Source organism: Miniopterus natalensis, chromosome 13, assembly GCF_054644295.1.
Source record: "Miniopterus natalensis isolate mMinNat1 chromosome 13, mMinNat1.hap1, whole genome shotgun sequence".
Taxonomy (NCBI): domain Eukaryota; kingdom Metazoa; phylum Chordata; class Mammalia; order Chiroptera; family Miniopteridae; genus Miniopterus; species Miniopterus natalensis.
In genome coordinates, this window is record NC_142093.1 from 55307378 (window position 1) to 55450827 (window position 143450).

At 45.4% G+C, this 143450-nt stretch overlaps 2 protein-coding genes across 4 annotated transcripts; one reads left to right on the top strand and one right to left on the bottom strand.

Moving 5' to 3' along the window:
- The first annotated feature begins 5136 nt into the window (after window positions 1-5136).
- On the top strand, window positions 5137-96592 carry UXS1 (UDP-glucuronate decarboxylase 1). Of its 3 annotated transcripts, none has more exons than XM_016222106.2 (15): window positions 5137-5288; window positions 22779-22806; window positions 23859-23922; window positions 25438-25481; window positions 44205-44265; window positions 52751-52931; window positions 70175-70279; window positions 73265-73324; window positions 75735-75856; window positions 83532-83651; window positions 87601-87644; window positions 89725-89785; window positions 92351-92408; window positions 94294-94397; window positions 95757-96592. In XM_016222106.2, exons 1-15 carry the CDS (start codon window positions 5195-5197, stop codon window positions 95886-95888), a joined length of 1278 nt encoding a protein of 425 aa, XP_016077592.2. In that variant the 5' UTR covers window positions 5137-5194; the 3' UTR covers window positions 95889-96592. The 3 variants fall into 3 exon arrangements, with proteins under 3 accessions (XP_016077592.2, XP_016077594.2, XP_016077593.2); XM_016222108.2 differs by having other exon boundaries at window positions 23874-23922; XM_016222107.2 differs by lacking the exons at window positions 5137-5288; window positions 22779-22806; window positions 23859-23922; window positions 25438-25481 and having other exon boundaries at window positions 44011-44265; window positions 70205-70279.
- A 22744-nt stretch (window positions 96593-119336) lies between these two features.
- ECRG4 (ECRG4 augurin precursor) lies at window positions 119337-128789 on the bottom strand. The gene is made up of 4 exons (XM_087823884.1): window positions 128673-128789; window positions 124828-124875; window positions 122909-123066; window positions 119337-119708 (listed from the first exon to the last, which is right to left on the bottom strand). The coding sequence occupies exons 1-4, from the start codon at window positions 128749-128751 to the stop codon at window positions 119553-119555; spliced, it is 441 nt and encodes a 146-aa protein (XP_087680010.1). The 5' UTR covers window positions 128752-128789; the 3' UTR covers window positions 119337-119552.
- Window positions 128790-143450: the final 14661 nt, after the last annotated feature.

The window sequence follows — 143450 nt, forward strand, 5'->3', positions numbered from 1 at the left end:
AAAAATTAATTAATAAATAAATAAACATTATAAATATAAAAAAAGCACACAAAAAAGTCCCTAAAAGTAGAACTACCATACAACCGAGCAATTCCACTTATGGGTATTTAGCCAAAGAAACCCAAAACACTAATTTTAAAAGATATATGCACCCCTATGTTTAATGTAACATTATTTACAATAGCTAAGATATGGAACCAACTTAAGCGTTCATTGATAGATGAATGGATAAAGAAGCAGTACATATTACTCAGAAATAAGAAAGAATAAAAACTTGCCATTTGCAACAACAGTGATGGACCTAGAAGGTATTATGCTGAATGAAATAAGTCAGAGAAAGACAAATATATGATTTTGCTCATCTGTGGAATCTAAAACAAATGAACATACAAACAAAACAAAAATAGACTCATAGAAATAGAAATAGAGAACAAACTGATAGTTTGCCAGAGGGGTGGGAGTGGGGGGAATGGATGAAAAAGGTGAAGGTACAAACTTCCAGTCATAAACTAAAAATGCCACAGAAATGTAGTGTGTAACACAGGCAATATAGTCAATAATGTTGACTGTAACTTGGCTTGGTGACATATGGTTACTAGACTTAAGGAGGTGGTCACAAAGAATGGTATATAAATGCTGAATTACTATGCTGCACACCTGACACTAATATATCATTGTATATCAACTATGCCTTAATAAAAAAAATTTTCAAATATAAAATGTTCCAAAATTGACTGTTGTTATGATTGCAATGTCTGTGAATATACTAAACACCATTGAATTATACACTTCAAATAGTAAATTTCATGGCATGTGAATTATCTATCAGTAAATTTGTTTTAAGAAAGTAATTGGAACACACATATGCACACACACACTTAATACTGACCTGGAATGTTAGTAGTGCCATAGTATCACAGTTTTGGGATTTCCCCAATCTCCCCATAAAATCAAAGCATCTATATATCTAAATGAGAAACTCCTAGAAAACATTTACAGCAAAACTTGGGGAGATGCTTTCCTTATGAACCTCAAAATACAAACGGGTAGGGACAAACCATCAACAGCCATAAAACACACTGGGATTGTCAGTATCTGTGCAGGAGAAAGCAGAGGGCAGTCCAATGAGTGTGCAGACTAAGTTCTTCCTGGGAGGTGATGACTTCCCGACGAAAATTGTTATAATGGCTTTGATTAAAAGGTATAATATTATTTGCCTTTGTCTTTACCCTTTAGTATAAAAGTTTTATTTATTTTTATATTTTTATAGAAATATTTACTTGTTCCATCTAACATACAGTTTTCTTTTTACTTTTAAAAAAATCCTCACCTGAGAGTATGGTTATTGTTTTAAAGATAGGTAAAGGTGGACCCTGAGAAAGAACATACCCCCAGTGACTAATAGGGCTCAAATTTAAAACAACAACAAAAATCCCTGCCTTTTCTACACAGTGCCCTCTCCTGCACACTGCCCTTCAGGGGAAGGCCTGCCCTAACCCGCCTGCCGCTCTGCCCCTGCCACGGGAGCCAGCCCACCTAGGAGAGTTCTTGGAAGCCTGTTTCAACCAACAGGACTGAGGCTTTCCCCAGGCACCCAGAGCTATGCAGCTTCGACCAACCAGAGCAGCTCTATTCTCAGCAATCAGGACAGTGCCTTTTGGACTAATCAAACTCTGAACTTGGACAGACCAATCAGGGACCAGGGCCAGGGCCTCCTGTCCATATAAGCCTGCTTCCCACTGATTCTGAAAGGACGCTTTCCTTTTCCAACAGAGACTGAAGAGCGCCTTCCCCTGGCAGAGCTGAAACAACACTGAAGATGTCTCACTGGAGGAAGGGGAGCAGAGGGGTGCAGGCCAGAGCAGGATGACGCAGGCCAGAGCAGAGCTAAGCACAGGGGAGCAGATCAGCGCTGTGCAAAGTAGACCTGCAAGGAGAAGAGCACAGCTGTGCGGACCAGAGCACTGAGATGCAGAACAGAGTCCTATGGCCGGACAGGCCTGCACTGTTTTCATAGCTGTGCTGTGTTGCAATTGAATTCTTTTGCACTGAAAAAAAGTTTTCTTGTTCACTGCATCCCACATTAGGGATACCTGTTAGCGTTGAATTGGCACCAATGACCGTTGACCATCGGTTGACACTAGCAACTTCCAGCAACCATTAGCGATGGCCTTGTGGGTAGAGCCAGAAGGAAAACCAACTGCAGAACCTACCAGGAATCTGGAAGATGCCCTATACACACTCCAGCCCCAGGGGACTAGCACAAGCCCAGAAGTGCAGACGGAGGCTGAAACAGCTGGGGAATAACCGGTCGTGGAAGTCACGGTTGACCAGGGCACCAGTGACTCTTGGTTTGTACTAATCCTCAGGGCCTTGCAGGATCTTCCTTTCCAATATTATTTATACCTTCTCTTCTTGCTCCCCTGTCCTCCCGCCAAAGAAAGATCCCCACTGTGTCCTATGGGATCCTTTCCCTTTCCAGAGTCCCTGCTTTTGCTAGCCCAATGTGTATAAGGAAGAGTCGTACTTGGGCTTTGAAATTCAAGTCAGGTGGTTCCGGCTATGCAAGGCCTTCCTCTCACTGTTCTGACCTGGAAGCAGAGATGTGCTGGTAAAAAACCAAACAAAATCTGATTTGTAGCAATTGCTCAGTTCCATGGGATAACTGTTAGAACAAGGGTCTCCTAGGTGTGGGCAGTTCTTACTAAATGCTGTTCTTGCTAAATGTTAAAATGTAGCAGCATTTTGCAGACTGAGCTGTAAACAGGATAAGCTTGAGGGAACCCAAGGGTAAATGTAGCCAAATGCAAAAAGAAATCAACATGCAATTAACCAAATATAAACTATGGCTAAGCCTCCCTTAGAGACAGAGCTTTGGATATGAATCCCTCTCCTTTACTTGCTGGAAGTAAATAAAATTACCTGGTGACAACCATGTCTCCTTGAATGGAACACCCCAAGCTACAAACTCCTTGAGTTGGGTGACATAAATACTCCCACTGAATTACTAACATTCAGCTTGGATGAGCCTGTACCAGCTGACCCCGAGGGCACACTCCCTGGTAGCAATGTTTCTCTTGTGACATTCTTTAGTCATCCACCTGAGCCTGTCCCACAGCGCTCACCACTTTTTACCATGAATTATAATTGTTTCTGCACATGCCTTCAGGAACAGCATTCTCATATAGGAATGAGGCACGGGTTCAAAAGGCAGCCCAGCACTCACAGCAATGTGGACACTGAATCCTCAGAGCCTCAATGTCCTCACCTGTTGAAGACAGCAGCAACCCCACATCACAGGGCTGGTACAGAATTAAATAGGATCACATGGGAAAGCAACTCACATAAACGGAAGTTTAATAAATGCTAGTTTTCTACCCTTCTTAGGCTTTTTACAAGCTGGGAGAGAAGCCATATTATGATTCATTTTTAATTACCCCTAGTATCAAGAACAGCGCCGTGTAACCAGAAATTGCTGGAAAATATTCTTGTTCACATGTCCATGGAGGGAATAAAGTAGATAGCAAGGTCAGGGTGGGGCGGATGAGAGCCCAGAACCTGATGAGGGGGTGGGGTGGGCTGGGCTGGCTGGAAGAAGAGAGAAGAGAGGAGCACTGAGTGTGGACTTGCCTCAGCCCCAGGTTTCCCTGATGAGCCTGCAGGTCGTCCTCGGCACCTCCTTCCCTCGGGGGTTCACACGGCCACGGGGTACATGCTTACTATTGCTTACTCCGTAATTCTGGCTTTGGTTGAACTGGAAATCAGGGTCTTGGGTCACCGACAGTTTTCTGGGTGGTAGTGACGACAGCAGCAGCATTTCCACCTGCAGCTGCTGATGGTATTTCGTATCCTTAACCCAGTGGGGCAGGAGAAGTTGGCCGCAGAGTGCGGTGGCAGGAAGAGGGCTCCACTAGGAACCTGGGCTTTAGGGAGTTTTTTACCAAAATAGCATGTATTTCACAATTTCTGGCCTTGAATTGATAGGTACCTTTCAACTAACTCCCACCGACAACTTAATAGGCTTGGAATCTGCTTACAGCTTCACTGTGACATTTTTAATGAAGGTGACAAAGGGCAGCAGGTTGAGTTTAGCAAACGGCCTGGTGCTCAGAGGTCTGCACACAGCTGCCTGCTGCGCTTTCTCCCTGTGGGGAAGGTCAACCTGGCTCATCAGCAGCTCCCCAATGCCCCCTGGGGTCTCTCCAGACAACCTAGAGATCTGTGGGGACCCTCTCTGCCCTCCTGGGGACCAGTGTCTGTGGATGGGGTGATGGTGTCTGTGGGCCCCTGACACAGCTCCGAGTGAAGCAGGCGTTCAATAAATGCTAATTGAAGAAATAGATCCAGGTGCCCTCCCTGCAGTCACTGCGCCTCCATGACTCGCCCCCTCACTGTTAAAACACAGCCACTCGGCAAATTGGGCTGAACCCACACGCAGCCCCGTCAGTGATCTCCGTGAGCCAGGGGCAGCCTGAGTCACCCTTTCCCTTACCCGGTTCGTCCTAATTCCACCACTAGCATTACTTTTCTGTAATAATAGTAAACCCTTTGTTTTTAAAAGACATCTCAGTCGACCATGGCACAGAGCAGTGCACGGGGTTGCCGTGAGCAGTGTTTCGGGGATTAGTGATTTTCTCCGCTGCTCCTGTAACTAAAGCCAACAAAGCAGCCCACGGAGCTGGTCCCTCCGAGGGGAGCCTTCAAAGCCCTCACAGGCGCGGCCTAACTTGGCGCAAACGCTTCTTTTCACGGCCTCATTTGAGTGCCCACCGCCGGCCACCAGGTGGGTTGGGTTCGGAAACCTGGCGACCGCGGCGCCGCCCTCAGGCTGGAGACGCACCTTCCTGCGCCTGCGCCAGCGGCTGCTCTGGGGAAACACGCCGCACGCGCAGGCGCAGGCGCAGAGCCCGCCCCCACCCCTGCAGCTACATTCTTAGAAAACAGAGGTGAGGCGGCCTCAGTGCGCCTGCGGGGACAGAGGCGGCGGGGCGGACATTGGAAGAGAGAGAGAGGAGGCGGGTCTGGGGCGGAGTCGCGCCTGCGCAGTGGTTGCGCCTGCCGGAAACCCGGGCGAGGAGGCGGGGCCTCGCGGACGGCTAGGGGCGGGGCTCTCTCCTGCCGCCGCCGGCGTTGCGCTTTGTGCAACGCAGGCGGCCGCCGCGCGGCAGGGCTCTGGACCCGCGCGCTCCTGGGGATGGTGAGCAAGGCGCTGCTGCGCCTCGCGTCTGCCATCAACCGCAGGAGGATGAAGCTGCTGCTGGGCATCGCGCTGCTCGCCTACGTCGCCTGTGAGTGAGCCCCGGCGGCCAGCGGGGGAGCCTCATTCATTCCTGGGCACCGGGAGGCGGTGCGGGGGTGGGAGGGCAGTGTACGGCCTCAAGGGTGGCCCTGCCGCTCGGTTGCCGTCCGTGCTGGGATGTGTGCTTCCCGCTCCCACCCTTTTCTGGGGTCTTCGGGTTCTCGCCGTTTCCACATTCGGGGCAAAGCCGCCGTCCAACTTGGGCAAAGACCGTCAACCGGTTAGGCCCGGAGCGGACGCCCGGCTGCCCCGCGGCGGGCCCTGCCCTGAGCTCAGTGACCGCGGGCCCGGGCGGCTGAGTCGCCACGGTCCTTAGGCAATCCTTCCTAACGCAACGCAGCCCCAGCCCACTGCCCCAAATAGCTGCCTCCCGACGTGTGGGACTGCTGTCCCCATCGCCTGGGAGCCGGCTGCGCGGGGACTCCCTGGGGAATGCGCCGCCCTGCCCTGCTGGTTAAGTAGGATAAAAATACTGTTGCCCTTGGCATAGACCCCGCTAGGACTGTTTGCTCCGCAGGAAAGTTACTCAGCATTTAACTGCTGGGGAGTCTAGTGTTGCCGGCCCTCGCCCGCCGGCGGCAGCTCCCAGGTGTGCGGGCGCCGGTTCCGGGGCTCGGCTGTGGGCTCTCCTGGCCCCCCGCGCAGGCGCTTCCCCGGGTGCGGTTCTTGTCTCTGTCATCACTCAGGGTCGCATCCGAGATAGGGCAGCTGTTGGACCCTGTGTCTTAAAGACAGAAACTGTTGTGTGTGTTTTTAAATTTTAAGAGCTGTTTGATGGGAATTTATTTTAAACATCTATTCGATTGGAGTATATTTTAGTTGTTGTTATTAATACCTTACCAAGTACAAAAATGGCACCGGAAATAGCTCCCAGTGTGAGCTCTTTGAGTCCTGGCCACCGGGCACACACTGAAATGAAACCACTTGCTAACCGGTTGAGTTACCAAGCTCTGATTCCAGATGTGAGAGGGAACCTGGGAAAGCACTAGGAAGACTTGTGTGATTAGACCCTTTCTGTCTCCTGGAGCCCAGCTGCTCGGGAGATGGAGCTGAGGACTCTAGCAGGGCTTCTGGTTGCTAGGCAAAGTTTCAGGCTGGGGTGGATGTTAGATGTGGGGAGTTTGCCAGGGAGGAAGTGTTTGGTCAATTTTAAGAGAGCTAGGACCTGAGGGGAAAGGCCACTTAAAGTTGCCTAATTATTGTTATGACAATACTAATAATACCAAAATTTGTTTAGTGCTTACTGTGTATGTGCAGGCATGAGTCTCTTTTATTGTCTCATTTAATTATCTCAACAGTACTAGGAAGTAGGTACTGTATTATTCCCATGTTAGACGTGAGGAAATTAAGGCCAAGAGAAATTGGGAAAATTTATGGATGGTCACACAGATGATAAGCTATGGAGAGCCAAGTTTTGAACCTAGAAGGCCTGGGAGCTGGGTCCTAGAGCCTAAGTCTGCAGCAGGTTCCTGTGGATTATGGGGGTTCCTGAAGTTAGACAGGGGTTTAGAATTAATAAGGTAGGGGATCCAGGAGAGACATAGAAAGGTATCCACAATTCATTCAACCAGGAAATCTTCCAACTCCTTCCTGCTGTGCTTGGCACCAGGGGACACCAAAGAGGGCAAAACACCTAGGCTTTGTAGTCATGGAGCCTAGGGTAGTGGGTCGCATCTGGAGGGTTTGCAAAACACAAGTTGCTGCTGCCTTCCTCAAGTTCTGATTTAATAGGTCTGGGGTGTGGCCTGATAATTTGCATTTCTAATAGCTTCACCTGGGAAGCTGCTGCTGTGGTTTGGGGACCTCGCTGAGAAGGATTGGCCTAGAAGGTGAGATGGCATACATGAGATATCACCCAAATGAGGGTTACATTATAAACTGGTAGAAGGAAAAGAATGCATAAGAGTTTATGACAGATTTCTGAGATAGAGCAACCAGGGATGTTTGTTTTCATGAGGAATTGGGGCTTGAGCTGAGAATTGAAGGATGTGTAGGAATTAATAGGGAGGTGGAGAAGGGAATGTGTTCCAGAAGGAACAGCATGTGCAGAGGTTCTGTGGCAGCCAGGAGCAGGGAAGTGTTCTGGGAATGCAAAGAAGGGTAGTGTCTTGGAGTGAGAATGAAGTATAGTGATGAGGGTGCCCCACCAGACGGGCCAGAGAGACCTGTGCCAGCTTGTGAAGTGGGTGATTGTACTTATTTATTAAATATATCTTTATTGATTTCATAGAGAGGAATGGAGAGGTAGAGAGAAAGAGAAACATCAGTGACGAGAGAGTCAAGAGTTGTCATTGATCCGCTGCCCCCTGCCCACCCCCCACTGGGGATTGAGCCTGCAACCTGGGCATGTGCCCTGACTGGGAATCGAACCTCCATCTCCTGGATCCTAGGTCCACACTCAACTGCTGACCCATGCCTGGCCGGGCTGAAGTGGGTGATTTTAACTGGGGTTTAAGATGAGGAAAGAGGCAATGTTACTAGTGAGCAGGGATGGTAAATCTGAGATACTTTGCAGGGAAAATGTTACAGGGCTCCTGATAGTGTCTGAGGACACTGATCATGTCTTAAGTTAACAGTGACTTCTGTGATTCTTAGTGTCTGCTTTTCCTTATTAATAATCTTGCCCCCTCCCCATTATGAGTAAAATCTCGCATGTGTTGACAAACTGTCCATACTCCCAAATCACACACATTGTCACTGTTAGCCAGTCCCCCTTCCGGAAATGCTCTCGCTGTTCCTCTCTCAGGTCCTGCTAGTCTTTCTCACTGTACCTCTTCTGTCTTTTGTCTCTTCGCCCTGAGTCCTTTTTGCCTCCTGGGACCCAGGCTCCCTTCTTGCTGCCACATAACTCTGTGCCATTCCTAGGGCGGTGAGCATACGTCCATTTAATTGCACTTGAGTTTTTTTTCATGCATATGCTCTCTTAATAAAACTACCAATCCTTGAGGACAGGGGTTGTGTCTTACATGTTTCAGCCCTTGTGGCATTTAGATCAGTGCTATTAGGTCAGTGGAAGAGATCGAAGGTCTGATTGAAAGTCTGCCATTTACTAGGTAGTTTGCTCTGAAGAGACTCAGCTCCAGTTACCTTTTTCTTTTTTCTTTTTTTAGCATGCACATAGTTATGGTTTAAAAAGTCAAATAGCCTCTGCAGGAGTTATTAGGCCAAGCAGTGTCCCCTGCCACTACTTCCCCTCCCTGGAGGCAAGCACTTGACTTCTCCTAGCTGATTATTTCGCTATTTGTCTCTGTGCCATGGAGCGACCTGCCTCTTCATTTCTCATTTGTAAATATTTGTCACCTAGTGACTTTCTTTGTTGGAAGGAGATTGTTCTCTTTTCCTCTGCTCCTATGCCCCCCCCCCCCGTGTGGGTGGGCGTTGCAGAATTTGGGGGAAATCAACATGTAGTGCTCATGAGTAGGACTGAATGCCGTCCATAGTGAGCCGTATTGTACATTACTTTTTGCTTTCCTCGCAGCTAATTGGCTTTTTAAAAAAAATTACTTTCCTTTTGAGGTACTATTACTGGTTTGACTTGAAATGCTCTGTTGGTTGCTTGGGCCTTCCTGCAGGATGCTCAGAAGGGGCAGGGCCTCTTCCTAAAGAAGGGCCCCAGCCTTCAGAACTGCTCTGCCTGTCACACATTTCCCGTCTCCTGACTTCCCCTTCCTTACGTCACGCTTATTTCACACAGATGTGCCCAGGAGGAGCTTCTGGAGACTCTGTCCATAACTATCTTTTCTGCCTTCACATTTAATTGATAGATTGCTTATGTGGAATTCTAGAAGAGGGTTCCGTCAGGATTTTTCAGGCCCTGTTCCATCCCTTTCTGGCTTCCAGTGTTGGTGAGGAGTTTGAGGCCAGGCCCTTTCTGTGGGATTTGCATTTTTTTCTGGAGGATTGCAGGGTCTGTCTCTCTGGGTTGGGGGGGGTGCCCACTTCACTGCTGGGCCCAGCGGTTAGTTGTGAAGGCAAGTTTCTCCAGCATCCTGGGGACAGCTCTCAGTGTGCAGAGCCCCTCCCCCCCACTCCCTTAGAGTGAAATCAGCCCTAGGAGTCCATCTCTGTTGTTCTAAGCCTCTGAGGGTCCTGGGTTGGTGTCCCTGCAGCTAGGCAAAGCCTGCCCTGACCTACCACCCTGTACTCTGCCTGGGTGCCTTGCATGCAGGGTGCTGGGTACTTTGGAGCCCTTGCAATCTAGGGACTTGAATTCTTCAGTTTTGGAAGTTTTCTTGAATTGTTTTGGTTATTTCCGTCCCTCCATTTTATCTTCCTGGAATATTATTATGCTGACATAAAATTCACTGGTCTAGTCTTTTAATTTGCAATTTTCTCCTTTTTTAAATAAAGTTTTGCTCTGCTTTTAGGAAACTCCCTTATCTTTGCAGCCTAACTCTTCTAGTGATTTAAAAAATTTTTATTTAGCTATCATTTTTCACTTATAAGAGTTCTTTTATGTTGTCTGAATTTTTAAAAAAGCTAAAAAAAAAGCATGGTCTTTGTTTCACGATTGTCTCTCTCCAGGATAGTTTTGTTTTTTCAGTCTTCTTATCACCGGAGAGTTTCTTTCCCCCAGGTCACTTCTCCCTTTCTTGTTGCAGGCTTTCTTCCGCTTTCTGGTCACCCGAAGTCCTGTGCTAGTGTTTGAGCCGAGGACTTGGGCGATGGCGAACCCTGAGCTGCCCCTTGACTGTGAGCTGTGCCACTAGCACTGGCAGAGCCTCACAACCTGAGTACCATGGGGCTGTCCTCAGAGCTGGGGTGACAAGGCTCTCCCTTGCCCCTGCAGACCAGGGAGGCCTGGCTGCCTGCAGTGTGGGAGCACAGTGGGCAGTGGGTTGAAGCACCTGGATCATCATCCCACTTGGACTCGGGGCTCCCAGTCTGTGACCCCCTATTCTACCCTTTCCTGAGATGGAGCTGCCTATCTTCTGCCAAAGCAGGGAGTGGCACCGCGCCGGCAGTCATATTGCTGTTTATACAGATTTGAAAGTCAAACCTTCTGTCTTAGCAGTGTTGTCGCCCCATGTCCAAGTGCACCAGGCATGATCATTCTCAACCCTTCTAGGCAGCAGTTTTCAACCTTTTTCATCTCATGGCATGTAAACTAATTACTAAAATTCTGTGGCACACCAAAAAGTACATTTTTTGTAGCTCTGACCAAAAAAAGTAGGTATAATTTTAATTCATTCTCACCAGATGGCTATTGTTGTGTTGGCTGTTGTCATATTTTTATTTGACATTCTCAGGGAAAAGAGGTCAGTGCCCCCAACTAAATAAATAGTCAGGGATTGCATGTTTTGAAAATTCCTGTGGCACCCCACTTGGAAATCGCTGTTCTAAGATCTAACTCTGCCTTTCCCAGTGCTGGTCTCTCTTTCTCTTAATTCCTCTGCCTTCAGAGACCCTTTTCTCCTCCCAGCAACACTGTATTCCCCTTTTTCCTGTCCCCATAGCTTTACACCTTAAACAACAAGTAAAGAAATGAAGTTTATTTTCTGGCATTTCAGTGGAGGTTAGGTGTCTTTATCTTTCCATCCTAAAAACTAGAACTGTAATACTCACTAATTTTTAGTGCATCATGGACTTGGTTGTAATGACATCGTTTTTATGGTAACACATGTTGCTGTTATCCCCCTGAAAATTTCAGAGAAGACAAAATTAAACCCTGAAAACCATATAGAAGTATGTTTTATGTGTGTTAGCTTTGCATTTATAACAGACTTCTAACTTCTCTGAGTTGGGAGTTTTATTGGGTAGTTCTGCAATCTAATCAGTCCCTCCTAAGTTCACTCAGTAAACATTTACTGGCCTGTTGCCAGGGAGGAGACACAGTGAGTTAGACACTGTCTTGATGCCAGCGGACTCCGGTGGAGAAGAGATCGGGAAGCACAGCAGACTGAGGTGTAGCTGGTGTTTCCAGATGGGCCTGTACCAGGCTCCGCCAGCCTGGTGAAAGGCAGGCTCCTCCTCAGGCCTGCGCGTCAGGCCGGGGTCCTTCTTCGCATCCCTCCTTGGGGGCGGGAAGGGGCAACCTGGAAATTGTTTTGAATCATCAGCATCTTTTTTTATTATAAATATATCTTTATTGATTTCAGAGTGAGGAAGGGAGAGGGAGAAAGAGAGAGATAGAAACATCAATGATGAGTCATTGATCCGATGCTTCCTGCATGCCCCCTACTGGGGATCGAACCCGAAACCCAGGCATGTGCCCTGACCAGGAATCGAACCATGATCATCTATATCATGGCTTGATGTTCAACTGCTGAGCCACGTTGCCGGGCTAACCTTCTACATTTTAAGAATTTCCATACCTATTTTCTACTTTTTCTGTTGAACGAGTAAATCAGCAGACTCCCAAGGAATCTTCTGCCTAGATTTACCGGTTCTTTTTTCCACATTTGTTCTTTTCTCTGTTTTTATACTTTTTTTGTTGAACTGTTTGTAGATATAATACTTCACCTTTAAATACTTCAATGTAATCTTCTAAGACTAAAGGCATTTTTCTACATAACGTCATCACCGATACCATTCTCTAAAAACTAACATAAATCTCTCACATATAGTCTATATTTGAATTGTCTTCAGTTGTATCATAAATGTCTTTTGTAGCCTTTTCTGTTTTTGTTTTTTGTTTCTAAATCATGATCCAGTCAAGGTTTGCACATTGCATTTGGCTGTTACGTTTCTAACTTTTCTCTTGTTTCTCATGACATTTACCTTTTAAAAAAAGCCCAGACCAGTTGTCCTGTAAAATGTCCCACATTCCGGGTTTATTTATTTTTTTCCTTTTGATTAAATTCAGTTAAACCTTTTTAAACATATTTTTTAAATTGATTTTAGAGAGAGAGGGAGGGAAGGGGGAGAGAGAGAAACATCAATGTGAGAGAAACTTCGATCAGTTGCCTCCTGCACATACCCTGACTGGGACTCACACCCACAACCTGGGTATGAGCCCTGACCAGAAATTGAATCCTCGACCTTTTGGTGTTTGGGGCGACACTCCAACCAACTGAGCCACACAGGCCAGGGCTTCAGTTAAACATTTTTTATAGTAATGCTTGTTGATTTGCATTACATCACAGTTTTCCCCCTATTGATGATAAGTTGGGTGCCTGGCAGGGCCACCACATCACTTCATTTTAAAGGCATGTTTCCCCAGTACACAGTCTGGGGGTGATTCTCAGACGTTAGGAACTTCTCTGGTTCTCTAGCCAGTGTGGGTAGCATCCATCAACAGCCCTTGCCTGCATCAGCTTTCATACTGGGAATTACAAAGTGGTGATTTTCTAATTCTCTAAATCCTCTGTGTTTGTTAACTGGTGTTCTGAAAAGAAAAGAATAACTTGTCCTTCCTCTCACTTGATTTCCTGTGGCTGCTGTAACAAAGTGCCACAGACTAGGTGGTGGTAAAACAAGAAATTTATTCTCTCACAGCTCTGGACCAGAAGTCTGAAAGCAGGTGTCACAGGGCCCTTTTCAGTCTCCAGCCTCCTTCGACGCTTTGATGTTTTGCCTGTGGGTGCATCCTTCCAGTCTCTGGGTCCCACTGCTTCCTGCTCTTTTGACTGTCACATCTCCCCTTCATCCCTTGCAGGGACACTTGTCACTGGACTCGGGACCAACTGGATAATCTAGGACAGCAATTTTCAACTGGTGTGCGGCAAAAACATTTTAAAATACGCAATACCTGACTATAGTCAGGGGCACTGACGTTTTTTTCCTAGGTTGTCAAATAAAAAATGACAACAGCCTGGCTGGTTTGGCTCAGTGATTGAGAGTCAACCCATGAACCAGGAGATGGCGGTTCAGTTCCTGGTCAGGGCACATGCCCAGGCTGTGGGCTCGATCCCCAGTTGGGGGCATGCAGGAGGCAGCCGATCAATGACTCTCATCATTGATGCTTCTATCTCTCTCTCTCCTCCCTCCCTTTCTCTGAAGTCAATTTAAACAAAAAGACAACAGCCAACAGAACAGTTAGCCATCTTGTGCGACTGAATCAAAATCATACGTTGTTGTTTTTTGGTCAGGTCTGCAAAAAATATATATTTTTCACATGCCACAGAATTTCAGTAATTAGTTTATGTGTCATGAGATGGAAAAGGTTGAAAATCACTGATCTAGGATGATCTTTTGGTCTCAAGATCTTTAATTACATCTGCAGAGACCCTTTTTCCAAGTAAGGTCATAAGCCACCAATCGATTTACACCCCCTATTTTTTTTTTAAATCACGGGGCTTTTAGTCTTTCAGCACTTCCTTGGTCTCCAGATGCTTCAGCTCATCTTGTTCTTTCCACGCCCCAAACCTGAATCCGCTATCTGTCCAAGGAGCCCTGCTTCCTCTCAGTGCAGAACTATGTTAGAAAATCAGGGTCTGAGCACTGCTGTGCCCTTTGCTACCCAGGGGTCATGGCTTCCAACTCTTTCAGCAGACAGAGCCAGGAAATGAAAATATTTTTTTCAATCATGAGTTTATGCTGATATCTTTGTTTTAAAAACACAACAGGTTTCTTCCTTACCTTTTGTCATTATGCATTGCTATTTCCTTTTCCCCACAATGAAAATCTTGTTTATAACAGCAATAAAAACTCATTCGCGTTTGCTCTACCTCACAGACAAAACCAGTTCAGAATTACTATGTCAATATCACTGCCAACAACCGACTTCAGAAAAATCAGAATTTCTTTGTAGTTCTTTTTTCCTTTGGACGTATCCCACTAAGGATATGCAGTTTAAAGTACTGTGTTCAAAAGCTATTTGAAATAATTTTTTATGCCTTATACAAGTTAGGTTCATTTTTTCTGTTTGTGTTCAATTTCAGGATTTGCTTTTTTTTTTCCTGATTATTACAGTGTGTCAACTGTTGATAGGCATACGTCATTTTTTGTTTTATTGTGCTTCACAGATGTTGGGTTTTTTACAAATTGGAGGCAAGACCCACCCCCAGGAGAAAGATTATGACTCTCTTAATTGTGATACTCACTTTGTTGCGGTGGTCTGGAACCAAACCTGCAATATCTCGGAGGTATGCCTATACGTGATTGAAAAATCAGACTATATTAAAGTTACAGTCAGACACCTCTTGCTGTAATCTCTGGTTTCTCCACTCTATTCCCATTTTTATTGGTCCATTTTATCCATCCTAGGTTTCTTTTTGCAGATACAGGCATTAGTCTGTGTATATAATGCACATACTACTTGTTTTCATCCCAGAGGTAGCATACTGTGTAGACTGTTCTGCCTCTTTTTCTTTCCTGCGTCAGTATCTCCTGGAAAGCTCTCTACGTTGGTGTGTAGCTGTACGTCACCTTTGCTCTGTTCTCCAGCTGTGTGACACTCCTGTGTGGCTGGTATGCCCTGCAGTCATTGACCAGCCTCCTGTGGAAGACATTTAAGTTCTCGGAAATAGTTGGCTATTACAAATGGTGCTGCAGGGGATACACTTGTGCAGGTGCTCCCAGTGGCATGCAGAACAGCGCTCTCCTCTCAGCTACCCAACAGGCTATATTGACAAATGTTAGAATTTTCACCAATCTGAAAAAGGGGTATCTCCTTGCTTTAACATGCATTTCTCTTGACTGTCCTTGAGCTTTTTCTTCAGATGTTTAACACTGTTAATTTGTTTTTTTCTGAGAACTGTTCATGTTTTTTGCCCACTTTTTTATTGTTTTTCATCTTCTTTCCCCCTTATTTTTAAAAGTACTTTATATATTGGGGATGTTAACTGCCCTTCGTGAAGTAAATTACAGCTGTTTGCTCATGCCTGCTGTGGTATACAGGAAAAATATGTTTGATCTTCCTGTTTCTGGCACAGAGTTTTTAAAACCTTGGGATTTCCTGAGTGATAGGAATGGCTTTGTTACTCATACGAACCCCTTTTTGGTCCTACCTGAGTTCATGCCAATGAGGTGACTTAGGGTGGGGCCCCAGGATGGGACTGGTCACCAGACAGACCCACCTTGTGCTTGAGAGGGTGGGCACTGAGCCCCGCCCATGGGTCTCCTGAAGAGGGTTGGGGTGGAGATTGAGCACTGTGAAAAACTCAGGAACAGTGAGATTTCTCGAGTTTCACAGTTGGTGAGCATGCAGCAGTGCTGTGAGGGTGGTGCACCTGGAGAGGGTGTTACTGGCCTTGGGATTGTTGGGTTCCCCAAGATAGAAATGGAGAGGAAACCTCAGAGAAATTTCCCGGCAGATTTTATTAAGCTTATGCTTGAGCATGGGAGGTAGCACCGGGGAAAGGAAGGTCTCTGAACAGGCTCGAGAGCTGGCTGTGCTTGGTGCTTTTATAATCTGGGGGCAAAGTGGGCTTGCGCAGAAAGGCAGGCTTTCAGAAAGGCAGGCTTATGGAATTTTCCATTTTGGGTTTGGTGACTTCCTGTTCCAGCTGCCTGGCAAGGGTTCCGTGGGGGCAAGATGACCCACTGCTCATTACTGCCACGTTAGGAAGGTGGAATAGCGGCCAGACCGTGATTAGCTGCGCGTGCAGGTCAGTCGTTTACGAAGGCAGTCAGAAGGGGGTAAAGTTAGCTACCTCTGTGTTTTTGAGTAGGGTGTGGAGGGGTGGTGACAGTTCTGCTGTCAGCTTCTCCCAAGTTCCTTTTGACTACCTGGTTTTAACTTGGCTTCCCAGCCACCTGGTATTTTCCATTCCTGGGCACAAGTTCCTATGCTGTCTTAAGGGCATGGAAGCCCCAGTCCCTTCCCCATACGTTGCCCTTGTGTATCTCTTCCATTTGGCTGTTCCTGAGTTGTATCCTTTGTAATAAACCAATGTTTTAATTAAACTTTTCCTGAGTTATGCGAGCTGTTCTGGCAAGTTATCGAACCCAACCAAGGAGGGAGTCTGGAAAGCCCTGATGTATAGCTGATTTGCCAGAAATATAGGTAGCCCCTGGGACTTGTGATTGGGAGTCTGAAGTGGGGGCAGTCTTGTAGGACTGAGCCCTTAACCTGTGAGGTCTGATGCTAACTCCAGGCTGTAGGTGTCAGAACTGGGCTGAATTGTTGGACATCCAGTTGATGTCTAGGGAGTTGGAGAAAGTGGTTGTTGGTGTGGAAAAGCCCACACATTTGGTGTCAGAAGTGTTCTGAGAATAGAAACAGATTTTAGAACCTGGGAATTATTATCTTCAACAGCTTTCCTGTTCCCATGTAGTTTATTAGAAACTGGTCAAGGCATTCTTTTCTATTTTTTAACTTTTTATTTTTATTGATTTCAGAGGGAGGAAGGGAGAGGGGGGAGAGAGAAACATCAATGATGAGAGAGAATCATTGATCGACTGCCTCCTGCACACCCCCTGCTGAGGATTGAGCCCGCAACCAACCCGGGCGTGTGCCTTGACCGGGAATCAGACCACGATCTCCCGCATCCTGGATTGATGCTCAACTGCAGAGCCACGCCAGCTGGGCCCAGTCAAGATATTCAGTGAAAGAAATGAGACCAAGGATGGGGAGAAATGGGGAGGCCCTCAGCCTGGGCGTTGGCATTCAGAGGATGGATAGGATTTAGACAGTGGAGGTGAAGGCAAGGGTGCGAGCATGACCATAGGCATGGAGATGACAGGGTGCAAGGAGCCAGGATCCTTTGTGTCCTTAAAGGCAGAACTTGAAGACTGACCTGACATAAACTTCATTCAATGTGGAGTAAACGTTTGATGAGAGTAACTTTGGATAAGCCGTGTAACTTTGCTCTTTCATGGTTTTACTTATAAAATGAAAATTCTGTGTTCTCGTATCTGGTAGGTAGTAATGCTTTTTAAAAAGTACTGTCAGAAATGAAAATAATTTCCTTAAATAGGTGATAGCTTCAGTTGATGAGCCACCCAGGAAGAAAGGTGTTTCCAGGTGTGGGTGTCATAAAGTAACCTGCAATGGAGGGATTGTCCTCAGGCTGGAAGGGCAGTAGAAGTGGGTGCTTCTCAGAGGATGGGCCGAGGTTTTCTTATCTCCCCTTCATATAGAAGGGCAAGAACTGAACTTCAAGTTAATCCATCAGTTTCCTTGACTTTTTGGTTCAGCTTTCTTGTTGCTCTAACCAAAGTTGGAGTAGCGATTGCCAGTCATCCGGGAGAGCTTTTCATTCATCCCTAGTATCAGTAGGTGTTTAATGAGCACCTATCATGCACGTGTGTCAGTGCCACAGACAGCTGCAGTGAGCAGAACATCTCTGTCACCGGAGCCTACATGTTGGGGGGATAGGACAGTACATGGATCTGTTAGCTGGGGATAAGCGCTGTGAAGAGAAAGGAAGGTGAAGTGTGGGCAGGGAGGGAGAGTGCACAGTGCAGGGGTGTTTACTACAGGTGGGTTGGCCAGAAGATCTCTTTGATGAGGTAACTTTTGAGCAGAGGCCTGAATGAACTGAGAGGGAGAGTGTAAAGGCCCCAAGGCAGGAACAGGCTTGGCAAATTGGAGAAGTTACCTGGGACCAGAGTGGCTTGAGCCTGGACTGTAAGAACAGAGAGGTGGGCAGCAGGTCAAGGTGTGGCTGTGACTGGTCACCAGATCCCTCAGGGTGGAAGGGTCTCCATCTTCCCCAGGTGTCAGAGTCACCTTAATCCCTGGCCCCTGTCCTGGGATTCTGAATGAGGAGGGCCGCCTGGGTTTTATCAGTTGGGACTGGAGAATGCAGACCCCCCCACTGCTCCACCCCCACCCCGTTCTTGGCATTGATAGGTCCTGAGAGCCTTTTCGAGCTAAAGGGCACCGTGGGTTAGGAGCCTTTGCTGTAACACCACAGGCTATGTGGCCCCGGGCAGTGACTCAGTAATAAGTGTTCCCATTTTATAAAAGAGACCTGTGTTTGTGGGGGTGACTGTCTCTGTCACCACTGTGCAGCCTGCTGTTGCTCCCTGTCCTGAAGGACTGCATCTCAGAGCTGGCCAAGTTCCCTAGTGTCTCACTGGTGGCCAGTGCCCCACCTTTTCCTGCTCTAGGGGGGGGTCAAGCTGTTTCTTCCCTGTAGTCCCAGGTGGACCCCTACTGTATCTTGTCACCCACGCCTTGCCTCCTTTGGGATCAGTCTTTTCTGGCAACTGCTCTTGGGGTCTTCCCTGTACCTCACATGCACGTTGCTTACCAGAAGCATGATGTTTTTTTGCTCAGGGTCTTACCCTCCGTGCATCCGTAGGCACCAAATTTATTGGATGGCTGACTAGTAGATGAGAGAGGACGGATTTTAGGAAACACTGAAAAAAGAAGGCGTGTCCCCCATGGGTTCCCCCATTCAGTCAACACTAACAACACTGTGGCAAGTTGGTGAGCCCCCGGCACGCTTGCCTGCGGGCTGCCTGGGCTGCCTTACACTTACCGGGTTGGGTAGGTGTGTGCCCACATAGAGGCAGGAGAGTGGTTTTCTTAATTCCCACTTCTTCCTGTGACTTGGGGTGAAAGTGGTGATCTGAATGCCCAATAAAATCTTGCTAAAGTGTATTGCAGCTGAGTCAGCTGTATGGATGGGAAGTGGAAGTGGTGGCTTATCTCATCCTGTGTCATAAGGGTGCTTAAAAATAGGCTGGTGGGAGCCCTGGGGAAGAGGCGGCACTTTCTTTGTTGCCTAGTGTACAAGTCCAAGCTTTTATGGACTCTGGTTTGGTGGGTCTTTGTTTGTTTGGGGTCTTGGAACTCTGGGGTTTTGAAAGCTGTGGAGCAGGGCTTCCTCCCCACCCTCCACTTCCTGACCCTCATCCATGGATCCACCGAGACCCTCAGACTTCAGACTGAGAGGACTTGTGTTCTAACAGGAGTCACCTCAAGGAGATATTTAAGAAACTTAAGTTAGACTACCACAGACAAAAGTGTTGGCTTAGCATTTTAATTTTTTCTTCATTGGAAAAGGACACTCATTTTTAATCATACCTTAAAATAAGTCAAGTTTTTGCTCTACATGAAAATTGCTGTGTAATAGATTTTCTTGATCTAGATTTCCCAGCAAAGCATTGAGCCTAGATACAGACTTAATGAGAATTATAGAACCAGTGTGTCTCAGTTTGTGTACAAAGTATTTTTAAAATTTATTTTAAATTTGGAATAATTTAAAATATCTTGAAAGTTGTGTAAGGGAATTTTGTTTTAAGCCCATTGTCAATAGTGGTGAATTATTATCTTTTTTCTTTTGTACTTTTCTTAATATTGAGTGCTTGTATTCTACATAATAGATTTCATTTAGTTCAGTTTCAGTATTTGTGGATCACATTTGTTAGTAATTCCTTTGAGACACTGTAAGTGTAGGGTGGGTCACATTAACTAAGCAGGTTGCAAGATTTTAAAGCAACATTAATTTTAGATAATGTTTAATCTGCAACATTCCAGGCTAGTTTACACAAAACACAGGGTCAACGCTCCATAGTTGTGGGAAATCTCTTGTGTTTCTGCCTTTTTGGTGCATGGGACAAAGCTCCAACCAACTAAGACACCTGGCCAGGGTTCCTACAATATTTTGACAAGCCAAAATGAGATAGTCTATTTAAGATACACAGAGAAAATACCCGTGTGGTTTGGTCAGCTCCTGACTGGTCACTGATCTTTGGGGCTCTGTTTTTGTGGTGGTGTTATGGTAAGGAGCTCTCCTTGTACCCACATTGCAAGTGGGCTTCTTGCAATGTCACGAGAAAAGGAATTTTGTGGGACTCGCATGGGAGGATGAGATACTGTAGAAAGCTTTATTTCTCTGGAATCAGACACCTGAGTTTCCAAGGTCCCATTTCCCTCTGTCCTGCCAAAGAAGAGTCCCACTTTGCTTTCAACAGAGCTGGGATTAAAGCTGTTGCCCTGAGTTTCTTTCTTTTCTTTTTTTAGAGAGAGAGGAAAGGAGAGAGAGAGAGAATAAAGCACTGATGTGAGGATGGAAATACCGATCTGCTGCCTCCTGCACGCCCCCTTCCGGGAATTGAGCCCACATCCTAGGCATGTGCATGGGACGCTGCCTAACCAACTGAGCCACACTGTCCAGGGCCATGTGCAGAGTTTCATTTCCATGTTTACACAGCCCAGTCCAGCATCAGGCTAGCTCAGTTTGTGTTCCCAGCCGCAGTCCATCAGTCAGTCCATTGTGTGTGGGGTTCGCGGGCCCATGGGCCGTGCGGCTTCTAGGAACACATGGCTATGGAGGAAAGCCCAAGGAACAAGAGAGCCAAGAGGGTCAACTCCTTTGTCTGGGGATTATGTACTGTATTCCCAAACTTCTTTGCGCTTGCAGTGGCCCCTCCCCCTCTGCCTAATAATCTCTGTTCCCAGGCTTGACTGACAGGCACCTTCCCTACATCACCCTGACTTTACTGCTCATGTGTCCATCTTCCTGTTGTTGAGTCCCTTCCCCCTGTCATCTGCAGGGAATAGGCAGGTGGTTTCCTGGGGAGTGTGAAGTTGCAGCTCCCTGGTGAAGCTGCCCAGGTGGCCATGCTTATAATGTCTGGCCTCCCTTTTGCTCTTTTCCTATGGTTAATAACTAATGACAGTATCAGTGACATCACTTGCTATGTGAGCTGAGGATTGACCAACATGTTCACAAGTTGTCTAGGAAGAGCCTGAGAATAGGAGTTTAGCAAGGGTTTAAAAATCCTTTCCCTCCTTTTTAAAAAGCAAGGTAGCCCGGCTGGGCGTGGCTCAGTGGTTGAGCGTCGACCTAGGATCCAGGCGATCGGGGTTCAATTCCCAGTCAGGGCACATGCCTGGGTTGCGGGCTACAGCCAATCAATGACTCTCTCATCATTGATGTTTCTCTCTCTCTCTCCCTCTCCTTTCCTCTCTCTGAAATCAATAAAGATATATTAAAAAAAAAGCAAGGTAAGCACATAAATCCAGGGACAAATAAGCAAGTACTCATACCACTTAATCTCAGTGTTTCGGCATTTTTGCATGTCTTTTTCTATGTATTTTTTTTTTTTTGTCCCCACCCAAGGATATTTACCCATTGCTTTTCAGAGAGTGGAAGGGAGAGAGAGAGGGAGAAACATCAATGCGAAACATCGATTGAACCTGTAACTGAGGTACTGGCCCTTGGCCAGAATCGAACCCAGGGCCCTTCAGTCCGAGGGCTGACATTCTAGCTACTGAGCCAAACCAGCCAGGGCTTTTTCTATGTATTTTTTAGTAGCAGAAGTCATACGACATATATTTTTCCCCCTGGAACTGTCATAACTTCATCCTCATGTTACAGCGTAGTTTCTGGTCCTATTTAATGGCTTTCTGTTTTCACTGAATTAGATAGCAGCTTCCCTATTGTCGGATATTTGGGTTTATCCCTCTGTCTTTTTGTCTTCAATTATGAATAAGGCCATGATTTGTGAAGGCAGCCTTTCCTGTATATACTCAGGGCGTGAGGATAGTGCTCAAACCACATGGTCCAAAGGTATAAATGGTATAAGCCGTCTCTGCTTTTTGAGGACTAGTGAATATAGTACTGATTCCTTTCAATTTCTCCCATTTCTTGCTCACTTGCCACTTTTACTTAGTAATTTTATTAATCTCTTTTCTGGCATAGTTTCCTCTTCTCTTTGAGGAAGCATATGATTTTATGGCATCAGCATGTCCCTTTCTTAACAGTGGGAATTTCTTGCTGGGGGGGTGATTTTGGACACTGAGTTCTATTCAGTAAACATTAATTAAAGCCCTACTATGTACCAGAGGATAGCAATGAGAAGATCCCTAGGAGTAGCTCTAACCTCAAGGCTTTCCCAAGTTCACAAAATCACCAGGCCTGTGGTGGGGGAGGTTTGTATTTGCTCTCCTTCTTTCCCTTGCACCTTGAAGCGCCTGAGAGTGCCTGGCCCTTGGGAGGAGTTCAGCATTTAGAGAGTGACCACAGAACTGCTGAGTGTGTACAAAACCTCAGGACGGTGCATTCATGGTGAAGGTTTCTGTGTGATGTCATCCTCTGTTCAGTAACTTGAAGTGGTCGCTCTTTGGTGCAGTATTGTTTTCAAAGTCATCCAAGGTGAAACTTCTCTGTTGTGACCAGGCTGTTTCATGCACATATGCCGAATGCCAGCTGTAGACATGGCAACCCACCCTGTAATCAAGGAGGCAGCCCAGCAGACCAGACCCTGCAATCTAAGGGAGGTGGGACAGGTGCTGAGAACTGATAGGTAAACTGTAGTTGAGGTCAAGCCACGTGTCATTCCTTTCCTTAACTTGTCTGGATTTTGTTCTTGTTAACACTTAAAGGAAGTGGGTGGACCGAACCCTTGGTCTCTTTCAGGTATGGCGGTCTTTGATCTTGTGACTGGCTCTGCACCGTTGAACGCCAAACCCTGAAAGAGATATTCTAAAATTAGAGGGATATATAGGATCATGTTTTCACTTACTTTTTAGTTGGACTTAATATTTTAAAATTATATGTTATATTGTTTTTATGAGCTGTAATTTAGTTTACTTAGTGAACTTTAAAACATTGGTTAAAAATTAAAATTGTATTTATTGAAATCCTTGAATGTCATGAACTTAAACATTAACTTTTTCTTCTTTTTTCCCTTACAGCTGTTTGGGGCAACTTCGTTAATATGAGGTAATTGTTTATAATAATTTGGGTCTTGTTGGGTTTTGTAGACACACTTCAGTTGTTACATATACACCATTGATGTCATGGGTTAATTGAATTTAATTTTAAAATGAAACTGAGTATTTTGCTATTCACACACCTGGGCCGTGTCTTCTGTGGATTTCGAGGAATGCAGCTGGTCCCTGTCTCCAGGGAGCAGACCACGGGGATGCTGAGTCCACCTGTCCACCTGAGGAACCTTATGGCCTCACTCTGCATTATCTGTGTTGTCTAGTAGGTCAGGAGTGACACTTACAAAAGTAAAATCCTTGTGTTAATGTTAAAAAGAGTTAGCAAAAATGTAAGAAGCATCCATTGTGAAAACAAATTTGGTGCTGTTAGTACAGCTTTAATTAAAAAAAATTCGCTCCACCTTGTTTTCCTTGGTAGTACAACTAAAAGAAAGCGGTTATGATTGTGGTGATTGAGTTGGGTTTGGAAGTTTAATGCTGCTGTGCGAGGCTAAAGGCTAAAGGCTAAAGGCTAAAGGCTAAAGGCTAAAGGGCTGCTGTGCCCCCACCAGGCCTTTCATACTGGGTTGGTTTTGCAGGCAGGGCCTTGAGCTGATCCATACACCAGGGCTTGTGTTTGTCTCCTGACAAAGGCTTCTGTGTGTGGCTAGGTGGGTTGTTCCCATCCCATTTAAAGGCTCTCTGTTTATTTAATTGGAAAAACTCCATTTTGCATTAAGTCCCCAGGAAAGCCCAGCAGTCAGGATTGTACTCCTGTAGACACACCCCTGCTTTGAAATCCCTTGTTGGGTATAATGCGAAAGCAAGATTATTTTATTTAATAGAAACAACACTAAGGCAGCAGTGAGCATGCAATATGGATTTAGGGTATTTCCTTTCCCTGGTTGACCTATTTTCCTTTAGTGCACCCCCTTCCTGAGAGAATTGGCACAAATGATTGCTATTTGGGAAGGAGAGGGAGGTGGTCTGCAGCCTTTGTGTTGTGGAAATTTGTTCAGAAATAACTCTTAAAGTCATAAAGCCTTTCAATTAATCTCAGCTTTGTAGCTTTCTACTCAACAGGTCTATCCAGGAAAATGGTGAAATAAAAATTGAAAGGAAGATTGAAGAGGTTGGTCTCTTTCATATTTTGCTTCTTTTTTTTCTATATATTTATCTACTTCTGTTGCTTTGCTTGTACTGGTATGTTTATTGTAGCAGTTTGACGCTGATCCATGATTTTGAGAACATCTGTCAAAAAATGATCCCTGCCCGGCCAGAGTGGCTCAGTTGGTTGTCATCCTGTGCACCGAAAGGTTGCCAGGTGGATTCCTGGTTAGGGCACATACCTGTGTTGTGGGTTCGATCCCCAGTTGGGGCACACACGGAAGGCAACTGATCGATGTTTCTCTCTCACATCGATGTTTCTCTCTCCCACCTTCCTCTCTCTAAGCATGTCCTTGGTGAGGATTAAAAGAAGATCTCTTATTTATGGATTTTTTTTTTCCTCTCAGAGGAAGGGAGAGGGAGAGAGAGCTATAAACATCACTGATGAGAGAGAGTCAATGATCGGCTGCCTCCTTCATGCCTCCTACTGGGGATCGAGCCCACAACCCGGGAATGTGTCCTGACCAGGAATCAAACTTTGACCTCCTGGTTCATAGGCCTATGCTCAACCACTGAGCCATGCCAGCCGGGCTGATCCCTTATTTAATAGAAGGCTTAAGAATACTTGATATACTGTAGATATATCTTTGTGTCAGTCTTTGTCCATTTTATAAAGGCATTCTCTATTAAAAGAAATTCTGTCTTAAAGGCAAAAGGAGTTTAAATTTTTATGTGACTTTTTGGGTGAGCCTTTTCAGAATTTCTTAGAGAAAGGGAAGTGATTACCTGTACAAGGGATGGAGGCCAGTGCCAGCATCCACTCACCTGAGCAGATGCTATAAGGAAAAAGGCCCATCTCAGATGCTAGGACTCAGGGTGTCTGTAGGCACAGATGGGGAAATCATACACCTCCCTCACTGATAGCTCCTCTGGTTGACAATACACCTTCTATTTTAAAGTAATTTCTTATGTTTTAGTCAAGTAAATGTAGGTATGGGTAGACCATTGTAACATGCTCCTGGGAGGAAATGAGGAATTCCTCATTTTCATTTGAAGCCAGTGCTGGATTCCTGGGGACGCCCTTGGATTGCCCTTGTTCTGTCCACGCTCATGCTGTTAACACACATAGATGGGGATTGCCTTGTAGCCTGTGATTTCTGTGCTGGAACTGATCCCCTGGAGATAACATGCGGAAACAAGATGTTAAGCTTTTGTGGACACCAATTAGGGGATTTTTAGTTCCTGAAAAGACACCAGTGGTGATGAGCTGCCTATTTTTTGAGCCTGAACCACCTTTAATATTGTTCATTGTAAGGTTGGAGAGAAAAAAGGTTGATTTTCTCAGAGACTTATGCATCTGTGGAGTAACAATTCCAACGTGCAGTTAATTCTCTTGATTTTAGAGTTGTGATTGAAGTGGTATAACTTAATTTCAGACTAGAAGAGAATTGTCATGCCTGTCTGGAACATCAGAGTGAGGGGAAAGTGGTGGAGCACTGTGTTTTTGCTTTAAAACTGATACTCATTATTTTTGTTTTAGATTGTTGAACCACTTAGAGAGAAAATAAGATATTTGGAAAAAAGGTATGTGTACTTTTTATTTTGCTTTAGGAAAAGGCTTATGTCTTATATAAGTTTATTTTAACTAAGTAATTTCTTAGTATGAAAAATATAAGGCACTGTCAAGACAAGAACGTTTTCACAACAAGGTAAATTTTTACTCTAAAATTTGTATGCAGTGTTTTTTAAACTTTTTTTCTTTTGTAATTAACTATTTTCTTTTAAATCATTTTTTAATTTTTTAATTACAGCTCACATACGTTATTATTATTAGTTTCAGGTGTACACCCCAGTGATAAGACATTACATAGCTTACTAAGTGATCATCCTGATAAATATCGCACCCATTTAACACCATACATAGTTATTAGAATATTATTGACTAGCCAGTTGGTTGCAGGCTTGATCTCCAGGGCACAGGAGGCAACCAATCGATGTGTCTTTCTCACATTAATGTTTCTCTCTCTCTCTTGTGTTTTTCTCTCCCCCCTTCTACTCTCTCTGAAAAGCAATGGAAAAAGCCTTGGGTGAGGATTAAAAAAAAAAGAATATTATTGACTATGTTCCTTATGCTGTATTTTACATCCCCATGACTATTCTGTAACAACCAATTTGTACTTCTTAATCTCTTCACCTTTTGCACCCAACCCCCGAACTGCCTTCCATTTAGCAATTGTCAAAATATTCTATGTAACTCTGAGTCTGTTTCCATTCTCTCATTTGCTTATTTGGTTTTTAGATTCAATTGTTGATAGATATGTATTTATTGCTATTTTATTTTTCATATTTTTAAATCTTTTTTCTTCTTAAAGAATACCCTTTAACATTTCATATAATCTGGTTTGGTGGTGATGAACTCTTTTAGATTTTTCTTGTCTAGGAAGCTCATTATATGTCCTTTGATTCTAAATAATAGCTTTGGTGGGTAGAATAATTTTGGTTATAGGTCCTTGCTTTTCATCACTTTGAATATTTCTTGCCACTCCCTTCTGGGCTGCAAAGTTTCTGTTGAGAAATCAGGTTACAATCTTATGGGAGCTCCCTTGTAGGTAACTAACTGCTTTTCTCTTACTGCTTTTAAGATTTTTTTGTTTTTAAGCTTTAGCATTTTCCTTACGTGTTTTGGTGTGGGCCTCCTTGGGTTCCTCTTGTTTGGGAGTCTCTGTGCTTCTTGGACTTGTAAGTCTATTTCTTTTACTACTTAGGGAAAGTTTGCTGTCATTAGTTTTACGAATTGGTTTTGACTTTTTTTTGCTCTCTCTGTTCTCCTTTCGGTATCCCCATGATGCGAATGTTGGTATGTTTGAAGTTTTCCCAGGGCTATTACAGTATCCTCATTTTTTTGGATTCTTTTTTCCTTTTGCTGTCCTGATTGGGTGCTTTTCCCTTATATTCCAAGTCACTGATTTGCTTCATGGCTTCATTTACTGTACTGTTGATTCCCTGTAAATTATCCTTCATTTCAGTTAGTTTATCATTTCTGACTGGTCCTTTTTTGTGCTGTTGAAGTTCTCACTAAGTTCATTGAGCATCCTTATAACCAGTGTTTTGAACTCTGCATCTAGAAAATTGCTTGTCGCTGTTGTTTTAGTTATTTTTTTGGAGTTTTGTTCTGTTGTTTCTTTTGGAACATGTTTGTCTCCTCATTTTGGCAGTCACCCTGTGTTTGTTTCTATGTATTAGATAGAGCTTCTATATCTCTGTCGTGGTAGAGAGGCTTATTATAGATGTTCTGTAGGGCCCAGTGACACAGCCTAGCTGATCACCCAAGCTGAGCTCATAAGGTGTGCCTTCTGTGTGGGCTGTGTACACTCTCCTCTTGTAGTTGAGCCTGGATTGCTGTTGGCGTGTCAGTGGGAGGCCTTTACCTCTGAGCTGATCAGCTGCAAGGACCGGCTGCAACCATCCACCTCTGACCTCAGACCATGGTGGAGAATCAGCTGTGCAGGGGCCCACCTACAGAGCATGACTTAATTCAGCAAGGCTCTGGTGCCCGCTTAGTCTGCCCCTTGAGCATGTCACTGGTGGAAGTGGTTGGGTGGTACTTTAACATGGTGTAAAGCTGTGCACTGGGTGCATTGGCTCTGAGGCCTCTCTGGAGGTGTAGGCCAAGGTCAGCCGTCACCTGTGTTCTGCCTGGGGTCATCCAGCATGAGCTACAAAGTAATCTGCAGGTGGCTGCTACTTATGCTGGGCTTGGAGGTGCTCAGGTGAGTCAAACCTGTGAGCCAAGAATGGCTGCTGCTACTGCTGGGCCTGTCTCTTACCAAGAGATAGGAGGCTGGTTGAGAGAGTTTAGGAATATCTGAAGCATGAGCCAAGACAGGCCATTCATAAAGAAAAGCCACTGAAAACAGCTTGGGTGGGCCTGAAAGTGGGGCAGGGTGGGGTCTTAGGGAATCTCCAAAGAGGAGCAAACAGTGCTAGCCAGGTTGATGGCTATAGAACCTGATATAGAACCTGCCTGCCAGTTCTATGGGGGTGTTCTCAAAAAAGGAATAGTGGCCTTGCCAGCACTTTAGTCTGGGAGAAAGCTGCCCCTCCAACTCTCACCCTGATGCCAGACAACTCAGTTCCTCCCCATATGTCCCTGGTTCCTTTCAAGCTATTGCCTCTCAGTGCTGGAGCTCAGGGGCTGTGAGTCTGAATTAGTCCGTCCCTGGTCCCTTTAGAAGTAACTGCCTGGGACTCCTGAATCCTCTGTCTCACTCAGCCACACTTCCCACTGGTTTTTACAGCCAGAAGTTATGGGGACTTCTGGCACTGGAACCCTGGGCTGGGGGGTCTGGTGTGATGCTGGGACCCTTTACTCTTTAGGTGGGGACCTGTGGAACTGCGATATCCCTCCCAATTTTTATTCGCTGCATTTGGGTCTCTGACCAGCCTGTTCCATATCTTCACCCCTCTTACCAGTCTTGGTGTGGCTTCTTCTTTAATTCCTTAATTGTAGGATTTCCATTCAGTCAGATTTTAGGCAGTTGTGAATGATGATTTTTCTGTAGTTTAGTTGTCAAGAATTGTTTTTCTTTTAAAAATTTTTTAAATTGATTATTTTAGAGAGAGAGAGAGGAAAGAAGAAAGAGGGAGAGAGAAACATTGATTTGTTGTTCTACTTCTGTATACATTCACTGGTTGATTCTTGTATGTGCCCTGACGGGGCATCCAACCCACAACCCTCATGTATCAGGATGATGCTTCAACCAACTGAACCACCTGGCCAGGGCTGTCAAGAACTATTTCAGATGAAAGCTGTGGATTCTCTCCAGGGGGAAAGATCATGTGTGTGTGTATGTATGTATGTGTGTGTGGATGTATGGGTGGATTTATTGAAATTTATTTTCTCAGGGGTCTTTGTGAAGCCCAACCAAAGATCCTATGTTAAAAGTTCTTCCTCTAAAGTCTCTATGAGTTTGATTCTTACAAACTATGGTGATCTAAGCCAGTGTCTTTATAAATGTTTTTGTTTTTCCCCATTTGAGTAATACCCAAGTAGTCAGAACATTGGTAGAAGAGAGGGTCTAGGTCTGTTGAAATCCTTCTTTTCTAAACCCTGTGCATTTCTAAATTCCTGCAATTGTAATTACATGCAAGTGAGGTTCAGCCTGTATCTTAACTTTTGCAAGGTGGTCAGATAGTTTCTAGCCAGCCTATATCAGTTATTCTAAGAGAATTATTTCCAAAACAAGGAAAGATTTTAGAGGGCATAAAACCGAGTACCATATGTTAAGTACGATAAGTTGTGGTCTGTGATGCCATGTTGAGCCATTTATTTGCTTTTATCACCAAAATACATCAGGAAGATTTCAGAATTCAGTCTAGGTAATGTGCCAGGAAGTGAAGAATTGTGTCCTATGGTGGAAACTTTATTTAAATCAGATTGCAAAGAAGATTTCCTCCTCACCCTTTGTTTTGGTAGTTCTTTCGCAGTTTTCCTCTCTCTCTTAAACAGTTGAGCTTTAGGTACTAGGACTTTTTCTTTGACTGTATTTGGAAAAGTTTGTTTCTGGAGTAACAGTTGGGTCTTAGAAGTTTACAAAAGAAAAATGATAACATTCATTAAAGTTTATGTAATTTTTTTTTTCTTCAATCAAAATGTGTTTATTTATTTCCTTGTCTTTAACTGGTAGTTTATATGTAGTCAGGAAAACTATTAACTTCAGCTTTTACTGGAATAGAAATTGTATTTTTAACAGATTCAGTTAATTATAAAATATTTTTATTTGTGCCTTAAATCACTTTTGCCATGATTTGGTGGTGAAATTATGCTGCTTGTAAAATTCCATGGGATGAGAGTCAGAATTTCTGCCTTTAATATGACTGGCATAATTTGAGATTTTAATTGAAGCTTAAAAAAATGGAAATAACCCACTGCAGGCTTTATGTTTGTCAAAAAAAAAAAAATAGTCATCTGCCCACCAGCATTTATTTTCTTTAGAGAATAATATTTACTTATCTGTGAAAAGTGAATCAATTAGATTACTTCCCTATAAGGCAGTGGCTTACACACACGATACCTTTAAGTGTGAGAATTAGAGAATTCCCTTTGATACTTTAAATGTTCTTTGTAATTTTTAAAAATTTAGATAAACTTGGCATATAATATTTTATCAGTTTTAGGTGCACAACTTAATTCAGTATTTATGTACACTACAGAGTGATCACCACAGTGAGTCTAGTTAACATCCGTACCATGTGCAGTTGACCCCCTGCACCCATTATGCCCAGCCCTCAACCCCCTTCCCGTCTGATAGACATCAGTCTGTTCTCTGCATGTATGATTTTTATTTTGTGTTTTAGAATCCACATATAAGTGAAATCACACAGTATTTACTTTTCTCTGCCTGACTTATTTCACTTAGCATAATACCCTCAGAGTCCATTCATGTTGTCACAGATGGCGAGATTTCATCCTTTCTTATGGCTGAGTAGTATTGCATTATATATATGTACTACAACTTCTGTTTATATTCATCCATTGTTTTCATATCTTGGCTATTGGAAATAATGCTGCAGTGAACATAGGGGTGCGTATATCTTTTAATTAGTGTTTTTTATTGTTTTAGGATAAATACCCAGATGTGAAATTGCTTAATCACATAGTGGTTCTACTTTTAATTTTGGGAGCAACTCCATACTATTTTCCACAGTGGCTGCTCCGATGTACTTTTCCATCAACAGTGCACAACCATCCTCCACACCCTCCCCAACACTTACCGGTCTTTTTGAGAATAGCCATTCTGACATGTATGAGGTACACCTCATTGTGCCTTTGATTTTCACTCCCCTGATGATTAGTGACATTGAGCATATTTTCAGTTCCCTGCTGGCCATCTGTATGTCTTCTTTTGAAAAATACTTATTCTTATACTCAGCACATTTTTTAGTCAGTTGTACTGAGTTGTATGAATTCTTTATATATTTTGTATTTAATCCCCTATCAGAGATATGATTTCCAAGTAACTCCCATTTAGTTGGGAACCTTTTCATTTTATTGATGGATTCATTTGCTATAGAAGCTTTTTAGTTTGAAGTCTTATTTTATTTATTTTTGCTTTAGTTGCCATCGATTTTGGAGTCAGATCCAAGAAATCATTGCCAAGACCAATGTCAGAGAGATTACTGCCTATGTTTTCTTATGTTTTCTTCTATGAGTTTTAAGGATTCAGGTTTTTGTTGAAGTCTTCAGTCCATTTTGAGTTGATTTTTGTCTGTGGTGTTAGATAGTGGTCCAGTTTCTTTTTCTTGCTTTCATTTTTTTTTTTTTTTTTTTTTTTTTGCATGTTGCTCTTTAGTTTTCCCAACACCATTTATTGAAGAGATTGTCTGTTTTTCCTTGTATATTCTTGCCTCCTTTGTCCTAAATTGATCGACCATATATTCTTGAGTTTATTTCTTGCCTCTATTCTGTTCCATTTATTTGTGTGTCTGTTTCTATGCCAGTGCCGTACTGTTTTGATTACTATAGCCTTGTAGTATAGTTTGATATCAGGGAGCATGATGCCTCCAGCTTTGTTCTTTTAAAGATTGCTTTGGCTACTTGTGATCTTTTGTGGTTCCATAAAATTTAGGATTGTTTTATTTCTGCGATAAATGTCATTGAAATTTTGATAGAGATTACATTGAATGTAGTGTGTTATGGATAATATGGCTACTTTAACACTATGAATTCTTCCAGTTCATGAACATGGAAAGTCGTTCCATTTACTTGTGTCTTCAGTTTCATCATTGTCTTACAGTTTTCAGAGTATGTCTTTCACCTCCTTGATTAAATTTGTTCCTAGGTATTTTATTCTTTTATTGCAATTGTAAATGGCTTGTTTTCTTAGTTTCCCATTCTGCTATTGTTTGTTGTTAATGCATAAAAAACGAAGAGATTTTTGCATATTGAATTTGTTCCCTGCAGCTTTACAAAATTTATTTATTCTAACAGTTTTTAGTGGTCTTTAGGGTTTTGTATTTGTACCAGCTTTGTGTCCCTGGAATAAATCCCACTTCATCCAGTTGCATGTTCCTAATGTATTGCTGGACCCAATTTGCTAATATTTTGTTGAGGATCTTATTATCTATGTTCATCAGGGATATTGGCCTGTAATTTTCTTTCTTTGTAGTATCTTTATCTGGTTTTGGAATCAGGGTAATGCAGGTCTTGTAAAAAGAATCTGTGAACCTTTTCTCTTGTTGAATTTCTTCAAATAGTTTGAGAAGGGTAGGTGTTAGTTCTTTGGAGGTTCAGTAAGATTTGCCTGTGAAGCTATCTGGTCTAGGACTCTTGTTGGTTGGGAGGTTTTTGATTACTGATACTATTTGTTAGCAGTAATCACTATATCCAGATTTTCTGTTTCTCCTTGATTTAGTCTTGTAACATTGTATGTTTCTAGGAATTTATCCATTTCCAGTTTGTCCAATTTGTTGGCATATAGTTTTTCATATTGTTTTCTTACAATCCTTTGTATTTCTTTGGAGTTAGTTTTTACTTCTCCTCTTTTATATCTAATTTTATTTATTTGGATCCTCTTTTTTCTTGAGTCTGGTTATAGGTTTGTTATTCTTATTTATCTCTTTTGAGAAAATTTTTTTTTTGTTTTTTAGAGAGAGGGAGAAAGGGAGAGAGGGAGAGGAAGAGAAACATTGATGTGAGAGCTGAATAGTATTGAAAGTTGATAAGCTGCCTTCTGCACGCCCCCCCAACGTGGTGATTGAGTCAGCAGCCCAGGCATGTACCCTGACTGGTAATCGAACCTGCAACCCTTTGGTGCACAGGACGAAATCTACACTAGCTAGGGCAATCTTGTTTCCATCTTTTCAAAGAATCAGCTCTTGGTTTCATTGATCTTTTGTATTGTTATTTTAAACTCTATTTTGTTTATTTCTGCTCTGATCTTTATTATTTCCTGTCTTCTACTCACTTTGCCTGTTGTTTTTCTTGTTCTTTGACAGGTAAAGTTAGATTGTTTGTATGGAATTTTTCTTGTTTCTTGAGGTAAGCTTGTAATGCTATGAATTGCCCTCTTATGACTGCTTTCACTGAGTCCCATAGTTTTTAGGTTGTTTTATTCTAATTTTCATTATTTCAACTTATCGTTAGATTCCTTTTTTGACCTCTTTTTGTTAACCCATTCATGGTTTAGTAACATGTTATTTAGCCTCCATGTCTTTGTGTTTTTCAGTATTTTTCTTTTGATTGATTTCTACGTTTTTAAAAAAATATATCTTTATTGACTTCAGAGAGAGGGAGGGAGATAGAAACATCAGTGATGAGAGAGTCATTGATTGGTTGCCTCCTGCACTCCCCCCCTACTGGGGATCAAGCCTGCAACCCGGTCATGTGCCCTGACCGAGAATCAAACCACGTTCTGGATCCTAGGTTGCTGCTCAACTCTTGAGCCACTCCAGCCAGGCTGATTTCTACTTTATACTGTTACAGTCAGAGAAGATGCTTGGTATGATTTCAATGTTCTTAAACTTATTGACACTTGTTTTGTGTACTAACATGTAATCTATGCTAGAAAACATCCCGTGATCACTTGGAAAGAATGTATACTCTGCTGCTTTGGGGCGAAATACTCAGGAGATACCAGTTAAATCCATCTGATCTACAGTGCCATTTAAAGCCTTCATTTCCTTGTGGATTTCCTGTTTGGGCAGAGCTAGCCATTGAAATCAGTGGGGTGTTAAAATTCCCTAGAATAACTGTATGTCCTTTTACGTCCATCAAGATTTGCTTTAAATATTTAAGTTCTGTGTTGCATTCATAAGTGTTTACAAGGACTATATCCTCCTGTTGGATTGCTCCCTTTATCATTATGTAATGTCCTTCTTCATGTCTTACTATAGCCTTTGTTTTAAAGTTTGTATTCTTAGCCATGCTGGTTTGGCTCAGTTGGTTGAGTGTTGTCCCATGCATCTGGCGGTTGCCAGTCTATTCTCGTTCAGGGCACATCCTGGTTGTGGGCTCGATCCTTAGTATGGGGCATGCTTGAGGCAGCCAGTTGGTGTTTCTCTCTCATCAATGTTTCTGTCTCTCTCTCTTCCTCTCCCTCCCTCACTCTGAAATCAATTAAAACAAAAATAAAAATGAAGTCGAGTTTGTCAGATATGAGTATCGCTACCCCAGCTTTTTTTTTTCTTTCCAATTGTATGAAATACCTTTTTCTGTCCCTTTGTGTTTAGTCTGTGTGTATTTTTCATTCTCAGATGCATCTCTTGTAGACAGCATATAGATGAGTCTTGTTTTCTTATCCATTCAGCTACCCTATGTCATTTGATTGAAGAGTTTACACTACTTACATTTCAAATGATTATTGATAGGTACGTATTTATTGCCAATTTCTTCTTTAAACTGTGATCCTTAGCTATTTTTCTTTTTTGTCATTCTCTTTCTTTGCCATTTAACCTTTCTTTTAATATTGTTTTGGTCATAACAAACTCATTTAGGTTTCATTTGTTTGGGATGCTCTGTATTTCTTCTATTTTAAATGATAGTTTTGCTGGGTAAAGTAGTCTTTGTTGTAGGTCCTTCTCTTTCATCACTTTGAATATTTCATTCCACTCCCTTCTGGCCTGAATTGTTTCTGTTCAGAAATGAGCTAACAGTATTATGGGAGCTCCTTAGTAGGTAACTAACTTTTTTTCTCTTGCTACTTTTAAGATTCTCTCTCTGTCTTTAACCTTACCATTTTAATTATGATGTGGTCTTGGTGTCAGTCTTGTTAGGTTCATCTTGTTTGGGATTTTCTGTGTTCCCTAGACTTGTGTATCGTTTTCTTTCACCAGGTTAGAGAATTTTCAGTTATTATTTCTAATAATAGTTTCTCGATTCTTTGCGTTCTCTCTTTTCCTTCTGCTAACACCATGGTATGTATGTTGATACACTTCGTATTGTCCCTGAGGTTCACTAAACTTTTAAAATATATCTTTATTGATTTCAAAGAGAGGAAGGGAGAGAGGGGGAGAGAGAGAGATAGAAACATCAGTGATGAGAGAGTCATTGATCGGCTGCCTCCTGCATGCCCTTGACTGGGGATCAAGCCCTGGCATGTGTCCTAAGTGGGAATCGAAACTTGATCTCCTGGATCCTAGGTTGATGCTCAACTGCTGAGCCACGCCCGGCCGGGCTAAACTAGTTTTATTTAAAAAATTTTGTTGTTGTTGTTGCTCTTATTGGTAGTTTTTCTGCTTTGTCTTTCAAATTACTGATTTGATTCTCTGTTTCATCCAGTTTACTGTTTATTCCTTCCAGTGTTACGAATTAATATGAACTCCTTCTAGTGTTAGAATGAATATGTAATTCTTCATTTCATATATTGTGTTCCTAATTTATGACTTGTTTTTTTTTTTTGGTTTATGTCCTTTTTCATGTTGTTGTAGTTCCACAAAGTTTCTTAAATATCCTTGTAACTATTTGTTATTATTCTATACCTGATAAATTGCTTACCTACATTTTATTTAGTTCTTTTTCTGGTGATTTCTCCTGTACTTTCATTTGTGGCATGCTTCTTTGTTTCCTCAATGTAGCTGCATCTTTGTGTTTGTTTCTATATGTTAGTCTTCGGAGGGTGACCTTAGTAGGTATCCTGTGGGTCTAGTGGTGCAGTTTTCTTGATCACCTTAGCTGGATGCTCCAGGAATTTCCCTTGTGTGGGTTATGTGCGCTCTCCTGTTGTAATTGAGTCTTGATTGCTATTGGCTTATTCATGTGTGGTGTCAGCCCTGAGTCTGGATGACTGCGAGGATCAGCCTTGACCACAGTTATGACGTGCTGTGCAGGTACTGATTACATGAAGCAGAATTCACCTCAGCAGGGTCTGTTTCCTACAGAGACCTCCCTTTGGATTTGTCACTTGTGAAGCTAATTGGATCCTGTTCTGTTGACATCTGAAGCTGGCCACTGGGTGTGTTGGTTCTGGGGCGTCTTGGGAGGGACTGTAGTGCAGGCCAATGTTATATGCCACCTGTGACTAGCCATGGGCAATGTTTTTGGAGCTACAAATGATTTAGTTTTTTGTGGCCTCTGCTTGGCCTGAATGTGTGCAGGAAGGACCAAGTTTTGCACCAAGGCTGGCTTTTATCAGCTCAGGGCCTGAGGGCAGGTCATCAGAAGACTTAAGGCACCCTGAGATTCACCTCCACCTGCCTCTGCCTATAGCTACCTGTTAAGCTTAGACACTGAAGGAGCCTCTGGTACTACTTGAGTTGCATGAGTTAGGTTCTCAGTGAGTTACCAGGTAGAGGTGAATGGTGTTCCCCAGATTGATTCAGGATCAAACTTGGTTCCAGTGCTGGGTCTGAGGCCACTCAGCAAATGTCCTAGAGTATGCAATATCCAGCTGCCACCTGCTGGGTGCTGCACACCTTTGTGTTGGGGCAAGGTCTTAGAGTCATCGGGGTGAGGTCAACAGAGTTTTTCAGGTGCAAAGAGACCAAGATTTGGCCATGCGAATGGAATGCTCTGCTCCAGTTGCGTGTGCAAGGGAAAAATGGCCCATATCCTAGAGCCATACACTCAGCATGTCACAATTTGTGCTGGGTGGATACTGAGCTAGAAGCAGCTGTTGTGGGGTGGGAGGATGGTGCCACTGGATTTCTTGTGTCTGAGAGATGCTGATCAGGCTGGGGAAGGTGAGGGGAATGGCCTGCTTGCCAGAGCCACAGAAGTTACTCTGTCTAGATCCTGCCCAGATCTAGGCAGGGCAGAGCCACCAGGAATCTGGGGGGGTGAGGCCACTAGGAGCCCAGAGAGTGGGGCTAGTCGATCTCCCATGAGGGTAAGTACCAGTCATGTTCATGGGAAAGTGGAGTGAATGGCCCCTGCCTCAAACCCACAGAAGTCAGTCACTGACACTCCCTGAGTCTGCCCAGACCTCTATACCCAGCCCATGCAGTTGACTACTCAGCAGGTTGCAAGCTCCTCGGGGTGGGGCAATGTGGAGTCCAGAGAGTGGGGCTGTTGCATTCCATGTGGCTGATGCCATGTGGAGGAGAGTGTTCCACCCAAGAAAATGGAGTCTGCAGTGTGGGAGAGGAACTCTTTCCAGGGAACTCTTCTGGTGGCTGTTCGTTCAGCTCTCTCCCCAGAGCTACAAAGTCCAGTCTCGCCTCATGGGACTCAAGTCTGCTTTGCCTCTCCCTCCACCAGAGCTTAGGATGAATGCCTGTGAATGAGATTTTGTGCATTGCCCTTTTAGAGGGTGTTTGTGTCTCTGGTGACCTCCTGTCTCTTCCTGAAGGACAGAAACCCCATGCTTTTCACAGCTAGAGGTTATGCTGGTGCCTCTTCCTGGCTCTGGTTCTATAGTCTGGGGAACCCCCGGCATGGAGTTGAGACTGCATGCTTCTCAGGGGAACTCCTGCTCCCGAGATATCCCTCCAGAACCTCAGCTACCGCCCATGGGAATGGGGCCAGCCCATTTTTGTCTTCACCCTTCTACCAGTCTCAATGTGGCTTCTTCTGTAAGTCCTTGGTTATAAGAGTTCTCTTCATCTAGTCTTCAGTTCATTATTTAAGATGAGTGTAGCTTCCACCTACTCTAACACCATCTTGGATCTCTTCCTGGATATTTTTTTTTGGTTAGGATTCAATCTCCTTACTAGTAATTAGTCTGTTCAGATTTTCTGTGTTTTTCATGATTCAGTCTTGAAAATGTATGTTTTTAGGTATTTAGCATTTTTCTTTATAGTTGTCCACTTTGTTGGTGTATAATTGGTCATAGTGGCATTTTATGATTCTTTGTATTTCTTTGATATCAGTTGTAACTCTTGTGATTTAATTTCTCTCTCTCTTTAGTTAGTCTAGAAAAAGGTTTGTAAATTTTTTTTTTTAAAGAAGCAGCTCTTAGTTTCATTGAATTTTTTTGTCTTTATTTCCACTCTGATCTTTATTTCCTTTCTTCTACTTTGTTTTTCTTTTTCCAGTTTCTTTAGGTGTAAAGTTACACTGTTTATTTGAGATTTTTTTTGCTTCCTCAGGTAGGCCTGTATGGATTATAAAATTCCTCTTTAGTGCTGCTTTTGCTGTATTTCATAGATTTTGGTGTGTTACATTTGAATTTCCTTTTGTCTCAAGGTATTTCTAATTTCACCTTTGTTTCTTGTTGACGCATTGGTTCAGCAGCATGTTGTTTAATCTTCACATATTTTTTATTATTTCAGTTTTCTTGAAATTGCTTTCTAGTTTTATACCATTGTGGTTGGAAAAGATGCTTGATATGATTTCAGTCTTCTTAAGTTTATTAAGGCTTGTTGTGTGGCATAATATATGATCTATCCTGGAAAATGTCCCATTCTTCTAAGAAGAATACGTATTCTGGTTAGAATGTTCTGTAAATATCTATACTAAGTTCATCTGCTTTAATGTGTCATTTAAGGTAGGTATTTTCAAAACTGATTTTCTATCTTGATGATCTATCCAGTCACTTAAGTGTGGTTTTAAATTCCCCTACTATTATTGTATTGTTCTTTTTTCTTTAGGTGTCTACTTAGGTGCTTCTACATTGGGTGAATAAATATTTGCAAATGTTATATTTCCTTGGTGGATTGACCCCTTTATCACTATGTAGTGTACATCTTTGTCTCTTACTACATTCTTGGTTTTAAAGTTTTTTTTGTCTGATACAAATGTAGCTCTTCCAGCTTGCTTTTAGTTTTCATTTGCATGAAGCATCTTTTTCCATACCTTCACTTTCAGTCTGTGTATATCCTTATAGCTGAAGTGAATCTCTTATAGGCAGCATATATTGGGTCTTAATACTTTACTTTCAGCTACTCTGTGTCTTTTGATTGGAAATTTATTCCAATTATATTTAAAGTAATTGGTGATAATGATATGTATTTATTGCCAGTTTGCTCATTGCTTTCTGGCTGTTTTGTAGTTCCTCTCTTTCCTTTGTTTTTCTTTCTCCTTCATTTGTGGCTTGATGAGCTTTTATAGTGTTGCGCTTAGTTTCCTTCTTCAGTATCTTTTTTTGTTTCACCTATAGGCTTTTGCTTTGTGGTTACCATGGGGCTTACATTTAACAGCCTATATATATAACAGTCTATTTTAAGTTGTTAGGAAAGTAAGTTTGAACTCATTCTAAATATCTCCATTTTTATCTCTCTCACATTTTGTTTTTGATGTCACATTTTACGTCTTTATTTTGTGTATTTATTAACTAATTATTACAGTTTTAGTTATTTTTACTGCTCTTGCCATTTAACCTTCATATTAGCTTTATAAGTTATTTATCTATCTTCACAGTATACTTTTATCTGTGAGATTTTTTACTGTGAGTTTTCTTGTTACTAATTAGTGCCCTTTCTTTTCTGCTTAAAATTTACATTTCTTGTAAGGCTGAGTTAGTTTTGATGACCTCCTTTAGTTTTTTTGTGTTTTTTTAAAAAATATATCTTTATTGATTTCAGAGAGAGGAAAGGAGAGAGACAGACAGACAGAAACATCAATGATAAGAGAGTCATTGGGGATTGAGCCCGCAACCCGGGCATGTACCCTGACCAGGAATCGAACCCCGATCGCCTGGATCCTAGATTGACGCTCAACCGCTGAGCCACGCCCGGCCCGGCTCCGTTTGCTTTTTTTTCTCTGGAACCCTCTCTCTCCAATTCTGATTGGCAACCTTGCCAGGCAGAGTATTCCTGGTTGGAAGGGTATTTTCCCTCTCAGTGCTTTGAATCAATCACGTCACTTCCTTCTGACCTGCAAAGTTTTTGCTGAGAAATCTGCTGATAGTCCTATAGGGGCTCCCTTATACTTAATAAGTTGTTTTTCTCTGTCAGCTTTTAAGATTCTCCCATTGTTGTCAACTTTAGACATTTAATTATGTATCTTGTTGGTCTCTTTGGTTTCATTTTGTTTCATATTCTCTGACTTCTTTGATCTGCATGTCATGTTTGCTTTCCCAGTTTGGGGAAGTTTTCAGCCATTATTCAAATAAGTTTTCTGACCCTTTCTCTCTCTCTTCTCCAACTGGGACTCCTATAATATGAATATTATTTCACTTGATGTTTTCTACTTTTTTGTTACTATTTGATAATTCTCACCCAAGGATATTTTTTCCATTGCTTTTCAGAGAGCGTGGTGAAGGGGGGGAGAGAAAACCATTGATGTGAAAGACACATGGACTGGTTGCCTCCCACACATGCCCCAACTAGGGGCGTGGAACAAATCCACAACCTAGGTACATGCCATTGACCAGGAATCGATCCCACGACCCTTCAGTACGCAGGCCGATGCCTCCAACCACTGACCCACATGGGCCAGGGCATGATGTTTTCTGATAGGCCCCCTGTGTCAGCTTCCATTTTTAAAATTCCTTTTTTTTTTGCCGCTCTGTTGTGGTGAGTTCTTCTGCCCTGTTTTCTAGGTCACTGGTTCTCTTCTGCTTCGTCTAGTCTACTGTTGCACCCCTCACTGTATTTTTTAGCTTAATTTTTTATCCTTCAGAGCTGACCTGTTTGCTACATGTATTTTCTTTTTGTTGAAGTTTGTGCTGTGTTTGCACATTTTTCTCCCAAGTTTGGTAAGCATCTTTGTGATCATTACATTAAAATCTTAATCAGATAAGTTACTTATTTTCGTTTTATTGTGTTTTTTACTGGGGTTTTATTGTTCCCTTTTATCTGGAACATATTCCTTTGTGTCCTCTTTTGCTTACCTGTCTTATTTGTTATCATTATATTAGTTGAAACAGCTCTCTCCCCCAGTCTTGAAGGTATGGCCGTGTGTAGGAGATGAACCTTATTGTTTCGCCGTTCCCTGACTCTGGGTTGTCCCCTGAGCCTGGGATTGCCTAACCATTCTGGCTTATTCTTGATAGGTCCTAGTTGTTGAGGGGCTGCCAAGACCTGTAAGTGTTGCAGAGAGTGGGATCTGTCATTGCGTAGTTTCAGGCTGATTGGAATCTAGACCCTCAGGTAGCAGCTTTCATAGTATGCAAATATATACAGTCCTGTGGGACTGCAGTGGTAAGCCCTGCTGGCTTCCAGACCAGATGAGTTAGAGGTGTCTTCCTCGGTAATAGTTGGAAAAAATTCAGGGCTCCAGACAAGTGCTTGAACTCCTTTCTGGGTGGTCCTGGCAAGCTGTAGCTCGTCCAGGGGAGAGCACAAAGGTGGCTTCCCCTGACCTGTGCTCTGTGTGAGCACTTCCTTAGCCTCTAAGTGCATCGTCCATCTGAACCTTCCTCTCGGGCTGAAGTTGCAGGACAAGTAAATGGGCCTTTTTCACAGGGAGACTGGGGGTATATTTCAGTCTGCTGCCTGTGCCGTGCCCTGTGGGTGGCAGCCTGCCAAGAACTCTCTGTAATTGTTTCAGATCCAAGGGGTCCAGAAACACAGTTCCTCCTGGCTACAAAAGCCAGGTGCCTCAGGGCCAGATGTCCCTCGTGTGGGCTGTGCGGGCTAGCTGGGAGTGGTACAGGTGCCAGGTTTGCGCACTGGTGTTAGCAGGTTAGAGGCAGAAGGCAAAAATGGTGCCTGCCAACACTATCAAAGTAGAGGGAGGAGACAAAATGCCTCCCGCCAGCGCCTTTGTTCCCAGAGAGGGTCCCAGTGGCCTCCTGCCCTCCAGCAGGTGCTTTAAAATCAGAAAGCGGTTCTCTTTCACATATGGCATAGATTCTTTTGAAACCGCTGCTCTTGTACTGGGTCCCAGGGCAGGTGAGTGTGTTAGTTACAGCAGTTATGGCTCTCCTGGATGCAAAAGCCTGTTGTTTCAAAGCCAAATAGTTTAAGGGCTCATCTCTCCCGTGCAGGTTCCAAGGGTTGGGGTGCTTGATATGGGGCACAAACCCTTGCTCCACAGGCAGAAGCTCCATATTTGTGGGCTGTCTCCTGACTGTGAGTCACCACGCCAGGAGTGGGGTCTTAGCGAGACTGGGTCTTCTGCCTCTGGTACAGGACTTGATGTGGCCCTTTTATCCTTTCCTTGAAGGAGGTTCAGCTGGTTTTCAGAGCAAATTGTTTCATATGTAGCTGTAATGTGTCGTGTCTGGGAGGAGGTAAGTTCAGATCTTCCTACACAGTCTTGAACCAACTCTCTGTGCTTTTTAAACTGGAATGAGAACCACAAGTACGAATGTAATCTTAAGGAATTTACCAGTAACAGGGTTCTTGGGCAGTCAGAGTTACCTCTAAAATAGGTGCAGAGGTTGAATTTTCCTCTTGGCTCTGCCTTACTAGTTATTCTAAATGGTTCTGCTTCTCAGGTTGGTGAGGAGGTCAGGGGACAGGTGAGCCTGAGTTAATGTTTTGGTTAGAAAGTCAAGCACAAACATTGAAATCATTGTTGCCCTGGTTTTATTTTTCTGACTGATTGTGTGGTGAGAATGATTCAACCACCATCTCAACACTGGCCAGGTAAGAATGTACCTGGAGATAATGTCTTGGCGGGCTTGTCACTTTGAGCAAAGTGGCCCCCAGGAAATAATTTTGAAAGGTCGTGATTATATTTTTCAGGGAAGGAAATGGGGACCGTGCTCTTCTAGACGTCAGAGTAAGCGGCCTAACTGTCCTTACTTTGACTACGTGCCCCTTTTAAATTTCACCTTTATATCTTTAAGCGTTCTTTCTGTAGATAGCAAATAACGATAACTTAATTCTAAGAAAAGCTTCTTTACTGACTCCCTTTAAAGACTAAGATTGGAGTCTGAAGTGACATAAAGTAGTGACTAAAGAATTAACCTGGGGATGTAAGAGAATATTTATTATTTAATTCATACTTCATCCCACTGGCCGGGCTTGTGACTCAGTATTGGGTCTGGAGTGCTGGGTATGAGAGGACAAGGGGACTTGGGCAAGTGTGAGGGCTGCACACAGCATTGCTGAGGTCTACTCTGCTGCCCTCCATAGAAGGGTTTGGAGTGACAGGAAGTCACCTCCCAGAGACAGTGTCTGCCTGTCCCGCCTCCAGCAGGATTGCTGTGCTGCGGGCAGAGCACACCTTGTGCCGCAGCCACCGAGGCACTCACTGTGGTGGGGTGTGCTGAAGACCAGCCCTGTCCTATGGGGTGGTCACTTCGCAGGGCATGTAAATGCCTAGTCACTATGTTGTACACCTGAAACTCATATAATATTTTGTCCACTGTAATTGAAAAATAAGTTAAAAAAGAAAAAAGGTGGGCCCTGCCTGGTAGACAGGAAGCTCCCGGGTGCACAGAGCTGATGGGAGGCTGGGTTTCCAGCCCATTGCCACTCAGGCTTTCCCACCTGCCTGCCTCAGTGTTTGTCGTCTGCCAGGGGAACTTGAACTTTCCAGAGTCCAGAAGCTCCAGTAGGGGAATGTGTCTGCATCATAAACGGAAGCACTGCTCCACCTCCAACCTCGTGGGCCTTTCAGTGAGGAGCACCTGCCCAGGGCCCCTGTCCAACGGCCTGGCATTCTGTTCCCTTCTGCAGCTCCTGGGGAAATGCATTCTGTGGCCCAGCCGGGGATATGCAGGAGATGGAGACAGTGCCCCTGGCCCAGCACCTCTCCAATTAAGATAGTAACAGTCAAGTCTATTTCTTGGACTTTACTTAAAGCACTTGAACTTGCTGACCAGCTATTTCAAGCCAGAATTTGCCCGTGTGGCTGGCTGCTTTGGTCAGCAAGGTGTTTAAAATTAAATTAATGTAAGTGCAGACACGAGTTATCCCATGACTGTCAGCAAGGTGTTTAAGAAAGGCTGTTTCCAATCTGCACTTAGCAACTCTCATTTTACATCTTATGTACGTTTTATGCTGTCCTTCTCCTGAAATATCAGTGTCAGTTAGTACCCGTGACCCCTTTACCTGGGGCCAAAGACATTGAAAGATAAGATGAGGTTCCAGAGAAACTCTGAGAGACAGAAAGTGCTGGTGCGTAATGGTTATGCCCAGGGGCAAGCGTTGGGAAGAAGAATGGGCTTTGTTGAGGTCCTTTCTTACCTCCCCCGAGGTGTGTTCCACGTTGGGTCTGCAGCTGCTTTCTAGCGCTGTCACCCCCCTCCTTTTGTGTTCAGCTTTGGCTGCTGGTGTCCTACACATTCTTCAGTTCCCCTTTTTGGGGTGGAATCCCAAGGCATAGCCTTAGCTTGATTCCAAACGAGGAGTAGGTGAGCTTTTTCTTGAATTCAAATTAGCCACTGATTGCTTGGTTCCTGCCACACTACTTGGAGTAGAGAGAAAGTGTGAACAGTACCAGTGCTCAGTTTGGCCCTTGTTTTGATGACAGGCAGAGAAAATACTCATGTCAGATATTTGACATTTTATTCTTTAATCTCTTGTATCATACAGCTTCACCCAGAAATACCCACCAGTGAAGTTTTTATCCGAAAAGGATCGTAAAAGAATTTTGGTAAGTTTGCATATGTGATTCATATTTGTAGCATTAAGAAGCTTGCTTTCTAAATCAGTTTAATTTACACACCATAAAATTCAACCTTACAGAATATACAATTTGAGTGGTTTATAGTATATTCACAAAGCTGTAAACAGCACCACATTCTAATTCTAGCATATTTCATCACCCCAAAGGAAATCCCCCCTGCCCATTTAGCAGTCATTTTCTATCTCCCTCTACCCCCCCCCCCCGCTCCTGGCAACCACTCAGACCGCTTCCTGTCTCTATGGATTTTCCTGTTCGGGACATTTCATATGAACTAAACCATACAATATGTGGTCATTAGTATCTGATTTCTTAAACTTAGAATAATTTTTCCAAGGTGCATTCATGCTGTAGCATGAATCAGTACTTCATTCCTTCTTATGGCTGAACAACATTCCACTGTATGGATGAGCCACATTTTGTTTATCCATTTATCAATGGATGGCATTTGGGGTTTCTGCTTTGAATAATGCCTCTATGAACATGACATGTACAGGTTTTTGTGGACATAGGTTTTCATTCTTTTCGGAATATACCTAAGAGTGGAATTGCTGGGTGTATCACCTTTTGAGGAAATGTGAAACTTTCCCAGAGCAGTGGTTTTTTAAAACCTTTTCCAGTTCACAGACCACTTGAATAACTCCATGGGGGTCTCCTTGGCTAGTAGTCTTATTATTAAACATCAATACATATTCACCAATGAAATAATTCCATTAAACCACTGTGTAGCTAAGTGTGTCCACAGATTGGCACCATTGTTTTTTAAAAAAAAGAACAGCTTTATTGAGATATAATTTACATACCATATAATTCACCCTTTAAAGTGTACAATTCAATAGTTATTAGTATATTCACAGTCATGCATTCATATCAATATTAGAACATTTCATAACTAAAAAGAAACCTTGTACCTGTTAGCCGTCACCCTCCATTTAACCCCCACCCCAAGCCCTAGGCAGCCAGTAGTCAGCTTTCTGTCTGCATAGATTTGCCAGTTCTGGATATTTGTCATGTAGGTGGAATAATGCAATATTTGTCCCTTTGGGACGGGCTTCTTTCACTTGGCATGTTTTTAAGATTCATTCATGTTGTAGCATGTGTCAGTACCTCATGTTTTTATTACCAGATACTGTTGCATTGTATGGATATACCACATTTTATTTATCCATTTGTCACGAGTCATACAGTAGCTCCACGCTTAATCTTTTGAGGAATTGCCAGGCTGTTTGCCAGAGCGACTGCAGCTTTTTACATTCCATCAGCAGGTTCCTCTGATCCTGGCCGACACTTGTTTTTGTCTGTTCTTTGTGGCCCTCCTAGTAGGTATGATGCAGTATCTGACGGTTTTCATTTGCATTACCCTGATGGCTGGTGATCTTGAGCATCTTTTTATTTGCTTATTGGCCATTTCTGTGTCTTCTGTGGAGAAATGTCTGTTCAGATACTTAATTGGGTTTTTCTTTTCATTATTGAGTTGCAAGAGTTCTTCATTCTAGATACAAGTTCCTGTTCATATATATACACACACACACACACACACACACACACACACACACATATAATTGGCAAGTATTTTCTCCCATTTAGTTCTTACATTTAGGTGTATGGCCCATTGGGAGTTAATCTTTTTATGTGGTGTTAGATAAGGGTTTTCATGCTTTTTCATGTGGTTACCCAGTTGTCTAACCCTATTGGCTGACAAGGCTTATCATGCCCCATTGAATTGTCTTGGGATCCTTGTTGTTGAAAATCAACTGACTGTAAATATAGATATTTCTAGATTCCCAGTTCTACGCCATTGATCTCTGTGTTTACTTTATGCCTGTACCTCACAGTCTTGATTACTGTAGCTTTGTAGTAAGTTTTGAAATTGGAAAGTGTGAGTCCTTCAACTTTGTTTTTCTTCTTTAAGATAGTTTTGACTATTTGGAATTCCTTATAATTTATTGTGAATTTTAGGATCAGCTTGCCAGTTTCTCCAAACAAGAGTGTTGGGATTTTGATTGCATTGGCTCTATAGGTCAATTTGGGCAGTATTGCCATCTTAGCAATATTAAGCCTTCCAATCCTAACATGGGCTCTCTTTCCATTTATTTAGGTCTTCAAGAGTTTCTTTTAACCTTGTTTTGTAGTTTTCAGAATGTTTTGCACGTGTTTTGTTAGATTTATTCTAAAGTATTTATTCTTTTCACTGCTACTGTAAATGGAATTGTTTAGCTTCATTCCATATTGTGTGTTGCAAGTGTGGAAGCACAATTGACTTTGTGGTTTCCTATGTCCTGTGACCTTGCCGACCTCATTGGTTGGTTATAATACTTCTAAGTGAGCCCATGTCTGGTTTCTTTATTGTTGCTGAGGGTTTGTGTTAGCTTTGCTGTCATTTCCTTACTGCAACACAATTTTGTTTCCCACTTACCTTCTTTGTACTATTGTCGTCAAGTGTATTATATTTTTTGTTACATAGGGTCAATAATATAGTTATATACATTTTATACAATTGGGTGCTTTGTTACTGTAAAATATTAATAACACAAAATGTATTATTTCAACCATTTTTAAGTGGACAGTTCTGTAGGTTTTAAGTATGTTTACATTGTTGTACTTAGAGCTTGGTCTTTAAATCAAGTAAGAGTATACAGGAGAAAATGCAGTTATGTTGTCTATTAGAATTATTTTATTGATTCCCCTCCCTCTGCACTTTTTTCTGTGGGTTAAGTTACTGCCTGGGATCATTTGCTTTCAGCTGGAAGACTGTCCTTTAGTATTTTTTATGTGGCAGGTCTATTTTTTTGTTGACTGACTTTTGTTTGCTTTTGAAAGTTATTTTGGTTGTATATAAGCTTCTTGGCTGATAGTTTTTTTCTGTACTTTGAATATGTTATCCCACTGCTCTCGCCTTATTTGTCACAAGAAGTCAGCTGTCAATCATTTGGGCTTCCCTGTGTTGAGGAGTCATTTTTCTTTTTTTCCTGTATTAGTTTCCTAGGGCTGCTGGAACACTTAGCAGCACTTTACTAGCTTAAAACAATAGAAGTTTAATCTCTCCCAGTTCTGAAAGCTAGACTCTGAAATTGAGGTGTAAGTAGGCAGGGCCGTGCTCCCTCTAAAAGCTCTAGGGCAGCAGTTTTCAACCATGTGCAGCGATAATTTTTAAACCATGCAATACCTGACTATGAGGGCACTGACCTCTTTTCCCTTAGATTGTCCAATAAAAAATGACAACAGCTATCCGGTGTGAATGAATCAAAATGATACCTATTTTTTTGTCAGATTGACAAAAAATATTTTTTTTTGGTGTGCTGCAGAATTTTAGTAATTAGTTTATGTGCCATGAGATGAGAAAGGCGGGAAATCTGCTCTAGGGAAAATGTTCTCTTAGCTTCTGGTGCTGCCAATGTTCTTGAGTTCCTTGGCGTGTAGACGGGTCACGCATCTGCTCTCTCATGTGATGATCTCCCTGTGTGTCTCCTGGTGGCATCAGGGCTCACCCTCCTCCTGTGTGCCTCATCCTAGCTAGTTACCTCTGCAGTGGCCCCATTTCCAAATAAGAGCACCTTCTGAGGTTCCAGGAAGGACAGGAGTTTTGCAGGGCAGTAGTAAATGCAGTAAAACAGCTTTTCAAAGTTTATCATTGTGCCCTGTATGGTTTGCTCAGTGGTTAGAGCGTTGGCCCGTGGACTGAAGGGCCCCGGGTTCGATGCCAGCCAGGGGCACATACCTTGGTTGCAGGCTTGATCCCTGGCCCCAGTCCGGGTGCCATGTGGGAGGCAGTCAATCGATGTGTCTCTCACATCGCTGTTTGTTTTCCTCTCTCTCTCCCCCTTCCACTCTCTGAAAAGCAATGGAAAGATAAAAAAAACAAAAAACAAAACAAAAACTATCGTTGTGTCTGACGTTTAGCATTTTTATTTTGAGTATGATGCGTGCATTTCTTTGTTTTTATATTTATCCAGTTTGGAGTATGTGGAGCTTCCTGAATGTGTAGATTAATGTGTTTCACCAGTTTTGGGGTTTTCAGCCATTATTTCTTGGACTATTTTTTGTGTTCCTCTCTCTCCTTTTCTGCTCCCTCCATTAGATGCATGTTGGTGTGCTTATCGGTGTCCTGCATTTGTCTGAGCCTCTTTCAGTTTCCTGCATTCTCTCTGCTGTTCTTTGGGTTGCATAAGCCCTCTTGATCTACAGTTTGCTGAATCTTTTTTTCTGCAATTGGATGTTGACTCCGTCTGGTGAATATTTTTGGTCCTTGTACTTGTCAACTCCAGAATTTCCATGTGCTTCTATTTTATAATTTCTCTCCTTTTTAGTTTCAGTTTACTTCTTTAAACATGGTTTCCTCCAATTCTTTAAGTGTATTTGTGATGGTTGTTTGGAAGAACTTTGTTAAATTCAATATCCGTGTCCTTACACAGGCTGTTTTTGTTGCATGGATGTTTTTCTGTGTACAAACCACGTATTCCTGTTTATTTGCAGATCTCATACTTTTGTAGCAAACTGGAAATTTTAGGTAGTATATTGTAGCAAGTCTGAATACTGTTCTCTCCCCAGGAGACTAGTTTTATTTTTGTTTGGTCCTGTATTTGTTTAGTGACTTGGCTGATCTCTCTTAGGGATGTCTGTGTCCCCTGGAGAGTGAAGCTCTGGTGGTTGCTCCTTAAAGGCCACAGATTGGGCATGGACTCTCTTAAAGGGGGATGACCCTGGTTCTAGGAGGGCCCTTGCTGACCATTTCTTTCCCTGATGTCTCTGTTAAGCCGTCTTCCTTGTGTGATATCACACCAATTGTTAGGCCCCAGTAATTGCCAATTGAATGAACTATTCTTTGAATGATGATTTAGGTTATAATTTGCTCCTCAGTCTGGTCCATTAAATTCTGGCCCTTTGCAGAGGTAGACTTTGAGGCCAGTCTTTGAGGTTTGTTCTGACCCCAGGAGTGCTCTTAGGTGTCTCTTTCCTAAGCTGGGTCTCCCGCTGAGCTTGCTGGTTTATGGTTTAGCTTGTTGTCCTCACAGAGCTCCCCAACTCCTTTGAACTTCCCTACACTCTTTCACATAAGGTTGATTTGGGGGCCAGAGCTTTGGAGTGCTCTGCGTGTATTGACTGCCTCTGCCCTCGGGGAAGTCTCAGCTGCTGCTCTGGAGCTGGGGAGGGAGTGGCCCTGCTGCTCTACAGGCAAGAGCTGGGCAGGGGCAGCAGCCCCGGGTCTTCTCGCCTGGCCTCTCTCAGCCTGGGACCTCCACCTATGAGCAAACTGGGACAGTCTCAGCCTGGCCAGTGTGGTTCAGTGGTTGAGCATTGACCTATGAACCAGGAGGTCACAGTTCAGGGGTCGTACAGGAGGCAGCTGACCAATGGCTCTCTCATCATTGATGTTTCTCTCTCCCTTACAGTCTCTGAAATATATGTAGGTGTGTGTGTGTACGTATACACACGCGCACACGCACACGCACACATATATAAAGAATGGCCAGTCTCATTAGTCACAGCCTGCTGTGCCTGGGGTGTGCGGTTGGACCTGGGAGGAGGAAGGGAGCTATTAACCACCTGGCTCACTAGCCAGGAATTTGGCCTCCGCAGCTCACAGCTGGAGGTGGTGAGAGGTGCTGGTGGCCGCCCCCCTGATGAGATTTCCTCTCTTGACTGGAGCCCCGTGTCTTGGCCATGCCTACCACTCTCCCCTGTGAACTGTGAGGGAAGAGGGTAGAGGGGTGGGGGGTGAGCAATGGTGTAATTGTCAGAGAGCCTTACTGAGTTTTAATGGAGTTTCGTGTATCAATGTGGGCAATTTCTAGAGACTTTAAATGGTTAGGTGGGTTTTTTTTAATCCTCCTCCGAGGATGTTTATTGATTTTTTTAGAGAGAGGGCGGGAAGGAGAGAGAAGAATTCATCTGAGAGGGAAACATTGATTGGTGGGTTGCCTCCCCTACGTGCCGTAACTGGAGATCGAACCCACAGCCTAGGGTATGTGCTCTGACTGGGACTCGAACGTGCAGCCTTTTGGTGCTTGGACAATGCCCAACCAGTTGAGCCGCCCAGCCAGGGCTAATTGATGGTGCTTGTTTTCGTTTTTTTTATCAATAAGGAAATAGTGACTCTAAATGACACACTAGATCAGATGGATTTAATTGACTTTCCACTCTAAAGCTGCAGAATATGCACATGGGACATTCTCAAAGACAGGCCACATCTTAGGACACAAAACAAGTCTCAACACATTCAAGAAGATTGAAATCAAATCAAGCATCTCCTTGGACATTTACACCATGGAATACTATGCAGCTGTAAAAACGAAGGATCCCTTACCTTCTGAGACAGCGTGGTGGGACCTGGAGAGTGTTATGCTAAGTGAAATAAGCCATTCAGAGAAAGACAGGTGCCACAAGATCTTACTCATATGTGGAATCTAATGAACAAGATAGACTGAGGAACAAAATAGATTCAGAGACACAGAAGCATGGGACAGATTGACGAATCTCAATGGGAAGGCAGGGGTGGGTGGGGAGAGATTAACCTAAGAATTTTTGTGCATATATGCATAACCCACAGACACAGACAATAGGGTGGTAAAGGCTTGGGGGGAGGGGCAGGTGGGAGGGGATCAATGGGGGAAAAAGAGAGACATTTGTAATACTTTCAACAATAAAGATAAATTAAAAAAATAAAACAGCTATAAAATAAATAAAAATACACAACTGTAATAAAAAAACAAATGGTGGTGGTTTTTTAAATTAATTTTCACCAGTTATGGTTGTTTGCTGGGGAACACATCTGCGGAGCACCTCACACACCATTCTGTAAATTTTTTATCTGAGACCTTGGTATACGAATGGTTAGGACACAAGCTTGTGTTTTGTTTTTCTACTCCATCTCGGTCATGGGTGGGGAACGTCTGGCACACCTGGGATTAGGCGTCAGGTTTTATTTCAACAGGACTTCATGGCAAATTAAGTGTTTTAAAAGTATAGACATAGGTGTTTATGTACTTTTTGTTTTAGGTAAAAAGAATACTTTTTTCCTACTGGGAATTTTTGGAAGAGGAGCATGAGGTGAATGCAAGTTTTGCTGGAGAGAAGGCAGAGTGGAGAACAGGACAAAGTAGGACATAGGAGAGTCACGTCACACGTCTGTTCTCTGAGTTTATTCTTTACACTCCCACCTCGATTTATCTAGCCTCCCCCAGTTATACCACTTCATTTGAATAGAGTCTTTTTATTAGTTAAATCAATTTTTTGAATGTAACTTTCACATTGTTGTGGTTTAAGTTTTAGAGCACGAGGTGGCTGCTCTACGGCCATCACAGGCCTCACGGCTGCGCCATTTCACCGTTCGCCTTCCTGCTCCGATGCCACCCGGACAGCGTTTAGGGCTTTGGTCGGCAAACAGCATCTATTACTTATTCATTTGTTCTTACGAATAATTTGAAAGATGGTAGTTTTTCATGAGGTTCTGGAGTCCATTTTAAATACCACTTTTTTTTTTTGCTAGTTCACCAGATCTCTGAATTTTGTTAATCTCTTAAAAAAAGAGAAGTAATTAAAAAACTTGACAGGAATCGTATTAGAACCATATAAGTGATGGTCAGCATCTCACACATTATAAAACAAGAACTTTTGTTGTGTATTTTAAAATCGAGATATATTTGACATACAACATTGTGTAAATTAAGATGTACAATCTGTTGACTTGATATATTTATATTGTATTATGGTTCCCATTGTAGCATTAGCTTACACCTCTACCTTGTCTCATAATTACCATTTCGTCTAGCCTTGGGAACAATTAAGATCAGGTCTCTTAGCCAGGTTAGTATTTATATTACAGTTCTGTTGTCTGTAATCACAGGACTTATGTACCTAGTGGTTGCAAGTTTGTATCCTAAACAACATCTCCCATCCCAGCTCCCCAGCCCCTGGTAGCCACCCCTGTACTCTGCTTTTACCTCTAGATTCCATACAGAAGTGAGAGCAGCATTTGTCTTTCTCTGCCAGGCTTACTCAGGTGTGTCCGCGTGTCACCTGTCAGGACTTCTCTCGGGCTGAGTGTATTCCACTGTGTATATACAGCCCACGTCTTCTTAGTGCGTCCAGCCATCCCGACGCTTAGCTCTGTATCTGGGCTGTTGTGAATAATGCTTCAGCAGGAACCTTTTATGAGTGTAAAATTTTCTGTCCAAGAAGGAGACATTTTGAAACGTGTAACTACTAATTTTCGGTCTTCCTTACTGGGTGGCAGTTTCAGTTTTGGGCTGTTTAGAAGCTGGCTGATGGTGTAGCCTCTCGCTCTGGAGTAAGCAGTAAGGATGCCGCTCTGAAGCCCCTGCCACCTTCCTCCCTCCCCGTGGGCTAAGTACGTTCTCGGTTGTGGCTGCCCCAGAAACATGTCTTCTGGAGGTTGACTGTCAGCGTGTTCTCTTGTGCTTTCTCCGGGCGTGTTCCACACACTGCCCTGATGCAGATAACTGGAGGAGCGGGGTTCGTGGGCTCCCATCTCACCGACAAACTCATGATGGACGGCCACGAGGTGACTGTGGTGGACAACTTCTTCACGGGCAGGAAGAGAAACGTGGAGCACTGGATCGGCCACGAGAACTTTGAGCTGATCAACCATGATGTGGTGGAGCCCCTCTACATCGAAGGTGAGTGACCCCGCAATGCTGTCGCTGGAGCCTGCGGGTGTGAGTTCACCGGAGTGCCAACCCCCAGGGCCCGCCTTCCGACTCAGCCAAGTCCAGTTTGGGCTACGTTTTGCTCTGGATCGGTCTTCCTGTGTACAGGGCACTAGTCTAGCTCCTGTGATAGAGTGGTCATGCCAGTGTGAGTGTCTGACTTCACTGGCCCATGGCCCCCGGTTTTGAACTTCATGGTCTATTGCAGTGGGTGCTGCTGTGGAAGGACAACTGGCTTTAAAATAGGGCGATTTCCTTGGATTACCTGGGTGGGCCACCCAGTAAGGTAGTCCCAGGAGCTCCTAGGAGCGGCAGAGGAAGCCGGAGAGCCTGTTTCTCATCCGCTCAGCCTTAGCGTTGGGTTCTCCCATGCTCTTGGTAATCCCCCATCCTGTTCTCGTCCCCTGTAAGAGCGAAGACTCTTTCTGCCCCCACAGTGCCATGGACTCCAAACTCCTTATGTGAGGAATGCATCATCTGACACCCCCGGGTGGGTATGGTGGTGCTTTGCAAAGGTAATAATCCCTTCCCTCCCTCCATGAGGTGCAGGATGACTGAACCAGTGAGTTTGGTTTCCCGTGCCCGCTCCCTTTTCCTCAGTGCTGCACCGTCACACAAAGGGCCCCCTTGACTCACACGTGTTGCCTTGTGTGTATAGTGCCCGTCCTATTTGACGCACACTTCTGTTTAGTTCCTTTTACTGAGTTTTTAGCCTGTGCTCCCCTCAGTAGACCCCATGTGGTGTAGTCTGAAGTCCATTCTTTTAGCAGCAATGAGCAGGTTAATATGTACTGTTGATGTGATCAGTCATTTCCCTCCTCTGCCTGGTAACAGTGCATAAGAGATGGTAGCCCACAGTTGAATACGTAACTCTATTTTTAGTTTCTTTTTTCCTACTAAAAGAAACTTTACTTGATCTAATATTTACACCATAGCAGGAATGTGCTTCGGCTTTGAAAAATGTCTTGTGGAACTTACTTTGGTGTGTTTGCTCTGCGGGGGCCAGCAAGTTGTTTGGATCTTACTGAGGTAGCAGTGGTGTCACCCATTGTGGCAGCATTCTAGCAGAACCCCCCCCCCCCCCCCCCCCCCCCCGCACAGATCCTCCCCATTGTTTGCAGACTCTCGCCGTCATGTGTCAGAAGCAAAGACAGGAGCGCTGTGATTCTAACCTCACCGTTCCAGTGGGCCATCAGCTATTGTCTGACTTAGATGTGGTCGAATTCGAAAAGTAGGATGTGGCTGCAGGGCACTTAGCTCCAGGTTGAGAAGGGGGCTGTAGAACTCAGGGATGCGAGGTGGTGATGAACTGCAGAATCACGAGAATGAAAAATAAAAGAGGTGCTGTTGTCATAGGTGTTAGGATGGAGGCCTCTGTACTGTGTGGGTTAGATTGTAGAGAAAAAAATATGATTCCTTTAGAAGGAATTGTCAGTACTCATTGAAATAACTTAACCTGATTACATATTGCTTTGAAATGGATTTTAAAACTGGTTTCACCAACCCAGGCATGCCAGTTTCAGATGTTGAATCCACCCTGTAAAACTCTTAGCTCTGGGAAGAGTAAAGTTAATTATCCATCCAAGCCCTCTCTTCAGGACACGAGGAGTTTTCTGAGAAGTGAGGGTCAGGGTAGCAGGTTGTGTTTTGGTTTTATGTGGGAGAGGCCAGGCCATTAAGAAGATGACAGTGGGGCTGCAGTATTGAATCAGCTCCTTGTCCACCTTGGGGGCATGGAGGGTGAGATAGATGCTGAGTGCTCTGTAGAGAAGCAAAGAGCCCTGTACTCTTGGAGGCGAGGATGGGGAAGCACAGGACACTGGTCAGTGACTGCGGAGGGCTTTTCAGAACAGATCAGACACTACTGAAGGGAGACAGAAGTACCCATTCAGTAAGAAGTCCACACAGTAGATACAGTATAAGAGGGAGGAAGGACATAAGGTCATGGGCCTGGCCTGCAAGGAACTTGGAAAGCATCACTCCAATCCTCACAACAGGAAAAAGGCTGAACAGACTGAAATTCAACAACTTTTGTCCGCTTCATTAGAGAACTGAGGTTACAGAGCAAGTTGCCACCTGAAAACCGGAGTCACAGGTCAGGCACAGGGTCTGATAGCACTTTATAGAGAATTGACTAATTCTACTGAATGTAGACAAGCTTGACAGTTAAAATCTCCAGAACCCCAGTTTTGAGGGGTGGGTGGCACACTTTTGTGAGTTTCGCCTCTAGGAGCCCCTCTAGGCTATACTGAAGATCAGAGAAAAATCTCTTGTTTTCAGCAGGGAGAGGGGAAAGTAAACATTTGAAGTACACCCAGGGCACCTCTTCTCCCTAACAAAGGCCTGTCCTTAAGGGAAACTGTTTTTTCAGAACCTAACTGATGTGAGGGAAGGGAACTACTCAGCTCAGTCACACTAAAAGACGGAGACCTTATCATAGGACTGCAGAGTGCTGCTTCTCCTTCCCACAGTGTTTTACCACCATGTCAGTGATACTCAGGCCCTGTTTAAGAAGGAGTCTCTAGGGAAACCCAAAGACAACAGGAATGACAAAAACAAGAACTAGAAGAAATTTTAGCCTCTGACACCTGGAGCTGAAGCAGGCAGTGAACACAGTCTGACTCCTGGCCAGATGAACATAAGATATCACATTAAAGACCTGCTTATCTGTTTCTTTCACTCAATACATCATTTCTGCCTCTCAAAAAATTACAAGGCATGCTAAAAGGCAAGGAACACATTCTAAAGAGACAAAACAAATATCCGAACCAGAACAGATATGACAGAAATTTTGGAATTACCAGACCAGAAGTTTAGAATAACTGATTAACATGCCAAGGACTGTAATGGGAAAAAAGTGGGCTGTACTCAAGAACAAATGTGTAATGAAAGCAGAAAGGTGGAAACTAAGAAAGAATTAAAAGGAAAATGCCTGAAATAAAAGCACTGTAGCAGAATGAAGAATGCCTTTGAGGGGCTCATTAGTACATTGGACAAAGCTGGGGAAGGGTCAGTAAAAACTTCTTAACTGAAGGAGAGTAAATAAAAATACAGACCAGAACAGAATATTAGCAAATGGGGACAGCTGCAGAAGGTGTGGCATATGCATTGTGAGAATTCCAGAGAAAAAAGAAAGGAACAAAATAGATATATGAAGTGATAAGTGGCTGAGAATTTTCTGAAATTAAAGATAAGCACCGAGCCACAGATCAAGGACTCTCAGAGAAGACCAAGCAGGATAAATACCCCCAATCTGCACCTAGACATATCCCATTCAAACTGTAGAAGATTAAAGGGAGACAACATCTTGAGAGAAGCTGAGGGAAAAACACACTTTACCTATAGAAGAACCAGCATAAAGATGATACCAGACCTCTCTTCAGAAACCATGCAAACCTGAAGAATAAAGAGTGAAATGTTTAAAGAGTTGAAAGAAAACCCCATCAACCTAGAATTCTAGGTTGTCCAGTGAAATTATTCTTCAGATGGATGGAGAAATAAAGACTTCCTCAGGCAGAAGTTGATGGAATTTGTCCCTGTGTCATAAGTGTTAAACGAAGATCTTTACAGGGTAGGAAAATGATGTAGGTCAGGAACTTGGATCTGTGTAATGAAAGGAAGAATTTTAAGACGGAATAAGTGATAGTAAATGTTAAACAAAAACCTTGGGAGCTAAAAGTTGCCCTGAAAGAAAGGTTTTTTTGAGCCATATGCTAGCCAGAAAAGGACCACATCCAGGGGCATGCAGCCTAAACCACCAGCAGGAGGCGAGATGAGAAGACAGTCTGCCATCCTGGGGCTGACAGGGCTCTTTTATATACAGTGAGTTTGGAGAAGAAAAATGGTAAGTTGTTTTGAAAGAGCTTATATTGACTATACATAAAGCAGGCAGGAGAAGGTGAAATCCTGGGATAGGTGAATTGCCTGTAAAGAAGAAGCATTTCCTGCTTCTGGATTGATTGTAGGCAGCAGTCCAACATGTTCAGATGTGGGGGCATCTGGTGGTTGGCTGTTCTATGGATAATTTCTGAAATAGCCACCTGGGGTTGATTCACAGTTTCGACATACAGTATGTAAACAATCATCCCCAGCTATTAAATGATTAACTGGCCTTGTCTCTTCCGCTCATCCTCCTGGAATTTAATTTAGGACATCGCAGAATGTGTCTCTTGTCATAAAATAAAAACATTTATTTTTCTTATCTTTAATTGATCTAACAGATAACAGTATCTTCAGAGTAGTAATAGCAACCAATATATTGGGTGATTACTGCTTTAGGATAAATGAAATGGATGACAGCAGTATTATAAGGGACAAAAGGAAGAATTGGGAATACAGTTATATGAGGTACCCACTCCCTGTGAAGCAGTATAGTGTTATTTGAAAGTAAGGTAGTTGCATTATAAATTCTAGGGCAGCAACTAAAAAAAGTTTTAAGAATAATTAATATGCTAAAAGAGGAGAGAGAATGGGATTATATACACTGCTCAATTAAAATGAGAGAAGGCATAAAAACAGTGGAAGACAAAGAAATAAAGAACAGGGGACATAAATAGAAAATAGTTCGAAATTTGGTAGATAGTAATCCGAGTATATTTATAATCACTTTAAATATGAATGGTCTAAATACACCAATTTTTTTTAAAAAAAGACTTTAATAGTGTCAAAAAAAACCAAGATCCATTTACGGTTGACCCTTGAACAACACAAGTTTGAACTACAGCTGTCTGTTTATACATGGATTTTTTTCAATAAGTAGTGTAAATGTATTTTTCTTACAATTTTCTTAACATTTTCTTCTTTTAAGCTTACTATATTATAAGAATACAGTATATGCCCTGGCCGGATGACTCAGTTGGTTGGAGCATCATCCCATACACCAAAAGGTTGTGAGTTCGATTCCCAGTCAGGGCACATACCTAGGTTGCAGGTTCAATCCACAGTCTGGGAGTGTATAGGTGGCAACCAATTGATTTTTCTTTTTCACATCGAGGTTTCTCTCTCTCTCTCTCCCTTACTCCCTCTTGAAAAATCGGTAAAAAAACATATTCCTAGGTAGGGATTAAGAAAAAAATATATACTGTGTTTTTTAAAAATAATTTTTGAACTACACTTGACATACAATATCATATTAGTTTCAGATGTACACTCCAGTGACTAGACATTACATAACTAAGTGATCATCCTGATAAATCTTGTACCCATCTGACACCATACATAGTTATTAGAATATTATTGACAATATTTCCTCTGCTGTACTATACATCTCTGTGACTATTTTGTAACTACCAATTTGTACTTCTTAATTCCTTCACCTTTTTCACCCAACCCCCACCCTCTCCCATCTGACAACCATCAAAATGTTCTCTGTATCTATGAGTCTGTTTCTGTTTTGCTTTTTTATTTTTTTAGATTCAGTTGTTGGTAGATATGTATTTATTGCCATTTTATTGTTCATAGTTCTTTTTTTCAATTTCTTCTTAAAGGAGACCCTTTAACACTGTATATAAAACTGGTTTGGTGATGATGAACTCCTTTAGATTTTTCTTGTCTGGGAAGCTTTTATTTGTCCTTTGATTCTAAAGGATAGCTTTGCTGGGTAGAGTCATCTTGGTTGTAGGTCCTTGCTTTCCATCACTTTGAATGTTTCTTGTGACTCCCTTCTGGCTTGCAAAGTTTCTGTTTAGAAACAGCTGACAGTCTTATGGGAGCTCCCTTGTAGGTAACTAACTGCTTTTCTCTTGCTGCTTTTGCTTCTTTCTTTGTCTTTAACCTTTTGCATTTTACTTATGATGTGACTTCTTGTGGGCCTCTTTGGGTTCATCTTGTTGGGGGACCCTCTGCACTTTCTGGACTTGTATGACTATTTTCTTCACCAGGGTAAGGACTTTTTCTGACATTTTTTCAAATAGGTTTTCAATTCTTGCTCTCTCTATTCTCCTGGCATCCCCATGTTGCAAATGTTGGAATGCTTGAAGATATCCCAGAGGCTCCTTACACTGTCCTCATTTTTTTGGATTCTTCTTTTTTTTTTCTTCCTGTTTTGATTGGGTGTGTTTTGCTTCCTTATATTCCAAATTTCTGGTTTTTTTCTTGACTTCATCTACTCTACTGTTGATTCCCTGTAAATAATTCTTCATTTCAGTTAGCGTAGTCTTCATTTCTGATTGGTTCTTTTTTATGATTTTCATGTCTGTTTTTTTCTATGCTGTTGAAGTTCTTTTAAGTTCATCTGCTCTTCCCCTAATTTCATTGAGTCCTTATAACCAGTGTTTTGAACTCTGCTTCTGGTAGGTTGCTTTTCTCCATTTTGTTTAGTTCTTTTTCTGGAGTTTTGTTCTATTTCATTTGGAATATGTTTCTTTATCTTTTCATTTTGGCATCCTCCCTGTGTTTGTTTCTGTGTATTAGGTAGAGCTGCTGTATCTCCTGTGCTTGGTAGAGTGGCCTTATGTAGTAGGTGTCCTGCAGGGTCCAGTGGCACAGCCTCCCTTTTCATTCAGCCGAGCTGGGCACTCCAGGTGTGCCTCTGTGCGATACATATACACCCTCCTGTTGTAGTTGTGCCTTGATTGTTGTTGGTACTTCACTGAGAGGGATTTACCCCCAGGCCAATTGGCTGCAAGGACTAGCTGCTACCACCAACCACCATGATCAGCTGTACAGGTGCCCACCCCATGGATCAAAACTTTCTTCACTTCAGCAGGGCTCTGGTGCCTGCTGAATCCATCCCTGAGTGTATTTCTTATGGAAGTCTTTGGGTGGTGGTGCTTTGATGACGCCTGAAGCTATCCACTGGGTGCTCTGGCTGAGGGGCCTCCCTGGAGGTACAGGCCAAGATCAGCCACCATCTGTGTTCTGCCCAGGGCCACCTGGCATGAACTACAGAGCCATCTTCAGATGTTTGCTACTTATGTTGGGCTTGAAGGTGCCCAGGAGAGACAAAGCTGTGAACCAAGGCAGGCTGCTGCTAGTGCTGGCCCGGGGGCCACTTACTGAGAGGTATGGGGCACACTGAGGCCAGATGCTGCTTGTTTGAGAGATTTTAGGAAAGTCTGAAAGATGAACCAAGACAGGCCATTTATATGGAAATGCCACTGGAAACAGCTTGGGTGGGCCCACAAGTTGGCTGGGGCTGGGTCTTGGACACACCAGTGTGGGGTGAACAGTGTTAGCCAGGTTGATGGAGAGCCTCCCTGTGGGCTCTGTGGGGGAGGTCTCAGCAAAGGATCCATGGCTTCTGCCAGCTCTTCTGTCTGGGAGAATGCTGCCCATCCAGCTCTCGCTCTGATGCCTGACAATTCAGTTCCTTCCTATATGTCCCTGGTTCCTTTCAAGCTGCTGCTGCAATGCTGGAGCTCAGGGGGAGTGAGTCTTAGTAAGTCCATGAGTGGGCCTGGGACTCCAGCAGCCTCCATTCACTCAGCCACAATCCCCATTGGTTTTTACAGTCAGAAGTTATGGGGATTTCTCTTCCTGGCACTGGAACCCTGGGATTGGGGGCCTGGGATAGGGCTGGATCCCCTTGATCTTCTGTTTGGACTTCAGCCTACATAATGCTCCCAATTTTTATCTGCCACATGTTGGTGTGGGATCAGCCCATTCTGTGTCTCTACCCCTCCTACCAGTCTCGATGAAGCTTTTTTATGTCTTTAGTTATAGGACTACCGTTCAGCTAGATTTCAGGCGGTTCTGAATGGTGGTTTTTCTGTAGTTCTGTCATGTTTTTGATGTGGTTGTGGGAGGATGTGAGTACTGCATTTACCTATGCTACTATCTTGATCGGAAGGCCCCTCAAAGCCTTTGTAAATGATCTATAATGTGTTAATTGACTATTTATAATGTTATCAGTAAGACTTCTGGTTAATAGTAGGCTATTAGTACTTACGATTTTGGGAAGTCAGTATTTACATGTGGATTTTCATCTGCATTGGGGGTTTATACCCTTAACTAACCCCACATTGTTTAGGAGTCAACTGTGTATGTTTTTTTTACAAGTAACCCACATGTTATATATAAAGATAGGTAGTTTAAAAGTAAAGAGGTGAAGAGAGATATACCTTGCTAATACAGAGGAAAGCTGGGGTAGCTGTGTCAGTTTCGGACAATCTAGACTTCTGAGTAAGGAGCGTGGGCAGGGTTAAATAGGGACATTGCACACTGATGCAGGACTCGCTTGTCACCTAACAGGGCATCACAGTACTGAGAGCTGAAAGGGGGACTAGGTGAGTCCACTACTGTTGTCGGGGACTTTAGCTCCCCTCTGTCAGATGTGGACAGATCCATCAGGCACAAGTCAGGGCATAATAGAATCAGCACTACCATTCGCTGGGTAGAGTTGACATCTGTGGGCTACCTCATTCAATAGGGGCAGAAAACGCGTCTCTTCTCAAGCTCCCATGGAAAGTCACTCAGGTTTACCACATTCTGGGCCCTTAATACATGCTAATAAACTTCTAAGTTTGCTAATAAATAGAAAGAAATTTGAATAGAAATTATATAAATTATGCTTTCAGACCATAGTGGAATTAAACTAGAAATCAATAACAAAGATTGTTGGAAAACCAAAAAATTTGGAGATTAAACAATATAACACATGGGTCAAAGAAGAAATCTCAAGAGAAATTAAGAAGTATTTTGAACTAAATGAAAGAATTAGGTTTCTTATTTATGTATTTGATAAAGAATGAGATGGAAGAGAATCTTAATTTTTTTCACTTTTCAAAGACTGTTCTTTCCTAATGATAAAAGTAATATATACATGATAAAGAGAATTTGGAAAAGTATAAAAAAATAGAAAGTTATACTTAACCCTCCTATCCAAAAGTACTCTGTTCATGTTAATATCCAATCATTTCCCTAAATGTGATTTTTAAAAATTAAAAACATGCTTAGTGGGAACTATAGTTATATGGTCCAAAATTTTTTAAAAATTTAAAACATATACTGTAAAAAGTCTTCATCTTGCCTCTGTATCCCATCTTGCTAGTTTTCAGCTCTCCTCAAGACATTGCTGTTAACAATTTTTTGTGTTCATCTGCAGTTTCTTTATGTGGCCCAGTTAATATAAATAGTTACTCATAATTTCCCCTTATTATAGCTAAAGTATTCTTTATTGCTCTGCATCTCATTTTTTTCTGCTACTTGTATCCTGGTGACCTTTCTGCATCATGCATTCAGCTACCATTCAGCTGCTTGGTAGTCTGTGATGTGGCTATTCCAGATCTATTTACAAAGAGACATTTCCCCCCAACATTATTTTATTAACATTTCCCCATCTTACAAGTATAGTTTCATTTTTCCTGTGCTGTTGGATATTTAGGTTGTTGCTGTTTGGAGCCATTGTAAACCTTGCTTGTGAAAGCCACCTGAATACACATCTAAGTCACTGTCACCACCTTAGGACACATGTCCAGGCTCCTGGTGCCTGGAGCCTGGCCTCCCTACAAAGCAATTCCAGTTTACTTGTCCAGCATCTGCATAAGCCGGAATCTTGAGAACAGCATTTCTGTAGGGAAAGAAAAAGGCAGAAGTGCCCATTGTGTGGTGGGGAGCCAACTCCTGGCGCGTGGGGTGCCTGTGTGAAAGAGGTGCAGGAAAATGGAGGCAGAAATGGCAGGAGTGACAGCAGGGACTGTGTTCCAGGCACTGTTCTAATCACTACGTATGATTACAAATTCGGTTCTTCCAACACTCCTGTGAGGTAGGCAATTATGGTCATTTTATAGGTGGGGAAACCAGCTTGGTGCCCTCTTACCTACCTTTACCCAAGCATGGAATTCCCATGAAAGGCCGGGAGAGTGGATGCAAGGACCAGACCCGGAGAGGCTGACTCTTCATACCCAGCCACCCTGGAGTCAAAAAGGTGGGACACAGGTGTGTGCCAAGGACACTAGTCCATGTTTTTGCAGACATTTGAGGAGTGCTGCTCGGATTAGAACATTGTGATTAAATTACAGTTTAGACATTTCCTTTCTTACTTTCAATTTACGTTGCAAATATGAACATAAAATGCAGAGGCTGCAGTTCTCAGAGATCCTCTGTTCAACTTGGAGCCATGGGGCGTTCCTCCCGTGCCACTCAGGCCCTGGGATGCTTTCTGGCCGGTGTTATCATGGTGAGCCCCTTAGTACTTGGAGGAGTCTTAGGGAGGAACACTGGTGGCTGCCAGTGTCCGGGAAATTGGCAACTGGTAACTTTCCATCCTGGGCCAAGCCAGACCTCTGGCTCGGTGTGTGCAGTCTTTTTTTTGCATTGAATCGGTATTATTTGATAGGAAATTAAGGGAAAACCCCACTCTTGCTTTTTTGTGCCAAGAGCAATGTGATCTTTACACTTTGGAAAGGTCTGTGTCTCTTGGAATCTTGTTTTCCGTAAATACTGGTGTTGGGGACCAGGGCTGCGCCATGTGCTCTGTGCTGCAGTGATGTCCTGAGCAGTGGTTGTGCCATGCCTCAGCCTCGGGCTGTAGAAAGAGAAATGTGTAGCATGTCTCTATTGTGGGATTTCACCATACACTAAATAATCATGCATGTTCACAGAAAGAACCAACTCTGCGTTGCATTTTTTAATTCTTTGCAGAATCTTCACTTCCAGGGTGCCAATACTTAATTGGCATCTTACCAGTCCAGCAGGTGTGGCGCTGGCCCAGGGCGGTTTATACAGCCTGCTCTAGGAACTTAAAACAATCAAAGGGAGATGTAAACATTTAGTGGCTTTTTATGTGTATTTCCCGTTTGGTAGGAGATAACACGATTTCTCAATGAACTCTGAACAATAATTTTGAGTAAAGAGTTCAATTTTGACGTTATTTTCCCCTTCACTCTTTTGTCTCATTTATGTGGGACTCACGGCCAGTGCAGTTCATTATGGACGCCTAGAAAATTCACTGGTCGGGCAAGTTGGGTTTTCAGAATGCACTGGAGGGCCGGGCGTGCCTCCACTTTTCTACCCTCTTCCCAACACAAAACTACGAGGCCTGCATTATGCCAGGAATGCCGTTTTAAAACTATATAAGGAAATTAGGTAAAAAAGAAAAACACTGGTTTGCTTTACTGTTTAATGTTTCATGGTTTCCCTTCCTTGGTAATTAATTTGAGTCCTACAGGCTCACTTCTTATGGCTCCTGGTTTTCTAGCTGTGATTACAGCGCATGGCCCTTGTAAATATAACCGGGGTCGGGGTGAGTTCATCTGGCCATCAGTCTCTAGGGGGCACATGTCCAGCGACAGTGGGCCTGCCTTTCTCCGTTTTTCTTTCTCTCTGCACCCCCCACAGAGTGGCTCAGTGCCATGCTCATTTCTGGTATACTTTAACTGTGCAGTTGACATGTTTTGAGGAGTTTTGCTGCTCTGTTATTAATATTCCTTAGTGTTTTCATAGCTCCTCTCATTATGGATTATTTATGCTTGTTCTAAACTTTCTCCCCCACTCTCCTCCTAATTCCTTACTGGATTAATTAGTCAATAGATTCTTATATCCTGTCCTTTTTAGGACAGTAACTGGAGTTTATGTGGATGTTATGGGGAGAACAGATTCTCATAGCAAAGAAGGGCTGTTGAAAACATTGTTTTTCATAGAGTTTTCAGGTTTAGATAGGATGCCTCAGTGTTGCTATTTAACATCACAAAATAATTTTATCGAGCACATCTGAGCCTTTTCAGGTGGGTGAATGGGGAGCAGCTGCTGGGCTAAGTTGCCCAGTGGTGAGAGATACAGGGAACCAGATGCACAGCTTTTGAATGCAAAACCCAGTTTATACCTCATCTCTTTACTCAGCTAACTTATTTCGCATTGTTCACAAACTGCCCGGGTGGGGCTGAAGCTCCAAGTAGCGGTTATCTGTTTTTGGTTGCAGGTTCCTGGGCTGCCTAGACATTCTGATGCATTGTCACTGCCTAGGAATCTGCATTTATATGTGCTCCTGGGTAATGGTGAGGCCACCCTCCCTGCAGAGAGCAAAGTTGGTTGCTAATCACAGGGGAGAAAAGAGTTTGCTTCTCCTGCTCAAAGAGCTGGTTGTCATCTAGTAGAGTTTTGTGTGAAGCACTTGACAAAACAATGGGGAGGGAGGGTGAGAGAAAAAAATAACATCGATGTGAGAGAGAGAGACACTGATTAGTTGCTTCCTGCACATGCCCCAGCCGGGGCTGAGCCTGTGACCGAGGTATGTGTTCTTGGCCAGAATCGAACCTGGGACCCTTCAGTCCGCGGGCCAATGCTCTAACCACTGAGCAAACTGGCTAGGGCTCTTAGTCTTTGATGTAGTTCCTTTCACTGCAAACATCACCTCGGATTAAAACAGTGCTGAATAATTGGTGCTGGCTTTAGGGACGTTTGGAGGCCCCATCTATGAGAGCAGAAATGGTGGTGGTTGGTGACTGTGTGTGCCCCCTGCTGCCAAGCTCGGCCTGAAGGTCTGTCTGTTATACCCAGGTTACGTGAGACTGATTCACACAGAGACCGAATTGTTTATTTGGAGTTTTTTATTATTCGCCAGCGGCTGCGAATGGGCTCTTGCCCTAAACAAACTCGCAGTCCCGAACAGTTTTTGCAGGGAGAATATAAAGGCAGAAAAAACAAACAAACTACATTCTATTTGGTGAAGGGGGAGCAGTTCGGTCAAGGGGACGCAGGCGGTGGAACTAGCGAAGCAGTAGACTGAAGCTAGGATAAGCTTTACTCAGCTTCCTACAGTTACCTATCCTCTGGAATTCTGTGGGCTGCCATCCTTTGCACTGCACCAGGAAAGGAGAAGAGGTCATTGCTTCTACATAGTAAATTTTGTTGCTCTTGTTTATCTTAAAGTAGCGGTTGTAAGGGTAGGAGATGGGGTGCTGTGCTTCATATCGACGCTCACTCTGTTTGAATCTGGCAGTCCCGCTGGAGAGCAGCAGCCGGTGTGGTGAGGTGTTTTAAAAAGAGGAAATGCAATGGTCTGCTCCTTACACCTGCACACCTTGAGCTTTTAAAAAAGCAGATATGCGGGAGCTGACCCATGCTGTTATGGGCACATCTGCAAACTAGAAAAGAGAAAGCAGCCTAAGAATGACGGGATTTTGTGAGAACTATTCTGTCAACTTGCAATTGTCATATAGAATTTTTATTTGTTTGTTTTTAGTTGATGTTGGGGAAAGAGGAAGGGAGAGAGAAACATCAATTTGTTGTTGCACTTATTTATGCATTCATTGGTGGTTTCTTGTATGTGCCCTGACCGGGGATCGAACCCACAACCTTGACATATCGGGATGATGCTCTAACCAGTTGAGCTACCTGACTAGGGCCTCATTTGCTTTTTGTTTTTAGCAAAAGAGGTGGGGATTGCACAGCGGTCACAGGAGTTTCCTCATACTTAGATAGATCCCTTCAGTGAATTTGCATATTGACAGACTATAAACAACTTTAAAAGGTTTTGTGTAGTTTTAGTTTTTTTAAATATGTTTTTATTGATTTTTAGAGAGAGAGGAAGGGATAAGAGAAGGATAGATGGATAGAACAACATTGTTTGACGGCCTCCTGCTCACCCCCACTGGGCATCACGTCTGCGACCCGGGCATGTGCCCTGACCAGGAATCAAACTGACTTCTTGGTTCCTGTGTTGATGTTCAACCACTGATCCACACTTGGCCAGGCCGGTTTTAGTTATTTTTTTTCCTCGAAGAAAAATTATTTTAACATCAGGGGTTCTATTTTTAAGTTAACTCACTGGTTTTCAAACGTGGCTTTTAAACATCCATATTATAAACTTCCAGAGTCTCCCTGCCTGGAGTGTCCATGTCAGGGTGTCAGGAGCCCGGGCATTCCAAAGCTTCCCTGGGTGGTGATGTAGAGCAGGGGCTGGTGGGGAATCTCGAATGATCTGCAGTCGCTCAGGAGCCTGATTTTGACCGTTGTACGCCCAGGATTGGGAAAGGGAGGTGAGCAAATACATAAACCAAAACCATTCATTTTTCACTTCAGCTTTGGTAATAAAGGTTTTACCCATTTTTCACTAACACTCATTTTTTCATTTGCTTTCATCACTCATCTTTGTGGGTTTTTTTTTAACCATCCTAACTACTTTTTAGTTGGTTTTAGGAGGAAGGAGGGCGGGATAGGGAGAGAGAGAGAAACATGAACTTGTTGTTCCACTTACTTATGCACCATTGGCTGATCCTTGTATGTGCCCTGACTGGGGATTGAACCACAACCTTGGTGAATGGGGACAATGCGCTAACCAACTGAGCTACCCAGCCAGGGCCCCATCTTAGCCATTTTTTAAGTGTGCAGTTCAGTAGTGTTAAGGATATTCACATTGTTGTAAAACAGATCTCCAGAACTTTTCACCTTGCTAGACTGAAACTCTACCCATTGAGCAGTAACTCCCTCTCCCCCTCCCACTAGCCCCTGGGAACCACCATGTGATCATGTGTTAATTCTGGTTTTAATATTTCAAGGAACTGCCATATCGTTTTCCACAGTGGCTGCATCATTTTACACTCCCACCAGCAGTGCTCAGTGGTTCCAATTCACATCTTTGCCTTCACTTGTTATTATTTTCTGTTACTTTTTAATAGGATCCTAAGGGGTGGGGTGTAATTGATGCCTCCTTGTGATTTGGATTTGCATTTCTCTGATGATTGTTGACACTGAGCATCTTTTCATAAGCTTATTGGCCGTTTGTCATCTTTGGAGAAATCCTATTCAAGCACTTTGCCGTTTTTTAATTGGGCTGATATTTTTGTTGTTGATTTGTAGGAGTTCTTTATATATTCTGCATATTAATTTATCACAGCTATGATTTGCAAATATTGTCTCCCATTCCATAGATTCCCTTTTTACTCTGCTGATTGTATCCTTTGATATTGGCATAAAGTTTTTAAGTTTGATATAGTTCCAATTGTATATTTTTGCTTTCATTGCCTTCGTTTTTGGTGTCATATCCAAGAAATCCGTGCCAAATCCAGTGTTAAATTCAGCTTTTTCCCATGTTTTCCTTTAGGAGTTTTATTGTTTTAGGTCTTACGTTTAGATCTTTAATCCATTTTGAGTTAATTTTTGTATGTAGTGTGTAGTCAGGTAAGGGCTCAGCCTCATTCTTTGCTTACAGATACTCAGTTTTCCCAGGACCATTTGTTAACCTTTGCTTCTTTCTCCATTGAGTGACTTGGTACCCTTGTTGAGGATCATTTGATCATATACAAAAAAGACTTATTTGGGGGCTCTTTATTCCATTGACATATATGTCTGTCTTTATGCAAATGCCACACTGTTTTGACTACTGTTGCCTTGTAATATGTTTTGAAATCAGGAAGTATGAGTCTTTCAATTGTGTTCTTTTAAAAGTAAGATTGTTTTGGCTGTTCAGGGTCCCTTGAGATCCCATATGAATTTCAGCATAAATTTTTTTCTGTTTCTGTGAAAATGTTGTTGGGATTTGGATAGGAAGGGGTGGTGTTTCCTAGTACTCTTTTTTAAATAGGAAGACCTTTTTTAAAAAAATACCCCAGGAATTTGCTGGAATAATCTTGGCAAACAAAGAAACCTCACAAATATCCAGAAGATGGGACCTACAGCCTTCCTCGTGTTCTTGTCTCCCTCGACACAGCGTCATAGTACAGGAAAAACAGTCCTTGGTTATTCCAGGAACCTGTACAATACCTGGAACTCCTTCCCACAGGTGCTGTGTGTGGAACTATCCAGCTCCCCCTTTCCCTTGGCCTTGGCTGCTCTTGTGTATGCAGCTCAGACACCCTCAGGCTTGAAAGACTGATCATTAGAGAGAATTAAGTGGTGACCCAGCTCACAGTCTGGAGCACCACTCCTCCTTGTCTGAGGATGAGAAATTCTCCTTCTACTCTCACTCTGGGGTTGGGCAGCGTGTCAGGAAACAGCCCCAGATCGTTGAAGGTGCTGCAGTGATTCCTGCAGGAGATTTTCAGGGTGATGGGTGGTGGGTGGGTGTGGGTGGGGAGCTTGGGCATTTTTGGGTGGTCGTGTGTTCTGAGAAAAGTTATATCAGAGTTTGCTCGTTTTGCCTGTCATCTCTGAAACCTAGCCCCTGATGTGCTGTTACCTCAAAGGAGAGCCCTGGTCCCTGGTTGGGAAGCGGGTGGGAGGCCTGGGGGATGGGGAGCCAGTAGTGGAGGAATCGCTGCAGGTGCGCTTGGGTGGGGGCTGAGGCTGTGAGCACGGGAGGATTCTTGTGGCAGTGGTGTCTCAGGTCCCCATGCCCTGGCTCTCCTGTGATGGTGACCTAGAGCTGAAGGGGCAAGGCCATCTGCTGGCGGGGTGGCTTCCTCCTCCGCGCCTGCTCATCTTGTTCCTTTCTCAGGAGCCGTTGTTCCCGGGGCCGCTCTGCTGTGTGGCAGGTGTCCCTGACCTGGGGGCGAGGGTTGTGGGTGGCGATGTTACAGGGATGCCTGTGCATCGAGGTTGTGTGTAGAGTCCCAATTGTGCTGTTCGTGGCTGTAGAAGCCACCCCCCGAGGTCATCTCAGCGTGTGGTTTTATGTGTCCTGGATACATAAGAGCAAAGTGAAAGGCTGTTTTCTCCCATACATTTGTGCCTTTGCTTTTACGTCTGGCTTGTTTTACCATTTAAAAATGTTGTTTACTTTAGAGCAGCAATTTTCAACTGGTGTGCTGCAAGAATGTTTAAAACATGCAATACCTGACTGTTTCATTTGGGGCACGGACCTCTTTTCCCTTAGATTGTCCAGTAAATGACAGGAGCCAACACAGCAATAGACGTTTGGTGTGAATCAAAAGTACACCTATTTCTTCTGTCAAATCAGCAAAAAAAGTATATTTTGGTGTGCAGCAGAATTTTAGTAATTTATGTGTACCCATGGGATGAAAAAGGTTGAAAATTGATGCTTTAGGTTTTGGTACTTAATTCTTTGTCTGAAAAATCAGTCTTCTGATTTGACTGCCGCATCTGGGGCAGGTCTTCTCAGAAAACAATCAGCTTGGTTCTCAGACTGACCCTGATGAGAGGAGAATCGGCCCAAATAATTGGCCCAGCACATAACTTTTTGTTCCACATAATTAGACTTTTTGGTTTTGCTTAAAGTTCTCCTTATGGCATATATAAATTAGTTCCTATGAAGAATAATAAAATAAAATTTTGGTGAAAGATACACAAACACCTTTATTAAACAGTCTGAAGTCAGGGGTTCAGAATTATTTTAGTGTTTTCTTGGAAATAACATGCTTCTGTTTTGTCTCCTATAGTTGACCAGATATACCATCTCGCCTCTCCAGCCTCCCCTCCTAACTACATGTACAACCCCATCAAGACGCTGAAGACCAATACGATCGGGACGCTGAACATGCTGGGTGAGCTGCCCCTTCCTTCCTTTGCAGCTGCTGTTGGCAGCATGTAGACAGCTCCGAGCGTAGGTCTTGACTGTGCTATGGAGCTTGATCCTGGCCTTTACACCCCCCCTCAACCCCGCCTGGGCTATTCAGTGTGACTTTATTTGCTATCAGAATTGGTCATGGGGAGACGGTCATGGTAGTAACTACTCAGTCTATTGCCCCAGTTCCATCCCCTGGGTTGACCATCTGTGCTTCCAGGTGAGGACCCAGCCTCCCTCCACTTTCCCCTCTGACACATGGCATGGCGCCTTCCTGCTGCAGAGGGGCACTGGCAGTTCAGCTCAAGATTGGGTTGCAGAGGACTACACACACACAGACACACACAGCACACACACACCGCAAACACACGTACCACACAAACACATACACCACACACACACATGCCATAGACACAGCACACACACACACACACACACACACACACACACAGAGGTTTCAGGAGCGCTCCTGGAAGGAGTGGGAGGAAAACTGTCCTCATGGGACTGTGGAAACCTAGTACCTGGCTCCAGACAATGGCAGGACTTGCCTTAGAGTGCGAGATGAGAGAGAGCCCGTTAGAGGTGGCCACGTGTGTATTTCCAAATGACATGCTGTGGGCAGTGTGCACACACTCATGCTTGGAGTGGGAGGCATGCTTACACTTTGCATAGGCTCCCAGCACACCCAGGGCTCTGATGAGTTCCAAAGTTCCTTTAAAAAGGAACCGCTTTTTAAAATGCCCAGGAAAAAAACGGGTTTAATTATAGGACAGGTTAAACAAGTTCTACCACTGGATTTAGGAAAGGTGGCAGTAAATTTAAATCTGACTGAAGTCTCAGACTAGGGTCTGAGAGGCAACTGGAGCTTGGTTTTCAGGGCTTGTAGACCTGACACTGTGAGGAGTCCAGCTTTGTTGGAGTGAAGTGAACGGGCATTTGTTGTCCTCTGTGTTTGTCTCCTGTCCTGATCACCTGACAGAAGAGAGTGCTCACTGCTCTTATAGGTATGGTGTGTGACAGGCTGCCCTGCCTTCATATCAGAGCTAGACACAACAGAGGAAAAACATGGGCACGGGGTGTTTATAAAGATACCACTCAGGCCGTGCAGTGATGTGCCGGGGGCACTGCCCTGTCCATGGTGGGGGTCAGTAAGGACTGTACTCAGGGTCCTCTGCTGGGGACCTGGCATCTCAGGGGGAGACTATACGGCACAGGTGTCAGTGGCTCCCAGGAGGAGGGGAAGGACCCAGAAAGGAGGCATCCGTAGAGTGCTGTTCGAGTTCAAGGTGCAGTGGCGTGGGCTAAGGCCCAGTCCTGCGTGAGGGTGGACCTGGAGGTCTAGAAGGGATGGCAGAGGGCCTTCCGGGAGTGACTTGGACAGAGGTGAGGAGGGATGATCGCTAGGCTGGAAGAGACCCAAATGGGAATGTATTCTGAGCTGAGGAGCTGTCTCCATTCTGCACACGCCGCCTGGCTCTTCCTGGTGGGGCCCCTCTCTGCAGGCTCACCGCCCGTGTCCTGTGCTGGGCATCTCCCTGGTGCAGCGCTTTGTCCAGTCTCTGTACAGACACCTGGACGCCGTAGCAGCATGGCTGTGCTGCCCTGGCTCCTCCCTGTGGGGAGGGAGACGTTCTTCTTCTCAGGTATGCCGTGCCAGCATCCTGGTCATGATACTGAACTGAGCTGTGCAAATTTTTACCATTGGGGGAAACTAGATAAAGTGTAAATGAGATCTCCCTGTATTCTTTCAACTGCATTTGAATGGACAATTCAGATTAAAAGTTTACTTAAAGATGTCAGGTCCTTGTGCAGCTACCATGTCTCTGCTGTCATGTGGTGTCGTCCACTCCGGACTCTCTGGTGAGCTGGAATGAAGGAGATGGGCCTGTGGTGTTGGGAGCTTGTGAATTCAGTATCGTATGACATCCCTTGGGCCATTTTCTTCCTCAGCCACAGGTGGCATTTGCTCAGGTTATCCCGAAATCCTCACCTTGCAGCAACTCCGTTCTCTTTTCTCTATGTGCATCCTCATGGCTCCCCCAGGCGCTCCTGCACACTCCTACCCCTGTTCTCCTCACACTAGGACCCTTCCTCTCGCCTGCCCGCCTCCCCAGCATGGGTGCAGCCGTGTTCTCCCCTCCCCTCCTCCTGGCTGCCCTGCATGGGCCTGTGGCAGCACTGGGTGCTGCGAGTGTCTGCTCAGGGCTCCGTGGTGGAGGGTGGGTGGGAAGCACTGGGTTGAGGGAAGGGCCATGGGATTCTTCTGCACAGGGCTCCTCAGAGCCTGAGTCCCACACCTATGTGACCACCATAGAGAAGGATGAAGGATGTTCTTGTCCACTTGACACATCGGGGGTAAATGCAGGGAAGGTTCAGAGCAGGGTGGCAGGATGTGCTGAGTTGCTTTGGAGAAGGTGCTATTAAGCCAACCCTGGAAGGAGTTGAGAGGATGGGTGGAGGTGCCGGAAGGGGGCTGGCTCAGGGAGCATGAGGAGGAGGTGGCAGGTGGGCCGTTTTGGGGACAATAGTGGAAGGAAGTTAAAGTGCGCAGAGCTTTGCCTTTTGCAAGCCAGGGTGAAGCTACGGCATAAAATATGGTGATATGTCGGGGCAGAGGCATCTTTGTGAAACTCCTCAAATCACACGTCATCAAGCCAACAGCCTATGCATATGCATCTGGCCCTTCTTAATTCATGAGCATCTAATTGAATACTGGGCTTCTGGGAGGTCATCTGTGTTTTTCTTACTGTTTTTATTGGTTGGCTGTTGTTGGACATTTTGTTTTTTCCCCCCATTTTTATTTCCGAAGTAGATGCAGTCAGAGTGGATAATTGAAGATATATGGATGGTCTAATACCATTAATACTTAAGAAATTGCTGAAGCTGACAACAAACATGTGCATGTGTATTTTTCCTGTTTCTCTGAAGTTGACAGTTGCTCATATCATGTCCCTGCTTTCTGTAGGGCTGGCAAAGCGAGTCGGTGCACGTCTGCTCCTGGCCTCCACCTCAGAGGTGTATGGAGGTAAGTGGCTGGGGCTTCCCCGTCTCCGCCATCGCAGGCTCCTGTGTCCCTGCTGACGCACATCCTTGGCGCCTGGATCAAGGCTCCTTGGCAATGAGGACCTGCCACTCATGGTTCCACAGAAGTGTTTTGCGTTCTGCTCTGAGAGAACCCCAGAAATCAATCCATTAGGGATTCTTGACCAGCTTAGCTGGTGCATGTTCTTTAGTGTAAAAAGTGTGTGTCATGAGCCGACCCCAAGAACTCCGTGTTGGCCTTGAAGCGTGCTCGGCGAAGAGACTCTTGCCAGTTCCTCACTGCTGTGTAACCATTTCTGGAAGAGTCTACCGTTTCTTGTAGTGCCAAAAAACTCCAGGGCCTGTCCTGCCAGCTTGCAGCACTTCACTGCCCCCTCTGGGGAGTGGTGAGGCTGACACGTTCTGTCCAAGTGGACATCCATCTGGCCCCAAGCCACCCAGCGCGGGCTGTGGGAGCACTGCCCACTGGGTGCAGCAGGAGCCAGGCTTGGCCGTGATGGAACTCACTACTTCACGTCAGGAGACGTGGGAGTGGAAGGGCAACATGGGAAGAGATGTGTTTTTATTAACGGGAACCAAATGGAAAAAAGCCTGAGAAACAAATTCCACTGCATGCAGTTATGTTCTTTGTGCTCCCTGTGAAAAGGTGGAGCCCTGTCCACTTTGCTGAAATCTGTAGGTTAAAAGGGCGGAACTGCCCACAGTCCCCTCCCTGCTCCCCGGCTGCTTAGGAATAGGTAGGTGCGTGGGCTGGAACTTTCCCCTCCCTGTCTGTCCATATCAAGACTGCAGGGGATCCGCAGGTTCCCCATGGGCACTGGATGGTCCCCTTTGCTCCTCTGATGGGCTTCACACGTCATAGAGGAGTGGTGCTGACAGAGTCGGGCTGTGTCTGCGTCAGATACTAAGATGCTTGAGTTCTCTGCCCGGGAGGGCACGGTGGCATCTCCACATCTACGCCTTTCTCCTCCCACCTCCTTTATCTGCACATTGGGCAATAGCTGTGTTCCTCGGGGTAGTAAATGACCTCAGGGCCTAACTCGGGGGATCCGGCTGGTGCTCTGCTTCGAGGTTTCTAGCTGCTGTAAACTGTGCACGCTGATCTTGGCTGAGCAGAATGGGAATGATGGATCCTGATTAGAAAACCTGCGACTCTGGCCCTTGCCTTTTGTGATTTCAGAGTGATCCTGTGAGGGGACTTTTTACAACTGTGTGTGAACCTCAGGCACCCTGGGCATTTCAAGGGGTGGGTGGGTGTATCCAGCCTCTTTCTCATCATTTGCCAAATTTCTGATCATCTTTTTGAGTCTGGCTGGCCCAGCCCTTGTGGAAAATCCCCAGGAAAGGCCTGACGTGGATCCTCTCATATCTGTGTGTGTTGACGTCACTGGTTTTCTTTTCTCCGGCAGTGTTCGCCTTAGACATTTTCTCTCACCGTACAGTAAAAACGTGCACTTCTTCAGGGAACTTTAACCCCAGCAGCAGCTAGAAGAGTCTGCACTTGCCCTGAGCTGCTGCCGCGCTTTGGAAGGGGTGCCCATCCAGGCGGATGGCCAGCTGAGGCATCTGTGTGTTCATGTCCCATCCCTCACAGCTCCCCTTGTTACCCATAAGCCAAAGTCAGACTTCTGCTCAAGATGTACAAGGAGTGGATTTGTCACAAAGGTTCCTGGACCTTGTCCAGATTTCTTGGCAAAGACGTACACATTTTATACCGCAGGTGTATGTGGTTGTGTAAAATTCCTGGTGTACTAGATAAATTAGTTATTAATTCACATTCCAAAAACATGCTTGTGTTAAAGAATTTGTTACTGGGTTTTCTTAAATAGTCATTTCCCCGGTACATCTTAAAGTGTGATTGAATTACACACCAGAAAAACAGGAATTGGGAGCAAGCAGCCGTTTGCCCTGGGACTTCCCACCAGCGCTGGGCCAGACCTCCTGTGTCACTGAGGTTCTCAGGTCTGTGCGGCAGATGGCATATGTGGAAGTTGTCTTCCACAGGGATGCTCTTTAAATGTTTTCAATAAATGCATGCTTTGCTTTCATTACGTATTTTATAAATATAAGTTGAACCATATATCCCTCCACATAGGTTATACTTAAGTATAGTTTGTATAATAATTTAAAAGTTAAGAACAATTTATAGGAGAGAGGAAAGGTTTAAACTGGCATTTGATCTTTTAACTTTTTTCCTGTAAAATGTGTATTAACATGAGACGTAAGAGCAGTGCATCCCACTGGAACAATGAATTCTCTAGATACCGATCTTTCCATGTAGACAGTTTGTTTTGGTCTTCCCACAGCTCCTTTTTGTATCATAAATATTCAGTGTTCATGCGAATGAATTTGAAACAAAGGAGGAATGAAAACAGTCTCATTTCTCCTCACAGACCCTGAAGTCCACCCTCAAAATGAGGAGTACTGGGGCCACGTGAATCCAATCGGCCCCCGAGCCTGCTACGATGAAGGCAAACGCGTTGCAGAGACCATGTGCTACGCCTACATGAAGCAGGTGTGTGAGTGTGGGGCGCAGACACGCAGAGCCGTCCCGAGTGTAAATCACTAGAGGAATGAACTGTCGGGATTACCTGCCAGGGCGGGGCTGGGGAAGGTGGTCCACTGTTATAAATTAGTGGTATTAGCAGCGCTTTTCCTTTCAAAGTAAAGATTTTGGGGAGATGAACTCCGAGCTTTAGAAAACTGTGGCATGTGGAGAATTGCCCACCAGCAGTTAGAATTCCCTCTGTTTTCCTGCAGCCTCCAAATCAGGGGACTTGGGTTTCACTTCTAGTTACCTGATCAGGGGAAAGTGAGTCACGGTTGCTTTCATTTGGATCTCCTTAGGGGCTTCCATTCACTGTTCTGTCCTGTATTTCTAGTCACTCATTGCTCTGCAGGGGACTTTAACAGATCTGGTAGTGTCCTGTCGCAGGTTTGCTCCCTCTCACACTGTAGCTGTCAGAGCCCACAGACTGAGGCAGAGGACCTGGTTCCCGCCTGGCTCTGCTGCCGCCTCATCCTCAGAGATGTGGCCTGACCTCCTTGGGCACTCTGCTCTGACATGGGGCTCAGTGCACTGTCCTGCCTGCCTCAGGGCTGTGTGGGAGCCAGTGAGACCTCCAGACCTGGCCCGGGGGCTAGGCAAGCCTGGCTAGTCCATCCCGTTGGTGGTGACTGTCCTGTTGTGTTTGGACCAGCGCTCTTAGCTCATTGACATGCCCTTTATTAGAGGAAGGACATGTGGACGGGACAGGCTGTTGACAGATGTGTGGTAGCCTGTGCTCTCAGGACTTAAAGAGGAATGGGCATGTGTCCCTGGGCCCAGGGTCCCACCTGCAGGTGAGCTCGGAGTTCAGAGGCTGTGGGCTTCGTGGGAGGGGAGAGGTGCTCCCGCGTGCCTGGTGCTGAGTGGCTGATGGCTGGGTGTGCCTGAGTCTTTTTTTTGTGTGTGTACAATACCAACATTAAAGACCCACAAAACAGCCTTGTGCTGATGTAAGTATTCAGGCCTTCCTGTTTTATTTCTTGGCCAGAACTGCTTTCTAAGCTACTTCGTGCAGTTGGCTTAGAGCAGGGGTGGGGAATGTCGAAAATCATTTGGTCTGGCCCTGCCAAGGCCTCACCGAAGAGAAACAGTTCCAGCCATCACATTAGGAGTGCATTAATTAAATGTTTGACCAAATATAGCAGGCTAATTTTTAAGCTGATTATTTTGTATGGCCCGAGAATGATGTTATAAATATCTAATGGCCCTTGAAAAAGGGCTCCTCACCCCTGGGTTAGAATAGTCATTTATTTTTAACACTAATCAGTTTTAGAAAGGACATGCCTTTGTCATTTTTGAGCCTAGAGTATCTTGACCCCAAAATGTAAGCTGGTCTCCCAGATACATAGCACAGCCCGTAGGCACGTTGGCACCGCAGAAAGCTAACCTGAATGCTGAGGGACACATGATTGCGTTTTATTTCACAGTAAGTTTGAAGAGGATTGCATCTCTAAGCTGTTTTCTTTTGCTTTCAGTCTGGTATTTGTCAGTGAATTTTTACATAGGTATAGCTGGTGAGCAAATAGGACATTTTTATTGAACTTTCAAGTTTTATTAAATGGTTAATAGTGTAACTTATTAATAATTTTGTAAATATCTATATTACCTTAAGCTTTGAACTCATGATAATTACAGTATTTAGTAATGATACAGCCAGCATTTACTGAGCGCCGACTGTATGCCAGGCACTGGAATGGCCAGGGCACACATTCCACGCACGTTAGCTGGCTCAGGTCATCTGTGGGTGAGCTCAGGAGTGTAGCGCCTGGATCACTCTGGACCATCAGCATTTACACTTCTGCTCATGTGGGTCTCGGAGGACTGACAGCATAGGTGGCATTGCCCTGGGAACCGGGACACAATGTGCCCATCGGAAGGCCCTGTGTGGACTGCAGTCTTGCTACCTATCCCTGACAGGAGCCCTGTGGGGGTGTCCTGCCAGCCTGCCACCCGCCATCCTTGTGAGGGATGCAACCAGTTGAGGGGTGACTGCTGTGGAATGTGTGGCACATGCACCACGTACAGGAGGCCCTAATGTGATGGCTGAGTGGAGGAAGTCACCCCGTGGTCAGGTTCACAGTGTGCGTGTCCGCTGGTCTCCGGGAGGCTCAGCCTGTGTTAGGGCTCAGCCTATTGAGTCTCCCCTCATTCTCACGGCCCCTTTTTGAGGCGGGTGTGGGCCGCCCACTTTACAGATGGAGGAGTGGGCTCCCAAGCTTGTTTCCAGCTCCCTGGCCTACAAGCAGAGCGTAAACCCATGCCTGGCAGCCCCCAGGGCATGCTCCTTCCTCCCGGCCATCCTGTGGGCCATCGGGGCTGAGGAAGCTGGGTGAGCAAAGGAGATGCAGCTCCGAGCCCAAGGGCCCTGGGGCTCCTTTGATGCACAGCAATGTCGCAGGGCCCAGGACAAGCTCCCAGGCGCATGCACTGCTCCCACCACCACTGCTCCGCCGCGTGCCAGTGTCACCTCACAGGTCTCTGTGTGCTGCCTTCCAGGATGGCAGCTTTTAGGAGGAAATTCAAAACTTGAAGTGACACTGTTCATGCTGTCTGTGGGTTAATGAAAAAAATGACCCGAAGGAAGGATAAATCAGGTGGGGTCTACGTCTTTAATTAATTACTTTAATTAATGCTTTAATTAATTAACAGTTTTTATTTTTTATGCATAATAACACATCCAGTCTTCAGTATAAATTGTTACTTTATCTGTCATATGGTGTGTAGATGTATTTTACTCTGAATCAACCTAGTACCTAAGAATTAAGAATATAAACAAGATAAATACAAGTAGGAATAATCTCTTTATAGAGTTTCTGTTTTCCAAAGGATTCTCTTCTGAGTTTCTCTTAGTGAAATATGCTTATGTATTCAAAACAGAATTTGATTTCCCAAGAAAAAAATCTATGGCACGTATACATCTTAGAGACATCTATATATCATAGAAGCTCCCTTGGGTTTTCTTTCAGGGGGGCAATGAAATGAGGTGGAAGTGGGATCAAAGGGCATATATAGCGTCTTTCACGGAAACTTCAAACTTGTCACAGAGGAATTAAATAGTGGCTTTTGTGTGCACTGGACATGGTGGTTTTGTCAGTGTGGGGACTTCTCTAGTGTGCTTGGTGTGTGTGAGCTCACAGCCCAGCAGGAGCCTGACACTCTGCAGATCTGTGGCCCACTCCCTGGGCAGGGCCACAAACAGGCCACCATTCATAAAACCAGACCAGCAGAGTAGAGAGTCACCTCGCCCCATGGCCCTGAGGGAATGGCTTTGTTCATTTTCTGGCATCAGAATACTTAAAAAATAACATAGTTGGTTGTGTACCTTATATTTTAGTTTTAAAAAGACACTCAGCAGGCAGCTAAAACAAGTCTAATGTTCTTTTGGTAGGATTCACACCCAGAGGGTGAAGACCCTGTGGCCTGGACCTGCCCAGCTCTGCGCTGGCTCTCTGGGCACCCCTCTCCTTGCCTACTTGCCCCCTAGAAATTATTCCCCCTGGCCTCGAAGTGGCTTAGCCTGTTGTGCAGCCAGCACTCAGGCCCGGTGATTACATCACAACTGAAGCAGGGCTGCTGAGGGAGATTGCTAGGCAGATACATGCCACTGTCCCCTGACCAGGTGGCCCCCCTCTGCCACCACCACTGAGAGGGAATTGGAATGTTTCGGCACCTAAGAGCCTTGCTCAGCAAAGTGAGCTCTGCATTGTGTGATGGCCCCAGTCTCCCCAGACAGAGTCCAGAGCCTGACGGGATGTGTTGAGCGGCTGCAGGGGAAGTGAATGGGAGGTTCTGCCTCAGGGCTGCAGGCTGTGTTGCTTTAGGGAGGTGGACGTCACTCTCTCTGAGGCCTGAGGCACACTAAGGAAGGGTCACAGAGCAGGGCCTGCCAGACCTGGGAGCATGTCCCGTTAGTTCTCTGTCCCATGCCCAACAGGTAAATCCACCCTGGTGCCTCTTGGGACAGGCTTTCCACACGGTGAATGGGGAGGGATGGTCCTCCTGTGAGCACCTGCTCTCCCTGTGCGCAGCCTCTCTGTCCACCCCCCACCCTCAGTCAGTGAGGACACTGACACACTCACATTGCAGTGTCCTCTATCCACCCTGGCACCCTCTGTCAGTGAGGACACTGACACAGTCACACTGCAGTGTCCTCTGTCCCACCGGTACCCTCTGTCAGTGAGGACACTGACACAGTCACACTGCAGTTTCCTCTGTCCCACTGGTACCCTCTGTCAGTGAGGACAGTGACCCAGACACACTGTGGTGTCTTCTGTCTCACCAGCATCCTCTGTCAGTGAGGACAGTGACACAGTCACACTGGTGTTCAGGGCCTGAGACAAGTCCCCAAGGAATGGCCACACAAGAGAACTGTAGAGGGAGAGGCATTTAACCCCTGCTGGTAACGTCTCTCCCTGGGAGATGTTGGGGAGGGAGGAAGCCCTGTCCCTTCATTGTCCCTCCTGCCCCCCAGCTGCTCGCCCCTCCTGCCTGTGACAGGTGCAGAAGAGAGGTGTTTGGTGCCCCCTCTCCATCTGGGGTCACTGCAGCCTGGCCACTGGTTCCAAGCGCAGTCGTTAGAGTGATCCTAGGCGCCTGGTGGGAATGTTTCTGAGATGCTGTACACGGGCACCGCTGTGCCAAGGTTCAGGGTAATTAGAGAAAGAGGTCAAAGTTCCAAGGCAATACCAGTTTAGAACCGTAGCCTGGAGATAGACAGGAATGACCACCGTTTCAAAACAGGTTCACGTGTTTCCTTTTAACTTCTGTGATGAAGGGAGGTGGATATTGTCCCCGTTCCAAAGAGCAGGATCTAAAATCTGAGAAATGAAGTGACTAACCCAGGAATGGGCAGCTAATGAGGGACAGGGCCTCATCGAGGGCCTGCAGGTATCCTGTCCCCCTACTGCCCCCAGGGCCTCACACGTGCATTCCATGTACTCTCACCTGTGAGTGCCTCAGGTGCTTGCCCACGAGACATTCTGGGCACCCGTCCTCCCTGGGTCCCCTGCTTTCATTCCCAGGGCCTCACACTTGCGGGGATTGTGCTGGTCCCTGATACACCTCTTGATGCTTGGAGACATGAGTGAGTCACGGCTCCCACATGGGACAAGACCACAGACATTGTGGAACCAGCCAAGCTTGAGGATGACTCAGCTATCTTGCTCGGTCCCCGCTGGAGGGGTGTTGAATGTGAGTCAGCAGTTTGTGTTGCTGTCGGGTCCTTGAGAGGAGCAGCTCCCTGCAAAGAGTCCTGGGCTTTATCCTGGGAAGCTTGCTTTGGGTCCTGGCCCTTTCCTTAGCTGAGATGGGAGTAATTATTCCTCCCTCCAAGATGTGGTGCCAGCGGACCACTGCCCTGAGCTGCGCGGGTAGCTGCCTGCTGTCCACATCCCGCCCAGGGCTGCGTGTCGGGTAGCTGCGGCTGCCTGCTGAACCGGCACCGTCCTGACGCTGCACGAGCGGCGAGCGGTCTCAGCTGCATTGATTCGATCTGCAAGGTGAGGCTGAATATGGAGCTAGTCTTGGCGCAAACTGGGCTTGAGAGCCCGAGTTCTTGAAAAAGCATTGTGGCCGCCTGTCTGCAGCTGCCCTGTCCCAGGCATCCTGTGTCGCCGAAGGTGACGACCCAAATGGGAAGATCGAAACAAGCAGGCCACCTACAGCGGGCCAGGCTGTGCCTGCAGAGCCCTGCCATGAGGAGCCGGTTTGGGGCCATTGTTCCTGAGGGAAATGCGGCCAGAGGGTGAAAGCGTTGGGTTCACTGCAACCCTGCCAGCCCCTGACATCCTGCCAGGCCCGTGGACTTGACTTTTACAAATTCGCAGAGGATTTTCTGGCCTCTTCTTAAGCCCTATTTATCCACTTCTGATTCTTTCCTTGTCTTAACAATTAAATGCAAGTGGGTACTTCGGAGCTGTTTTCTGTGAGTTCAGCACCTCTGCCCAGCCTCTGCCTCCCTCCTCCCTCCCTGTTTTGGAAAACTCTCTGTTCGGTGGAGAAAACGTCAGGTTCCTGGGCCAAATATAGCAGCTCGCACCTTAGTCCTAAGAATCTGAAAAGTCCCGTGAAAACGTTATAATGTATTGCTGGGAGGAAGTAGCAGAAATGTAGTGCTTTGGTTTCTAAAAGTTACTGTGTGCTGGGTCTATCATTCTCCATCATTCGTGACCATTTCCTGCCTCAGCACGTGTAGGGGCCGCACACCAGGGCCGCAGATGGGGCGCTGTGGGCAGAGGTGGCCGGCCCGGGGCCCCCGCCTCCTCAAGGCTTTACATGGGCCCTTGGGACCCTGCAGCTGATGGCTTTTAGCTCACTATCTTGGGGCAGATTCTAGGCTGCACACGCCCCATTAGCTAAAGGTCCATTTGGCTCCCAGCTTGTGTGAGAGTTTAGGTGGTAAAGTAAGAGAGTTCTTGGAAAAGCATTGTTATCACTGAGCTGTGCTGAGGGTAATACAAGCTTTGTTTTATAACAGCCCTGCAGGGGAAATGCTGTTCCTCCACTTTCACTGTGTATAGGGGAGGGTAAGTGGCAGGCCAGGCAAGCCACGGGGCTGGGAGCTCAGTGCCCGCCCTCACGCCACCATCCCACCTGCCTCGGATGCCCCGAAATGTACGTCTGTGGTCTGGTGGATCCAACAAGTTAGAAGCACATGTGCCGGGAAAGCCATTCAGAGTTTGTTATAAAATATAAAAATCAGTTCATGAAATTAACAATTAAACAAGGTAGTTTAAAGAAGGCTTTTAGGGTTTAAAAAATATGCTTTCTTGGTTACATACTTAAAAACTTGCTTTTCCTGCCCTGGCAGGTGTGGGCTCGATCCCTGGCCGGGGCATGTATGGAAGGCAACCAATTGATGTTCTCTCTCCCCCTCTCTGTCCCTCTCCCTCTTTCTCTCCTTCTCCCCCTTCCCCATTTTTGTTGTAATAGAGGCGTGTTAAACAGTGTGGGTGTGTGTCTTCCCTGGCCATTCAGCTAAGAACCAACATTGGGTGCCCTGTTGTCTTTAGTTTGGGATGGAACAGACTGGGGTGGGTGGCTCTTTAAGAATGTTTGTGTGTCCCTTCTTTCCCAAGGTAAAGCACTCTTTTTTCCTCAAATCAACTATTAAACATTCACTGACATTTAAATCTCTATTGAGGGCACAGACTGGGTAGCTCAGTGGGTTAGAGTGTCGCTCCAGTGCGCCAAGATTTCCAGTTTGATCCCCGATCAGGGCACATAGGAGAATCGACCAGTGAAGGCATGAATAAGTGGAGCACCAAATCTCTCTCTCTCTAATCAATCTATAAAACATTTTTTAAAATGTTTATTGAATGATAAATTTGCACAAAAAAAAATGTGAAAAAATAATTAAAGGATGAGCATAACATGACCCCATTTGAAAAATATTTACTCGGAGAAAACATAGAAACACTGTTGTGCAGTGTTCAGAGGGGTGACATGTTTGACTTTCTCTGGTGGGACTGTAGTCTTCAGGTGTGTTCACAAGGCGCACTTTGCACACAGTAAAAACAAAACAGCCATGTTTGTTTTGGAATGAAAAGCAGAGCATTTGCTGACGTGTCTGTGCGGGGCACCGGGAATGCCACCGCCTCCCTGCAGCAGGACATGCACCTCACTCCCTCTCTCCCTGTTCCAGGAGGGCGTAGAAGTGCGAGTGGCAAGGATCTTCAACACCTTTGGGCCGCGCATGCACATGAATGACGGTCGGGTCGTCAGCAACTTCATCCTGCAGGCGCTTCAGGGGGAGCCACTCACGGTAGGTGCTGGCCTCAGTGGCCAAAATAATTTGAAGCCACCAACAAGCTGATTCAGGGAGTCACATTCCTGCGCCCTTAGTGGCCAGGAGGGGAGGTGCATGCATAGGATACAGGATACAGAAGAAGGGATGACCAGTGTCACTCGAGTCATCTTGCTTTCCGAGCCCACCGGGAACATAAAGCTGTGGGCTGTGGGCATGGTCCACGACCCAGGCCTTGGGCTCTGCCTGCCTTTGCCCGCCTGCCGGCAGAGAGATCCCGGATGCTTGCTTAAACTACTGGCTGTGTCTATGCTCCGGGTCACCCAGGTGCCGATAATGGACCTGTGCCTGGGTTGGTGTGGGCAGTTTTCTTGGCAGTGCTGAGCAGCACTCCCTCTGCCAGTGGTCTCCACCTGGGAGCTTCTGGAGCCTGGTGGGCACCTGTTGGGCCAGGGTCTGGTTCAAATGAGTGGCGAGGATGAGGCCCCGCTGCTCAGTGCCCTCAGGCACCCCCAGCCTGCTCTGCCAGGGGTTTGCTGAGTAAGTTCGGGTGGCTTTCTCCGGTTTTGCAGAACCCTCAGCTCCTCTCCCCTCTCCCTACTTCCTGCCTCCACTTTGCTCTGCGCTCTGCGGCCTCTGTGAGACTCGGTGTTTGGTGGGACTCAGACTAGTGAATGTCTCGGTTCCCTAAAAGCTCTGCAGGGTCGTTGTCAGCTGAGTGTATTCCTGAGGGAATGGGGCTGTAGAGACCTACGTATCCTTCTGTCCACAAATCTACCTCTCTCTTTCTCTGAAAGTCAGTTACTGCTTCTGTTCCGGGATCTTTACCTGTTAACTCCGTGCTCACAGCAAGTCAGTGGGTGCAGGTGATGCTGTCCCACCTTCAGGCAGTGAGGCGGAGGCGGGGTGGCATAGGCTGCCCCCACTTGCAGCGAGTTTGAGCTCAGAGCCTCTGCTCTTGATCATGTTCAACGCTTCTTAGGGGCGTTTGCTGTGCTGCTACCAGTTTCGAAAAAAAAGCTTTGCCAATTTAGAACCAAAAAGTGATGTGGCTTCCCCAGGGCAAGACACGGTTTCCAGGTGAGTTTTGTTTAACACAGCATAGGGAAGAGGTGAATTCAGACCCTGGCTTGCGGTGCTGAAGCCCAGCCTGCGGTCCCACCTCCACGCTTAGGAAGTGCCAGCCTGGTCTGTGCCTGGTGCCCGAGGGCAGGCACACTGGCCACACTGGGCCCCCTCTCTCCCATACCACGTTGGGCCCACCGCATATCCTAGTGGCCTTGCCCTGAGTGGATCCAGGCGCCTTCTTGCCTACTCCCACTGTCCCTGGTCCGTGCTTCCGCCTACTCCTTGTTGCTTTGGCCCCTTAACCACTCTGATTCTCCCCCCAAGTCCTCGACCCAGCAGCAGAGGGAGCCCTGAAAGAGAAGTCAAGGACTCCATGAGGCCTCACATCCCCTGCACACCCAGCCTCCCCCACTCAGCTCTTCAGCCCGAGCCCTTTGCTCCTGCCTGTCCTGGGGGTGCTTTTCTCCCAGGCCATCTCCCCTTTCAGTGGTCATCTCATTGGAACCTTCTGCACCACTGTAGATAGTGGCCCCCACCTCTCCCTGTGCCCCTCCTAACTATGCTTTTTATTGTTTTCATTGCACTTCACCAACTGAAATGTTAACTTTCAGCCTCCAGCCCCCGCCAGTGTCAGCTCTTTGACACCAGGGACTTTGGTTCCCGAGGGGCTGTGTCCCTGCTCCTGGAAGAGTGCCCAGCACAGGGAGGTATGGGACGAATTGTCAAGGAAATGACTGGGGTTCCAGTGGCCACTCCTCTGTGACGAACATGTGGTCAGTGACTTGTTCAGGAAGCTGGTGGTCATAGTGTGACCACAAGGCATAGCTTGTTCATCCTGTGACCTGCTGCCTGCTGCCGGGTTCCAACGTGCTTGCCCTCGGCCCAGCTGCTCTGCTGGGAGTTCCTCAGCTTCAGGGACACTCCTGGTGCTCTTTGGCCGCTGTCCGCAGTGACTCCCCTCACACCACAGAGCAGAGCAAACGGTACAGGCCTCTCGAGAAAAAACTTGATTCACCATCTCCTGGCAGCAGCCAGCCCGTGTCAGGTGGGAGAGTAAGTCCCCACATGCCCAAAAGTGCACCCTCTGTGGGCAGAGGTCATAGCCCTGGGGTCTTCTTCTCGCCATGCCAGACTGTGTGCCAGCAGTGGTCTTCTCCTGACACCTGGTAGGAGGAGGCGTCCCCAGGGGGCTGCTGAGAGCGTGCTGTGTCCTCTGTCACACAGGACTCTCTCCCTCTGGTGAGTTCATCAAGCCCTGACTCTTACCCTCCATTCAGTGGAGGAAGCACCCCTTGCTTCTGCCACGAGCTTCTGTGGAGAAGTCTTGGGAGAGGGGTCATCCATCATGATGCTCCCATCACGCCACCTTTGGGAACACTTGGTGTGTTAAGTCATTTCTAAGCCTGAAGACCTCAGTGGTGCCTGGGAGTTCCTTGACACCTTGCTTTCTCTTTCTAAGCTGTGTAATGTACTTCCAGCTGCTCTTTTTGTGAGGCCCTTTCTTGTTTTATCCCTTGGCAAACTTGATTCTTTGGGTGTGTTAGCGCCTTAAGTCCCTGCTGTGTGGGTGCCTGTTAGGATAACTCAGAAACACAGGACACCTTGGGGTACTGCAGGGCTAGTTCCAGGCCACACAATACAGCAAATATCACAGTAAAGCGAGCTACATAAATTTTGGGGTTCTAGGGACATGCTGAAGTTATATTTACACTATACTGTAGTCCATTGAGTGAGCAATAGCGTATGTCTAAAAAAAAACAATGTGCCTACCTTAATGAAAAGTACTTTACTGCTAAAAAATGCTGACCGTCATCTGGGCCTTCAGCAAGTCCTAATAGTTTCCCTGCTGGAGGGTGTGGCCGATTTAGGGTGTGAGTCTGGGTCTCTGTCATTTTAAAACCCTTGCTGTTTTTCCAAAGGAAATTGTGGGGAAGCCACACTTGTAAAATCAGTCCAAAGTCAGCGTTTTATTTGCCCCTCGTGCTGACAGCGTGGGAACGGAAGTGATTCCGAACTTTGGCCCATTGTCTTGCAGAGAAGAGAAGGCTCGTAGGCACGAGAGGCCCAGCGTGCGGTGGTGGGTGCTCCCTGTGCTCTCCCGAGGGTGCTCCCCTTGCTTGTGGCTGCCTGTCCGCGCAGCGGTTGGCCTCCCCGTCTGGGGAATTCCCGAGTGACCAGGCCACCTTGGCCTGCGCACGGTGCTCAGTTGCCCCGGCCTCGTTTCACACGTTCACTGAGCACTTGGATGTGCGGGGCTGTAGTAGGACAAAGGTGAGTCGGCCCGAATCCTGACCCAGGGTGCTCTCTGCCAGGGAAGTTAGGGGGTTAGGGGAGGACTGTTGTGCAAAGGGCAGAGTAGTGCATTCTTTCCTGGGAATGAGCCAGAACAGGTGTCCCAAGGAGGTGGCATCTGAGCTGGTCCCTGAGGGGCGAGTAGCACTGCCCCAGGAGGAAGTAGGTGAGAGGCGGAGGAATGAAAACATCCAGTGAGGCCCTCCTTCCTGCCCCCTCTGTCTTCTACCCAGAGTCTCCTGGGCAGCTCTCAGCCTTGGCCACACATTGGAATGATCCAGGGAACTAGTTGTAAACAAAGCGACACTAGCCTGGCAGAGGCTCTGCAGCCTGGTCTGAGGACGCACCCAGCTGTCCTGATGGGCAAGCTCGGTGGAGGACCAGGTGAGATGTACCCAGTACTGTTCATATAGGTCTGTCACCTGCTGGATCCTTTCCCAGACTCTGACACATTATAGGACTGACAAAAGCTGACTCTTCCCAACACTGTCTTTTGAGGAAAAGCTTCACATAACTACACACACACACATAAGTATTTCTGCCACCTTCTCACCATTGCCCAGTGTCGAAGCACCCACTCGAGGCCTAACTGTCGGTTTCCTCCTAGGTGTACGGATCTGGGTCACAGACCAGGGCCTTCCAGTATGTCAGGTAAGACAGCGGGCCTGCTGCATGCAGCTTGGCCTGGCGGTGACTCAGCAAGGCTGGCGCAGGCTGGACAGGCACTTCTGTGTTGCAGTAATGCTTCTCACAGCTCTAAAAGGGCCGTGAAAGTTCTCTGATGTGAAAAGTGTACACGCGTGTTCCTGCTTATGACGCCTGTGCTAGCCCTTTACTGCCACCTAGTGCTCTGTAAGTGAACTTGCCCAACTTGAGGGAACTTCAGTTCAGGCCAATTTAAGATTTGGCCTTGATCATCCAACAAACCTGCAGATCCCGGAATCTGACCCATTCCCCCATGGTTTCCAGGATGGATGAGATTGTCCTCATTGAGACAGAGATGAGCCAGCGTCCTGCTTCCGCCGAATTGTGTGCCTAGAAGGCGTCTAAGCTCCTGGTTGAAGCCTCGTGGGGGTTTTCATTGTCCTCTGGTGTTGGGTTTTTTGTTGGTCAGTTCAGTCTGTGACTAATTTAAAATGCAGCTTTGGTTCTGAGCAGACAGTTACCATATAAACAGTTACGTAGACCCAAATGCTTTCCCACGTGACAAAGTTACTGAGAATCCCCTGTAAGTTGGTGGTACCCTAAATTGTAAAATCCAGTTCTACATCTTTTCACTTCTCGATGAAAGTTCCCTGGAATGCTTTTCAGGCAGGAAATACTATTCCTGGTGTTTTGAGGCCAAACCAGGTTGCCATAGAGGTGCTGAAGTGGCAGTGGGGGTGCAGGTCTGGGCAGCCCCCAGCCCCGCCTCAGCCAGAGTGGTCACAGACTTGTCTGTGTAAGGGTCCAGGGCAGAGTCTCTGAGAAATGAACTGCTAGTAAAAAAACCAACTAAATAACAAAAAAACTATTTAAGAACCACCACTATAGATTTTTCCTGAAGGTGTTTGTTGTTTTTGAATTTTCATGTTAAGTGTGAAAGAAAGCTATGAATAAACATATGTAATGATCAGTGTTCCGTCCCCACCCCATACCCCCAGCACCAGCACTCCTCAGTATCTGCCCGGGACAGAGTCTGGGAGTGGTTAGCGGCCGCTCCGCTGCCCAGTGTTCTCAGAAGGAAGCGGCAGCTGCCCCTTCAGGACTATTTTTGCTTCAAAGCACTTGCCCCAGGCATGGTGTGCTCAGAGCAAAGGAGCAGGACGCGTTTCTGTATCCAACCATATTGTTGGACTTCTGTGTATTGAGTTCCATCTTTCATAATCGCATGTTCTCACCCACCCGCCTCGAGCAGCCCCCACCCCCTCTGGGCTGCAGACAGACCTCACTTGGATCACCAGACTGAGCGTCAGTCTCCTCAGGATCAGAGCTGATGAAAATAGGCGGAAGAAGGTGCTGGTATAGAGCAGAAGTGTCATTTTTACAAAGTAACTTTTTTTTAACAGAGCCACACTTTTAAGCTCTGAACATAAGAAACACACCTTGGTAAGCGAAAATCTGCTTACTTACCTTCGCCTTCACGCCAGTCAGCCCACCAGGACTCATTTGAAACCTCCAGGGACCTCTGACCGGTTCATACCAGGTGTTTGGGGTGGGGAGAGGTGAGCTGAAGGCTCAGGGAGTCTGGAGCAGCGTTCTGGGTTATTTCAATGCTTAGTGTTGTTTGCTTTACCTGTGCTTTGCCCCTGTGGGAATGGCACATGGGAATTCTTTCATTTCAGTGTTGTTGTTGTTTTTTTAATCATCTGCTTTTGTATCACCAGCTACCTGGGTTCACATGTCACTGCACTTTCATCAGAAACTAGTATCAACTCCATCCTTTTTGGGTGTTAACTTTTTATTTTGTAATTGTTAAAGGGTATCAGAAATAGACAGAAGTAGAGCACTCAACCCCATCCCTCAACTTCCATCCTGTTCAGCCGTCTGCACCCACCCATGGAAAGCAAGTCCTAGACATGTCATTTCACCTGTGGGTGCTTTAGCATTCTCCACACCCTCTCATGTGCAGGATTTTATTTTGACATCCACTTTTCCATTTGGGTTTTGGTTTTCTTCCGGGAGGTGGTTGATGCTCGGCGCCTGCGTGCTCAGCAGAAGGTGCCTGAACCGGCCTTCCCTTCTCTCCTAGTGACCTGGTGAACGGCCTGGTGTCCCTCATGAACAGCAACGTCAGCAGCCCTGTCAACCTGGTGAGTACGTCCTTTCCTTCCACTGTCTCCGGAACAGGTCACAGGCTCGCTCATTCTTTGTAAAAGCACCAGGTGCTGCTTTATTGGCTGAGACACACTTAGGGCCTGCGTGCTTGTTGCTTGCTGAACATGAGAGAGAAAAACTTGCAAATTAAAACAAAGAGATTACAGTGAAGTAAAATTGTCTGCAGGACATGGGTGAGCAATGTAATGAACACTGAACCAACTCTCTCCACCTGAAATTGGGAAGCACTTTGGTGGTGGTAGATGCACATTTTCTGCGTGCATCACTTTCTCCATAATTTAACAGATAACCTCTATAAGACCTGATTAACTTGCTGATCAGCTATTTCAAGCCACAACTTGCCTGTGCGGCCAGCTGCTTTTTCATCATGACTGGTCAGCAAAGTGTTTAAAATAACTTCAATTAATGTTAATGCAGACACAAGTTATCTCATGACTGGTCAGCAACGTTCGGACACAGAAACACGTGTATACTCATGACCAGTCAACAAGGTGTTCGTGAGGTTTGAAAAGGTGGAGGTCGCCCAGGCTGGTTTGGCTAAGTGGTTAGAGCGTTGGCCCTCAGACTGAAGGGTCCCGGGTTTGTTTCTGGCTAAGGGCACGTACCTTGATTGTAGGCTCGATCCCCAGCCCCGGTCGGGGTGTGTGTGGGAGCCAACCAGTCAATGTGTCTCTCTCACATCGATGTGTCTCTCTCTCTCTCTCTCTCTCTCTCTCTTTCTCTCTCTCTTTCTCTCTTTCCTTCCTTTCCAACACTCTCTGAAAAGCAATGGAAAAAATATCTTTGGGTGAAGATTAAAAAAAGAAAAACAAAAAACAAGGTGGAGGTGATTAGGAAAGTTTTCCAGGTACCTCTGTCTGAGCCGCACAGACCACCTCTGAGCTCCCCTGTCGCCTCCTGCGGTCCAGAGTCTCTGTGGCGGGAGGATGGTCGGGTTCTTTTCCCGGCCTTGACCACATCTAGTGCTGGTGGCCTTGCTTCCCCAAAAGGAATTTATTCTGTCTTTGACCAGTTCTGGCCGACAAAGTTTTTTCTTCTATTTAGGACTAAAAGCGCATTCCCTGTACGCCCATCAGAGCCCATCTGATGCCTCGCAGTGTGATTGCTTTCTAAAGACGCGAAGGGCAAGGCCGTACCCCCTGAGTCTCCTCTCCAGCTCTTCCAGGCAGAGTTCATGTTGGGCTGCAATCCTCTGGCCCTTCAGTCGCTGTTTGCTGATTGGGGTTTTCTGGTCTCGTTTCAATGCGAGGTGTCCAGCATAGACTGTCCCGCATGCAGGGTGTTCTTCTGTTGATGGCAATGACACAAGGGCTCCGGAGTTCACCAGGGACCACTAGCACTGCCTCACCTTGACCCCGTCTGTTTCAGGTGCTTCCTGAACGCCTCCTGCGTCCTGTGCGTGTTAGAGCGGGGCTGGCCATGCCTGCTTATTTCTTGGAAACCACTTCCCTCGGAAGCCTTTCCCTGCACTTTTCCCTGTAGCCGGCAGTCTTCAGCACATTCCATAGCTGCATTTTCACTAAGTCAGGAGTGGGTTCTTGTGAAATAGGAAAGACTGGGCCTGGAGTGGCCACTGCCTTGGGAGCTGACACTGGAGGACATGACGCCCTCCGCTGGTGTCTTCTCTGCATGCCCTTTAGGTCGTGCGTGTTGTCATTCCTCTTTCCTTCAGATGCCCTGCTCTTCTTCCTCTTCTTGGGGCTTTTGTACAGGGATCTTTGGGGACTCCCATCTCTTCTAGAAGCACATCTTTTTGGAGTCTGAATAGCGTCTGCCAGCAGTCCTGATGCAGACGGGCAGCTTTCTGCCCGACTCCCATCGCTCCGCTGTGCTGCTCAGTTAGGCCCGGGTCCCTTCCTGGCTGTGCACCTTCTGGTTGCAGACTAAGCTAAGAAGTGGGGAGTGAGGAGGTTCAGGATATGGAACTGCCATGCTTTACGGTGGCCTCTCATGGTGGGGCCTGCACAGCAGAGTAGGAGTTTGGGAAGAGGAGAGGGGCAGCTGCTGCAGTGTGTGATGGAAGAAGAAAGGGAAAAACGCTTTTCCTCCAATCCCCCAGAGTCTGCTTGCTTATGAACCCTGTCCCTCCTCAGCTGCCCTGACCCTCATTTCTGTCCCAACTTTTGTGGGCGGGTTGCGAGTCCTTTATTACTTAGGTTGCTCACACTGCACCCAGATGAAAAGAGATTCTCTCATGAGAGCTAATTTTGCAGAACCAGACTTCTGCGCAAAGTGACGCTGCAGTTAGATGGGGGAGTTGTCTGCCTGGTAGTTCGCCAGGGAAAGTGTGTTCCCTTTGGACACTCCTGACCTCGCCAAAGGTGTTTTCGTGCCAGATGTTCGTCTGGAGGGCATGGATGAAGTGCAGCTCTGCCATGCTGAGGACCATCATCTGGAACAGGAGCCCAGGGACATGGGGCAGGAGCCTGGGGACCTCTGGAGACCAGAGCTGCCCCCCACTTTGAAGTCGTGCATGTGTGGGGGCGGCACGGCATCTGCTGTTGCAGTTACACATGTAACCAGACCCGTTTCTTCCCCAGGGGAACCCGGAGGAGCACACCATTCTAGAGTTCGCTCAGTTGATTAAGAGCCTTGTTGGTAAGTAGGACACATGCCTTCCTGGGTGGAAGTGCCTGCCTGTACCTGTCAGTCACGAAACCTTGACTGGAAATGTGTGATCGATACAAGCGAATTGAATTGGATAAAAAGCAGAACTTTACCAGGAGCTCTTAAGTGTTTTCTGGTTCTTTTAGTAAGAGATGGAAAGATAAAGACAGGTGGAGGTGGGGAAGGAAGGGGTTTGTTCCCCTTCGTAATCACAGGTGTGTGTGGAGCAGGAGGCATAGCTTAGTTCCCAGTCTCGAGCCCTGATGATGGCAGCTCCTTCTGCACAGGGGACAGTTGTTTGATTTCAGACACTGGCAGTTGGTAGGATTTCAGCCCAGGAGAGAGCCTCACCAGCTGTGTTTCTGACGACTCTGTTCACAGCCCTAGCAGCCTGCCCTGGACTATTGGAGGCAGTGTAGACACTGCAGTAGCCCAGGTGAGGTCTGCTCTTCAGCCATGAGAAGTCTGTGATTTTTCGAGGAGCCCTTGGGTAGCAGACATGCCCTGGGTGTTCCCTTTGTCACATCGTCAGACTTACTGGAGCTCTGGGAAATCCGGCCTTTGTGGTGGTGTCTGTTTTCCAGGGTTGATCAAGAAATTTGAGTCAAGACAAACCCAGATTGGTGTGTAGTTGGCTAGACTGGGGATGAGCGTGATGTGGGGTGTTCTGAAGTGGCTGTGTGGACCCCACACCTAGCTGGTTGATCCCTTGGGGCTGTCCTTCCTGGCACCAGGCTGTCATCGGCCAGCAGTGTTCCCATGCACTGGACAGCTTGTTGGATGAGGAGATGATCTTTCTTAGACGTAAACCACAGCGTCTTATGGCTCCAGCAGCTCCATTCAGATGCATTTCCCCAGCTTTTCCATTCAGAACTTGTCCGTCGTGCCCTAGTGAGGACGGGGTGTGCTCAGGTAGCAGCTGGTGTGGGGTGGAGGCCACTGTCTAGAGTGACGCCAGGCCATCTTCTGTAGCAGCACTGGGCATGTGTTAGGAATGCAGACTGATGCCCACCAGGCTTCTGGACTAGATCTGCATTTGACAAGATCCTCAGGCAACCCATGTGCATGTTGAAGTTGGAGAAGCGCTGGCCTGAAACCTGCATGTCCACAGCATAGCCACCATGCTTCTGTGAACAACTTTGTGACTCCCCACCCCACGCCACAGTGGCCGAAAGCAGCAACCGTTTCATTTCCCCAAGATTCCGAGATGGGGCCAGCCTCCACTGCGGATTTTTTCTGTAGGCCTGGCCAGTGGTCCCTGGTATGGCTTCCTGCTGCTGGCCAGCAAGGTCTGGGCCCAGCAAGGATGCTGAACAAGCCAGGCTCTCTTGGCCTCCCCAGCAGGGTAGCTGGCACTTAATGTTGGCTCAGGGCTCACTCCTACAGGCACATAAGTGCCCAGGTCTTTGATAGGCGTCGGCCTGGAGCTGGCCCAGTCATTTCTCTGTGCTCTACTGGTTAAATGACTTAAAGGCCAACCAGATTCTGGGCAAGGGCCTTGCCCAGGGCATGACCACTCTGGTGTGCAGTTGGGGAAGCCATGTCATAAGCGACTGCGCCCTGCATTTCACCACACACCACCTTTACCATTTTGGAGTCGTGTTTGGTGGGCACACCTGCCATTAGCTGCTGGTGGGTGGCCTGCCTGGGAGCTGGCAGTGCAGGGCTGGCCCTCAGTTTCACTCTGTCCTATAGAGGTAGAGTAACCTGCCCCTCATGAGCTCTCATGGGGACAGGAGTGCAGTCCCTCAGGCGGCTGAATGACTCCGTGAGAGGTGTGTCACCCACCCTGTACTGTTCGATTGACATGTGGTGAACGTCACATCCCTAGTAGTCCGTGATGCTCTCTTATCTTTTCCTTTTTAAAACAACTCAGGTAGTGGAAGTGAAATTCAGTTTCTCTCTGAGGCCCAGGATGACCCACAGAAAAGAAAACCAGACATCACAAAAGCAAAGCTGATGCTTGGCTGGGAGCCTGTGGTAAGTGGGGCTCGTGTCCTCAGGGGCCTGACCATTGGTGGGCAGCCCTGGTGGAGCGAGGTGGGTGTGGGCATCTGGACAGAACAGATACAGGGTTTTCCTCAGGCCGTTACATGCTGCTCATATCATGTGTCTCGTTCTCTATTCCTGGGGAAAGGGCTTGGGCCTACTGAGGTTTCTGCCTTCTTAAAATCACACATGTGAGCACGTGCACACATGGAGTTTCGTCTGTGAAAGCAGCGTTGGGGGTGATGCCGCATGCGCTGTGGGCCTTGCTCGCCTGGTTGACCGGCCTGTCTTCACGTGGCCCAGGAGGTCTCTGCATGTGCAGGGTTGGCGAGTTCCCACACAGGCAGACACCGGATTGGAATGAGAGAGGAGGTCAGGAAACGGCGAGCCCACACCTTCCAGCTGTGCTTAGGCTAAGTCAGGCTGTTGTGGCTGCAAGAAGCTGTGGAGTTCTCCTTGGCCTAGAGTGCTCGTCCTCTTGGGCTGTGTGTCCCCCAGGGCAGCACATGGTGGCTGCATTTTTGCCCTTTGGGTCTCAGTTCAAAGGCCGTCTCCTTAGAGAGGCATTCCTGGGCGACCACATATCCAGGAGCAGCCTCACCCTTCCGCCGTCTGCCATGCCTGTGCCGCTCCCTCTTTGCTTCCCACCCCTTACCTCCCACCCCCTTGGGCCTTGCTAGAATGTGTCCTCCCTGAGGACAGAGATGCGGGGCTTGTGTGCAGCAGTAGCCTGAGCAGCCTCCACAGAGCCTAGCACACAGGTGCTCGATAAATGTAGAACCATCCTAGGTATGGCCCTGCAGGTTGCGGTTCTTCCATGTCAGTCACAGACATGCGGGGGGAGAGGCACAATCCACAGCTGTCTTATCTTTAGAAAAAGAACGTTATAGGGAATGTAAGGGAGGAAAAATAATTTCCCCTCTACCTTTCTGAGTTCTCAGCTGAGACCCCAGTAATGAGAGATTAACAAGAGAAAAACAGATGTTTATTCACATGTACATGTTAACATGTATACATGGGAGAGACCAGGGAAAATGGTGACTTGGGTGACTTAGAGTTCAGGCCTAAGTGCCATCTCTGTAGGGAAAGAGGAGGGCGATGCAGGCCTTTTAGGGGAGAGTAGGTGATTTTTAAGAAGGATGAATGAACCCTTAAAAGAAAAGATGGAGGATTACGGTAGTTTGTCACAAAGTTTACTTGGTGACAACTCGAGTGTCCTCTCCTATAATGAGTCAGTCCAGTCGCCCGTTGCCCTGTGACCTCACGTCGGCGCTTCCTGTGCTGCCTGAGACACTCTGTTGTCTTGCTCAGTCGCCACCTAGTATCTCATTCTCGCTTTCTCTTAAACAGGTGCCACTGGAAGAAGGTTTAAACAAAGCAATTCACTACTTCCGGAAGGAACTCGAGTACCAGGCAAATAATCAGTACATCCCCAAACCAAAGCCCGCAAGAATAAAAAAGGGACGGACGCGCCACAGCTGAGCCCCTCGTTTGGGACTGCGACTCCCAGTTTCACACTGATGGATGTGTGCTGTCCTCTTTTTTATTTTTTTCTTAAAGAGAGACTTAAACAGGTGTCATGAAGAACAAACTGGAATTTGATTCTGAAGCTTGCTTTAAAGAAATGGATGTGCCTAAAAACTCCCCTCAAAAACCTGCAATTTTGCCTTGCACTTTTTAAATCTCTTTTTATGTAAAATAGCATAGACGCATCTCTGCGTATTTTCAAGTTTTTTATCTTGCTGTGAGAGCAAATGTCGTGACTGTCCTTGACAGTTTTATTTACTGGTTTCTTTGTGAAGCTGAAAAGGAACATTAAATGGGGGTGAAAATGCCGATTTTATTTATAGACGTGGGACCTAAAAAAAGAGGTAATGCTATGCATAAAGAAAGAAGAACCTAACAGTGTTGTCGGGTGGGTGGCGCCCGGCATTTTATTCTTCGGTGGATGAAAGAATTCTGTCTGAGAGCTTTACGTTTCTTTCAGTTCAGAATTTTTCCAAGGTCCGGTTTTGAGTTGCAAACATGACTTTGAAATATTTCTGTTGGTTGTCATGATCAGGATATTTGAAATCACTACTGTGTTGTGCTGCGTACTTGGGGTGGGGTGGGGTAGGGGACAAAGTTAAAGTATTCTTGGTTAACAGTGGTTAAATATGCTATTTTAATAAAATATTGAAACTCAACTTTCAGTTTTAAAGGTAGCTGGCTTTCTGCTTTCATTGTTGGATTACTCAGAAAAATATTGGTGAATTTAATTTTAAAAATTCTGAAAACATTTATGTTGGTATACTATAAAATTTGATGAGCTGCTATTGAAAACCTTTATATGTTCCTCGGATTTAGTCTTAGACTGTATTAACTGCTGTGTGGAGATGTCATCAGCTCTTATCAGGGTTGGAATCATTGTGTCCTTACCTGGCAACAGACCAGATGGGGAAAAAGAAGTGCCTTAGACACATTGAGTGAAAACTTCAAGAGCTTTCACTTTAATTAAGAATTCTTTCAAGATGCAGTTTTCAATTTTTGTATTCCTTTTTATACCAAATGGCAGAAAACGTAAGTTAAAGCAGCACATTCAGTAGGCTCTGCACAATGTGGACAAAACTGGCACCGGCACCAAGCATTTGGCCAGAATGCTCGTTTCCATGACTAACTGATATTTTGCCTGTCCTTCAAAATCACCTTGGGATATTTTTTTAGTTGGTGATGTTTTTCCCGTCAATCTGGGGCCAGGCCAAGGAAGTTGTGGTTTTATTTGTTATGCTCAATTTCCCGCAAGATTCTGGAACCAAAATTCGGTGCTAAATTGGGTGACGTGAGAGGAAAAAGAGAGGACTCAAGGATGGTTTCTTATTTTTGGTTGTCATTCTTTTGGCCAGAACTAAGTGATGCACTATTTACTGAGCAGAGATGAACAGAGCTGAAAATCTGCTTTAAAAACTACAGTGGTGACCATACATTGAGAGACTGTAGACAGGGAGGATGTGTGTGGAGCTAATCTGTGTGGTACACTGTGGGGTGCCCCAGAGCCCCACGGTCCAGAATCCTACCTTGTTACTCGCTAATTCTAGGATGCTTCCTTGGGTTTCAATCTTATGACATTTAGCCCCAGGATTTTAGTAAAATTCAGGCAACAAGGAAGAAGGGGATGAAGGGTTTTCTGCAATAATTCACACGCAGGAAATACATCCAAGGAAATAATGAAAAGTCTCAATTAAGCATATGAATTCCCAGGGAGACAGGAAAGCAGAATTGACGGAGCCTGGGTTTCAACTACACCCTCGTGGATACTGAGCCCAGCCCACTGGCCCTGTAGACTCCTGCACCGTCGCTACTCCATGAGTCCTACTTGAGTTTTAGTTATGTATGAGCTCCACTTAGTTCTTAACCTACAACTTCCTTTGAGTTCAATGTTGGTCTGGCCAGGAGTGTGAGTTACAATTTGGTCTCAAGAGAGCCTGGGAAATCTGAGAGACCCTCTGTGATTTCCTGGGGCAGAGGAGCTCTGAGTTGCAAGGTTTCAGTTTGCATATTAAAGTGACCTGTGGGCTTTACCTAGACTTGCCCTGAGGCTGCTACCCAGAGCTTCCTGGGGGTGGGGCTGCACATTGCTTCAAAGACCCCAGTGGGACTTTGTTGTCCTAATTATTGAGGTTAACCCACCTTTTTTATATGCATTAAAATTTCTTACCTGTTTTCTATTTGTAGCTTAGCCCCATTAGGGAAAAAGGATCATTTTTATCTACAGCTGTGCTGTAGGAAGGAAATGTGATTTTTATTAACAAGAATTTTAACTTTTATTCATCCTTTAGGTGGGACAATGTCTAGGGGCTGGCGTTATTTACCTTTCCTCAGGGCAGTTAGGCTCTGATACAACCCCTTAGGTTAGACCAATTAACTCATTTCTCCTGAGCACAGGCCTTGTTATGAAGAACCAAGTGTTCTGATGTAGTTCAAATGGTTCCATTGTCCTTTCTGATGCTGCAAGCAGTGCGGTTTTGCTTTGCTCCTATGAGAACCCAGTGAGCTCCTGGAGGCGAAACTCAAAATTTTGGGGTCCCCTTATGACTGGCTCCCCCTAGATTTTTAGACAGACTTTTCCACACTAAGCCTCAAGCAGTTTGTCAATTATACTTCAGATTTTCCCACCCTGGCACCTGTTCACGCCGAGGTTCCTTATCCGGTAAGTTGCGATTCTCTATTTGCCTGTCGGTCTTTCAATTTGAAGGACAGCAGTTTGTCTTTCGACCTCACTTCTCTGGTGTATCTAGGGAAAGTTGTTGGCTTTTCAGTTGGTTCTGCTTTTTAGCAGTTAGGGTGGAATGGTGACTTTCCAAGATCTTTACATGTCAATTCATGGGTTTAAGAACCTTAATGTTTTTTAAAAGCCTTACTATTTGGTAGTAACATTTTGAGTTTTGCGTTTATGTATTTTTTATGCATTTTATTTTAAGCAAAACTAATGTGATTATATAAAGACCTAGCATGCAAAAGTAAAATAGCTGACTTCACCACTTACCAGTCATGGGAGGTCAGTTTTTAAAGAAACTAAAATAAAGAAAAAAGCAAGGGAGAGAGCTCTGTTTCCAACAAGATGGAGCAGACACATTTTCGCTGTATTCCCCACGAAGTATAGTGTAAAATTCTGGACATTAAATACAAAACTAACATAAGGAGACTCAAAGTAGGTAGAAAAAGGCAGAACAACTAGGGACCTCAGGACCCAAGGAGGGATACAGTGGTATTATGGATTGACTTGTGTCCCTCCCAAAATTCATGTGTTGAACTCCTAGTCCCTAGAACCACAGAATGTAGCCATATTTGGAGGTGTTGTCTTCAAAGAGGTTATTAAGTTACAAGAAGAAATAAAAGGCATCCAAGTTGGAAAGGAAGAAGTAAAACTCATTATTTGCAGATGACATGATACTATATAGAGAGAACCCTAAAGAGTCCACCCCCCCAAAAAAAACCTACTAGAACTGATAAGGGAATTCAGTAAAGTGGGAGGATACAAAATAAGTATTCAAAAATGAGTTGCATTTTTATGTACCAATAATGATCTCAGAAAGGAAAACTAAGGAAGCACTCCCATTTACAATTACATAGAAAAACACCTAGAAATAAATTTAATCAAGGAGGTAAAAGATATGTACTTGGAAAATTATAAGACATTGAAGAAAGAAGTTGAAGAAAATACAAATAAATTGAAGCATATACCATGTTCATGGATAGGAAGACCTAAGATTGCTAAAATGTCCATACTACTTAAAGCAATGTATAGATTCCGTGCAATTCCTATCAAAATACCAATGGCATATTTCACAGAACTAGAACAAATAATCCAAAAATTTCTATGGAAACACAAAAGATCCCATGAATAGCCACAGCAATCTTGAGAAAGAACACAGTTGGAGGAATCATGCTACCTGCTGTCAAACTAATACTACAAGGACATAGTAATCAAAACAGCATGGTACTGGCATAAAAACAGACATGTCAATCATTGGAACAGAAATAGAGAGCCCAGGAGTAAACCCACACCTATATGGTCAGGCAAGAATATACAATGGAGTAAAGACAGTCTATTCAATAAATGGTGTTGGAAAAATTAGGCGGATAACATGCAAAAAAATAACTGGACCACCGTTTTACATCATATACAAGAATAAACTCAAAATGAATTAAAGACTTAAATGTAAGATTGGAAATCATAAAACTCCCAGAAGAAAACAAGCAGTAAAATCTCAGCCATTTCTCTCAATGTTTTTTCTGATATATCTCAGGCAAGAGAAACAAAAGAAAAACAACAAATGAGACTATATCAAACTAAAAAGGTTTTGCACAGCAAAAGACCACCAAAGGGAAAAGACAATCTTCTAAATGGGGGAAGATATAAGATAAATCTGATAAGAGGTTGATATCCAAAATTTATAAAGAACTCGTACAGCTCAACAGCAACAACAAAAATCATATTAAAAAATGGACAGACTACCTGAATAGACCATCTCTAAAGAGGACATACAGATGGCCAATAGACATACGAAAAGATGCTCAGCAGCACTAATCAGAGAAAGGCAAATTAAACCACAATGAGATACCGCCTTGCACCTGTCAGAATGGCTATCCTCAGTAAACCAGCGAACAACTATTGGTGAGGATGTGGAGAATAGGGAGCCCTCGTGCACTATTGGTGGGAATGCAGATTGGTGCAGCCACTATGGAAAACAGCATTGAGTTTCCTCAAAAAATTAAAAATGGAACTGCCTTATGACTCAGCAATTCCACTTCTGTGAATATATGTGAAGAAACCCAAAACCCTAATTCAAAAGGAAATAAGCACCACTTTCATTGAAACATTTACAGTAGCCAAGCAATGGAAGCAGCCCAAGTGTCTGTCAGTAGATTCATGGATAAAAAAGTGGTGGCACATATATACAATAGGATATTAGCCATAAAAAAGAATGAAATCCTACCATGGGTATATGCTAAGTGAAATCAGTCAGAGAAAGAAATACCACGATTTCACTTATGTGGTGGAATTTAAAGAACAATATAAGCGAACAAACAAGAAACAGACTCAGATACAGAGAACAGACTGATGGTTGGCAGAGGAGAGGGGTTGGGGGCTGGGTGAGAAAAATGAAAGGATTGAGAAGTACAGATTTGTAGTTACAAAGTCGTCATGGGGATGTAAAGTACAGCATAGGAAATGTCAATAATATTGTAATAACTGTTTGGTGCCAGTTGGGTACTGTGAATATCAGGAGGAACACTTTGTAAAGTATATGATTATCTAACCATTATGCTGTACACCCAAAACTAATACAAAATAATATTGAACATAAATTGTAATTTTAAAAATAAAAAAAAAAAATTAAAAATTTTGTAATGGAATAAAAGTGGTTAAATAAAAATTTGAAAAAAAGGTATTTAGAGTAGGTCCTAGTCCAATCTGGTTTACAAGGTTTCTTTATAAGGAAGAAATTTAGACAACATCCATGAGCATGTGCAGAGGAAAGACCATTTAAGGACACAGCTAAAAGGCGGCCATCTGCAAGCCAAGTAGATGCCTCACCTACTGACACCTCTGGAACTATGAGAAAACTAATTTATTTAAACAACATAGTCTAGTATTTTGTTATGGCAGCTATAGCAAAGACAAGTGGTGAGTTCCCTGGGTTTTCCTTTTGTCTCAAATATTCTACACTTGGAGCTGGAAAAGCCAGCAACCCAGAAATTCCAATGTACACAGTAAGAAAAAAAAGCCCAACAAAAATCTGTTCACTGTAGCCAATGTACGAAGAAAGGAGTGGTGAGGTAAAACAGAAAACTTGTAAAATACGGCTTCCCTACAGTGAAATATATGACTAATCTGCAGCCCCAGCCCCATTTTCACTGGCACAAGTGGGGCCTGGCTGTCACAAGATGCCTCCACATCCTCCCCATGCCATTCCCATGGTAGTATCAGAGAAAGCCTAATGGGAACTAGGGACTAGAGGGCCTGAGCTGGGACTTGTATTACTGGTGGGTGGTAATGACCCCATCTCCATGGTGTCGGAGGAGACCATGTGGGGGTTTGAGTACTTAACTGATCACCAGTAACAAGGCAACCCCAGTGGAGACCATTTGGACAGCAGTAATGAGGTGTCACTTTCCCTTCCATCCTGAATGTCATCAGTGACACTGTAAGGAACCTGAACTTCCACCCCCATCTGGCAGTAAAGAGGCAGTGTTCCCTCTTTCATTTGCTGGTGTCAGAGGAGGCTTGTTACAACATGACATTTAAATAATATACAGTTTTATAGTAGGAAAACCAAGTTTCAATAAAAAAAAATCACACCAAGAACTAAGATCTCAAACTGAATGAGAACAGACAATCAACAGATAGATGTCAACACTGAGATGACAGATGTTAGAATTATCTGACAAATATTTGAAAGCAGGCATCATAAAAATACTTCAGTGAGCAATTTTAAACATGCTTGAAAGATGAAAAATAGAAAATCTCAGCAAAGAGGAAACAACTAACTAAAACTTTTAGAACTGAAAAAATAACCAAAATGAAGAGCTCTGTGGATGAATTTAACAGTGAAGAGGAAAAAAGAAAAAGTCCATGAACTTGAAGATAATAGTAATTACCCAGTTTAATCAACAGAGAGAACATAGACTGCAAAAGAAAATGAAACCTTTGGAGATAGGTGGAACTATAGCAACAATAACAACAACAACAAAATTTTTAAATCTGTCATGTCGTTAGAGTCCCAGGTGAGGAGAGAGATGGTGGAGCTGAAAATATATTCTAAGAAAAGGGGCTGACAATTTCCAAAATTTGGCAAAACAACATAAACCAACAGATTCAAAAGGCCAAGTGAACACCAAAGTAGGTAAACCCAAAGAAATTCATACCAAGGCACAGAGTAGTCAAACTGAAAATTAAAGCCAAAGGAGGAAAAAATCTCAAAAGCAGCGAGAGGGAAATGAAACATTTCCTTTAGGGGCAAAACAATTAGAATGGCAGCAAGGTTCTCATCAGAAACCATGGAGGCCCGAACTCAGTGGCACTTTTTTCAAGTGCTAAAAGGAAAAAACTGTCAATCTAGAATTTTATATCTAGTGAAAATATTCTTCTGAAATTGAGAGGAAATCGAGTCATTCTCATATGAAGGAAAATTAGGAGTTTTCACCAGCAGACCTACCCTAAAAGAATGACTAAAGTAAAACTCTCTAAACAAAAAGAAACTATAGAAGATGTAAACTTGAGATGTCAGAAAGAACATGGAAAGAGCAAAAATATGAGTAAATGTAATTGGCTTTCTTAAGTTTTCTAAATTATATTTGATAGTTGAGGCAAACATAACACTCATGATTTTCAATGTATATAGAGGAAATATAATAAGACAACTGTATTATAAATGTTGGAGGGTGAAAGGAGGTAAGGTTCCCATATTTCACTTTTACCATTAGTAAAAGTTGACACGAGTAGATTTGACAAGTTATGTCTATATATAATGTAATATCTAGAGTGGCCACTAGGAAAGCTATACAAAGAGATATACTCAAATGCACAAATAGAATTTTAAAAAAATGTTTAAATCTGCCCAGCTGGTATGTCCCAGTGGTTGAGCATCAACCTATAAACCAGGAGGTCATGGTTTGATTCCCTGTCAGGGCACATGCCCAGGTTTCAGGCTCGATCCCCAGTAGGGAGCGTGCAGGAGCAGCCGATCAATGACACTCTCTCATCATTGATGTTTCTCTCCCTCTCTCTGAAATCAATTTTAAAAAAATGTTTCAACCCCAGGAAGACGGGAAAAACATAAAAGAGAAACAAAAGACAACAAGCAGAAAACAAAAAGTAAAATGATACTAACATAATAATTACTTTAAATGTAAGTGTTCTAATGACACCAGTTAAGAGATGGATTGGCAGAGTAGGTTTTTGTTTTTTAATGGCCCAGCTATATGCTATCTACAAGGCTTTGAAAATATCAATAAAATTTACAGACTTCTAGCAGGACTGACAAAGACAGAAGACACAACCAACATTAGGAGTGAAACAAGTAATACACTTATAGACATCAAAAGGATTATAAGGGAATACTAGATACAAGTCTGTACATAAGTTTGGCAACTTACATGAAATAGACCAATTCCTGGAAAAGTATAAATGACCACAACTTACCCAATATGAAATTCTTAATTTGAAATAGACTTACAAGAAATAGAATTCAGCCTGGCCAGTGTGGCCCAGTGGTTGAGCATTAGCCCCTGCACCAAGAGGTTGCTGGTTTGATTTCTGGTCAGGGCACATGCCCGGGTTGCAGGCTTAATCCCCAATAGGGGACATGCAGGAGGCAGCCTATCGATGTTTCTCATCAATGTTTTTCTCTCTCTCTCCTCCCTCTTGATTCCTCTCTCTCTAAAAATCAATTAAAACATTTAAAAAGAAAAAAAAGAATTCATAACCTGAAACTTTCTGAAAAAGAAATCTTCATACACATTAGGATTCACTGAAGAATTCTACTAAGCATATCAATTCTATACAGTATGAGAGAAACCAGAACAGGAAGGAACACTTCCTAGTTTATTTCGTGAAGTCAGTGTTAGCCTGATGTCAGAACCAGATGAAGACAGTATAAAAATGAGGATTATAGACCAATATCCCACATGAATGTAGGTATAAATATTTTAAGTAAAATGTTAGAAAATTGAATTTAACAATAAAAGGAACTATAGTTGACCCTTGAACAACAGGGGGGTTAGGGGCACTGCAGTTAAAAATTCATGGGTAACTTTTGTCTCTGAAAACTTAACTGCTAATGCCCTACTGTTGTCCAGAAGCCTTACTGATAACAGTCAATGAACATATTTTATATGCTTTGTGTACTATATACTGTATTTTTACAATAAAGTAAGTTAGAAGAAAATGTTACTAAGAAAATCATAAGGAAGAAAAAATACATTTATGGTACTGTAGGTATTTATTGAAAAAAACCCAAATACAAGTGAACCTGCACAGTTCAACCCCGTGTTGTTTAAGGGTCAGCTGTATATACCATGACCAAGTGGAGTTTATTCCAGGTATACAAGGCTAGTTAAGTATTTGAAAATCTTGATCAATAAAATCTACCATAAAGAAAAAAATCATGATTTTTTTAAAAGTATAGCATAGGAAATATAGTCAATAACGCTGTAATAACTATGTGCTGTGTCGGGTGGGTTCTGGAAATATCACAGGAACACTTTGTAAAGTGTATGATTGTCTAACCACTATGCCGTGCACCTAAAACATACAAAATATTGAATGTAAACTGTAATTTTAAAAAAATTTAAATTTTAAAAAACAAAAAGTCTCATGATCATATCAAGTGATGCTGAAAAATCTAATCCTATTATATTTCAGTTCTTTCATGATCTGACAGATGCTATCTTTCTGACAGAACTTGAAGGATTCTTTTTAAATAGTGAGGAAAATTTAATAGGCATTGAAAAAGACTAGGAATAAGTGGTAATTACTAAAAATGGAATTTCACTAATTAAGCATTAATAACGTGTTATTGAAGATAGTAAAAAAAGACCTGGGTAGAGGAACTAATGCCTGTTTTCCTACTTTCTGAGGTGAGAGTGAGGGTGCAGTGATGTGAGATACAGATGTGAGGAGGAAATAAGGTTCATGGTGTTTTCTTTTTACTTCCTGAACAGAACAGCGTCTGAGTCAGCGGGCCAGGTGGGAAGGCCGTGGACAGATGACTAACCAAATTCTTCACTCCCAGCTTCACCGATCAAAAGGCAGGAGGTAAAATTCACCTGTTGCCAGCACAGTAAGGACCTGCTTAGCAGTGTTCCTGTCACCTTTCGGGCTTTTTCAGTAATGATTCTTACCATGTTCCCTTTCACATTTCCTGATTTATTTTCATACAGTTTGTTTCTCAGCAAAAAATATGAACTGGAAATCAGAAAAGAACAGGATGAGAGAGCTCAATTACAACAAAACCAGCTCTGGGTTACATCAGATGCACACCCCGCACATCACCTGCAGCACAGGCTGTTCCGCACCTTCCGTAGCCACCCTGTCTGCCTCCTATTCGGGCTGCTGCTTGGTTTCATTTTAACCGTGGTGGTGACAGCAGTGACATCACGTGGTCATCTTCTCTCCCCTCTCCCCAGGCTGTCTTACCCTTGGTATGTGAGTTATTCAGAAGAAACATACTTCTAATGGAAAGACACAACTCTTCAGAAATTCCAGCCTCTGGGCATGCTTCCCTGGTTTTCCTGATTGCTACAGCCTGACGAGGGAAGCAGGGTAGATCCCTAAACTGCTAGGAAAGGATTGGCCTAGTTGTAAGCAAGGCTTTCTTGAACCTTAATTGACTGCTCTGTAACCTTACCGGGGGGATTCCATTTCTCTCAACATTTCTCCCAGTATCTGTCTTGCCTGCTCTCCTTCTATATGTGCACTGGTGTCTTACACAGACAAATTCACTCAGAGTTTCAGAGGAACAGGGCTGGAGAAGAGAGTCGCTGTGTACATGAAAATCACCATTGGGTAGCCCATGATCTCAAACTGTATTCTTCACACTTTAATCTTCAAATGCCGGCATTTCTGTAAACAATCTTGACAAATGTTCACTGACCCTGCCGGAAGCACTTAACTTTGTGAAGCAACCCATTCCATTTTTAGACTTTTGAGCTAAAGCGGGTTGCACTGAGCAGCTGCTGCTGGGTTCTGGTTGTGCCCTTGGGGCTCTCCAAGAACAAGACAGAGCCTTCTTTCTCTGGACAGCCCCTCCAATGTTTGAAAATGAGCAACCTCACTTCAGGCCTGACATTCCCTCCCCACCCCATGTTACCTACTTAGAGTCTTTATTTTAGTTTTTTAATTTTTAGAGTGAGAGGAAGGGAGAGAGAAACATCGATGTGAGAGCGAAACATCAATCAGCTGCCTCCTGCACATCCCCTACCAGGGATTGAGCCCACAACCTAGGCATGTGCCTTGATCTGGAATCAAACTGGCAACTTCTCAGTGCATGGGGTGATAGCCAGCCAACTGAACCACACTGACCACGGCCTCAGTCTTATCTTTAAACAGATGGAGGAGAGAAAGCAATGTTGGGCACATCCATCCTCTCATTTCCAATCGTTAGCTCTTGGTCAGTATCTTTTTACAATGGAATTTTTCATCCTTTGTTGAAGAATTAGCTTCATATGAAAATGGTTGGATGGTAAAGTACTGAAGAGTAATTCTGATCAAGAAGACGATAGTGTTTCTTGACTTAAAAAAAGACACTTAGAGGACCAGATGGTATGATTTGGAAAGCACTTGGCCAAGGGCCTCTGACCAAGCTTGACCAAGCTTCGTGCCTGAGCTGGCCTCAAGTTCTCACCCTAGGTCATGGTGGACTCCTGCTGAGAAGGCAGCTTGATGCCAGTGTAGCGGCCACATGAGAGAAAACATTAGTTTGCTATTTTCAAGTTGGACACAGACTCAGGAAACTATAGGCCCATGAGGCATGCTTTGGAGGGAGGTGGTCCCTGCCATGGAGGTGCGGGTAGCATGGATGAGCTAATGTAGGATGTTGCTTCTCCTGGGGCAGAGGGAAATATAAAACGTGGTGTGAAAAGGAGGCCCAGTTCTGAGTTACAGTCCTGTTCTGTTCCTAACTCACTTTGTATCCCAGGGAGTGTCTCATCCACCCCCTTTGGTCATTTTCCTCATATATAAAAATGAGACTAGATCAGCTTTTCCCTTCCTGGGTACTGTCAGGCTCCATTCAACATGCATTAGAGAGCACTTTCTGGGAAGGCTCTGCGGGCTTCATGGTGAGCAAAGATGTGTGACTTCTGTTGTGAAAGTTACAGTCTGGTAGGAGAAAAGATGCTTGTCACATGATCACCCATGTGGTCATTTTCTGCAGGAAGGTGCTGTGTCACCATGCTGTATCACAGCCTGTGAGAGAAGGCTTACTTAGAAGTATTGGGGAGGAAAAGTGACAACACTGGGTGCTGGAAGGAGTCTGAGAACCTAGAAAGGGGGGAGAGAGCCTTCTAGAAGGAGAGATTAGAATGGCATGATGAAGGGATTGAAAGGTTGGAGTTGCTAAAGCACAGAGCAAAGGGGAGTGGGACGAAAGGAAGTGAAGACATAGGTGGGGACCAGCCCTAATAGAACTCATCATGTAATTTCACCTTTAACATCAGAATAATTAGAAACTCCCATTCTCGAGCTATTGCAAAAACTGGGCTAGAAATCCCTTTAAGTAGAGACTTTCATAAATGGGAGAAAAATTACAATATTTGTTTTTACTAACCCCTAACTCAAATTTAGCCTCTTCAATTATAAATGTAGGCAACAAACTGCAATAGTATAAGCTCTTACCTGGGACTTTGTCACCAAATATACCTGTCATTAGGTCTTGTTATTTATAGCGTGAAGAAGCACATTCCTTACTATATCACAAATTTGTCTTTTAAAATGTTGATAGGGAGATTAAAGATGGCAGTGGACTGAGTGGAAGCTACATGGACACTCTCCCAGCACCAAACTGGAATTACAACTAAAATATGGAAAAACCACCCTGTATAATCAACTGCAACTGAAGACGAGCTGAAGAGCACTCTCATAACCATGGACATAAAGTGGAGACCACATAGAGACTGGCACCAGAGGGCTGGCTAGGTTCCCACAGGCAGCAACTGAGGGCCTGGAGAGAGATCCCAGCTGGGTGGGGGGATCCTGCTGAGGACTCTGGGGCCTAAACCCCAGGCTGGGCTTCCCAGCCCAGAGCACCAGAACTCAGAAAGGTGCCCACATAACATCTGTGAAAAGCTGCTGAGTTTCTGTCTGCCAGGGAGAGGTTTCTGGAAATGCATTCACCCTCTTAAAGAGCCAGTGCACACAGTGTCGTGTGCAGCCACTCACCTTGGGCTCCAGCAGAGGGAGGGCGGAGTGGACTGAAGCTGTGCGAGGAGAATCTAGGGTGATGAGCTCTGGAGATTGAGATCAGAAGGCACCCCTCTGGATTCCTGTGCAGAGTCATTCCCCCATATTGCAGAGGACATCTTTCTCAAGCAGACAATTTGCTGCTTTTGCCTGCGGGGAGAAGCAATTTTCCCACCCTGCTGGAAAACCTTTCACCCTATCACGTGGAGTTTCTACAGCCTGAGACTCATTGAGAGAATCAGATTAATCAGTCTGCAGGCAGAGGCAGACCTCAGGGTGCTTTGAGTCTTTGCCTGATCTGCTTTTGGACCCGGGCCTTGGCGAGCAGACTTTGGTGTGCATCTTGGTCCTGTTCAAACACATCCAACCTCAACAGAGGGGACCTCAGGCCAAGGGTTGTTGATAGCTCCAAACAGGGTACTCAGGGCCAGTCACAAACTGCGTCTGACATTGGCCTGCACCAGAGACCCTCCAAAAAGACAGAGTCCTAGCAGATCTCCCTAATACATAGAAACAAACCCAAATAGGCAGCCAAAATGGGGAGACAAAAAACAAGCCCCAAATGAAAGAACAAGAGAAGTCTCCAGAAAAAGAGCTAAATGAAATGTAGGTAAGCAACCTATCAGATACAGAGTTCAGAATACTGATTGTAAGGATGCTCAACAGCATGAAAAAACATATGGAAACTGTGAAGGAAATTAAAAATGACATAGCGGAAATAAAGAATACATTGGAAAGACTAAACAGCAGGTTAGAGGAAGCTGAGGATCGGATCCGTGAATTAGAAGACAAGGTAGGAAAAATCACTCAATCAGAGATCCAAAAAGAAAAACAATTAAAAAACAGGAGGACAATTTAAGGGCGCTTTGGGACAACGTGAAACAGCAATATTCACATCATAAGATTGTCAGAAGAGGTCAAAAGTAAGTAAGGTTTAGAGAAACTGAAGAAAAAATGGCAGAAAACTTCCCTAACCTGGTCAAGGAAAAAGTTACACAAGTTCAGGAGGCACAGAGAGTCCCAAGCAAGAAGAACCCAAAGAGGCCCATACCCAGACACATGATAATTAAAATGCCAAATATTCAAGTCAAAGAATCTTAAAGTCAGCAAGAGAGAAGCCATCTGTTACCTACAAAGGAGCTCCCATAAGGCTGTCAATTGACTTCTCATGAGAAACTCTACAGGCCAGAGGGAATGGCATGAAGCATTCAAGGTAACTGAAAACAAGGATCTGAAACCAAGACTATCCAGCAAGGCTGTCATTCCAAATAGATGGTGAAATAAAGAGTTTCCAAGACAAAAAAAGGCTAAAGGAGTTTATCAACACCAAACCAGCATTGCAAGAAATGTTAAAGGGACTGCTGTAGTAAGAAGTAGAAATAGAAGCATGGCAAGAAATGTTTAAGGAACTGTAATAATAAGAAATAGAGAGAGAAACATAGGCAAGTTCAAGAAGATTGAAATCATATCAAGCATCTTAGATCACAGGGGCATGAAATTAGAAATAAACTACAGTAAAAACACTCAAAAACATTCAAATACATGGAGGCTAAATAGCATGTTACTAAACAATGAATGAGTTACCAATAAGATCAAGAAAAATAAAAAATTTCTTGGAAACAAATGAAAACGACACACAACAACCCAAAATCTATGGGACACAAGGAAAGCAGTCCTAAAAGGGAAGTTCATAGCACTACAGGCCTACCTCAAAAACCAAGAACAATTTTTAGTAAACTAACCCTACAACCTAAAGAATTAGAAAGCTCCCCTGTGAAGCCATCTGGACCAGGGTTTTTGTTTGCTTGTAGTTTTTTTTATTGCTGCTTTGATTTCATCTGTTGTTATTGGCCTATTCAGGCTTTCTGATTCTTCCTGATTCAATTTTACATGATCTCACTCATATGTGGAATCTAATAAACAAAATAGACTGAGGAACAAAATAGATCCAGAGACATAGAAGCATGGAACAGACTGAGGGATCTCAGAGGGAAGGCAGGGGTGGGGGAATGGGTTGGGAGAGATTAACCTAAGAAGTTATATGCATATATGCATAACCCATGGACACAGACAATAGTGTGGTGAAGGCCTGGGGGTGGCGGTAGATGCGAGGTGGAGGGATCAATGGGGGGAAAAGAGTGAATATCTGTAATACTTTCAACAATAAAGATAAATTTTAAAAATGATAATAAAATAAAATGTTGATAACTTTTTCAGTATAATTGGTTTTATTTGTAATCCTGTGTGTTTTATGTATTTAAAAGCATTCTTAGAAGAAATTTCTAGATACACGAAAAAGGTGAAGAATGTCTGATTGACAAGTGAAGGATCAGAGTTTTGTTTCTAGTAGAATGGCAAATCAGATACATCACCTGAATAAATCTCCCAAAGGGAGCACATACTGAATATGATTTTTTTAAAGAATGTCTTTTTAGATGCATTCCTTAGATGATACAAAAGTAAGAAACCTGCAGAATCCCAACATGAAGGGAAACCTGAGTGTTGCCTGAAAGTGTCTTCAGAATCCGGCAGAGCTTGTGGTTCTCTGAAGGCTGCCCAGCACTCACAACAACAGAAAAGACCACGGCAGACTGTCCTGTAATAGACTGAGCCCAAAAAGCTCCACGTTGGTGTAGTGGCCAATGACAAGTAAGGCCATCACATTGAAGTGGCAGTGAGCATGCTTTCTTTCAAACCTTCACTTGGGTGGGAGGGTATAAAGAGGGCACCCACGAGAACAGTGACCACAAGGTGTCCCTGTGTGGTCTGTGAATCCACAAGTGGAGAACTTAATCTATAGCAGCAATCCCAGCTTCATAGATCCTCCCACTGCCCACCCAGCCCCTGCACTGTTAGCCACTAGCAAAAGGAAATGCAAGTGCTACCTGGAAGAATTCAGCTCCACTCAGGCTTCAGTTATTTCTTAACAAAACAAAGTCCCAAGAAAGCATGCCATAGTTAGAAGTTACATGAGATCTAGGAGAGACGACACCATGAGTGAGAGAAACAATGGATGGCAGGCAGAAATAGATCTGCAAAGATGTCTTCAGATATTGGAAATAGCAACGTATGTAAAAGAAGTTTAATACCTTTAAAGAAATAAAAGAGATACTTGAAAATCTGAACAGATGACAAGAGACATAACTTAGCATATTTTTAAAAGGGGAAATATAATTGACATTTGTACACTTGAATAAAGTTCCAGAAAGAAATAATAGAATAGGGAAGAAATAACATTCAAAGAAATAATAGTGAGAAATTTTCAAATTTGTTGAAAAAGAAATTTTCAACTGATAAAGAAGCCCAACAAACCTCAAGCAGTATAAATACAGTGTCCTAGTATAAATACAGAGTGTTACAGAGTATACACACTTTAACAGCTGATAGTTATGTTTCGAAAGTGAAATGTAGTTTAATAAACACTGCCTTTATAATTACTCAAAGTGTGTGTATACACTTTTTGGACTCCCCATATATATCTAGACATAGGTGGAGGTGGAGGTAACAAAGATGAGTATGTTATAATAGCAAGTTGGAGAGGAGACTAATGCAGGAATCACAGAATAGTGAAATTCATAACAGTGGGAACCATAAGACTCTGTGATAATATCTTCAAAGTAATGATTAAATAACCAAAAATTCTATGCCAAGTGAAACAAGGGAAAGTGGGAGACTTGAGAATTTACCATCAAATGATCCTCACTAAATCGGTACTGAAGGATTTACTTCAAACAGAAGGAAAATGACCTCAGTTGCATGATGTGAGTTGCAAGGAAAAATAGCGAACCAAGATAAATATATGACAATCTAAACAAACCAGTGACTACATATGAAACAAAGGTAATTTGTGGGGAATATACACCAGGCTAGATTTCAAATTATTATGCCTCATAAATTGGGAAAGGAAATTGGAGAATAGAGTATTGCAAGTTCCTTGTATCATTCAAGAGAAGACTATGGCCATTGATTACCTGTAACTTCTTAAATATGTATAAATAGAGCAAGTGCTAAGAGAATAGATCTAGTAAAAAGAATCAATAATCAAAGGAGAACAAAATAGTCCTGAAGGCAGAGAGAGGGAAAGGAAAAGGTAAAATGGGACAAGTCAAAAGTTCAAAATGTAATGTTAGAAGTAAAAACAAATCACTAATCACTCTAAGTATAACTGGACTAAAGTATCTCATTAAGGCTTTAATAGTTATACTATATTATATATATTATATATATATGTTACATATATAATATATATTTTAATCCTCACCCCGGAGGATTTGTTTTTATTGATTTTAGAAAGGGAGAGAGAGAGAAACATCTGTGTGAGAGAAACGTCAATTGGTTGCCTCTCATACGTGCCCCAACTAAGGTTTAAACCTGCAACCTAGGTATGTGCCCTGACCGGGAATCAAACCCACAATCTTTTTGTATATGGGATGACAGTCCAACCAACTGGGCCAGGGAAGTTGTACTATATTTTAAAGACATGCAAAACAAATTTCAGCTATGTATTCTACAAAAGACACACCTAAAGAGGGTAGAAAGAGAAGAGTCGGGTCAACATAGCTGTGTAGGTAAACACAGTACTTGCCTCTTCCCACAGTCACATCAAATTACAACTAAACTACAGAACAGTCGTCATTCAGAACTGCCTGAAATCTAGCTGAGTTGAAGTCCTACAACTAGGGAATTAGAAAAGAGACCACATAGAGACAGGTAGTAGGGGCAGAGATGCAGAACAGGCTGGTCCCACACCCACGTGTGGCAGATAAAAATTGGGAGGGATATCTTGGCTGCAGAGGTGCCCCTGAGGAGCAAGGGGTCCCAGCACCACACCAGGCCCCTCAGCCCAGGGTTCCAGTGACAGGAAGAGAAGTCCCAATAACTTCTGGCTGTAAAAACCAGTGGGGATTGAGGCCGAGGGAGACAGAGAGCAGCTAGAGTCCCAGACAGTTCCTTTTAAAGGGCCCACACACAGAGTTTCTAGGACTCACTCCCTCTGAGCTCCAGCAGTGGGGCAGCACCTTGAAAGGAACCAGGGATATAGTTGGAAGAACTGAATTCTCCAGCATCAGGGCAAGAGTTGGGGGTGGGGGACAGCTTTCTCCCAGACAGAAGTGCTGGCAAAGGTCATTTTTCTTTTGATGAGCCCTCCCCACACAGAGCTGGCAGGTGGGTGCCATATGAGACTCCATTAACCTGGCTCCCACTGTTCACCCACCCTTGTGATTCCCTGAGGTCCCACCCCATCCAACTTTCAGGTCCACCTAAGTTGTTTCCGGTGGCTTTTCCATATGAATAGCCTGCCATGGCTCATGCTTCAGATTTTCCTAAAATATCTCAAACAAGCAGCATCTGGCCTCAGCATACCCTGTATCTCTTGATAAGTGGCCCCAGGCCTAGCAGTAGCAGCAGCCAATCTTGGTTCATAGCTTGGCCTCACCTGGGCACCTCCAATCCCAGCACAAGTAGCTGACATCTGCAGATCACTTTGTAGCTCATGTTAGGTAGCCCCAGGCAGAACCCAGGTGGTGGCTGACCTTGGCCTCCAACTTCAGGGAGGCCCCAGAGCCAATGTACCCAGTGGACAGTTTCAGACCATGTTAAAGTACAACCACCTCCACAAATGATACACTCAAGGAGCAGACTCAGTGGGCACCAGAGCCACACCGCAATAAGTGCTGTTCTGTGGGGTGGGCCCCTCCATGGTGGTCGAAGGTTGGTGTTCAGTAGTCACAGCCAGTCCTTGCAGATGATCGGCCTGGGGGTGGTAAATGCCTCCCATTGAAGTGCCAACAGCCATCAAGGCTCAATTACAACAGGAGGGTGTACACAGCCCACATGGGGTGGTGCACCTAGAGTATCCAGCTTGGGCGACTGGGGAGGCTGGACCCTATAGAATACCTACTACATAAGGTCACTCTATCAAGCCCAGGAGATGTAGCAGTCTACCTAACAAACGCAGGGAGGCTGCCAAAATGAAGAGACAAAGAAACATGTCCCAAATGAAAGAACAGAACTAAAAAAAAAAAAAAAAAAAAAAAGAATTTAAACAAAATGGAGATAAGCAATCTACCAGATGCAGAGTTCAAAACACTGGTTACAAGGATACTCACTTAGGGGAAGAGTAGATGAACTTGGAACTTCAACAAAGAGGAAACATAAAAACAACTAGAAAACAAAAAACCAGTCAGAAATGAATATATTAACTGAAATGACTACAGAAAATCAACAGTGGAGTAGATGAAGCAGAAGATCAAATCAGAGATTGGAAAAATAAGGAAGCAGAAGGAGAAAACACCCAATCAGAACAGAAAAGAGAATTAAAAAAATAAGGATAGTGTAAGGAGCCTCTAAGAGAACTTCAAGTTTACCAATGTTCATATCATGGGGGTGACGGAGAAGTGAGAGAGCAATAAATTGAAAACCTATTTGAGAAAATCTCAGAAAAATGTCCTAACTTGGTGAAGGAAATAAACATACAGGTCCAGGAAGCACAGAGTGTCCCAAACAAGAGGAACCCAAAGAAGCCCACACCAAGACACAGCATAATTAAAATACCAAAGGTTAAAGACAAAGAGAGAATCTTAAAAGCAACACAAGGAAAGCAGTTAAGTTACCTACAAGGGAGCTCCCATAAGACTGTCAGGTGATCTCCCAACAGAAACTTTGCAGGTCAGTAGGGAGTGGCAAGAAATATTCAAAGTGATGAAAAGCAAGAACCTACAGCCAAGATTACTCTACCTAACAAACCTATCATTTAGAACTGAAGGTCAGATAAAGAGCTTCCCCGACAAGAAAAAGCTAAAGGAGTTCATCACCACCAAACCATTATTACATGAGATGTTAAAGGGTCTTTTTTAAGAAGAAGAAGAAAAAAAATTAAAAATATGAACAACAAAATGGCAATAAATCCCTATCTATCAACAATTGAATCAAAAACAAAATGAACAAACAGAACAGAAACAGACTCATAGATACAGAGAACATTTTGACGGTTGCCAGACAGGAGGGGGTTGGGGGGATGGGTGAAAACGGTGAACGGATTAAGAAGTACAAATGGGCTGTTAAAGAATAGTCACAGGAATGTAAAGTTAGCATAGGGAATAGAGTCAATAATATTTTAATAATGATGGATGAGGTCAGATGGGTGCAAGATTTGTTGGGATGATCACTTAGTAAGTTATGTAATGTCTAATCACTGGGTGGTACAACTGAAACTAATATAATAAAGTTTGTCAGCTATAATTGATAAATGAAAGTTAAAAAAAAACAACACAGAAAGATAAAGGCCAAATTATGTAAAAGATAGACCAGGCAAATAGTAACCAAAAGAAGGCGTGTCAGGAGATTTCAGGCAAAAAGCATTATAGAAATGAGGGAATTTGCTGCATAATGATAAATTATTCCGTTCACTGGGAAGACGTATGATTTCTAAATTTCTGTGTACCTCCTGAATTTCCCTCTAGCCTCTTACAAAGTGAGGCTGATAGGAGTAAAGGAAAAACTTGTCCAATCCATCAGCTCTTACACACTTACCAGTGGATCCCTGAAAAGGAAGAAAATAGAAAATGTGACCCGTGTAACTCTGGAACTTGGGCTAATGGACTTGACTGCCTCTGATGTCCGGGAAAGACATGCTCCTTTCAAGCTCACCTGGAGCAATGGCCAAGGCTGACGCACCTGGACATAAAGCTGGCTGGCCTCAGTATACTCAAAGGGTTGGGGTCCAACCGATCACACTGTCTTTTACTACAATGCAATTAAGCTAGAAAACAAAGCCAATAAGGTAATTTAAAAATACATTCACTTGGAAATCTAATAATACTTACAATCAGCTCATGGGTCAAAGGAGAAATTAGAATTGAAATTAGAATATTTCATCATGCAACTTTTCACATCCAACTTATGGGATACAATACTTGGAAGGCAACTTAAAGTGCTGGTTCTTTAAAAAATAAGGCTCAAAATGGAACTGAGATCTAATATTAAAGACCCATAGATGCAGAGGCAAGGAAATTAAAAGAACAGAAATTCATGAGCTAGAGGAGCACATAAAGAAGAGATCAACAGAGCAGAAACTGCATATTGGAAAAGATAAGACTCATTTTTTTAAAGGCACAAATAAATGGAATGTGAAAAAAAAACATTACCACAGATGCTACCGAGAAAAACAGATAAGAGGATATTAAGGACAATTCTCAACACACTTCAAAACATTGACATAATGGATGGTGACATAGACAGAACTTTGCAAAACAGATCAAGGAGAAAGACAAAATTAAAATAATCCTTTAACTGTAAAAGAAATGCGAGCAATAGTCAGACATTTCGTCATGAAGAAAGCACCTCACTCAGGTGGCACTGTCTAAATGGTGCTGAACGTCTGGAAAACAGGCAATTCCATTCTTACCCGGAGAATGGAAAAGAAAACACAACCATGGATGCAAAGAACCTGGACCAACACAACCCAACCAGACCCAACGACGACTGAAAAGTCATGGTCCAGTTAGTGCATTCCAGGCATTCAGCTGATTAATATTAGAATTTCATTGGTAGAACTTACTACATTAATTAAAAAGGAAAAGTTACATTATCTCGAGATAAAGAATCTGAAATTCAACATCCACATATGACATTAAAAATTTCTCAGCATATTTTTAAAAGAATAGAAATATCCTTAACTTGGTGAAAGACATCTACAAAAATATAAAGCAAACGAAGTCTATGGGGCGACATGGGAGGCACCCCTCTGAGATTGGGAATGAAGCAAAGACGTCCTCTCGTCACCTTCTCCCTCCTAAACACTGGTGGAGGCTGAGCCAGCCCAGGGGTGGTCGAGAAGAAACAGGAGTTTTAGGGGTGGGAATGGAAATAGTGCAGCCGCCGTGGAAAACGTGTAGCTGCTCCTTAAAAATTAAACAATTACCGTATGATCCAGTAATCCCACTTCTGGGCATGTACCCAAAAGCACTGAAAGCAGGGGCCCAAAGAGAGAGTTGCGCACCACTTTCACAATCGCGAGAGGTGACAGCAACCCAGGTGTCCATCAACAGACGGGGGGTCACAAAGTGTGGCCTATACACGCGATGGGGCATTATTCAGCCTTAAAAAGGAAGGAAATCTGCCACCTGCCACAACATGGGTGAACCTGGAGGACAGTACGCTAGTGGAATAAGTCAGTCCCAACAGGACAAATCCTGTAGGACCCCACTTATGCGAGGCACCTGGAATAGTCCGGTTCATAGACAGCGAGCAGAACGGAGGGTTCCGGGGCTGGGAGGGGAAGGGGGTTGGTATCTAACGGGACAGTTCCATTTTGGGGAGGTGGAAACGTCTGGAAATGGGTGGTGGTGATGGGGCACGAAACGCGAATCTAGTGTCTCTAAGAAGTTGTAAGGATTCCAAAGGAAGGAACAAAGTGACTACTGTGAGGTGTTAGCATTGTCCACACACAGGCTCCCGAGCCAGCGCTTCCTACGGCCCAGGGGGCTCTGTGACCTGGCTCCTGCGTGGGGCTGGTTTCAGAGACACATGGGAAATTATGCGTCATTTTTCTGAGAAAGAACAAACACACTTCATTAGAACAGTGATTCTCACCCGCAAGAATTTCTAAAAGATGCAATACCTGACTGTTTAATCAGGGGCACTGACCTCGTTTCCCTTGGATTGTCAAATAAAAAAGTGACAACAGCCAACAGCCAACACAATAGCTATTCTGTCTGAATGAGTAAAATCAGACCTATTTTTCTGTCAGTTCAAAAATACATATATTTTTTGCTGAGCTGCAGAATTTCAGTAATTAGTTTCTGTGCCATGAGATGAAAAAGGCTGGAAATCGCTGCATCAGACTGTCAGAGGGGTGTGTGGGCCTCAGAAGTATGAGAGCCATTCTGAGGGGCTCCTCCTAACTGTTCACTCACCAACCCCCCCCCCCCCAGCATCCCTGCAGGCACCCAGCAGGCTGTGACCAGAGGCCCCTGACCAGTGATGCCCCGGGGCCTTCGGGGCCCCCATCTCCTACCCATCTTCCTCACCCCCTCCCCTCCCCACTCAACTTTTCTCTTGTTTACTCAGCGATTGAAGTATGATGGGAAATATACTCTTAAATCTTTCGTGAAGTCATTGGACAAGGTTAATTTTATAAAGATCAGCGGGGCTCTGAAATCACCCAACTTCAGGGTTGTTTCTACCACTGTTCATGTCCTGATGATAAAATTAAACAGGCCCAGCTCTGGCTCTGTGACCTTAAAGAATGTTCAGCTAAGCTTCCTGGCTGGTTCTATATCTTGCATTTAATGTGGACTGAATTTTAACAAAAGGAAGACCCCTGCTGAGTCCCAGGGTCGCCTGGGGGTGGTGAGATTCTTGGAAGGTTCCGCTGGGGTGATGACAGAGAGGGGCCTCTCAGGTGGCGCCTCAACTCTACAAACACCCCAGTGATGAAAACTGTCACCTGCTTAATTTTCATCCAAATCCATTCTGAGACTTTTCTTTTTAACAAAATGCTTTTATTGCTATTTTTAATGAAATATACTGTTAGGTGCTTGCATAACCTATCAAAAAGCGTTTATATTCGTTGTTTTAACTCTTCCTTTCTGGTCACAGAAAATGGACACACAGAATTGCTGAAGCAAAGCACAGCAGGAGCCACTGAGTTGGGTTAGGAGGAGAGAGGACCCGTCTGGGTCTGCACAGGCGGACACTGGTTAGTAGTCATCGTAATTGACACTGGCTCCATGCCGAAAGCTGTCGGGGCTCCGGGGACCGATGGCAGCATCCTCATCGTAGTGACGGTGGTAATCATAGTAGTCGTGTCCGTTCCGATCTCTGTTTAGCCAGTAGGTGACATCATCTTCAAATTTCTGGAGAGGAGAGGAAACCATAGATAGTGGGTTTAGGTCACACCCTGACCACATGTCACCCCGCTTTCTCTGGGGTGGTTTTTCCTCAGTGATTAATAACCCAGGCTGAGTCCCGCTAAAGGACTCCTGCGCCCAGAGGTCATCGCAGCCGGAACGAGGCTGACAAAAGGTGCATCTGCCTGATACAGTAACAACTGGGCCCGATGCCTGACATGTGCACGTCTGACTGTGGCAGACACTGTGTTCCTGTCGCGTTCCTGGGCCAGGCCCACTCTGCACGTCGCGGGGGCTTCATCACTGGGGGCTGAGTGACTCCGCACGGCACTGGCCCAGCGTGGCACGGGGCAGGTGGGTTTGGGTGCTCCTGACGGTGACCCCCCCACACCTGCGGTGCTGCTTAGAGCTCTCACAGGGGCCTGATTCATCCCACAGACACGGATTCAATGGCCACAGCGTGCCAGGGCCTGAGCTGGGCACTAGAGGGCCACCCAACGCCAGTAGGACATCCCCTGCCTTCAGGAAGCCTACAATTCCTGAGAGACATGAGGACAGACATCTGCCACTAATAAAAAGAAAGGGGATGGAGAGGGACTGCCTGAGGGTGGGTGAGAAGTGGGGAGTGACCTTCAGGTTCACAGTTTGGGCACCTGCTCTTTGCTATTAGTCCATTCCTAAAGGACAGGCTAGTTGTTTGCTGGGGGGGGGGGGTGCATGATGAATTGGGGTTACTCACACCTGTGGGCCTCAGGATGTGGTGAGCGATTTGGTGGAAGGGCAAAGAGGCAAAGCAGACGGACACGGCCTGGGGGTGGAGTGTGTGTGAAAGTCTGGGCTTCGGGCCGGTTTTTCTTAGTGTGGCCAGTGCGCCACCACCTCCGAATCTCGGGATGCTATAAAACGCAGAGCCTCAGGCACCCCCGCCCGCCTCCTGATCGAATCTTCTGGTGGTTGGGTCTCAGGAGCCTGCTTTCATTTCAGTTAGACTCCAGTGAACATGACATCCCAGGACTCCTTGAGGCTGGCAGCCGGCCTCGCCCATGTGCTCTCAGTGGCCGTCCCCTCTGGGCGAGCAGTGGCCGTGCTCTCAGTGGCCGTCCCCTCTGGGCGAGCAGTGGCCGTGCTCTCAGTGGCCGTCCTCTTTGGGGGAGCAGTGGCCGTGCTCTCAGTGGCCGTCCTCTTTGGGGGAGCAGTGGCCGTGCTCTCAGTGGCCGTCCTCTTTGGGGGAGCAGTGGCCGTGCTCTCAGTGGCCGTCCTCTCTGGGCGAGCAGTTGCCAACTGTGCGGGGTGAGAGCAGGGCTCGGGCAGTCCCAGATGCAACGTCTGGCTCCTTTCCCCAGCCGGGGGGGGGGAGGGGGGCGGTTCCGGGGCCTGGGGCCTGGGGCCTGTGCCTGGAAGAGGAGGGCGCTGGCTTGTCCCCAACGCTGCAGTTTCTCCTGGAGCGAAATCATCTTGTTCCTTGATTTTCTCGTTTTAGAATCTCGTTTGAAGCTTGGCTTAAAATATATTTCATTAAATTTTTTAAGTGTTTTATGACTACAGAAAAAATGTGGGCTCATATTTTAAAATCCATATTTGGGAGGGGACAAAGAAAAAGGGAGATCGCAGTTCCGCTGCCAGCGGCCACTGCTGCCGCCGAGGGGGCTCCTTCCAGTGTCGCCTGCGCATATTTAGTTATTAGGTCTTATTTGTTCCTCCTTTAGTCTGGTTCTGTCCTCAGACACTACGTAGCCGTTTCCCCATGTTGAACTCTTAGTACCCATTTTCAAGAATTGCAAATACTGGTAACCAAAGAAATGCAAAGTGCTTAAAGGTGAAATTGCATTTTCATCTATCAAACAAGTACAATTTTAAAGCTTCCCGTGAGAATAGCAGATGCTGCTGCAGACGTGAGGAAACGGGGGTCCTCACCCATGGCTTAGGGAGCGACCCTCAGATGTATCCACCTTCGCCCAGTAACTGCCCTGGGCGCGGGCGATGCTCAGGAAGAAACTAGCTACACAAAGAGGTGCCAATTACAGCCTGTGGAGTGGTTGTGAATGTTAAGCAAGTTAATTCATGTAAGAACTAGAATATTCCTGGCACAGAGTTTTGCTGTAAGAGTTCAGTTATTTGCACAACAAAACATTATATTTGAGTAGCAACAAGATAATTGGGGAACAACTGATATGGCCAATGGTTGGGAACCAGAAGGAAATTCCGATACGGCTGCATAATTCAGTTGGATGCATTTGATGCAGCCATTAAAAATGGTCTCTTCAGGTCCCCAGCGCACTTTATAATCAGATTGTTTGCTTTATTGCTCTTGAGTTGTTGGAGTTCTTTATATATTTTGGCTATTTGCCCCGTATCAGAGGTATTGCTGTTGCAAATATCGTCTCCCATTCCATCAGATGCCTTTTTGTTAAGTTGATGGTTTCTTCTACTGTGCAGAAGCGTTTTAGTTTGATATAGTCCCATTCATTTAGTTTTGTTTTGTTTCCCAATAAATTTAATTTAAAAAATGATGTCTGACACACTGCACTGCTCCTGAGTGAAAGCCTGGCCGTCACTCTGCAGAATTCTGTGCACCGCCTTCCCCACCTCCACCCTGCGCTGTCCTACCTGCCCCTGGTCCCCAGCTGGGAGTCTGTGATTAGAAACATTTTTTCCTGTAATTGGGTGAATATGTCCACTCTCACTACCTGGACATGTGAACCGAACCATCTTTTCCTGCAAACACATTAACAAATCATCTCCAAAGCATTTGCAAAGACCCATCTCTCTTTAAAAGCCAGTTTCCATCTCCTTCCATTGTCCCCTTGGGTCTTCCCATTGACCTTGTTGTTTCTGACATTTTTTGAGGTAAAGCTGAAAATGTTTTGGGGTGGTTGTGAGTTATTTTAAGGACACCCAGGTAGAGTTGTTAGAACTGTTCCTAGGAAAACCAGACTCGATGAATCAGTTCCAGCCAGTTTGGGCAGTGACTTCTCTGGAATTCCGCTTCCCAAACATGTTGGGAGGGCTTCCCATCTGAACCCAGTGTGATGGACAATCCAGCTGCTGTCCCCATACTGATGGTCACATAACCCAGAGCCTGGGTAGCCTTGGCATGGGGGGAGGGAGGGGACTGTCCTTCAGGAGCCAATAATGAAGCCTAATTTTCTGTGCCCTGTTTCCCCAAGCTATCCCCCCTGACACACACAGTGGGAGCAGGTACCTACCGCCTCGTCGAAGCCCATATAGAGAAACTGCTGGTACCACTGCTGGACTTCTGGCCGGGTTCGGTCCCACAGCTGCCGTCTCTGTCGCTTCAGGCTGCCCAGGAAGTTTTTGGCTTTGTTCTCCTCAACAGCCAGGTCCGTTTTCTTTGGAGCAGGTGCTGAAAGAGCAATTCCCACCCAGAAAGGAAAGAGCGTGGTTTGCTCTCCTGCTGGGTGATCACTGTCATACATCCCACCAGGTGCCCAGGGGGAGGGTGGTCTGACTCAGCGTCACTCGTACAGAGTCCTGTTAATAAGCTCGTCTGTCTGGGACCAGCCATGTAAAAGGGGTGGCTGACCCTCAGCTTCTCAGGCCCAGGGTGGAAATGAAATTCAGCTCATTCCCTGCAGCTCTCCCGTGCCCAGAGCCAGGCCTCACGCAGGGCTGATGGCTCCCCCCGGGCTCTGCATTCAGGAGACGGGTGTCTAGTCCCGCCCTGGTGCACATGCACTGTACACGCAACCAAGAGAGCACCGGGCTTGCTCAGGAAACCAGAGAGTGGAAAGGCCGGGAATGATGAGCCCTGGGGGCCGGACCAGGCCCAGCCCCATGATGTGGCCAGTGCTCACCCAGATTGCTGGGACACACAGTGCCACCGTGGGCACCATCTCTGCCTCGGATCACTGGCAGCCACTGAGTCTGGGAGGGTCCCGGTGCTGCTGTCCCAGGCTGCCTCCCGTCTGTCTGCGTGGTCTCAGCTGCTTAAACAGCACCCCCTCGGCAGGGAGCCGCCGAGCCACTGGGTCTGCCCGCTGCCTGGTTGAGCGGGTCCCTCCTATGAAGCTGGGCTGCCGTCCCTGCCTCTGTGCTGCTACGGAGGCAGCGGGGGTGATGGGAGTGAAGTGCCTGTGTGTTCGTGGTCAGGTGGATAAATACCGGGGGGTTGTTTTCACTCTTGTTCGTGTCTATTTCCCTCCGGGCCTGTTACAGCGTTTGGTACACAGTAGGTGCTCCATCTGTATTTCTTGGCTTGAAGTGAATCAAAGTTGAGGATGTACACCCAGGACATGCGGTTATCTAGCGTTTTCCTCTCCAGCCCCCCTTTGTCAGGCCGGCCCTGCGAGACTTTCTGTCACCCAGCTGTGCTTGGGGAGACGTTGGCTGCCCAGCATGGGGAGGAAGCCCTCCGAGATGCCCCAGAGACTGCGGAGGGGCCCGGGGCCGAGGGAGCGGCTGGAAGTGCTGGGAAAGGAGCCCCCGACCCTGAGAGGGGCGCCCGTGCCCAGCACCTGCGGGACCCTTGAGGGGAAGCTGGAGGCCCCTTTGGGAGCCCACTTGAACCTAATTTCTAAGTCCAGTTAATATTACAGGTGAGATGAAGTTCCAGGAGGGAAATGGCCTTCACAGACCACAGCGTTGGTCCCATGGACGGAGCTGATGACAGCGGGCCCAGACTGCGCTCTCCCTAGACCCTGCGCGGCTGTCCACCACGTTACCGAGGAGCGTCCCACCAGGTGTCAGTGAGAAGACGTCTTTCCAGCTGAGCCCCCCAGGAGCTAACTGCATGTGGGCCATCGGGACGGGGCAGTGCCTGCTGCCCCCGAGCTCTGCCGGCTCCAGAGTGTGCTCTGGATGAATGTGCTCTGACCGGCCCACGCTCCCGCACAAACAGCACCCGGGTCACACTGCAGCTGCCGCTCTCATTTCCGAGTCCACACTGACAGCTTTCGGGGAACAACCTTCAGCCATCTCCTGGCAATAATACTCATCTAATGAAACATCGCACCCCACACCCACAGAATACGCTCTTTAGACCTGCTACCTGGTAAGGACTAAACACGCCTGATGCCCGAACACGAGGCTCCGGTGAGCACGCTCGGCGTGGCCATTTCATGTAATCCCGGGGAGACCGCAACCCTGACCCACGGGGGGTATTTACCTTCCCGTTTTTGAAGCATCAGCTTGAGTTTATTTCCACTTATGGCACCTAAAGGAATGAAGACAGAAGTCAGGTTGCGCCCACCTTGATCTGGCAGCTTGATAGTATCACACTGTTTAGGGCTGTGGCTTCCCTGTTGTGCAGCAAAAGCAGCTCAGGCTGCCCATGGCTCAGCCTGGAGACAGTGACCGTGGCTGACCAAGGCCTTGATGGGATGAGCTGGTCCCTGGGAAAGGTGACATTGTTCTTTCAGCCCTTACGTCGTGTTATGAGGGCCAGTCATCTGTCACAGGTGCCCTCCTGCAGGCTTTCTCTCTTCGTGGTAGAGTGGGTGGAAGTGCCCCCCAATTCATGTCCACCTGAAACCTCTGAATTGAAGTTTCCTGGAAATAGGGTCTTTGCAGACATTTGAATCAAAGCCCTCGAGGTGCTATCACACTGAATCCAGGGCGGGCTCTACACCCCAGGACTGGTGTCCTCGCCCGAAGCCGAGAGGATGCCGAAGAGGTGCCGGCAGAAGGCAGGGGCGGCAGACGTTGGGAGCTGTGCTGCCACAAGCCGACGCCTTAGCTCTAGAACTCAGCCCGGTTTGTAGCTTATCCCGATCTCCTTATAAGCAGACGTAATTGCACCATTTGCTCTTATTTTTATTCACTTCTAAAAATGTTTCTCAGCAGCCCAGTCCTTTCAATGGAAAACAACGCGTCTGGCCTGATAGGACCCCTCCGGGTGTGAGGACCCGTCCACGCCTCTGGTCCTTAGGTGCACCTGTCAGCACAAGGCCTGTCCTCTGAGGGGAACAAAGCCCCGGGACAGCCCAGCCTCTCAGGTAGGGAGCAAGGTAGCTCCAGGTGTCAGGAGCTAGTCTGGCCCCAGGAAGGAGACAGGCACTGAGGGGAGGTGCGCACTTTCTTGGGCAGGTACTCAGCCTCCCTCTCTCTCCATGGTCAGGCCCAAGGCCTGGATTTCTACCTGCAAGGGTACAGTTTTCTGAGGAAAGAAGCCTAAGCTCTCCGAAGTGTCTGGCACCCACATGAGATTAAGGACCCTGCTGAAAGAATTTGCTAGGTAGTTTACTAGGGGAAAAGAACACATTTGGAGGGAAAGGTCACAGATTGGCTGCCCACAGCTGAACTTTTCCTGCAGGTGTGTTTTACTGGGATGTCCAGTGTTCACAGAATTTGAATTGAACACCTCTGGGTCTACATCACTCAGCACACCCCCTGGTCTCCAAACAGCCACTCTATTAGCCCCTGTAAGCATCTGAATTTGGGTGATACCCAGCTTCCTTTAGAGTAGGTGTGCCAGGCAGGGAGCCGGCTCGGGAAGACTCTAGAGACCACATTGAAGCACTGGGGGTGCGGGGTGGGGAGCGGCTGCCCTGGTGTCTCCACAGGAGGGCTGGTGTCTGCTGCACAGTGCGCCCAGGTAGTAGCACAATGTGCGGTGGCCTCTGGAAGAACCCAGGGGTTTCCATTGTCTGTGCACGCGCCAGTCTATGGTGATGTGATGGTTTAAAAAGCAATTGCCATTTTAGACTCATTAATGACACGGTGGCATCCTGCAGAAAGGAAGCACTTGTCCTGTCTCTGTTTTCTCACTGCTCTGATCAGACCACCCCTCTGTCATCTGGTTCAGTTCAGAACATGACTTTCAGAAGAGCCCAGAAAAACTGGAGTTGTGGTCAGAGGGAGAGTCCAGGGAGGACAAGGGCCCAAACGTGTTATATGAGACACAGTAAAAGAATTTAGATGTCTAACCCGGAGGAATAAAAGCTCTGGGAGGAAAGTGATGGCTCTGAGGGGCCACAGGGTCACAGATTAGGACGTGAAGTAAGGTTTCCAACACCTGGCAGCCCTGCAGCACTGGCATAGGTCGTGCCAGGAGGTTTCACATCAGGAGCCGCTGGAGGCTCCTGAGCATAAATAAGCAGAGGAGCCCTTGAGGAGGCTGCCGCAGGCGGGATTCCTTAGAGGGCCCGCACGCCTCTTACAGGAAGGAATCAAAGAAAACGCTTCCCAAAGCAGACAGCTGTGTTCCCTGGCACTAGTGGTAGCATTCAATACGATCTTAACATTCCTCCATCTCCAACAACTCTTGCGGAATTAAGTCCCTCCTATGCTGGCCTTCTGAACAATTAATGAATGAAATGTGGTCTGATGTTGAAACAGACACGGGCTTAAGCATTTGCAATGAGGCTGCAATTTCTAGCAGCAAATGTGTCACCACTGCTCCAGACTTGCAGCCTCACCAATTCTCAGCAATGCAACGGAAAAGCATGGGTAATCCCTGAATTATGAATTGTCAGTGTTGCCGCTGTGCCAATCAGTATACACCGAACTATAAACATTAATATGTATGATTCAACAGCACACTAAATCTGCTTGAAGAAAAAAGCAAAGAACAAGTGAACACGTGTGATGTTTTTTCTGTAGTATGGGATTTTTTTTTACCCCAACACCATCATTACTATTTCTAGGCTGTGGTAATTGGCACTTCTGAGTTTATCAAATCTAGTTACCTGGCAGAGATCTCCCAGCAGGTTCAGAATTGCAAGATGCCCTTTGATCAATTTACTACTTGGTGAAGAAGGGAGATGATCATTTTCTCCATTAAATGTTTTTGGGTGTCACAAAGGGCCACCTTTGGGACTCTACATAGATATAAAGGTTTTCATTTTATGTCATAAGAACGTTTCCATTCCAGCTCAGTGTTGATACTGTAATATTTTAACTGACTGCTTTCACTACGTTCTTGGTATGAAGGAAACAAAATACAAGCCCTGAAGAGGGAAGCTTATAGCCAGGGCTCACTCTTTCCTGGAATGTGCTTCTTAAAATGGGCAGAACAGAGGGTGTGAGGTAGATAAATCCTGTAATGGGAAATTACTGATTAGCCTCCCCTGTGGCTGTAATTTAGAAATGCAGTACCCCCCCCCACACACACACACACTTGAACAGGTCCCCTGCTGTCCGAAGGACCCCAGCTCCAGCCTCGGGGCTCCTGCTGCATGCCTCCTCCCTCCCCTCCACCAGGAACTTGGTTTTCTGTACCTGCTTTGAGTAAGTAAAATACTGTAGCCAGCAAACTCCCATTTCCATCCAGTGCCCAGCTACTCCGCAGTGGGGAAAGCACCAGCCTGGGGTCTCAGGTCTGGGCAAGTCCTTCACTCCAGCCCTTGTTCCCTTAGCAGGAGATCTGGGGCCACAGTGCCTGCCTCTCTCAGTTGTGAGCCTCAGAGGCCCTCGGGCAGGTGGGGCCACTAGTGAACCACAGAGGACCCCACACGGGAAGGCGGTGGTATCCAGACAGAACATACTATTTCTGACTGCCTTTCTCAAGGCGGGGTCTGTCCACTCCCAGGGTCCAGATGGCTGCACACTGCTTCATTCTGGGGGTATGTGTGAAAGTGCACATTTTATAGAGCGATTCATTGGGAATTTTCAACCCATTTGCTGAGGGCTGCATTTCTCTTCTAAGAGCGGTTCCTCCTACGGGATGCAAAGCCTGTCCACCATCAGGGAGTATGTGGGGGGGGGGGGGGAGCGCACCACCCGATTGAGTCAAGCTCCCATTACTCCCTCCCCATTACCTTAGTCCTAAAACACTTCTTGTCCCTCTTTGGGACCCTCTGGCCCTCATTTTTCCCCGGGTCATCACACACATCTGAGGCTCTGCCCTTGACCCTGGCACTCTGTCTGCCCAAGCGCACCGCTTGCTACTTGTGCCAGTGAAAACTCAACACCCATATCACCCTTTGGCCCTCTCAGGGACTCAGGATGGGTCCCTATAACCCCGCCGGCGCCGAGCTCCCTCCCCTGCGCCCTGGCGTCGCCCCCACTTACTTGGGCCCAGGCACAGCAGCAGGAACAGCACCAGCGCGGTGGAGGCCAGGACGGCGGGCCGCGCGGAGGAGGAGGCCATGGCTGCACCCAGAAGGCGGGCGGGAAACGCGAGCACCAGTAGCGGCTGCGGGAGGACTGGCTCGGGAGAGAGGGGCGCAGGGGGCGGGAGAGAGGGGCGCCGGGGGCGGGCGTTCCTGCCGGGGCGGGGCCGCCAGGAGGGGCGGTGCCAGCGGCCCCCGGGGCGCATCGGCTCCGAGGCCGCAGAAGCTCTCGCTTCTGGAGCCACCGAGGACCACGGGGCGGGAGCAGCAGGCTGGCGAGGACAGCGGGGCTCCGGCTGCCGGGCGGGGGGGGGGGGGGGGGGGGGGGGCTGATGCCATCAGGAGGGAGGGGCTCAGGGCCCCGAAAGGTGGGAGGCAGACGGCCGACCGCAGCCCAGGTCACCCTCCCCCCAGCCGGTCTAGCTGCTGCCCCTGGGGCGCCCTCACTGGCACAGTTGGCTCATGGAGAGGCCTCGGGGCCTCCTGAATCCCCACGCTGCGGGCACAGCCGCTCTGGCTGCGCTGCGATGGGGGAGATACTGAGGGGCCCCGTCTGGGCTCAGAGCTGCCACCCAGGACAGCATCGCCCCCAGGCTCCTGGAACAGAAGGCCTTTCCCAAGCCGGGGACTGGGAGGGCTCTTTCCCCCAGGTGTTGGCAGACTAAGTGTCCCGCTGTGGGCTCTGTGACACTGAGGTGAGGCCCAGCGCCAGGCCTGCGCAGGTGGAGGACTCGCAGGGTGGGGAAGGAAAACAGACACACTTGTCCCAGCGGGCGGTGGGCCTCGCCTAATCAGTGTCTGGAGGCCTTGTCTGCACAATGGCCGCAATGCTGAAATTACCCTCAGGGCCGGTCCATCTGAGACCCGCTCTGAGCTCAGCTGAGCGTCTCCTTCCTTTACCTCCTTTCTGCTTCTCATACCTTCCAGGGGTACCTGCTGACTGTCTCCCCAGATAACTAGCTCTCGGTGCAAGGCCCGCAGAGCCCTCCAGCAGGCAGGGGGAAGGGAGTGTGCTCATGTCAAGCAAAAAAGGACACATGGTGGCGGGTGACGTGGGTCTGACAGACCCCAGGACTGGGCTGCACAGGTGTCCAGAGAGAAGCAGGAAGACAAGGTTCTGCATCAGAGGACTGTAGGGAAAAGCTTACAGACGCAGAGAAACTCTGGAGTGGGGTCCGAGTAAAGAGAAACCTAAGAATGGCGATATGTGTACTTTTGCCCAAGACAAGAAATTCATTATTAGGAAGAAAATCAAAGCAAATAGAAAGTCGAGGTTCTGTGTGGACTTGTTTAGCACACGCATCAGGATATTAGTTATAATCTCTGATCTGTCCTGTGGAGAGCGTCTCCCTCTGCTTCAAATCTCCAACAGAGTTTGCTTCTGATACAACATTTAAATGCTTGTCTCTTAACTAGAATCTGATCAGAACTGAGCTCATGGGGCCAGAAGGACAGTAGCCACCTCCCTGCATAGTGTCCTCCTTCCCTCTTGGGAAGGGGGCCCACATGGTGCCCCCCCACCCGTCTCCCCCCGGGTACCCTTGAAAGTACAGGGGCAATTTTATTTTCTGTTAATTCAGAGTCCAGGGGGGAAATGTCTTCTTTAATCAGCTCAGTCAGTTGCAGGATTTGAAGACAAAGTAAGCATCGAATCCTAATTTTTAATGGGACTATATACAAAATACCTCGATGGCTGTTTTATTATAGAATTGGTAAGACGAATCAGGGATCCTACAGAAAATTATTTTAAAATCATTGCCCATAGGTGAGAAGAACATTTCCTGAGGATTAACTGGGATTCTTCTCCCCAAGGACGGGTGGAGATGAGCCCATCCTCCTGCCAACTCCAAACTGCTCCAGCGGCCCCCGGGGCAGGGGCAGGAGAGCAGCATTTTCCACAGGAAGGGCCGAGACGGGGCGAGGCCAGGACTGTGCGCTGATGGCAAGTCCTCGTTTCCTAACCAAGAGGATAGAAATAACCACCGTGTGCCCGGCAGGCGTGGCTCAGTGGTTGAGCGTCAACCAAGGAACCAGGAGGTCAGGGTTCGGTTCCCAGTCAGGGCACATACCCGGGTTGTGGGCTTGATTCCCAGTAAGGGTCCTGCAGGAGGCAGCGATCAATGACTATCATCATTGATGTTTCTCTCTCTCTCCCTCTCCCTTCCTCTCTCTCAAATCAATAAAAACATATTTTAAAAATAAAAATCGCCATGTAATGTAACCGGCCAATTTGGTAAGCGCGTGGAGCTTCGATGTTTACTTGAGAAAACAAGAGAGGTTTCCAGCCTATTCTACGGTTCCTCGAACAGTGGAGCATTACACACCCTAAAGAATAGCCCAGTCTCTGTTTCTGCCAACAAGAGACACAGCCTCGTTTTGTGTAGTTTTTATTGAAATATAATAGAGGGAAATGTGGAGATCAAGTTCAGGGCATGATGACCATGAAAGAGCATTATCCCCATTCCCGGAGGCCCTGCCCCCCAGGCCCTCCCCACCCCGTATGTGCTGTAACACAATAGTGCAGTTGGCACAACCCTCTTTTAAAAACACTTTATTGGTATTTTTATTTTCATTTACTTAAAAACACTCGCATAAAATAAAGATCATGGTTACCAATAGGAAGAGACTAACGAAAAAGAAGTGTTAAAAAGTGTAAGATGTATGACCGACTGTCAGTTTATCAACTCAGTTCCGCTCAATCCCATATCCATGTCTATTTCTCAAAATGCTCACTGGACATCTTTGCCTGGACAATATTCCAGAGTGAAATGTCCCCAGCTCCAGGATTCTTGTCTGCCTTACGCATTGTGGGTAACATTTTATCACCACTGATAAGATGGCACAGAGCTCGCTCATCTACCTGTCATTTGTCTTCCAGCCATTTCCATTCATGACAGTCCCAGAGAGCTCTGCTCACGTGTCTGACACCTTAGTGGGGTGAATTGGAAAATCTGGGCTCAGCTGAGGTAGTCACCTGAAGTGCTTACATGTGGCCTCTCCAGCGTGAGCTCTCAGGGTAGTTCCTACAGGGAGGCTCAGGGCTCCTGGAGGGAGTACTCCAAGATCAGCTGCTCCAAAAGACAAGAGGAAGCTGCCAGTATTTTAAGGTCTTGGCCTGGAAATGGACTCAGATCAATGTATTTTATTGATCGAAGTAGTCACAGAGCCCAGTGGCGTTCGCAAGGAGGTACAAAAACCCATTTTTCAATGGAGAATGACAGAGAATGTGTGGCTACCTTTAATTTACTACACCCACCCACCTTTCAAGGCCGAACTCAGGTGCCACCTCTTCCAAGAGGCCTTTCCTGCTTCCCCCCTTGAGCTAGAAGTGTACTTCCTTTTGAGTTCCCACAACTTTTATGTTTCCCCATTCTACGTGGGATTTCTCTGTGTACCTTATTTCTATTTTCTCCATTAGATTTTAATCTTTGAGCTCCTCAATTAGTTTGTTTTCTTTTTAAAATTTCCCATGGATGGGAACAGTCAAATACTTGATGAATGTGTCAGTGTGAGTCACCTAAAAGTGAATCTGTGGCTACACAGATCTTGTATAAATGAGACCATTTTGAATGTCTCTTTTTATTTTAGCTTTGACATTAAAAAAGTATATGTTACACATAGCAATGGCTCATAGTAGCAGCCCAGTAGCAATAATAAAGCAGTAATAGAGTTACCCTGACAGCTGCCACCCACAGCAACGGTCTACTCCTAAGGATTGGCACCCATAGGGTTAATTTTTATGCTCAGTGGTGGGTCCTCAAAATTCTGTTCCTGTTTATTAAGCAAATTTCCATGTTGGAATTTTAATAACTTTTCCCATTTCAAATAACTAACTGAAGCCAAAGGCAGGGAAAGCAGGAAAGTTTCCTTTCAGTCTAAAAAAATATTGAGCACAAAGTCCTTATTATGTACAGCTCTAGCTCACTGAAGACTCTGTGAGCAGAGCTCCTGGAGAGGTGCCCAGCACTTCACAGGCAGACGTGGCCCCTTAGCAACGTGTCCAGGACTCCACGGGCAGATGTGGCCCCTTCTGAAGATGGGTGTAAACCCCCGGCCAAGTGGCTTGAAGACGGCCAAGAAGTCTCCAGTAGATGGTCTTCATACCCCTAAGGACCTCTGGTGGGAAGAGATGATCTTAGTGGGACAGATTAACATGCGGAATGAGGCCAGTTTCCAGTCTCTTCACACCTTGAATTTGCTGCATCTTCACTGAAAAGATGCTGACAGCCGAGGCGATCAGAGAGGCCGATGGCCTCGGGTGCTGGGGATCCCGGCTGCCCATGTCAGCGCCCCCCTGTACTTTCCCCAAATCCTTTGGCCTGTGGGCAGAGGATCACAGTGGGCTCTTAATGTAAAACTCTGAGCATCAGCTCAACCACCTGGACATAAAATATGGGTTTGCAGGTGGGAGTTTGTAGCTCCAGAGTGGTGGGCAGCAGCCTTGGGGCGCCTCGATCGACGCCAGAGGCCGGCTCAGGGGGGCCTGCAGTGTCCCAGGCCACTCTCAGACCCAGGAAAGCCAAGCTGCCGCCTGCACATGATCACGACGCTGAGTATTTCTATCACCCCAAAATGTCCCCTCGTGCCCCATGGCAGCCACGCCCCTCTCCCCAGGCAGGGCCCTGGCAGCCGTGACCTGCTTTCTAACTGCAGCCTTGCCTTCCCTGGAACCCCAGGCAAGTGCAGTCCCACAGTGCGCACTCCGTGTGTGGTCAGGGCGTGTGTATCAGTCGCGTTCCTTTCTACGGATGAGTTTTACTGATGACTCCATTGTATGGATGTAGCATAATTTATGTATCTAGCTAGCTAGCGGTTGATGTATATTTTGTGTTGCTTCCATTTTTTTGGCCATTACAAATAAAGCTACTATGGACATTTGCGTACACGTGGTTGTGTGGACACGCTTTCATTTCTCCCCTGTAAATCCCTGGTGTGCCATAGCTGGGTCGTACCCTTGGGTGTGTTTAGCTACGTGTTTTAACCTTCATAGTGCTCATGAGAGTGTGTGAGGCCACCTGTTCACTCACCACAGGTGACCAGTGAATAGCAAAGGGTGCAGGCTCTGGGGACACAAGCCCGTAAGTCCCTGCTTTCAGGGGGCTTACAGTTTAGTGGGGAGGCCATCTCACAGCAGAGCACCAGCTCCAGAAAGGAAAGTGAATGAGCTTAACGGGCCATGTCAGTAACCTCCGCGTGGCGTGAGCACTGCTGATCTGAGGGACTCACCACTCCAAGGAGAAGCTGTTCCCCTTTGGAAACTTTCCAATTGTTAGAAAGTTCTTCCCCGGCTGGGCCCATTCTCTCTTCTCCCACAGTGCTTTCTGGGTGAGCCCAACCCTCTCCACCCAATCCGTGAGCCCAGCAGACGCCCCTTAGCTCTGCAATCGGTATCAGCTGACCTCTTCCTTTGCCACACTCCAGTCCTAAGGTACCCATGGGGCTGTATTTATGCTACCGTCTCAGGGCGACTTCCTTTCTTCCCCTTCCTCTGTGCATTCCCAGCTCACCTCCTGGTCCTTTCCCCTGAGGATGCTGGGCGTCACCTCCAAGAGGGCCCTGGCTTCATGCCAGGACCGTTGTCAGAGTTGAAAGCCCTGTTAACAGAGGCCCTGCACCTCCTGGTAAGCAAGCCCTGTCCCACCCTCCAGGAATGTTCCATCATCGACCACCAACCGCTGTTCTTTACGAAGCCAAACCTCAAATGAAGATTAAAAAAATATATAGAACACAGTGGAAGTCACATTTGGGGACCTCCCAGCCCAGGCCAAAGACAGCCGGCGGGAAGTCAGCTGCCGGGGAATAAGTCCGGCTGCCTGGCCAGAGAGACCCATGAAGAGAGGCCTCGTGGGTGCTTCTGCCCCAGCCAAGTGCCTGGATGAATGGAGCCCTGAGACTGAGACCGGGGCCAGCAGCAGAAGCGCCCAGCTGAGCAGCCCAGCTCGTGAAAACTGTGAAACATTGTGAGTTGTCATCGCTGACTCCTCTGAGTTTGGGTGGTTTGTTACGCAGTCGAAGGAAACCCAAACAGCACCCTCGCCGAATCTTAGTGCCACCGCAGAGCTCAGCAGTGCCTCAGCTCAGGGCCCCCGAGGGACACCCTGAGGCCGCCTGCTGGAAAACAGACACACAGAAGGAGGCAGGGAGGAGAGGCAGGAGAGAAGCTGGAAGGCCATGGAGAAAAGGCGGAGTAGCACACCCAGGAGGGAAGAAAAGCAGAGGAGGAATTGTCAGGGGAATGAGCGAGGGGCCATGGGCCTATGGGCAGCGTGGAGTAAGTGGAGGGCCATCGAGCTAGGAAGGAGTGGGCGTGGCAGGGAAGGGGTGGACATGGCAGGGAAAGTCCCAGGGTGACTTTAGCAAAGTGCAGAGGCCACGTTTCAGGACTGAGGAAGGTGTTTTTTTAATGTGTGAAACTCTGCAATGCACGGAACAGGTACTTAGAGTTTCCAGCACGTGGTAAACTTTGGAGTAAGAGGAACATCATGCCTTTGTAGCAACCTTGCTATATTTTAAAATTATTTTTTGTGATAATGTGCAGTTTAATGTAATGCTGTGAGAACTTCAAAGGAGCTCAATAAAATTCCAAGAGTCACCCACAAAGTCATCCGGGCCTCTTGCTGACGTCCAGTCTGCCAGGCACACTTGCAGCCCCGGCTCGCACGGGAAATCTTGCAGTGAGCAGCCCCCGCGAGAGGTGCTAGTAGCCCTTGCCCATTGGAGGTGCTCTGGTCCCTCCGCACAGTGAACTCCTTGCCATTTTTCTAGTGGTACTTTAAGTCCATCTTTATTCCAGCGTTTAACCACTTGTTCACAATTCTACCACAGACAGTCCATCGCAGTTGTTTATGATTTCCTGCTGTCAATATGGTAGAACATTTTCCCCAAAGTTTAAGTCAGTAAGCATTTACAGGGCGCCTGTGTGTGCTGGGCACAGCTCTAACACAAGCAGAGAGCCGTGAAAGCTGTGAAACACTGTAAAAAAAGAGCAGGACACACTCCCTGCCCTTAACACACTGTTTAGTTTAACTATACCTTTTACTGTGTCTTTCCCTTGAAGGGTGGTGGGAAACCACATATCCAAGACCACAAAATACTGTTTCTCTTTCCACGATGAGAGGAAGCTGTAGATGGGTTAGAACATGGTTTGCTCTCTTTTGTTTTAAGCCATTAAAAGGTGGCCATGTCAGAATGATATTGGATAAAGGACCATAGAAAAATCTGCGACCAACCAGAATTGGATTCATAGCCCAGACTAGGACAATGCCCATCTTGCCAAGTGTAATGAGTCACCTTGTCAGCCCAGCTCTCACCCACCATTACTTTTCTTCTGATCTGCTTCTACCAAGAATGCCCTTCTCCCTTTCCCAGGTGATCTGCTCTCCAGGCCCCACTTGGTTGACCCAGAAGTGGACAGCTAATCCACGTTCCTTTTCTGGGACACTTGGACCTGCGACAGGGACAGCATTGCTAACTGTGGCCAGAGGGAACTGTTGCTATCTGCGTCAGCAGTCATGTGGAGAAAGCAGTCTGCAGAAAGAAGAGGGAGGTAGTAGAGGAAGAGCAGAGGTGGGCCCCGCGAGATCTGTCGGGTGGACCCTGCCAAGTCCAAGACCTCCTGAGCCCGTGAGGTGCCCACAATATTTCCAATAAATCCATGCACGCGCTTTAAGAAGCTCAATAGGACTCTGTCACTTAAGACCAAAAGTGGCCTGATACGCCAAAATTTCCACAGAGACAAACTACTCATGATTTAATACACAGCCTGAAACAGTATAAAAAAATAAAGCTCATCCCACAGAGCGCGCTCTGTTAGTGCACATTTTTGCAGTTAGGCCAAACCGCTGTGCATTTCCTGTCTTACACCCGCAGAGCTGGCATCTGGGAGGGCCCGATACTCTGTGGAGCCTACAGCCAGCAACCCTGGAATCTGACAGGGAAAAGCAAGGGAATCCATTTCAATGAATAAGAAGCAACAAGGCTCTTCGTTGACTGGCTGAGGCCTTCATATGATTTTAACATTAGTGTGCTTTGTACCCATCAGGGGCACATTTTTCCAGCAACTGTCCTACTGCTCACACATCCCAGGCCTGGGCTGTCAGGCGCAAGGTCAGACATGAATGTAATGAGCAGGTCTGTCTCCTCTGAGGTCCCACATGTAAGCAGCTCATGCTGATTATACCGAGCATCTGGTTTCTTTTATTAGTTGCTTTTTATATGAATCAAGTCTTATTTTGCACAGCATATAAAAGGACCTTAGGTATTCAGATACTCTGCAAGAGCTTTTTTAAAAATCCAGAGGATGAATGCTTCCTCACAACCCCAACCAGCTCAACTGGTGCCCCTAACCTTGGCCTCGAGGAAGACTTAAAATAAATATCTTCGGTGGAATTTTAGAGAAAAATACATTGGCCAAAATTTGCTGTTTAAAAAGAATCTGCTTTAGTGGCACGGACGTCTAATGGCTAACTCAGCTAAATATTTAGTTCTCAAGATTAATTCAAACACTTGGATGAAAAGGGCTCCAATGAAATACCACTGGCCATGGATTTGAGTGAAACTGATCAGTTTTACAGAGCTTAGATGCAAACATTTTTTTCCTGGATCAGCTTTTGTTTTTTTCATCAACATTCCTGATAATGGGAGAAATGGGAAGAAGCCACTAACGAAGCAGTCGTTTAGAGTCTGCTGTACCCATCCAGTTGTTACTGCAACGGCAGGACACTTCCCATTTCCCCTAACGCATTAGGCGTTTGAATGGCTGCACAGTCACTGAGACATCAATTACTGAAGTGATCGAAGCTATGCTTACAGATAAGCCCTCACCCCGTGTTCCTGCCTGTAGAGATGGGGGATTGGAGGCTTGTTAAATCCACATCGAGCAAGAACGGCGAAGTCTTTAGGATGGTAAAATTGCCACTCCAGGATTACTGTTTTGAGCTTTCAAGTGTACTATTCAAGTTCCACACTCATTCCTAGAACTTGCTTGTCTTTTGTTAAACCATGTGGACTTCCCTGTTCTCTGAATTTGGTGTCGGGATGAGAGAGGCACAGATGAAAGAGAGAACAGAGCTCCGGCGAGGAGCAGTCTCCAAAATGACTCTTTCAACACCTCTCCACCCTTGTACCTGAAACCCCCACTGGGTATCATTTCTTCCGTTTCTTGTTCACCTCTCTGTCCTAAGTAACTAGGGCTCCTGAAGGGCCAAGTACGAAGCCACTCTCAGTCATTACCCTTTAAGATCAGCCTGGCTTTAGAAGGTGAGATGATGGCTTGGAAAAACTGGCATAGAGAACAGCTCAGCTTTACTGGTGCAGCAATGGGGTAGGTTGGACAGAAAGGACATTGCCCAAGCCTGGGTAGAAGTTGTGTTGGGAAGGCTGAACTCCAGGGTTGAATGGGGAGCTTTTCTGGAATTCGGGGGTCAGCAAACAGTAATGTCATGGGAGGAGGAAGCTTTAATGGGTGGGAGCCACATACTTTTTTCTCCATGACTAGCTCTAGTGAGATGGAGCTGGGATGAAAGGACCCATGATGAAGACCAATGAATAAATAAATACGGCCAACCCCAGACCTTGTCAACCTTAAACTAGAGAATGCACAATAGGACAAGGTAGTATTGGGAGCCAAATGCCAAACCAAAAGCCAGCCAACCAAACAAGCAAACACCAATCAAAGCAGAAACTCAAGAGGAGGAAAATGTGGGATGAGTGTAACTGGTAAATAAGCACTGGGTGGCAAGGTGCATGTCATCGCAACCTCCGTAATGAGCAAACCAAAACAGGATTGCAAACACTTTCACCTTTGCTGTTGTAGGCAAAAGCCCAAATGTGGCGAGGGTGGAGTGGCAGGCTTTAGACAAATACTTGTTATTACAGGGATTTAATGTAGAAACTGGACTACACTGTCACATAGTTAAAATCCCATTATCGACAAGCATGTGTGTGTGTGTATGTGTGCATGTGTACGTACACATACACACACAACCTAAAACAACAACAATGAAAACCTTAATAAAAGAACTAGAGTCCCAGAAAGGGAACAGAGAGTACAGAACAAGTTTTCAAGAAATAATTATCAAAAATTTCCAAATTTGGGGACAAATACAAAGGAAAACACATAAAGCACATCATGATTAGATTTCTGGAAACAGTAATAAACTAGAAATCTTAAAAGCAACCACAAGAAAAATTAACATTACACATAGAGTAACAAAGATAAGAATTATCACTAACTCCTCATAAGAAACAATGCAAGTCAGAAGACAATAGGTTGTCTTTACAATGCTGAAAGAAAAAAGGCTGTCAACCTAGAATTCTGTATCCAGATAAATTCTTTAAAAAATGAAGGTGATATGGACTTCTTCAGACAAGTACAACAAATCTGAAGTAATTGCCAGTAAACCTATGCTTTAAGACATATTAAAAGAAGCTCTTCAGACTTACACAAAAATGATACCACAGGGAAACTCAGGTTGTTGAAAAGGAAAAGAGAGAACCAGATGGGAGATACGTGAATAAATAGAAGTCATTACTTTTCTCTGTTTTAAAAATTTCCTCAAAAAAAATGTGACAGTTTAACATGAAAATAAGAATATTGTGGGGCTTACAGAATATGCAGAAGTAGAATTTTTGATGATCATGTTCCAAAACATGGAAGGGGAAGATGCAAGTGTCTTGTTGAAAGATTCTCATACTCCTTATGAAGTGATTGATCTATAGAGTCAATATCATCCCAATAAAATATATCAGAGGACTTTTATGAAAGAATTGACAAGCTAATCCTAAAATTTATAAAGTAATAAAACTGATGCAGAATAACCAGGACAATTTTGAAAACAAAGAAGGAAGCTGGATAACTTATTCTATCTGAGGTCAGGATATATTACAAAGCTACATAAACAAGACAGTGTGTTATTGGTATAAGGACAGATATGTAGCTTAATGGAACACAACGGGTGTATAAAAGTAAACCAACATATATATGTCGATGTTTCAACAAAAGTGTCAAAGAAATTCAATGGGGGAAAGAATAACTTTTTGACAAATGATTCAAGAAAAACCAGTTACACATGGGGGGGAGGTACACAAAGTTACCTCAAAACGGACAACAGTCCTAAATAAAAAACCAAATTTATAATTTTTTTAAACAGTAGGTGAAGTTCTTTAAGACCTTTGGGTAGGGGAAAGATTTCATAGGAAGGAGACAGAAAGCATTAATCATAAAAAAGTGATTAATTGGACTCTATCAAAATAAAAAATGTCTGTTCTTCAAAAGATACTAAGATAATGAAAAGGTTCCCAAATTAGAAGCAAATGAAGTTGAGTTAAAGAGAAAACTGGCTTCCTAGCACAGGGGACCACAGGAGACACCACCGATGGTGCTCCAGAAGGGGAGGGGTAGACCCCAGAAAGAGGGCCCAGGGAGATTAGATTAGGGGGGTACTACAGTCCTAACACCCAGGCTGGGTCACTCCTTTTTTTAGCTTGTGATGTGATGGGTTACATTAATTGATTTTTGACCGTTGACCCAGTCTTGCATGTCTTGGATGAATTCCACTTGGTTGTGGAGTATAATTCTATTTATACATTATTGGATTTAATTTGCTTGTATTTTGTTGAGGATTTTGCAGCTATGTTTCTGAGAGCTGTTGGTCTATAGTTTTCTTTTCTTGTAATGTCTTTGTCTGGTTTTGGAATTAGGATAAATCCGGCCTCATAGAATGACTTAGGAAGTATTCCTTTTGCTTCCATTCTCTGAAAGAGATTGTAGAGAACTGGTGTAATTTCTTCATTAAATGTTTGGTAAAGTTGCACCAGTGAACCCCATCTAGACCAGGTGCTTTTTGTTTTGGAGTTATTAATTATTGATTCAATTTCTTTAAGAGATTTAGGCCTATTCAGATTGTTTGTTTCTTCTTGTGTGAGTTTTGTTAGATTGTGTCTTCCAAGAAATCAGTCTATTGCATCTAGTTTATTGAATTGGTGGGCATGAAGCTGTACATAGCATTCTTTTACTCTCCTTTCAATATACATAAGCTTTATAGTGATGTCCCCTCTTTCTTTCTTTTTCTTTTTTTAATATATCTTTATTGATTTCAGAGAGAGGAAGGGAGAGGGAGAGAGAGAGATAGAAACATCAATGATGAGAGAGTCATTGATGGGCTGCCTCCTGCAGGCCCCAGATTGGAGATCGAGCCTGCACCCCAGGCATGTGCCCTGACCGGGAATCGAACCCCGATCTCCTGGATCCTAGGTCGGCATTGAACCGCTGAGCCACGCCCGGCTGGGCCCTCTTTTATTTCTGATACTAGTAATTTGTCCTCTCTTTCTTTGTTAGTCTGGCTAGAGGTTTATCAAATTTATGGACCTTTTCAAAGAACCAGCTTTTGGTTTGTCAATTTTCTCTCTTGATTCCTGCTCTCATTATTTTTAGTTCTCCTTACTTTGGATTTAATTTTCTTTTCTTTTTCTAGTTTTGTAAGGGGGAAGCTTAGATTATTCATGTTAGATCTTTCTTCTTTTCGAATACACGCATTGAATGCTATACATTTTCTTCCAAGCATTGCGTTCACATCTCACACATTTTGTGTTGGGAGCAGGTGACGTGTCTGGACATGGTCCATGCCACCTGAGGGCCTGGAGTCAGGGACTCGACCCTCCCCACAATGACCCTTGATATTGAGAGCCCACTACGTGTCTGGGCATGGTCCAAGTAGCCTGAGGGCCTGGAGCCTGGGACTCAAACCTCCCCCAGGTTCCTGTGAGGAGCTGAAATAAAGATAATTACCAAGGTCTGGGCTCATGCAGGAGGCAGGGTGTTTACTCTGAAAGTGTGTTTGTGCAGCCTTGAAGGAATTGCTTTGTATCGCACTCACCTCATTACTAATTGTTTGTTACTTGCTATATAATAAAGGCTTTGAAGCCATTTGGGGCTGCACCTCATTGGAGGGGAATCCTCCTGATCCCATAACTTTGTCTGTTCCATTCCCACCCCTTGAACTCAGGTTCCTGACAATTTTGATAAGCTATGTTCTCATTTTCATTTAGTTCAAAATATCCTAAAATTTCTTTTGATATTTCTTCTTTAAATTATGTGTTATTTAAAAGAGCATTGTTTAGCCCAGCCAGTGAGGCTCAGTGGTTGAGCATGGACCTAGGATCCAGGAGATCCAGGTTCGATTCCCGGTCAGGGCACATGCCGGGGTTGCCAGCCTGACCCCCAGCAGGGGGCGTGCAGGAGGCAGCCGATCAATGACTCTCATCATTGATGTTTCTATCTCTCCCTCCCTTTCCCTTCCTCTCTCTGAAATCAATACAAATATATTTTTAAAAAAGAGCATTGTTTAATTTCCATGTATCTGGGGATTTTCCAATTATCTTCCTGTTCTTGATTTCTAGTTTAATTCCATTGTGGTCTGAGAGTAGACATTGTATGATTTCCATTCTTTTAAATTTGTTAAGGTGTATTTCATGGCCCCAAAGTGGCTTATTTTGGTAAATGTTTCCTGTGATCTTGAAAAGAGTATTCTGCTATTATTGGAAGGAGTAGCCTATAGCTAGCTGTCAGTGACACCCAGTCAATTGATGGTGGTGTTGAGTTCAACTATGTCTCTACTGACTTACCCTCAACTGGTTTGGCCCACAGGAAAACTTACTAAGGAAACTTAGTTAATAGAACAGAGCTTTGAAATAAATATAATTTATATCTTCAGAATAATACAATAAGGTTTCAAACAAGAACTAATTAGATGTATTGGAAATAAATGACTGAACAGTGAATTCATGAGCTAAAGGATCAGGCTGAGGAATTCTCCCAAAATGCTGTACAAAGGGATAGAGAAATAGAAAGTAAAATTTAAAAAAATCATTTTGGCTATAGAATTTTGAATTGCCCAGACAGGAAACAAGGGGGCAAACTGGAAGGCACTGTGATATTCCAGGCGAGAGGTGATTGAAGGTTGACTAGGATGGTGTTAGTAGGGACAGAGAGAGACGTGTGACCAGAATTTACAAGATGTTTAGGAGACAGACTCTGAACGACGTGACGAATGGTTGTGGGGGGAAGAACCGGATGGTTTCTGACTATAACTACTAGGTGAGTGGGGCACATTCATAAAGAGGGAGAGTACAGAAGTCGAGCTAGATATGACTGAGAGAATAAACTAAGATTCGAATGTGCTGAATTTGAAAGAGCAGCGACACACCTAAGTCGCAATGCCCAATGTGCAGTTGGATAGGGTAGGTCTGGAGCTCAGGAGGGAGCCCAGGCTGGAGATAATTTAGGGAACTGTCAGTGTATAAGGATCTCTGACTCTATAAAAGTGGGGATATTCACCCAGGGAGAAGAGGGAAGTTGAGAGTCTAGAAGAGAACCTAGAAGAAAACTGACATTTAAGGAAACATCCCAAGAGAAACCTAGAAATGAGATGGAGAATGTTTGGTTCTTTTAAAAAATTTAGATATTCCTGGAAAGGACAAATCATTAAATTATTAAGTCTATAGTGTAACAACTATTCCTTCTCCGGAGAGAAAAAGCATGAACATCTTAATTACTACAATGGAGAGCCATCAATGAAAGACTGGAATGGGGAGGACACCAGAGACAAGTCCCAGCTATGCCATTGTTTTCCCCAAAATCAACATTGTACCAAGAGAGCACATTGTTAGGTGAATTAACTCTCTGATAGGACACATTCCTCATTTGTTAGCATATTTACCGTTTGCACTGCCTAAGTAA

Coding starts and splice junctions, on each gene's coding strand:
- UXS1 (XM_016222106.2), top strand. CDS start 5,195: ATGGTGAGCAAGGCGCTGCTGCGCCTCGCGTCTGCCATCAACCGCAGG. Junction 52,932..70,174: donor GGAGCCCCTCTACATCGAAG/GTGAGTGACCCC, acceptor TGTCTCCTATAG/TTGACCAGATATACCATCTC. Junction 70,280..73,264: donor CGGGACGCTGAACATGCTGG/GTGAGCTGCCCC, acceptor TGCTTTCTGTAG/GGCTGGCAAAGCGAGTCGGT.
- ECRG4 (XM_087823884.1), bottom strand. CDS start 128,751: ATGGCCTCCTCCTCCGCGCGGCCCGCCGTCCTGGCCTCCACCGCGCTG. Junction 123,067..124,827: donor GATGCTTCAAAAACGGGAAG/GTAAATACCCCC, acceptor TTGCTCTTTCAG/CACCTGCTCCAAAGAAAACG. Junction 119,709..122,908: donor ATATGGGCTTCGACGAGGCG/GTAGGTACCTGC, acceptor TCTCCTCTCCAG/AAATTTGAAGATGATGTCAC.